Source organism: Sus scrofa, chromosome 9, assembly GCF_000003025.6.
Source record: "Sus scrofa isolate TJ Tabasco breed Duroc chromosome 9, Sscrofa11.1, whole genome shotgun sequence".
NCBI classification, from domain to species: Eukaryota; Metazoa; Chordata; class Mammalia; order Artiodactyla; family Suidae; genus Sus; species Sus scrofa.
The window spans coordinates 10,602,548-10,746,726 of NC_010451.4; the positions used below are offsets into that span (position 1 = coordinate 10,602,548).

Below are 144,179 nucleotides of genomic sequence, written 5' to 3' on the forward strand. Positions count from 1 at the left end.
AAGCTTATGATAAAAAAAAAAAAACGAAAAACAATAATTCCTCTTCCATCTCTCCCCACACCAAGCCCTGCCTCTCAGCTCTGCCAGCTGTTTCTTTCAGCATTTACTTCCATCTTCCAAATCATAGAGCTATCCTGTTGCTTCCTGATTTTTTAAGTTCAGACATTATCTATTGACTTTGAACAATAGATTTCTCTAATACCACTTCCCTGCCCCATCTTCCAATATAATTATATCACAACTTATGGTTAAATCATTATGTGGTATTTATGTTATGGCCGGGAGTATCACTAAAAAATTTACCCTCTCAGGAGTTCCCGTCGTGGCTCAGCGGAAACGAATCTGACTAGCATCCATGGGGCCGAAAGTTCGATCCCTGGCCTGCTCATGGGTTAAGATCCAGCGTTGCCGGAGCTGTGGTGTAGGTCACAGACAGGGCTCAGATCTGGTGTTGCTATGCTTGTGGTGTAGGCCAGCAGCTACAGCTCCAATTCAACTTTGACCCCTAGCCTGAGAACCTCCACGTGCCACAGGTGCAGCCATAAAAAGCAAAAACAAAAACAAAAGCAATTTACCCTCTCAGATGCCAGCATTCTCTCCAGGACTGCCATCTCTGCCATCTCTCAGGGGTAAATCCAGAGCCTGCTGGGGGGAGGTGGGACATTCAGGGGTGGGGTTTGATGTGTCAGAGGTGAGGCAGGCCAGCCATTGGCTGGCAGCCTGGTGTCTCTGGTTGGTCCCTATGCAGGGCTCCCTGGGTCCAGGCAGGTGTAGTAGTAGCAAGCAGGGGTGAATTTAGCCTTCCAGGGAAACTCAAGCGTGAACAAAAAAGACAAAGTCCCTGCTATGCCCGGGAGGGGCTGGAGGCTGCTGACTGGCACAGGCATGCACTGATCCAAGGAGATGTTAGCCTGGGAGTGCTTTGGCAGCCTAGTGGTTAAGGATCTGGCGTTGTCACTGCTGTGGCTCTATGGACGTCACTGCTACGGAGCAGGTTAGATCCCTGGCCTGGGAAAACTTCCACATGCTGCAAGCTCAGCCAGAAAAAAAGGAAAAGAAAAGAGGCTGACCTTGCCAGCAGGGTCTGGAGCCCCTGGCTGGGCCAGGTATTTTCTCTGTAGTTGCTGGATCCTAGGAAAGTTCAGGGAGCCCTAAGATGGGGGGCGCGGGGTGGTGTGGGCAGCTGGAGCAGTGGTAGCGGGGAACTCAGGGAGCTCGGGGTAGCTACTCTTTACTAACCAGCATAGAAAAATATCATAACATTAACAACTTGTAAAGTCTAATGTAACTAATACAGTCTTGTGGACCCTGATTATGACTCTGTAAATATTATTTATAGTCAAGCCGTATAGGGCTTTGTGATGGCATTTCCATTTTTGTCAAGATTTTTCCTGGAGTTTTTCCAGAGTTAATAATTGCTTGTTGGCTTTTTTTGCTTCGTTTCAATATACCCATCCCTAAATCTTCTCCCAGGCCCAAATCCATCAAGTAATTTCTCACTTCAGCTATATCCCGGGCACCGTGCTAGAAACTGGGAACTCCAGCGTGAACCAGAAAGACATCGTCCCTGCTTTCACCGAGTTGAAGTCCAGCAAGTGATTAGATGTAAGTAATTACAGTAGTTTTAAGTGTCACAATGGGAGATTTATGGGTTCTTTTTAGAACACAAAGCAAAAATACCTTAGCCAGCTAGAGAGACAGAAAAAATTTCAGACCTGAAGAATGGATGGAAACTATTCATTCTTACATATATTTTGGTTTTTTTTTTAGGGCCGCACCCACAGCGCATGGAGGTTCCCAGGCTAGGGGTTGAATCGGAGCTACAGCTGCCAGCCTACCCCACAACCACAGCAACGAAGGATCCGAGCCACATCTGCGACCTACACCACAGCTCACAGCAACGCTGGATCCTTACCCACTGAGCGAGGCCAGGGATCAAACCCGCAACCTCAGGGTTCCTAACTGGATTCGTTTCTGCTGCACCACGATGGGAACTCCCAGACAATATGTATTTATTGAGGGCCTCTTACATGCCAGCCACTGTTCTAAACGCCAGCATACAGTGCCAAACAAGACACACAAGCCCTCTGTTTTCCTGAAGGGAAAACATTCTAGTGAAGGGAGACAGATAATAAACACAGATGATAATTTTCCACTAAAACAAGGACTATAGAGTAAACAGGATGATGGAGTTTCCTGGTGGCCTAGCGGGTTAAGAACCTGGTGTTGTCTCTGCTGTGGCTCTGCTCACTGCTGTGGTGTGGGTTCAATCCCTGGCCCGGAACTTCTGCATGCTGCGGGCATGCCCCCCTGCCCCTCCAAACAGGATGACTTGATGGCTGGGGTAGGAGGTGGGGGAGATGAGGCTAGTTTAGACACATTGGAAAGGTCGTGGAAAGTCTCTCAGAGGAAGTGACATCTGACCCGACATCTGAAGGATGAGAATAGCCAGCTAGGCGATGAGCAAGGGAAAGTGTGTTCCAGGCAGAAGGAACAGTATTTGTAAGACCTGAGGAGGCGCAAGGTCATCAGAGTCCAGAGCAGAATTGGAAGCAATTCTGTGTAGCTGGAACATAAAGGGCAGGGGGGCAGGTGCTAGAGATCAGGGAATGGATGTGAGCTGCGGGGTGGAAGTCCTGGCATCTCCTAAGAGTGTTATCATCGATAAAACCCTGACTCTGCGGTTGTTTGTTTGCTTGAAGATACATATCCATCCTTCGGCGCTCTCTTTAGTATTACAAGAAGTGTAGAAACTTGCAAGTTGCATTTTTTTTTTTTTTTGTCTTTTTGCCATTTCTTGGGCCGCTCCCACGGCATATGGAGGTTCCCAGGCTAGGGGTCTCATTGGAGCTTTGGCCACTCGCCTACGCCAGAGCCACAGCAACGCAGGATCCGAGCTGTGCCTGCGACCTACACCACAGCTCCCGACAACACTGGATGCTTAACCCACTGAGCAAGGCCAGGGATCAAACCCACAACCTCATGGTTCCTAGTCAGATTCGTTAACCACTGCGCCACGACGGGAACTCCTCCCTTTTTCTCTTCTAACCCTCCTGAGCCCTCTCCTCCTTGGGTTACTCCCATACGCCCACCAACCTGCTGCTTTAAATTCCCTTATGCTTGAAATGATCCGGAGCAGTGCTGTCCCATAGAATGTTCTGTGATGACAGAAGTGTCCTAGCTGCATTGACCAATGTGGCATCTGCCAGGCGTAGGTAGCAACTGAGCTCTTGAAAGGTGGCCCGCGTGACTGAGGAACTGCCTCTTTAATTACGTTTAATTTAAATAACTTAAATGTAAATAGGCACGTGTGGTTAATGGCTCCTGTACTGGACACCCCAGACCTAGAATGATTTGCGTCTCTGAGTGGCCACTGCCTGGAACAGTAATTGATGTGGAAAGCAGCTCTGGGAGACGGAGCCTCGGAGGGGGCTCTGGGATTGTTATATAACCTGGATTGGGCTTGACCTCAGCAATGACCTCATTGTCGGTGGAAAATGGGATACGGTAGCAGGGAAGAGCCCCAACTCATGGAAGATGGTGAGCAGCAATGGGACTCCACGCGGGCTCGCCCCACTCCGTACGTAGACCCCGAAAGCAGACACATGCAGCGGATCAGAGAAAGACGGTGTCTCTCACAGCATCTCAAACAGCAGCAACAACAACATATGTGTAGCTGATTTCCTCACCCTCGAGTCCCATTCAGTAACGCAGTGGGGCCAGATGGCAGCTACCCAGGCACCGGGGTGGCAGGGTCACTGAGGATCCCTGGGCAAGGGCTAAGAACCTTGTGGAGCCAAGAGCTGTACAACGGTCATGCTGCGGTGACCTTGATCTATGTAACTGACTTTGAGCCTAGTTATAGAAATGACCCAGTGTCCGAGCAGGGTGAGGCCAGGCAGTTGGGCACATTGGGGCCCCTGGTGGACCCTTTCTCCCAGGATCTAGAAATCCATGACATGCAACAGCAAAGGAATGACTTAAACTATCACTTGTGAATACTTGGGATGAAATGCTCAGCGCCTGCTGAAGACTGGTCTTTGGGAAACCAACTTGCTGCTGAAATGACTTACGTTGACAATTAGGACAGGGATTTTGAGATGGGTTGGCTGCTTCTGACTGCTCTGGGAGGCTTATGGAAAGAAAATCGCAAGCTCAGAGTTTCCAACTCTCAGTTCTGGGCACATTCAGAGAAACTGAGCACTTATACTCTGGCTCTAAAATAACTTTTGACCTATTATGACTTCAGGACTGATATAATTGAAAATCAGATTCAAACTTTGATACTGTATCTGCCCAATTATAATGTTACTGGAATCCATAGGTTCCTCAGGCTTTTTATTTTTCAATTTTTAAAATTTATTTATTTGTCTTTTTAGGGCCACACCCATGGCATGTGGAAGTTCCCAGGTTAAATCAGAGCTGTAGCTGCCAGCCTAAGCCACAGCCACAGCCATGCGGAATCTGAGCTGCATCTGCAACCTACAACACAGCTCACAGCAATGCCAGATCCTTGACCCACTGAGCGAGGCCAGAGATTGAACCCGCATCCTCATGGATACTAGTTGGGTTCTTAACCCACTGAGCCACGATGGGAACTCCCTCTCAGGTTTTTTTTAGATGAAAGTCAAGGCATGAATGGGAAAGAATGGAATCCTGAGACTTGGAATGGAGATGGCTGGTTTGACTTAGACAAATAGGAAAATCTGAAATGCCTAAATCCTTCCTGAGCGCCCCCGCAAATGAAAATGCTTACACGTCTCTATTGTTTTTGTTTTGTTTTGTTTTATCAGCCACTCCTGTGTCATATGGACTTTCTTGGGCCAGGGATTGAATCTGAGCCCCAGCTGCAGCAAGCTGGATCCTTAATCTGTGATTGGGCCAAGGATCACGCAGGTGCCTCTAGCGAGACAAGCTGGACCATTAAGCCACTGCGTCACACTGGGAACTCCCTTGCTTTTCTTTCTTTTTTTTTTTTTTTTTTTCTTTTTAATTTTTAGGGCCACACCCAAGGCATATGGAAGTTTCCAGGCTAGGGGTTGAATCAGAGCTGCAGGCGCCAGCCTACACCACAGCCACAGAAACGCCAGATCCAAGCAGAATCCATGCCCCATGCCCCAGCTTAAGGCAATGCCAGATCCTTAACCCACTGAGTGAATCTATCTGATTTCTTGGGGAAGCATGAGCATGTGACCAAGTGGTTTTTTTAAAAATTATTCCTTATGTATAGGTGTGAGTGTGTATGTGGATGTGTGTGTGTGTGTGTGTGTTGTGTAAGAGAGAGGGAGAGCAGATAAAGAGCACATGCGTGCACAAAGCATCTGTACCCCCCTAAGACCATTTAGAACCCCTGTGTTTGACGATGGAATGTACAAACTCAAAGCTCTTTCCAAGTCAAAAGAATCTAGGTCTCCTATCGCCCCCAAATCACTTTCACTCTCCATCCGGCCCTGCCTGTTAGCATAATAGAGTCAGGCAAGGTCCATGTGGAAACACAAAATTCCCAATCATAAATCTATCAGCCTTAGAAGCAGTCACAGCCCCTTGCCAAGTCGGATTTCCATCCTCCTCTTGAGAGCCTGCATTTCCCTCGCTCATTTGTTCCACGCGTTTATTGTTTGTTTATTGAAATGCTCCACTGGCTGGAAGTCCCCCAAGGAAGCAAGTCATCATGCTATTCTGTCGTGGTTGGGATTCTGGGGGTGCAGAGGGAGAGGAGGCGATTGTGGGCTATTTGGGGCTCCTCCCAACACCCATAGCAACTTCATTGGAAACTGCGGAGCCTGCTTCCACTGAGAAGACTCCAGTGCAGCGGTAACACTTGAGCACATGACTTATCCGAGGGTAGAGCAATGAATAGGTTGGGGACCCTGCCCTCAACTCATGACCTTACAATCTAGTGGTAAAGATGGACAAGAGAAAGGCATTACAATCCGGGGAGGTCAGTGCCATGAGAGAAGGAAGTGCAAGTTGCTTCGAGATCGCTTGAGCTGTGGGCTGGAGGCGGAGAAAGAGGGGGTGCTTTCCTGAGGATGAGAGGGTTTTCGGGCAAGCCTGGGAGGAGGGCTTGCATTGATCCTGGCAGAGGAAGCACACATGCAAAGGCTTGGAGGGGAGAGGCAGGGTGTCTCTTCAGGGATGGCAGCTCATTCCAAGAGACCAGCATCCAGAATGTGAAGGGAAAGTGACAGAAGATGAGGCGTCCACGTGCTCTGAAGGAGTTTTAGGTGTAGGACTCACATGGTCGGCTTCCCCTGTTGGAAATATCACTCTGGAGAATGCATGGGGGCAGGGAGACCAGAAGGGCTGCTGCAGTACCAGGCTGCAACATGGACGGATGGCTGTTGGAGGCTTGAAACATGGTGGTAGCAGTGGGGAGAGAGCGCACGTAACAACTTCAGGGTTATTTAAAAAGCAGAAATGGAGTTCCGCTGTGGCTCAGCAGTAATGAACCTGACTAGTATCCACGAGGATGCAGGTTGATCCCTGGCCTCGCTCAGTGGGTTAGGGATCCAGGGTTGTCATGAGCTGTGGTGTAGCTTGCAGATGTGGCTTGGATCCTGCATTGCTGTGGCTATGGTGTAGCTGGAAGCTACAGTTCTCATTCAACCCCTGCCTGAGAACTTCCATATGCCGAGAGTACGGCCCTAAAAAGCAAAAATAAAAGACAGAAATGGCAATCTTAGTAACCTATTAGACATGAGGAGTGGAGGGAGAGAGAAGGGTCAAGGGCGAGCCCAGCTTTAAGGCCTGGCTCATTGGATGTGCTCGTAAGTGTGAAGTGATGAAAGGTTCGAGCAAGGGCTCTAGGAACTCAGGGGCTCGAGAGACTTCTGTGAGGAGGGACGTGGAGGTGTGGCCACTGAGGAGGTTGAATGGGCAGATTAAATGACCAGGTTAAGAGGGCAAGATAGGTCAGGGGAAAAGTATGGTGTTTTGGCATCAGCGTTACATGGGTCCAAATCCCTGCTCTGCCATTAACTTGCTGAGTGAACCAGACTTTCTTATTCTCTGAGCCTCAGTATCATCGTGTGTAAAAATAAGGCTAAGGCTCATGTCTACCTCTACTAGGAAAATTTAGTTTTCATAAAAATATAAGCATTAGGGGAGTTCCCATCATGGCACAGGGGAAACGAATCCGACTAGGAATCATGAGGTTGCGGGTTTGATCCCTGGCCTCGCTCAGTGGGTTAAGGATCTGGCATTGCCGTGAGCTGTGGTGTAGGTTGAAGATGCAGCTCAGATCTGGCCTTGCTGTGGCTGTGGTGTAGGCCAGCAGCTGTAGCTCCGATTCGACCCCTAGCCTGGGAACTTCCATATGCTGTGGGTACAGCCCTAAAAAAGAAAAAAGGGTAAGCATTAGACTTAGGTTAATTATCCCTGTCTTCAAGAGCCTATGTGCACAAATTCACCTTCTACAATCAATCAGCAAATGGTTATTGAGTTCTTATAAGAACATGGGCACCGTGTGTTAAGCCTCCCTCAAGTTGAAAAGCTTTATGTATCACCACCATCTAATATAATCTTTACCATAATGCTATGAATGGGCACTATATTCTATAACGCTATAGGCCAGGAAAATGACACTTAGAGAGAAATAAAGAGCTTTGCCCGAGGTCACATTGCTGTTAAGTGGTCAAGCTAGGATGGGAACCTGGATCTGACAAAGCTTTAGTCCTAGGTGCTGTGACAAAGCTGGTTCCTGCCCATCAGCTCCCCTCCTCAGTTGAGGACTCAAAGGCCAAGAAGTGAGAGCTCTTGGTGGTGGCTGGGTTTTTGGTCTTAGGCTTCAAACTCTTGAGTCGGGGAAGCCTCCAGCGCCCTCTAGAGGCAAGAGCACCAGGGCAGTGGGCTTAACAGGGTCTCCTGACACAGAGGAAGGACAACTGGGCACAGGTAAGTGCCCCCTGAGGATTAGGTTTGGCAAAACCAATACGCACAATCACAACTATAGAACGTTAGACAGGAACTGTTCACGCAGCTAATAGGAGTTAATACAACAACAGCTAACATATATTTAATGCTTACTCTGTGCCAGATTCCAGGCTGTAACAGACACTGTTGGCTGCCCCCATAACAACCATCCCATCCGTCTTCTCTGCTCACAGAATCCTAGTTTTGTTCAGCTATCCAACCCCAAGGAAAGGAGATGCTATCTCCGGTATGACTGGTCAAGCATGGTGATCCTATTGTGTCAGTAACTGGACTAAAGGCAGGCTTTCAACCCAGCTCGAACCAAAGATGCGAGAGGGAGCTTCAATGAGGAAGTCGCATCTATAAAGACTTTGAGGGGGGAGAGATGGGTTCTGTGCTAATACCAGGGAGAGGTTTCCTTACTCTTAAGAAACACAAAAGTGATAACCCTCTTCTGCTTTTGTAGCATCAGGACGTGATGGTCGGACTGTGGCAGTCATCTTATCATCATGAGGACAGCCAACCTAGGAAAGCCTACAAGCTGAGGTGGGAAGAGCATAAAGATGGAACAAATCTGAGTCTGGGTGAATTAACCAATCCTGTAACTTGCCTACTTGTAGACGGCTTGTTCTGTGAGATACATTTTCCTCCTTGCTTCAGCCACTTTGAGTTTTTATTTGTTACTTGCGGCCAAAGCCATTCTAGCTGATACCCATGTATTTTATCATTGGTCACCAACAAGCAATGAGGGTGGTGTTATTGTCCCTATTTTACATATTAGAAAATGAAGGCTCAGAGTAATTTGTCCTTAGTCACAGAGATAGGAAATGGTAGAGCAGTACTGGAACCTAGCTCTGCCCAGCTCCAGAGCCAGAGTTCTTAACTACATCACACTAAGCAAGAAAATGAAAACCGAACCCCGTTTAACTGCCTTCAAAGACCGTGACCTGCTCTTCCACATTCCGTTGCCTCCAATTTCTGGGATGAAATATTCAGAAACTTGATAAGTGGGAGCTAAGATATGATGGCCCCCAGGAGGAGGAAGAGGAGGAGGAGGGGCAGCCACGGGGTGCAAGGCGGGATAGTTGCAACTGAAAGGGACCCAGACACCTGAGTCGGCTTGCTCTGAGTCCTGTTACCAGCAGACTGGGCCCTTCCTGCCACTGCAGCCGGAGAACACCTGCTTGAAGGGACAGCCTGGCTTCCAAGGAGACACAACTGGATGAACTCTAAAGCTTTTGTATATAAAATTGCTCTCTTGCTCCAGGTATTTGGTTTTACTTGGATGGACCTAATTACTTTCCAAAGGCCCCAAGAGGAAATTATGTTGCATTATCCCCTAACAGAGAAGCAGGGGTGTCAGGAAGAGGTTCCTTTTATCAAATGCAGGATTAGACAAAATAATAGCTAAGATCCATTTCTTTGCTGAAGAATCTAGGATTATCTGATTATCTGAGAGGTACCAACAAGGCTCTTTTTAAAATCTACCCAAATAATATGATGGGAAGGAGGAAAACAATCAAGTGATATAAGTATTTCTTTGTCTTTTTTTTTTTTTTTTTTGTCTTTGGTTTTTTTAGGGCCACACCCACGGCATATGGAGGTTCCCAGGCTAGGGGTCGAATCGGAGCTGCAGCTGCCGGCAACCCCAGATCCTGGCCGTGGCATAGTGACACAGGATATACATGGCCCCTATTGTCTAAACTCAGTCTACCAAGAAGGTTGGGGCAAAGGGCCATGTAATTAAAATAAGGAGACTATGCCCACGGTTTAACAGGACAGGCGCCTCAAGCAAGAAGGGGTGACATGTGACTGGAGCCATCAGGCACACTGAAGGTGGCTTCGAGGTTAGATTTGCAGAATGAGGGGGCTTTAGACAGGTAGAAGTGGGCAGGAAGAAAGCAGGAGGAGAACTGAGGCAAGACAGCGCCATGTCTGCAGAGACTGGGAAGCGTCATTCCGGCTGAAGTGCTTGGTGTTTACAGCAGGAGAGAAGCCTAGAAAAGCATGTGGGATCATCCTGAGAAAGTTCCAGCATGCCAGGGCAGCTGACTTGGCTTGCATTTGGTAGGAAATGAGGACAGTGGAGGCTTTTGATCAGAAACAGAACCTGCTTAGCATTGTGCTTTAGAGTATGTTAATTCAGCCGGTACAAGCAGAGTTAATGTGGGGAAGGATGGGGCCCGGGAAGATCAGTCTGAAGATTGAAGGATCCCTTCTCCCTTCCCTCGTGAAGGCTTGGCTTTCTGGCCAGCAGAGCCCAAAGTGTCTCGCATGCTGCAGAAAGGCGGCTTTGATGGCCTCGGGAGAAACTCACACCTCACTCCGAGGGTTCCTGCCCGGCTCAAGGCTCACACATGTCATGGTGCACGCAGCAGAGGTGTTGACAGAGCCAGAGGCTCAGTTACACAGGGGGAGGAGGTAAGACAGCCAGAGCCAAGCTGCGGAGAATTATCACTGAAGACAAGGGGCCCTAAGGAGCTCGCGGCAGCCCCTCCGCCAGCTGCGAGGAGCTCTGAGCAGGAGTCCCCGGTGCTGGGAAGCCTGGAGGCCTTAGATAGTACTTGGAAGGTGCAGTGCAGTCAGTCCCAGGATGTGAGGACCACAAGGGGTTTCGGAAGGATCCAGTAACCCTCTCAGCGAGAAGCTGGGCCAGTGCTGCATGATTCCTGGGAACAGCTTGTCTTCTGGCTCTGAATCTGGAAGCGGTGGTGGGGGGGGGGTGTCACGCTGCATTTCCTCCACGCTGTCACTGGCTGCAGAGAACTCCTGCCATGAGCTGCCTTCGGGCCATGGACGAGCTCTTTTCTGAGCCCTCTCGATTTCTCCCTACTTGATTCATCACCTATTTGAGGCTCTGAGAGGCCGTGCTGGCTTCTCTTCGACAAGCCCTGGCCAGACACGCACATGTCTCCTACACCTTTTTAAGACCAGCACGCCTGTCGCATTCCTTCTTGATGGCCTGTGAACATTGCAGGGTTTTATGAACCGTCGGGCGGCCCCATGAAGTCATCACTCTTTATAGAGCAAGGGGCCTGGGTTTAAGAGACAGTTCTCCAAGACATCGTCTCTTCACTTCCACAAACAGACATGTGAGCCCCCATTTTTTTGGAACGCCTGGTCTAACCCCCCACTTCCCCATTTGCACAGAGACAGGACTGCTCAGGACTGTTTCTTTCCTTAACGAAAACCAAGAGTGCCAGAGGGATGACAAAGGGTGAGGTGGACACGAGCAAGTTCTAGGACACCTCTGGCATCTAAGAAGGACACACAACACCGGGCTCGTGTGCGAATGACAGCCTGGTGTGGCCAGGTGTTCTGATAGTTCAACAGAAGCTGGGGATCCAGAATTTTATGGGATGTTGCCCAATTTTATTTTATTTCATCTTATTTTTATTTTTTATGTTTTTGTCTTTAGTGTTTTGGGGGCTGCACCCGCGGCATATGGAGGTTCCCAGGCTAGGGGTCTGATTGGAGCTGCAGCTGCCGGCCTACACTGCAGCCATAGCAGTGCCAGATCCGAGCCGCATCTGTGACCCACACCACAGTTCACGGCAACACCAGATCCTTAACCCACTGAGTGAGGCCAGGGGTCAAACCTGCAACCTCGTGGTTCCTAGTTGGATTTGTTTCTTCTGTGCCATGGCGGGAACTCCGCCCAATTTTAAAATGTTGGCTCATTTCCCTCCACTTCCCAACCGTGCTTCCAAGCTCTTCTCACTACACCAGCCCTCCTGCAGCCCCCAGACTTTGCTCCTTCCCTTTTTGCACCTCTGCAAAGCTGGTTTCAGTTGCAAGCCCTCCCTTTCTCTGCCTGGGAATCTCTTAAGCCATTTCTCAAGACCTAGATCAAACTATAGTTCCCTCTGACAGCTACCTTTCTCTTTGCAAGATTCATTTTTCCCCTCCCCCAGTCACCTGCTCCCACAGTACCCTGTGCATACTTCAAGCAGACCTTTGACCACCATTTCTGTCCTGGAATTGCTGGTTTCCTTAAATGTGCTGCTGGCCAGCCTGAGAACTCCCTGAGGGCAAGAATTTTCCATCTCTGACCTGAGAATCTAGGTATACAAGTGAGAAATACGCCAAGAAAGTAGAAATAGCTTAAGCAGTTCCCCCTGTGGTACAGTGGGTTAAGAAGACTGCAGCAGCTGGGGGAGCTGCAGAGCTATGGGCTTGATCCCCAGCCTGGCACAGTGGGTAAAGGATCCAGTCTTGCTGCAGCTGAGGTGTAGGGCGCAGCTGTGGCTTAGGTTCAATCCCTGGCCCAGGAACTTGCATATACCATAGGTACAGTCATTTAAAAGAAAAAAAATTTGGAGTTCCTGTCATGGTGCAGCAGAAACGAATCCAACTAGGAACCATGAGGTTGCGGGTTTGATCGCTGGCCTCGCTCAGTGGGTTAAGGATCTGGTGTTGCCATGAGCTGTGGCATAGGTCGAAGACATGGCTTGGATCCCGCATTGCTGTGGCTGGGGCCTAGGCCGGCAGCTGAAGCTTTAATTCGACTCCTAGCCTGGGACGCTCCATGTGCCACGGGTGTGGCCCTAAAAAGCAAAAATAAAATAAAATAATAAAAATAAAAAAATTTTCAAGCAAGAGAGAGAGCCACAGGCTTGACCACTTCAAGTAATATATCAAGAGGTGATGGTAGGTGATAAAGAGAAGGCAAGCCCCGGAGCCAGGAATCAGGATGATTAAAACAGGCTGGGAAGTGGACTCGTTTAAGATACCCTCGTTGAAATAAGGGTGTCTGGAGCCTGTTTGGACAGAGTGCTGAGAGTGTGACAGGGACAGCAAAGGGCCTCGCTGCCTTGACATCTTTGTGCTGGGCTCTGCCATTAGCCTGAGATAGTCTGATGAGTTTCTCTTCTCCGTTTCAAGGCTTCATTCTCAACAAGCATCTGTTGACCCTCTATGCGGTGCCAGGCCCCGTCAGTACCATAACTGTAGAGCAGAATCAGATATGATCCCTGTGCTTGAGCCTGTGGTCTGGTGGAGGAAATGGATGCCTAAATAGACAGCGACAGAAAATGAAGTAAATGCTACTACAGAGAGAAGCGCAGGGGGCTATGGGAGCACAGAGCAGGGGCTCCTGATGCACTAAGGTCCCGAAATGGAATGTACCTGTGGTCACACAGCTAGGGAGGACTAGAATCCAGGCCTGTGATACTTAAAAGCCACCTCTTGGCCATCGTAGGAAACTGGCAGAAGACAGAAATGACTCTGGGTGATGGAGGAAATTAATGTGTCAGCTTGGTTAAGCTGCAACAGCATGGTTCTAGGTTAAATTCAATTTAAAAAGGAGAGTTGCTTGAGATTCGGGAAGCAGAAGTGAATCAGTGGCCACTGCTCTCTGGAGTCACGGGGGTCAGTTACAGCCACAGCAGATGCGGAAGGGCCAGCAGCTTCCAGCTTGTTGTCACTCTCCTCCACTCCACACCCTGCTCTCGTGACAGCTGACCCTGCTGGCCAGTGGTAGCTCCGAGCCCGCTCCAGACCGGCTGTGCACCCACAGAGCTCCCCCTTAGCCCTCTCGATCAGCTCCCCTATCACAGCCCCATTGGGCAGCGGGGTGTGGTTGGCTTCTTCTGGGAGGGACTGGTTTGGGACTTCACGGATCCCCGCCCCCTCCGCTTTCAGAGCTGCCCTGCCCCAGCTCCTCCCTCGACTGTGTAAGTTCCAATTTCTAAAACAAATCCCTTACCCGTCATTCTCAGTAGTTCTGCTTCCTTAGTTGAACAATGATGGAAATACTGAGTTTTTCCCAAGGATGAAAATAATTGAGTGGAGAGAAGAACAGACTAAGGTTAAAAGTCTGTCTTTATCATATCTCCATAACTCCAATGCCCCTGCACTTAGTAACTCAGTAAATGTGCACTGAATTGGATTGAATTTTTACGTTGCTTCCAGTTCGTTGGTATAGCTCTCATTGCAAAAATAGCTTCTGGGGAAGAGGTTTTTGGTTTTTTGTTTGTTTTGGCAGTTTTTTTTTTTTTTTTTTTTTTTTGCTGTTTAGGGCCACACTGTGGCATATGGAAGTTCCCAGGCTAGGGGTCGAATTGGAGCTGCAGCTGCCAGCCTACACCACAGCCACAGCAACACAGGATCCGAGCTGAGTCTGAAGCCTACACCACAGCTCATGACAATGCCAGATCCTTAACCCACTGAGCAAGGTCAGGGATTGAACCTGCAACCTCATGGTTCCTAGTCGGATTTGTTTGTACTGTGCCACAACAGGAACTCTGGGGGAAGAGATTTTGCTTGTTGTTTGCTTTTGCTTCTGTTTCATTCCTTTCCTAAGATCAATGCAAAATGTATGGAGTCCTTTATGGGTCAGGCTCTGCAGTTTTGACCTAGGACAGTATTTGTTGTGTTGGCCACACGTGTTCCTCTCCTGGCTAGGACAGATTTTCCTCTGGCTTCAATGTTCCTCTTTCTCTCTCACTTTCTCCCCTTTCCAAAATACAGAGAAAAACCTCATTCTTGTGCATGTTCTCCAAAGAAAGTATTTCACACTCTAATCAGATCGGCAAAAAAAAAAAAAAAAATTATATATATATTGAGTTACCCTTATGGGATGCTCCTCTGGCTGGGCTGAGTTGGGGAGGAGAGAAACAAAGACATCTGGAAGAGGAAGCTTTGTTCACTTGGGCTGGACGGACAGCAATCAACGCTGAACCTGCTTCATTGCAGGGGAATTTCTTCCTTGCTACTTAGACTGTTCAGCACGGGTCGGGAGAAGACGTGCGGGCATGCTCACTTTGCCTCCTGGAAAGCAAGGTTAAATGTTGTTTCAATTAGACAACCATTTATGGAATGTCTGTCGTAAGCGAGTCCCCCAGGTAGTTGCTGATGCTGCTCTTGAGGCATTTTCGCCCAAAGGGGGAGGGAAATACAATGAGTTACAGCCCAAGTCCGCTGGTTCTGAGTGCTAGAAAACAGGCATAAACAAAGCACCATGGAACAGAGGAGGGAGCAATTATACTTGATGAGGGAGCCAGGGGTTGTGGGGGGATGGGGAAGAAGTCTGGTGGGAACGTTAAAGCACACAGAGGCAGAGGGACCTAACACTTTGAAAGCACTGAGCTGCGTACAGGGAGGAAGGCAACGAGGGCTCAGTTACTGACAATGTCTCCTGCGCTGGTCACTGAGCCAGGCGCCGGACAAATGCGATCGCTTTAAATCTTCCCCCAAACCCATCCGGAGGAAACAGAGGCACCAAAAAGCGAGGGAACTTGTTTAAGAACTTGAAAGAGGTAGAGCTGGATTCAAACCCAATTTTTCCTGACTTCCAAAAACATGCTCTGCTCCTATCTGTGCCTGGAGAATTATGTTCAAGAGACATTTGAGATGGACTATAAAGATTAAGGAGGATTTCGGAGTTCCTGTGGTGGCTCAGCGGTTAGCGAACCCGACTAGCATCCATGAGGACGTGGGTTGGATCCCTGGCCTTGCTCAGTGGGGTAAGGACCCTCTGTCTCTGTGGCTGTGGTGTAGGCCAGCGGCTACAGCTCTGATTAGACCCCTGGCCTGGGAACCTCCATAGGCTGTGGGTACAGCCCTAAAAAGACAAAAAAAAAAAAAAAAAAAAAAGGTGAAGAAGGATGTTGATAGGCTTCTAAAGGCCACAGAGTGGATGGAGGAGGTGAAAGCATTCCAGGCAGAGGAAGAATGGAAGGAGAACAGCCCCAGGGCAGAGCATGCAGGTGTAAGGCCTGCCTGGGGGACCTTAGGCAGTCCGGGGTGACTGCGGGAAGACACGGCCACATGTCCACACCCCTGTTTTCTCACCTTCAACACACCCTTCAGTAATTCACTCAACAGTGCTGGGGATTCAGAACTCAAACACCTGCGAAGCTGGTGAGATAACTGCTACCACCCCTGACTGCCTTGTACACTTCAGCTCAGAGTGTGTGTGTGTGTGTGTGTGTGTGTGTGTGTGTGTATGGGTGTGTACATGAGAATGCCCACTCATACAAGCATTATGTGCACCATTTCCTTTCCACAATGATTTCTCAACACATTTATTCCCAGGCTCTCCAAAAGCGTGTGTTCTTTATTACCTCTGCCTCGAGCAAGGCTTGGATTTGCACTGCTGACCTCGACGTGACAGGTTTAAAGCCCACAGCATCTCAACAAGTGCCCTTTCAACCCATGAGAGACCTGACCTGGTCTTCCACTGGCTCCCTTCGAAAAGAGTGATCCATCCCAGGTTTACGAGGGGAAAAACCTTCACTGGAACCGACGAGAAAGCAGACACCTTCTACCATTTTCTCTGCAGACTTCGCAAGGGCTCAACACCTTTTGAAAGAGAATACGGCTCCAAGCCCTTCACTCCGCTGGCTGGAGCAGCGTTTAAAAACAAAAGGCGTTTCATCTCTGGCAAATCGTAGCAGGACGTCATAAACAGCTGGAAACTCTCTGAGGTGAAGACAAGTTGGATGTGATGTTTGGATTCTTCTCCCCTCCCCCACAGTCACGGCGCTCCATTTCCGACGGGGTTATTGTTTCCAGCTTTATGAAATATCTTGGCTCTCACCTCGGATAATTACTGATCACCATCAGCGCCTCACCTGAGGCACCTTAGCCCTCGGGTGAACCTAACCTTCTTTTTTCTTTTTCAAGAATGAACGAGGGAAAACGGAATGGGTGAGAGTATGTCTTTATTTCGATTTTCATTTGTAATTCCCTGTGGCTTCCTAACGCTCAGGTCATTAATCAGTGTCAAATCACCAGCCAGAGCGCAGACAATATTTTTGCCACATGGGTTCCAGCGCGGATTAAATGGCAGTAATTGTGTTACTAGGTATGGAGCTCTCTCGTGGGTACTGTGGTAATTATTAAGGGGATAGACGAGACCTCAGAGGCCACCCAAGGTTTTGAGCTAAGGGTGTACCTCACGACCTTCTGAAGTTTGATAGAACTCCCCCAGTTGCTCTGACAAGTCCTCCTGGGGGAGGACCACCAAGAGCCCGGTATCCCTCATTTCGCTTCTACGTGTCCTTTTTTTTTTTTTTGTCTTTTTGCCATTTCTAGGGCCACTCCCGGGACATATGGAAGTTCCCAGGCTAGGGGTTTAATCGGAGCTGCAGCCACCGGCCTACACCACAGCCACAACAACACGGGATCCGAGCTCCATCTGTGACCTCCACCACAGCTCACGGCAACACCAAATCCTTAACCCACTGAGCAAGGCCAGGAGTCGAACCCGAAACCTCATGGTTCCTAGTCGGATTCATTAACCACTGTGCCACAACGGGAACTCCGGCTTCTACGTGTCCTTTTATGCTTCCATGCCTTCTTTCCTATTTCCTCTGCTGAGACATCCTTATTATCCTCTCCTTACTTCTCTGCCTGGTAAAACCCTGTTAACCTGTAAGGCCCGGTCCAAATGCTGCCTCTGTTAAGAAGCTTTCTGTGACGGAAATAATCCTTTTATCCTTGATCCCATATCACTTCTTAAACACCTTTGTGAACCTTCTGTCTTCTCGCTCCCCTACGGTATATGGAGCCACCTACAGGTGTCCGCCTTTCCCACTCAACCAAGAGCTCCAGGAGGATGATGGTTGTACCTTATTCATTTTCATATATTCAGGGCTGCCATTCATTGAACGGATAAGCTGATACCCAAAAGAAATAAACGTTGGCCCATTTCATTTAGTCCTTTGCATTTATTCACTAAGTTGCTTACCAGGATGGGAAAGGGAAGGATTTAAAGGGCTATGATGTTAGTTTTTAATATTCATTGTTCTGCCACAGCTGCAGCAATGCTGGATCCTTGACCCACTGCGCCACGGGAACGCCTTAGCATTTTTTTTTTTAAAGAACATCACTTTCCCAACAGACAAGATAACTGCTTTAATCTGAATTAGCAGTGGGAGGCTGGATATCACCTTGAACTTGAGGATGGGTTTTTAGGAAAGCAGACACTCTCACCAAAATCCAGATCCTAAATGATTGGTTCAATCCGTGTAGGAAATGTTAGCCTGAATATCAAGAGACCTGCTCTCTGGTTCCTGTACGATTTTGTACAGGTTATTTCACTGACCTGTGTCTCAGGCGTCTTTTCTGTAAAACAGGGGATTAAAGCGAGTATCTCTGAGGTTTCTTCTAACTCTAAGGATCTATGACCTTAACCAGAATCACTGGGCAACTGATGGCAGTGGTTTCTTTATTGCAGCTTCTCTCTATACTTCAGAGAATGGCACAGTCTCAGTAAGATGTGAAGGAGTTTTACTAAATACATTAAATCATAACAATAATGTAAACACTGAAAGGAAAACGTGGAAATTATAGTAAAGGAAAAAGAATCACTTATGGGCTACCACCCTAATATGTTATTGTTTTGGCATGTTTTCTTTCATTATTACTATTATTTAAAAACCAGTTTGCACGTACATGCTTCTTCCACTTATCAAAAGCATATTCCTGGAGGTTAAAGGACACAGTTGTACTTGTACAGCTTGGTAAACTTTTATGTGTGTAGAGACTCATATACTCCCTACCCAGACCAAGCTATAGAACGGTTATAGCTTCCTACATGTTCCATTCAAGCAGCTGCTCCCCTAGAGGTATTTACTTTTCAGACTTCTACAACTAATAGATAATATTTGGTGGCTTCTGAACTCTACATACGTGGAACTTCACAGTATGACGGCAACCTCCTAGCCTCTGAGCAGCCAGGCCTGCTGTCGTAATGAGAAGACTCTGGGTTCTGGGGGGAAGGGATGAGTGTGTTTGGCACGTGAGAGGCATACAATTTGTTGTAGAGAGAGCACATTTCCTGAAAATGGCCGTAGCAATATTGCTGCTTCCACACGTTCTTTCAGAACCCTACTCTTCCCTAAAGAAAGGAATCTATGTCCCTTCCCCTTAAACCTGGGTGGGCTTGACTGTTCCAATAAAGAGTATGGCAGAAATAATGCTGACTTCCATAGCTTCATCATTAAAATGATATAGTTTCAAGAGTTCCCACTGCAGGGAGTTCCCACCATGGCTCAGCGGAAACGAATCTGACTAGCATCCATGAGGACACAGATTCAATTCCTGGACTCGCTCAGTGGGTTAGGAATCTGGCGTTGCTGTGAGCTGTGGTGGTCACAGATGTAGCTCGGATCCCGCTTTGCTGTGTCTGTGGTGTAGGCCAGTGGCTATAGCTCCGATTGGACCTCTAGCCTGGGAACTTCCATATGCCGCAGGTGTGGCCCTAAAAAGCCAAAAAAAAAAAAAAAAAAGAGTTCTCACTGTAGCAAAGTAGGTTAAGGATCCAGCGTTGTCACTGCAGTGTCTGGGGTCACTGCTTTGGCAGGGTTTGTTTCTGGCCTGGAAACTTCCACATGCTGTGGGCGTGGCCACCCCCCCCCTCACAAAACCCCCAAACAAAACCTTCTTAGGCATTCCCAATGCGACACAGCAGGTTAATGATTTGGCGTTTGTTTGTGGTGGCACAGGTTCAACCCCCGTGGGTTCAATCCTTTACCCACTGGTGCAGCGGGTAAAGGATCCAGCATTGCCACGGCTGTGGGTAGGTCACGGATACTATGGCTCAGATTCGACTCCTGGCCCAGGAACCTGCATGCTGCAGGTACAGCCAAAAAATAAAAGAAAGAAAGAAAGAAAGGAAGAACTTAAAAAAAAATGATAGTTTCCTCTTGTTTCTTTCTCTCCAGTCCCTCCCCCTAGGAATCTGGCCACATGGAGATGCCACATGAAGACGTTCTCACTGATAATCCCAGCAAAGATTCCAGGCAACAATCAACACCCATTGCTAATCATCTGAATGAATGAGCCCTCAGATGACTGCAGGTCCTAGACTTCAAGGTGCTCCAAGTCATGTCCCGAGGAGTAGAGATGAGCTGTGCCCACTAAACCCTCCCCAAACTGGAGATTTGTGAGCAAAATAAATTGTTTGAGCCAGCTACCATGTCACAAGGATGCTCCTATAGCCTCATAAGAAAGTCCATATGTGACGTCCTGCCTCACTAACTTGCCAGTGTGAGCGACCCACCTACCTTGGAAGCTGATCCTCCAGCCCCAGTCAGCCTTCAGATGACTGCAGCCGCTTAGAGCCCAAGCCAACCACCTAAGCCACTCCTGATTCCCATAGAAACTGCAAAAACGGTGAAATTAAAATATGTAGTTGTTTTAAGTCACGAAGGTTGGGGATAATGTATTATGCACTAATAGTTAAAGGACGTATCATCATGGGGAGGAATATAAGGAAGAGACGGATCTACGGTTGGGGGCTGTTTTAGGGTCTGTGTGGAAGGACAGAGACGGCTGAAGGGACCTGAAGGTGCTGATGAGAATGAGTCTGCAAGAAATCATCGCGGAAGAGTTCCCATCGTGGCTCAGTGGTTAACGAACCCAGCTGGGATCCATGAGGATGTGGGTTCGATCCCTGGCCTCGCTCAGTGGTTTGAGGATCCGGTGTTGTTGGGAGCTGGGGTGTAGGCCGGCAGCTGTAGCTCAGATTTGACCCCTAGCCTGGGAGCCTCCAAATGCCTCGGGTGCAGCCCTAAGATGCAAACAAAATAAAATAAACTTAAAAAAAAATAAATCACCACGGAGTCCGGGGTAGAAAGGGGGGGAAGCAAAACCGGAGGGCACTGATGTAGAACCAGGAGACTGTTAACAGCGGATTTCACGGAGGTTGAAGAGCAGGTCTGGTGAGGATAAAGCAGTTCTGCAGGAAAAGAAAATTTTTTTCGCATGTGAAATCCCTTGGCTACTGATCTCAGAGGTGGAACAGTTCTGGAAAACAAAGGACAGGATGTGGTCACAGACATGTGTGGATGAAGGGCAATTCTGGGGAAAGGTTTTTATACCTTTCCGGGGGGTACACAGGCCAAGAAAACAATGGGGCAACCTAAGCTGATGACAGCAGACTATTAAAAATCTTCTTCTTGGGACAGAGCATGATGGAAGATGACACAAGGAAAGGAATGTACATATATATATATGTGACTGGGTCCCTTTGCTGTACAGAAATTGAAACAATATTGTGAATCAACTATACTGTTTTTTTTTTGTTTGTTTGTCTTTTTAGGGCCACACCTGCGGCATGTGGAGGTTCCCAGGCCAGGGGTCGAATTGGAGCTACAGCTGCTGGCCTACACCACAGCCACAGCAACACGGGATCCTTAACCCACTGATCCAGGCCAGGGATCGGGCCTGAAACCTCACGGTTCTCAGTCTGATTCGTCATCCACTGAACCACAACGGGAACTCCCTCAACTATACTTTAATAAAAAAAATTCAAAGTCTTCTCTTTAAGATCCTTTCTTCCCTGGAGTGATGGAATGAGGGTGGAATGGAGTCTACATGGCTTGACGGTGAAAGCTTTAATACAGATAGTAGTGACAAGTCAGGAGAGTGCCAGCCTCTACTTCTGGTTCAGAATACTGAAGATGGGGGGGGAGAAGAAAGAACTCCATTTGAAAGAACTTCAAGGGAAGCCATGAACTTAAGGGAAACCCTGGATTTTACAAGATTAAGAGGTGACAGCAGTGCTCCAGGAGCAGGTTAGATGTGGAAGGACGTTTCTTTGAATTAACATGGGTTTGCTTATTAAAAAGCTGGAATTTTATTCTGTTAGTATCTGGGAGCCTCCCAAGTTTTAGGCAGGGGGCAGATGCTTTTTTTTCTTTTTCCTTTTTAGGGTCTCACTTGCGGCATATGGAAGTTCCCAGGCTAGGGGTTGAATTGGAGCTGCAGCTGCCAGCCTACACCATAGCTGCAGCAACATGGGATCCGAGCCAAATCTGCGACCTACACCACAGCTTGCAGCAAAGATGGATCCTTACCCCAAAAGCATCCATGAGGATTGAATCTGCGTCCTCATGGATACTAGTCTGTTGGTTTCTGCTGAGCCACAATGGAAACTGTCCCAGGCGCCCCCCCCCCCCCCGCTTTTTTTGACATAGGCTTTGAAATTTAGAAAACTCACTGACAGCAGTGGCAGTATGGTAGATGTACCGGCAAGGCAAGGAGTACAGAGAGGTCCCTTTAGAGAAAGAGGGTTGGTAAGAAGGTCAGTTACACACAGGTGATGAGGCCTCATCAGCAGCCTATGAAGATAAGCGGTCAGCCCCTTAGTAAGTAGGGACTACAGAACTGAATGGACAGTAGGAGAGAGGAACGGAGGCACTCAAAAGGCAGTGGCCAGATCTTCTACCTTTTTAACCTGTTCTACATTGTTCAATGCGCTTCTGATCCTCCATTGAGCCTGGATATGTAATTGCCAGTTATCTCCAGTTCACTTTCCTTCTTTCTTTTCTCGCCCCCAAATCCACTTATTTTGATCTACTATTTGAAGTTCTACTTGTATATATATATATATTTTTTTGTTGTTGTTGTTGTTTGTTTGTTTGTTTGGTCTTGCTATTCCCCTTTTTAGCATACATCTTGGCTATTACTAGTTTGATAACAAAACTTTCTGAGAGCAAGAATCTAAGCATGGTGTAGTGGAAAGAGTAGCACGCTGTGTCAAAAGGGCTGGTTTCTGGTCCCAGTCCTGCCATGAAATTCCTGTATGATTTTGGTTAACTCATTTAGCTTCTCTGGACCTCAGTTTTGTTTTTGTGTTTTTGTTTTTTGTTTTTTAAGCAAATGAATCTCTTACGGTCTTATCCATTTCGATTTGCTACCATAGAAGCTTAAGAGGTCTTTTTCGTTAATGGTGAAATCCACCTTCTCCAATATAGTTCTTCAAGATAAGAATGGTGGATGGCAGGAATCTTGAAGAGGTTTGTTCCAAGAAAGTGAATAAAAGAATAAAGTCTGGGATGGGTATTATACTCTAACACATTTTCCCAGACCACAGGTAGTTACACTCTTGCTGAGCAAAATACTATGTCTTAGTTTTTCCTCTTTGGAAGTACATGGAAGGTGGATCTCATTTTTTTTTCTTCTTTTTTTTTAACTATACATTTCCTGGAGTCAAAGTACCTTCGCTTGAAATCGTGGTCCTGCTAGACTTACAAGCTTGTCACTTTGGGCAAACTCCTTTGACATCTCTATGCCTTAGTTTCTTCATTCATAAAATAGAGGTAATGATGTGCCTCATCAAGCTATTGTGGAGATTAAATAAGTTTATGTAATAGCATCTGGAACAGAGAAAGCCCTAGGTAAGTATTAGCTTTTATTCTTAAGTGCTAGGCACAAGAGTACGCAGACCTGGCTTCTCTCCTTACGGAGCTCACTTTCCGGTCAGAAAGATTTGCAGAGAGTTCCTGTCGTGGCTCAGCAGAAACATATCTGACCAGTATCCATGAGGACACAGGTTTGATCCCTCGCCTTGCTCAGTGGGTTAAGGATTCAGCATTGCCGTGAGCCGTGGTGTAGGCTGCAGACGGGGCTCAGGCCTGGCATTGCTGTGGCTGTGGTGTAGGCCGGCAGCTACAGCTCTGATTCGACCCCTAGCCTGGGAACCTCCATATGCTTCAGGTGCAGGCCTAAATAGACAAAAAAGAAAAAAAAAAAAAAAAAAAAAAGGAAAGAAAGAAAGATTTTCAAACAAATGACCATAACTCAAATGTTCTGAGTTCTGTAATAAGATGTACAGTTAAGTGGTATAGGAGCAGTGGCAAGAATACTTGTCTCATCCTAGAAGGAAAGGTGGGGCAGGATAATATGCTTGAGGGTAAGGTTTGAGTCTGATCCTTAAATAAGAAAATTTAATGGTGGAAACGTTTGGGAATATGGAAAGTCAGAGGCAGCCTGGGAAAGACAGTTTCTGGCTGCAAAAGACAAATATGGTTACAAGGAAAGGGAGGCTGTGTGGTAGATTAGAGGCAGCAGTTGATGCCAGAGCATGTTCACTTGAGGGTCTGTTAGAAATACAGGACCTTAGGCCCTACTCAATCAAAAGGTGTCCCTTGTTTTATTTTTTTTGGCCACACTCGTGGTCCGCAGAACTTCCTGGGTCGAATCTGTGCCACAGCAGTGACAATGCCAGATCCTCAACCCACTGAACTCCCCGAGATGTGTACTTTCACAAAACACGCAGCTGGTTCTTTGAAGTTTTGAGAACCACAAATCTAGAGCAGACTCTAGAGCCAAACTGCTTTGGTTTAAATCCCAGGTTTACAACTTACTTATAATGGGTAGCTTCGGGCAAGCTTTTTAACCTCCTTTCTATACCTCAGTTTCCTCATTTGTAATTAGAGAACCTAGTTTCTCCCTCATAAAGTTGTTTTAAGGATGGAATGAATTAATACTTGAAATGCTTAAAAGAGTACTTGGCATTTAGCAAGCCCAAGAATAAGCTATAATACTTCTTGGCTCACACACTACTTATTATGGTCAGGGTCAGTTTTATCTTTGGAAAGCAGCCTGTCTTTCCATTTCTACTCCACTACCTGTCACCCTGACATTCGTCTTAGAGGAAGACACTTGAAGTCAGAAGACCGGGGATTATAAAGCCCAATTCTCTTCAATTCCCAGCTTTGTGAAATTTGGTGAATTCTTGACTATCTGTGTTTTTCGCATTCATAGTAGGGGGTACTCTGAATTATACCTGCCTCACTAAGATACTATGAGCCTCACCTCAAACAACGTATGTTAAACTATATTAAAGTTTCATTCACCATCTTTCCAAAAGTTCTTAACAATAACCACTTTCCTGGGCCTCAGAAAAGATTTTTAGCTAATGAGCAAATAGCACACAAATGCTGTTATTTATTTTCTCTTCGTAATTTACATCTCCATTCAAGTACAGCCTCACGTTTGTACAGTGGTCCAAAATTGAAAAACAATTTTCTCCTACGCTGTACCTCACAACATCCCCATAGGATAATATTAACCCAATATTTTACAAGAAAACACTCCTTCCCACTTGAACATTTTTTTAGAAAAATCAGATTCGATGTTATGTACAAAATTACAAGGGCGGGCAGTCACAACACTCGAATGGACCTTCAACAATAGCAGGCACTGGCTTCGATCTTTGGCAGCCATTAACTATATACTGGACCCTTTTTTTTCATCTGTAAAATAGGAGCGACAATACCCTCTTCACACACTTGTTCTGTAGTTAAATAAGAACAAAGGCTGAAGAGTGAACCTACCACGCCGCAGAGCCTCAAACAAATGCCTTTGCCTTCTTGCCTCTGACAGATAGAGCACTAGCATTCCCACTGGACACGGGTTGAAACCCGAAGTCGAGAACGCTCGAATTGTCCTTCTCCACTTGCAATTCCGCGCCCCCTCCAGATCGGGTCCGCGCCACTAGGTTGTCCACGGTGACACGTCTCGTAGCGTGGATTCTCTCTCCTCCAGCTGCGGCTGGCGGGCCTGGAAGCCGCTTAGAATTGCTCCCAAGCCGCTGAGGAATCCGATCCTAACCCTATACGGCCATACCGGCACGAAGCTGCTTTCCCACTGCCCCTAACACCCCCCCACCAGGGTAAAGGTCGCGGGAAAACCTCAGCTCCATCCGCCGACGCCATCTTGACCGGTACGTGTGACGCCACACGTAGCGGAGAGCGCAGCCCATTGGCTCAGAGATCGCAGCGGAGGAGAGGCGCGAGAAGCGGCGAGGAGGGGTTGGAGAAGACGCCAGGGAAACTACAATCCCAGCCTTCCTTGCGCGTGCGACTGCACTCTGAGAGCGAAAGAGGAGGGCGTTTGGCCTCGGACCACAACTCCCAGCACTCCCTGCGAGGTCTCTCCTTTCCTTTCAAAACCTGGAGGAAAAGAGGGACGCGGAGAATGGAGGCCTTCTGGTGTCCGTTCTCCGAAAGGCGGGAAAGGCAAACTACACCTCCCGACTGGCAGCGCGCCGCTGCGCCTGCGCCCTGATACCTGTCGCCATCTTGCCCCTTCTGAGGCACCGCAAACAAACCCAATTCCTGGTGTCCCCTAGTTTTGGCGGAGGAGCCTTTTAGATGAGCCCAGAAAGGCCGGGCAGGTGAGTGACTCTCAGACAGGGCGCTGGGAAGAGCTGGCAGGGTAGCCAGTCTGGAGGAGCGCCGGACCAAGCAGTCGGAGCCCGGCTTGGGGTGGCCAGTCCCATCCTCCGTTGTCTCCTAACGGGATCGTGGGGCTCCCCGAGGTGGGCTGAGGGGGGCTCTGGCACGCCTGGTGCTGGGATTGCGGGGGTCCAGCTCTGGGAGCCTCCCGGTAAGTCTCGGTCGTCTGCCTGGCTGTCCGAGCGTCCACTGTTTCTTTCCGTTGTCCTCTGTGCTGAGGAGGGAGCGAGGCGCTGATGCCTCCCGGGGCCCCTGCCTCCGGCTACTGGTCCTGCGAGGACTTGGGTCGCAAGCTTGACATTGAAGTGGGTACTGAGTGGCATCGGTGAGGAGGGTGGGCGGGCTGCTCTTGTTGTGGTGCTGCGGGAGTGAGTGCGTGTTTGGGGAGGGGGCGGGGCGGGCTTGCCTCCTTGACACTTGAGTAAGGGGAAGGATTAGATAGGATTCGGGTTCCCGGAGCCCGCTCCGGGAACCTCTGCCCAGGTCTCCAGTGCGGTCCGGCCCCGCGGTGGGGTCCGCCGGCGGGGACGCGTCGGGATGCCGTGACGTGGTGCTTGATTCCGGCGGTCGCCGGCCGCCTCCAAGATCCTGTCGGGAGGCGGGGACTGGCTTGTGGAGGGAGCGGATTCCTTTGGCTCTGCCCCTTCTTCCTCCTCCCCACCCCTTTTCTTTATGTCATTCTGCCGACTGGGGCGCGCAGTCCTGTTCTCCTTGCCCTGGGTTGGTTCTCAGCTCAGAGGACTATGGGAAGTAGGGGGAGGGGGTTCAACTCCAGGCATGGAGTTGGAGTTGCAGCCCCAGCGCCAGGAACGGGATGTAGCAGTTATTTCGGGTCGGTGCTTGACTCCTAGAATAGGTAGTGAGCTCGCTCAGGCATGCATGCATGCATGCATTCATTCATTCAGGTTACTCGCTGTTCTCAATCATTCATTTATTTGTTTAACAAATATTTATCGCGGATCTACCGTATGCTAAGCAGGTATTATGCAAGCGCCCAGCGCTGTTGTCTTTTTCTCTACACCAAGGAATTCCCAGTGCCAAGTTCCTGACATCTAAATGTTTGGTAAATGGTTTTTTTTCTTTTTTCTTTCTTTCTTTCTTTTTTTTTTTTTTTTAAGCTTGCGGGGTGTAAATTCATCTTTCATTGTTAGGATTTGAGAAAATACTTTATTAAGTTCCAATAACCCGCTTAACATCCTAGGAACTTGACATATTTTTTTATCATGTAATTCAGTGAGAATGCCTGCAGAAGTGACTTGCCCAAGATTACAAAAGTAGTGGCACCTATTTATTAAATAATGAGCTAGACACTAGGATAAGACCTTCACATACACTGGTCTTTAATATTCATAATAAACTAAGTGGTAAAACCTCAGTTTTGCAGATGTGAAAACTTAATCATCAGATAGGCCAATTTACCCAGGACCACACAGCTGGTAAACTGAAAACTTGAACTAGAACCTAGAGTGATAGGCTGGAATAGTGAGCTCCCAGGTGGTTAAATTCTTCATTTGTCAGAAGTTGGAAAGGGCGGTGGTGAAATAGGATTGTGAGCTATTCTTACTGGTTTTGCTTCTTAGTGTGTAGATCTCCAGGTTGAGTGGCCTTTTGCATATACTTTCATAATTCGAATTTTTGGTTTTGTTTTGCTAGGGAAGACAAGCTCTTTGGGGCTACCAAAAAGAAGCAACAATGCCTGTTGTGTGGCCAACACTTTTGGATCTCAGCAGGGATGAATGCAAAAGGATTCTTCGAAAATTGGGTATGATTTTCATTTTCGCTGTTTTCTGCCATCCTGTGGTCCTTTTCCCTATCAGTCTGGGTCATGGCTGCCTGTGTGGATGTCATGTTTCATGCTGTGTTAGAAATGCTTTGGAGGTATAGTTCTTGTCTTACTTCATTGTTACTTCCCCATTGCCCAGCATAGTGCCTTGTATACAGTAGATGCATGAATCCTCATCATCATCGTAATAGCAGTTGAGTGTCCTTGAGGCTGCTGGGCCGTCCTGAGTCCTTTGCCTTCAGCATCTCATTTAATCCTCACTCAAACCAAAAAGATAGGATTTTTTCTTTTTTTGTCCCCATTTTACAGTTTTGAGTCCAAAGAAATTCTGAGAGTAAGTCATAACATCAGGCTTTCAACTCAGGGAATAGGATTCCAGCCTCACTTTGACGTACTTTTAACCTTCATGAATGTATGTGTGCGTTACATCCTGTTTCTAAATTTTAAATTAACAAGCTATTCTGACTTTCCCAAATTATATTTTACTGTCAGTAATAAAACACATTTTATGCTTGTAATGAATTATTTAGTACTTCTTTTCCTTTAAAGCAGCCTTACTTAACTAGCGTTTAGGGAGAGAATTAAGCCTTAATGCTAAAGCATCCATTGTATGTAATGAACTAACTTTTCTTCATGCATCTAGAATGATATGTTATGTATTTTCCCGGAGAAAATTGAGGAAAAAAGTTACATCGTTTTGGTATTCTGTGGTTCAAATGAGAGTTCTTTGTTAAGAAACGTAGACTTACTAGTGATGTAGGCAGGTGGCTACAACTCTGACTTGACTCCTAGCCTGGGAACTTCCACATGTTGCAAGTGAGGCCCTAAAAACACACACGCAGAGTTCCCGTTGTGGCTCAGTGGTTAACGAATCCGACTAGGAACCATGAGGTTGCTGGTTTGATCCCTGGCCTCAATCAATGGGTTAAGGATCTGGCATTGTTGTGAGCTGCGGTGTAGGTCGCAGATGCGGCTTGGATCTGGCGTTGCTGTGGCTGTGGTGTAGGCCGGCGGCTGCAGCTCCAATCAGACCTCTAGCCTGGGAACCTCCATATGCTTCGGGTTCTGCCCTGGAAAAGACAAAAAAAAAAAGAAAAAACAAACACACACACACACATACACACACGAAAAGAAATAAAAACAATGCAGCCTTAGACTGTAAGGTCCAAGAAGGACCTTTTTGTCTTATTTTCCACTGTAATTTCAGGCCAGCACATGGTAGGGCTCAGTAAGTGAAAAAGTAATTTGGAAAAGAACATTAAATGTTTTGGCAGTGGGTATGAATTATTTAGATAACTATGATTTTGAAGGGGCAAATGTGGACCTTTAATTCAGACAGACGTGGGGTCTTGGTCCTGTTACTAATGACCCACATGATCCAAGGGCAAGTTGTTTAATCCCCTTTAATCTGTTGGCACTTTCGTCAATGAAGGATAGTAATATCTGCCTCGAAAGTTTGTTATGTGCATTAAGTGTATATAAAAAGGGCCTATCACAGTGCCTGATATGAGTATATGTAGCCTTTTAAAGCAGTTGCATTCAGACATTTATTTGTAGGTGAATCTTCACAGGAAGTCTTTGTTGGGAATTTCTATGAATAAATCTGAATCATAGCTACTCTGGCCCTGCTTGCTGGTAACTTTTGCCCTTTTTATTTCTCCTTAGGCTGCTATGAGGATATCTATACTTTAAACTACTTTTTAGCTTTATATTTTAGCATGTCTAGAGAGGGTTTTTTTTGGGGGGGGTAGTTGGTCAATTATTCCTTTATTATGCATTTTTTCTTTAACCTTATATCCAAACTTTTAGTGCTATTCAAGGATTTTTTAAAATGCGCTTATATGTAGTTGTTGTAACTTGCTAGCTACCAGTTATAAAGTTGGTCTTATGTTTATTTCATAGCTGAAATAGAGGAACAGATCACAACTGCAGCTGATTACTTTAGAGTTTCTGGGCTCTGGGGGCCTTGAATCAAGAGATATGTTTAAATATAAAATTGTAACCTTTAAGTTTAAATCTATCCTTAATTTTAGTCAGAGTTGCGTGAGTAATGTTCCTGGAGAGCTGCTTCTGTACAAAAGAAAACAGCCTTCCTACAGGGTAATGTCATCTTTAATGACCCTTCTTTTGGGAGGTGAGCCTTGATAGTGATTTGCAGAAAGACTTCCTCCCCACCCGTTGGCTCATTATCATAACAGTGAAACCTTTGAATTGCTTTCAAACACTAGCTCTAGGTCCAAAATTTAGAGAAGGTACTATATTTAAGAATTGGCTTAAGAGATTTTAAGAATTAGCTTTAAAATTTTTTTAAATGTTTATAAATAATTTGCCATGTAAGAGGCTAAAGATTTAGATTTTACTTAAATATAAAGAAATTGGAATGGAGATTTTCTTTATGACACTCCGAACATACCCGTAATAGCTAAATGCTTTTTTCCTTCTAGCCTGCCTTTCCCCTGCCCTATTTTTTTTTTTTTTTTTTTTTTATTACCATTCCTGAGCTATAACTCTGACATGGAGCTTTATGAGCTGTAGTATAATTGAATGGCTGGTTTGTTTAAATGGGATGGGTTTAGGGCTTTATAAAAGAGTTTGGCAAATCTTTTGTTTTCTGTGGTATTTGCATGTGTTAATTGTTATACTTCTGTGTATAAGTATGGAGTTATAGAATAGAATAGAATATGTAAAAGAGTGCTACCAAAAATAGTACCAGAAATTCAACTAAATTTGATGTCAGAATTTTAGGATACTCATCAAAATGAAAATCTGCAAATGTGAATGAGATTGGGAAGGTAGTAAAAGTTCTTTTACAATGAGTGAATTTCTCATTGAGTGAAGGGGAGGAAATAAATGCCTTGGATTGTGTAAGCTATCCATGATAACTGTGTTCTGAGTTCCAGTTTTGTGGGAGGTTGCTACCTCTTACTTTTTGTGCGTGACTTTTTAGTTAGACTTGGAACAAAACTTGAGATGTCAAAAATCTTTGTCATATTTCTTTAATGTCATTTTGTTTGTTTGTTTCGTTTTGCTTTTTAGGGCCACATCTTTGGCATCTGGCAGTTCCTAGGCTAGGGGTTGAATCAGAGCCGCTGCCGTTCGGCCTACACCACAGCTCAAGGCAATGGCAGATCCTTAACCCGCTGAGCGAGGCCAGGGATCAAACCCACATCCTCATGGGTACTAGTTGGATTTGTTACCACTGAGCCACGAGGGGAACTCCCTAATTTCACTTTCTTGAAATAGTGTCTTGGTCACCATAAATTCCACAGGCCCAAAGTGAACTTTTTCCTCAAATTTTCTCTCTCTGACCTCTCCATTTCTTTTTATGGTATTGACATTCTCCTAAATATCTTGGAAACTGAAAAACCTGATTCCTTTCCTTCTGCCGTTCCCTTCATGTTTCATCAGTCACTGAGTCCTATCAAAACATTCGTCAACTGGAAATGGCTTCTCTTAGTCTGACCCCAAACTGCTTTTCCATTTTTATCCTCGTTGGATGTTAGTCACCTTGAAGATAGGCACTTTGTTTTGTTCGTATAAAGATACCTCCTGGTTCCTTATAGTAGTGGTGTTCACTTAGAAGTTTGGTTTGACTTAGGGACTCACCAAGTTTAGATGGTATTTTACTTTCTCTACTGTAAAATTCTCAAAATAGTCACTCTTACTGGAAGTTTAAGGTCTCTATGAAACATTATCTGCTCTTGTAGCTCTTTGTTCCTTTTGCACATTCGCTTCCCCCACCCCAGCCCCCACCCTGCCTGTCTAGAGCTCAGTTCTCTTCCTCAGGAAAGGTTATGCTTCTAGACTAGATGATGCGTTTTTCCTCTCTGCCTTTACTACTTATTGTACAGTGTATCCGAATTGTGTGATAACTTGTTTTACTGTAGCTTTTTTCTAGAGTTAACTTCTTAAGGCTGGGATTTAACATACTGTCTGATATACATAATAGGACTCAATACTGATTTGTTGAATAAAATATACCATAAATGGGGGATAAACATTTACAGTATAGTGATTTTTTTAGTTATCCCCAGTGCCTTTCTGAACTCAACTTTGCATCCTGATAAAGGCTGAAATATATGTTTCTTGGAAGAAAGTATTTCCTTCACTACTCCAGAGAAGCAGGGCTTTGTCCTTCCAGAGAGACCAGAAGAGACATGTACATAGTATCCAGCACAGTTTGCACATGGGATCATTCATTTGGACCAGACATTTCTGTTGTTTTTGACAGAACTGTGAATAACACAAACTGAATGAGACTGCTATTTTGTTATTAATGTAGTACCTGGGTTGCAGGTATGCATGCCTTAATTAGTCGGCTAACATTCAGTATCCCTTGTGTGTCAGGCATTGGCAAATATTGATAGCAACTTGAATTCAGTAGAAGATAACTAGTCTGGACACTTATTTCCCATCATTTTGTTTTGCTCGGATATACCTGTTTCATAGTGTTAATGGTTTGAAACAACCGTTTTGTCTTTTCTCATGATTCTCTGGGTTGCTGGTCTTGCCTGAGCTCTTTATGTGGCTCTATTCAGCTGGTAGCCTAGTTGACTAACTGGGCTCAGCTGGGATGGCTGAGCCTCTCTCTCTATGTGGCCTTTCATCCTGGGCTTCTTCACAACTTGGTGATCTCAGGGTTCCGAGAGAGCGAGGCCCTGTGTGTAAGGCTTCTGTTTGCATCACGTATGCTGATGTTCTTTTGGCCAAAGGAAGTCATATCCCAAGCCCAGAATCATTGTGGGAAGGACTATAGCAAGGTAGTAACAAGAAGGTACTCTGAGAGGCAGGCATGGTTCACTGGGAGCCATTGAGAGCTTTTTGGTTTTTATATTTTATCCACTAGTAGGGACTGACAGTTTCATTCAATAATGGTTGTTGCTGTGGAAAGATGGTGAAATGAAACTGTCTTGCATTAGGGTTCAGTGTATTATGTCCTGATTGCCAGAAGAGTAGTTCATGTTTGCTAATTTGCCTTAGTCATTTTGATGGTGTTTTTTGTTTGTTTGTTTGTTTTGTCTTTTTAGGGTCGCACCCATGGCATATGGAAGTTCCCAGGCTAGGGGTCTAATCAGAGCTGTAGCAGCCAGCCCACGCCACAGCCACAGCAAAGCCAGATCCAAGCGGCGTCTGTGACCTACACTACAGCTCATAGCAATGCTGGATCCTCAACCCACTGAGCAAGGCCAGGGATCGAACCCGAAACCTCACGGTCCCGGATTAGTTTCCGCTGTGCCACGGTGGGAACTCCCTGATGGTCGTTTTTATGCTTGCAGAGGATCTTAGAAATGGAAGGCACCTTCAAGGTGTCTTCTAATCAGAGATGAGAAAAGACTTGCTCAGGGTTATACAGCTACTAAGTATCAATGCTGGGGCCAGAATTTGGTCATTTGACTTTTTTTTTTTTTTTTTTTTTTTTTTTAATGGCCACATGTGTGGCATAAGGAAGTTCCTGGGCCAGAGATTGAATCCAAACTGCAGCTGCAGCCTATGCTGCCGTAACTGTGGCAATGCTGGTTCCTTAACCCACTGCTCTAGGTGGGGGATTGAACCCATGCCTCCACAGTGACCTGAGCCACTGCAGTCAGATTCTTAATCTGTTGCCCCACAATGGGAACTCCCCTGGTTATTTGACTTTTGATCCAGTAGTTTTTCAGTTGCACAGTATTCATAAATGGAGTATAGTTTGAATTCATAGGCAAGCCTGAGAAATTATTTCAGACTTTGATCAGTAAATGTACTTATCAGTAATGCTAGAAATTTATCAGCTTTATTATATCACTTGGAACCTGTTCCCAGTTTTTGGTAGCATCTGAGTTGAATGTTTTTCAGTGGTGTGAAATATTTACCATTAGACTTTTCTACCTAAACCCTTTACACACATGACTTCTGTGAGGCAGTAAAAAAGAAAACAAGATTACAAAAGCCACATTTTAATCTCTGTTATTAGATAAAAATTTTGAGAGGACACTAACAAAATATTTGCATATTGATTTTTAGGTTTCCAGCCCTGAAGTTTCACTATATGTAGCCGTAGTATTAAAATATTGATGGCCTATCTTGATAAAATAATTTTCTTCTTCTAGAATTGGAGGCATATGCTGGAGTTATCAGTGCACTTCGGGCACAGGGAGATCTCACCAAGGAAAAGAAAGATCTTCTTGGAGAACTCTCAAAAGTTCTTAGGTAAATTATCATAAAAGTTTGTGAGACATGACTCTAGAAATTTCATTTTGAGGGATTTCAACATTTTTCACTCTTAAATTGAAGACAGAGGTGTTCAAGTTGTTGATACTTAGAGATCCCTTCCCGGATGTGTGCTTTGTTACAGAAAATTATGTAATTTTCCACTTATTCTGCAATCTAGTCAGAAAAGGTTTAAGGCAGATTATTTTAGGTTTGGGCCTCCTGAGAAAGGGAGAGATTTTTGACATGGGTGAAAGAAAGACGAGCTGGCAGCAACTGGATAGGAAGGTTTAGAGTGGCCCAGTGGCATTGGTTAGGGGGGAGGGGGTACTAGAAAGCTGTCTCCATTTATAGCAATGGGTGGTAATTACATAGTCATAGCTTTTGGGATAGTTTATTCCTTCAGCTTCCCATTAGAGCAGGACTTGAATTCATTAAAAAGTTTTGGCGAAAGGGGTTATTTAATACTCTGCCTTGATCTATTGTTAACATCTTGAGCTTTCTCAGAAAATTCAGTCCTAGCTGAAGTTTCCCTTCTATATTTAAAACCATTTTGTCCTATTTTTTTTTTTTTTTTTCTTTTTGGGGCCGCACCTGCGGCATATGGAAGTTCCCAGGCTAGGGGTCGAATCGGAGCTGTAGCTGCCGGCCTACACCGCAGACACGGCAACTCGGGATCCAAGCCGGGTCTGCGACCTACACCACAGCTCATGGCAACACCAGATCCTTAACCCACTGAGTGAGGCCAGGGATCGAAACCTGTATCCTCATGGATACTAGTTGGGTTCGTTACTGCTGAGCCACAATGGGAACTCCTGTCCTGTTTTTTAAAGGGAAAATAGGGAAGGGGTTTTTTTCCCCTGTATTTAATTAACATTAAAATAGGGATGTTATTACTCCAAATCTGCAGTCTTATTGTCTTCATGCTTCACAGTTTATATTTTTTGTTTGTTTGTTGTTTATATTTCCTCATAAATTCCAGCCCTTAAATATTTTAGTCTGTGGTACAGATATAGCTTAGTAATAAAGATTATAATTTGAAGAGTGGTATTCATTTTATTGAGTGTTTATGAATGGAGTGGGTCTAGCCTTTTTTCCACTTGTTTAGTATTAACTTACTAAACACAATAACAGGATATAAGTAGAAGACACACAGCTGAAATGTTGAGTAACAAAGAAGTAACATCCTGGTGTCAAGTTTCATAGCATGTAGCCATAGGAAACAGATTATCTTGCCACTTTCATTTCTTTATTGTATTTACTGAACATAAAATTATAGACTTAAACTTTAGAAGACTTTCTTCTGAGTGCCAAGATCCTCTTCTCAGTAACCGTGATTGGGGTCATTCTGTGGCTGTTTGCATATTTAGATAACAGGAACCTCTGCTAATCTTAAACATGGTCTGGCATTTCTGAGTTTTGGACGTAACTACTTGATAGCAAGCTAAATTTGTCTTCCTGTGATTTCTGATTTGTCAGTCTCTAATTCTCTCTGCAGTAACACAGAATCAGTATGAATCCTTTTTCTATGACTTTAATTAAAACATTAGAAGATATATATTAGGCCCCTGTCTATATCTTTTTACACATCAATTTTGTCCCCTGTCCCCAAGCAGAATGTTGACTTAAATAACATTAATAAAAGTATAGAAAAGAGCTGCCTGCTTGGCAGAGTTCTATAATGGCTATTTTTTTTCATAGCATCTCAACAGAACGCCACCGGGCTGAAGTTCGGAGAGCAGTAAACGATGAACGGTTAACAACAATTGCACATAAGTAAGCCATTAGTCGTACCACCCCTGATTTTTTATGACATAGTGTACCATAGTTTTGAAACAGTCTTCCTGTTGTGTAGCAGATTCCTGAGTCTTCTATCTCCATAGTAATATCTCTGTACTCAGGGATCCTGACCATAACTGTGTTAACTGTTTTTCAATTGGTTATGTTTTTGCATTTGGTTAGGCAAGCTTTCAGTCGGCGGGGCAAATCCCGTTACAATGTAATCTCTGTATAACTAAAGGCCTCCATAGTTTAGCAGATGATTCCTTTACTTGAAGCAAAGTTCAGTAACAAAGTAGTGTGCTCCCCAAATTTGACAGTTCCTTAGAGGTTCTTTGTATGGTATTTGATATGTATATTGCTTTATAAATAGGAATTATAATTTTTTTGATAACCAACTCTAATAGTTCATGTATTTTGAGATTCAGAAAAAAGATTGTAAAATATGTTTTGGTTTTAAGAAATATGACTACATTATATCTTACTTTGAAAAGCCAACAAAATAAAATTATGAAAGATTCTTATCAGATTGGTTTTAGATCATTATACCTGTTTCACAGACAGGGTGGAGGGTGGTAGGAGACAGGGATTGAGCATTACCACACTTATGTATGGAGACGGTGCCTTCTGAAAAATAGAGAGGAGCAGAAATTATCTTTCAACTGATAATGTAAGATGTTAGGAACATTTTATAAAATATGTTACAGAATAATTCATTTTTAAAACTTTTTATGTTTTAATGTGAAATTAAAGGGAAGTTCCCTGGTGGCTCAGCGGGTTAAGGATCTGGTGTTGTCACTGCTGTGGCGCTGGTTACTGCTGTGGCATGGGTTTGATCCCTGGTGTGGGAGCTTCCACATGCTATGGGTGTGGCCAAAAAGAAAAAAGAAAAAAAAAACAGCAACAACAAAACTAAAGGAACAGATTCAGTGCATTTCCATAAAGTGATAAGTAGCGTCTTTAAAGCAATTGGCAGTATTTGTATTGACCCTGAAGATCCACTGGCTTTATGCTGTGCTTCACTGTTCCTCATTTCACTTAACTAATAAAATGGGGTAGCACCCCAGTGTAAAAGTTAAGCTGTTTGAGTTTGGAGATTTTTTTAGTGCTAGGTTTGTGTGCACTGTGGAAATTTGGAAATTTTCCTCTAACTATATTAAATATTTAGTGGTTAGGCCAGCACGGCTGAAACATTCAAATATTAATATGTTCCTTCTTTAAATTGCTCTAAACTTTTAAATTGGGATACTTTTAACAATAATAACTGAGCCTAGATTCTAATTTGAGAACTGGTAATAGGAAAATTATGTGCTAGATAATAAAGTAGTAAATAATAGTTTGCATTCAGAGGCACTTAGAGACAAAATTAGTATCTTAAAAGCGTTGGAACAATATTGTGGGGGCAAAGAGTTTTAAGTTGATGCATCAGTTTCATACTTAAAGGATAACATTTATTTAGTCTCCTTTTCCTTTTTTCCCCTTTAAAGAATGAATTTATCCTTATATTTGGGTGAAAGACCAAGTTACAGGTATGCAAATAGGTTATTATTATTTCAGGCTTTTTCTTGTGTTTATTTCAAAATTGAAGCTCTCAATTATTCAGGGGCACATGTTCCATTTCTGAATTAACCGTGCCCCTTGCTTTTCCTTCTCTTCCCCTCCTCCCCCTCCTAATACTGCCCACCCTTTAGCTATTTTGCTGCTTGGAAGTACCTCTAGTCAGAGGGTGGGAAGGGAGAGGAGGTGAAAATTTTAATAAGTCATTTTACTACTTTTTAGTTGTCCTGGAAAAGGTTTGGTGGAAGAATTTATAATTATTTGCCAAAGTATTTTTGGATAATATGTGGATTTCATTAATCTGTTTGACCTCTCCCTTTCCCTCCTCTCTTTTAGCACGGATAATTGAGAGTTGGCTTTTATTTACCTATTCCCTCTTTTTTTTCCCCCTCTCCTTTCTGATTTCTTTCATACATGAATTCAAATTTTTGAAAAGTGTTTACTTCAGTGTATAATTTTAAGCTACTTAGGTCTTTCCATACTCCTGTTCTGATATTTTATATTGTGGTTTTAGTTTGACCAGATTTTGGATTTACTTGTTGAGCCCAAGGGTCAGTGAATGGGGAGTGATGAGGAGGACATAGATCCCTCATTCTGTCCATCTCCTCTGCTCTCTTTCCCCCAGAAGTAGCAGCAGAACCTAGTGCCAAAGATTATGTATAGGAGGGCTTCGTACTCTGAGCCTGACAAAAGTAACCTGAGCCGAAGAGGAATGCATCTGAGCCAACTGCATGCCTTTCTCCTCTCCCTTCCCTCCCCCACTCCAAAGGGCAGCTTAGGCCAGAAGGAATGTGGTTGAAAGGTGAAGAGAAAGCAGAGAAGGTTGAGCACAAAGGCGGTGGAAACAAAAGGAGTGGAGTGTCTGGGATCAAAGAAAAGCCTTGCTTGAACCTTATCATGAGTTTATTTTTTGGCACAGGACCATTTATTAAGTTTGATACTCTAACTCAGTTTTGAAACATGTCAGGGTATTAGAGTATTAAAGCCTGGAGTGTCAAGGGCCTTCTCAGTTTTTAGCTGGACCGCTCTTGCCAGGATTGCACCTAAAGTTTGAAGAAAGTGGCGCTATCTAGAATTACTATTAACGTAACCCCTTCCCCATCAGCCACACATTCGTGGGATACTGTGTGAGTTTCTACGTGAGGATAAGGATTTCATGCTGGTGCCCTGCACACTGACGAATGTGAAGGCCAAGGTAGTTCCATTAGTATCATGTTAGATTTCTCAGAAAAGGGGCTGGAGCCAGGTTCCCATCTCCCTTGCTACCTTCAGTGTAAATAGAAATGTGTTCTTTGAAACATCAGTATCCCAGGGAAACCCTGGAGTAAGATGGTTACAGAAACCTTTAAAATTTTATTTAGGGGAGTTCCCAACATGGCTCAGCAGAAACGAATCTCACTAGCATCCATGAGGACGCAGGTTTGATCCCTGGCCTCGCTCAGTGGGTTAAGGATCTGGTGTTGCCGTGAGCTGTGGTGTAGGTCGCAGACGCAGCTCGGATCTGGCATTACTGTGGCTGTGGCGCAGGCCAGCAGCTACAGCTCCGATTCAGCCCCTAGCCTGGGAACCTCCATATGCCACAGGTGCAGCCCTAAAATGGGTGCGGCCCTGAAATTAAAAAAAAATTAAAATTCTGTTTAGGCGATTTGTGAAACTAATGTGTATTTATACCCTCTTTACTAAGCAAATAAGAAGTTTTGATCTAATTCTAACATGATATTTAATTCTTCACTCAAAGTTTTTGAGCATGTTTGCATGAGTAGAAATTTGGAAGATTTATAGATCCTTATAAATGTTGAAGTTGTGTCTTTTGCACTGCAGATTCTGTCTTCAATAGCATATATTCATGTATTTTAAATTATTAATCTTCCATAATTTCTACCACTGTTTAAACAATGCACCAGGTAAGTGTAGACATCACTTTATTTGTGTGCTAAACTCTCACCAAATTTATTAGGTAGTCTAATAAAGTGATAGTAAAATAAGAGTAAGCCAAGAAAATGCCAAATAGCTTTTAGAATTTTTTCCCTTGACAATTCATGCAGTAGCCTTTTTCTGTCTCTCTTTCTTGTTTGTATCACTCTCTGTTTCAGAACTAGCATCAACTTGGAGGTGCCGTGATAATAAATCTGTGAGGGTTATTGGGGTCTTAGGAATTCTTCTTGCCTATGTGTTATGTAGGTAGGCCTGTGCTAAACCATGAAGGAATTTTCAGGTTTTCCACAGTAATCCAATTGGATTCATCAACTTCTAGAGATTGCTTTCTGAACTGAATGTAAATTCTTCTCGAGTCATAATTTATTGTTCCATTCAGTGAAAGTTGGTAGTGATTGGACAGCATTGCTGTTAGTATAAATCAAAGGCAAAAGTTAGACATAAAACATATTTGAAAATTTTTATACCTTCCACTTGTGATGTGACAGTTAATTTCAGTAGCCTGATATATGCTTGTGAAAGAGACATTGAGTAGCTGTGTGACCTTAGGCAAGTTATTTAGCCTCTTGGTGCCTCAGTTTTCCCATCTATAAAGTGGGAATTTCATAGGATTGTTAAGAGAATTGTACGCTTAATACCTGGAAAATGTTGAGAACAGCGCCTCACAGGTAGTAAGTGCTAACTGAGGATAACTATCATCACCACCGTTGTTCCACTCGCCACTCACAAGGGCTTCTGTGTATTCTGAAGCATCAGTGAACATACAAAATCTTAAACTCTAGGTTAGGTTGTAGAATCTTTTGTTTTGAAAAAGGTGCGGAAATATTTCCAACTTAGTGAAGCAGTTGATTCTTGATGAATTTTAAACCACAGCACTAATCACTAGTTAGGAAAAGTGACACAGCTACCTTTTGTGGAGCCAAGCAAAGAGAAGTGAACAGCTGTTTTTTCAGATTTCAACCTCTGTTTGGATTCCTAGGATAAAATTTGCTCAAGAAGTTTGAGTGAAATTGAGAATAGCGTCTGCTAGGGGTAGCGTTCAGTTGCTTCAGATACTTACAGGGAAGAATGGTATAAATAAGTGAAGTGAAGGTAGGGGCAGGTTTCTTTCAGTGTCCTCAGGTCTAGTCTGTGTTTTAACAGGAAGGATAACAGTATCACACATTGTCAGTGACACATGCGGTGATATATACAGGCCTCTTCTGTCCCTCATTACCTGGTCTCCCATGTTTACTGCCTCAGTTTCCCTTGTTTGAAAGCCTTAGAACCTCTGGCCATGCAGGCAGTTAGGATACTTTTGCAAAAGTTCAGTGAATTTCCGTAATAAATACGGAACATCTGAGTTTTGAAATTATGAGCACTTTTTACCTTTTTAGCTTAATTTATGACAGTAAATTCTAAAAGTTTGTGGAGATACTAGTTTTCGTTAGCAATACCAGATTTAAGCTAATGAAAATAATATCAGTGTTTATTTAGAAGGCATGGGAAGTTTTTCCATAATTTCAATTATGCTCATTATAAGCTTCAGATTATGAAATAAAATGTGTAAAAATCTTAAGTGTGAAATTCCTCAAATTCTGATTATTCATAATTTTGATCTTGCTTGCTTAAAACAAAGCATCTCCTGTTTACTCAGGGCACTTTTTATAATTAAAAAGTTATGATATTTGAGTATATATATGTAATTCATTTTTAGCGATTGAGAACTCTTGCAGCAGCATTTTCTTTTTTGTTTAGTATGTCTGGACCTAATAGCTCTTCAGAGTGGTCCATTGAAGGTCGTCGATTGGTACCCCTGATGCCTCGGCTGGTTCCCCAAACCGCCTTCACGGTAACAGCTAATGCTGTTGCCAATGCAGCTATCCAGCACAATGCATCTCTTCCAGTGCCTGCAGAAACAGGAAGCAAGGAAGGTGAGTAGAGAAATATTTTTGTATGTAGAGATGACTTTTCTCAGATTCTTCATGAAAGTTTTCTTGTTTTTCATGTGTTTTTGTCCTAATGTTTAAAGGTTATAAAATATAATAAGCAACTCTTGTTCTGAAAGTAGAAATTGCCAAGTTTTAGTCTCAGCCAAAATTGAACATCCCCTTTGTTCAAAGTGTAAATTATATTAATCACAAAATTACAAAAACCCTTCGTGGAATGAATTTCTTTCTCTCTCTCTCTCATTCTTTTTTTTTTTTTTTTTTTTTTTGATTTTTAGGGCCGCTCTGGTGGCATATGGAGTTCCTAGGTTAGGGGTCAAATTGGAGCTACAGCTGCTGGCCTACACCACAGCCACAGCAATGCTGGATCCAAGCTGCATCTTGACCTCCACCACAGCTCACGGCAACGCCGGATCCTTAACCCACTGAGCAAGGCCAGGGATCAAACCTGCAACCTCATGGTTCCTAGTTGGATTGTTTCTGCTGAGCCACACGGGAACTCCTTGGAATGAATTTTTGATATCAGTGTATCTTGTTAGAAGTGGATAAAAGGTCTTAACAGGTGATGTGGAAAATTAATAAGATGTTAGAGGTCATTTAGCTGCTGGAGAAGGGTGCTGAGCTGATACTTTAGAAAGACTGTTTTTGTCTTTTGGAATCAATGGTATATGCTGCTTCTCTCTTCCAGTCAGTGTGCTGAATCTATTAGGGGTTATGTGGCCAATGAGAAAGCTTTCTTTTTATTATTTAATCTGGTAATTGATACATGCTTTAAAAATCCTTGGTTCTCCTGAGGTCACCAAGAGTAATATTAAATTTGAGAGCATATGTTTGAGTTGACTTTAGTAACTTTGGTGTCATGTGAAAATGATCCTGAAAATAATGCAGTTGTCGGGTTACTTTGAAGAATTGTCTTTTCTTGGCTAGCAGTGGGTTGTGGAGCAGAATGAGCCATTCCTTTCATACACGCCAGACTTTGTTTTATGCTGAAGGAAGCTATATTTAGGGAGAGACAGTTATCAGTGTGTAAGCCTGGCCTCTATTGAGTTCCTGTTTTTTGTTGTTGTAGCAGAGGTGTTTTCTTCTCTTCTCACTTTTATCTTTTCTGTTCACCAACTCTGGTTGAGTGGAAAGAAGATAGAATTTTCCATAGTCAAATCTTCCAATCCTAGTTTGTGATTTCCTTGCTTTGCGACCTGCGGCAAGTCTTTTAGCTTCTGTGAGCCTTGGGTTCCTCATCTTTAAAGTAAGGATGTGGTATTGTGAGAATTAGTGGTAATAAATGGAAAGGACTGAGCATAATGCATGGAACTCAGTAAATAGGACCTATGAGCTGATTCTGCTTGTTGTTATTCAAGAAATTGAAATATGGTGTCATTACCTTAGTTATTATGCTGTGCTTAGATGGCAGGTGACCAGTGAATTGGTTTATAATAAAAGAACCTTGCATTAGTTCCCTCCAGGTCCCAAGTTGGAAATTGCTATGGTTAGGGAAAAATTATCATCACTCCCTATAGATACTGTTATTAGTATTAAAAAGGAATACAGGTTCATGCCTTTTGTCCACCTGCCATGGATGAAAAGTGATCTTCATTTTTCTCAGTTTCAAACTTGGCTTCTTTGTAACTGTGCTCCATTGTCATTGTCACCTGTTGACAGCTGCTAAATACTTGGGGAAAACTCAGTTAAGTGATGATTTTTCAGGAAAGGTTATTAATACCTTTTAACCTGTGGACCTCATACCTAGTATTGGCCTCTAGCTTTTGATTTTATGAAAATGTTAAAATTGGCCTGCAGTAAAAAAAATAATTTTTCTGTATTCGTGGACAGTTTTGGTGAAAGTTAACAGCAAACTTTTTTATCGTTCCTTCAGTAGTGGTTTGCTATTCCTACACAAGTACCACGTCAACCCCAACCTCTACCCCTGTTCCAAGTGGCAGCATAGCAACGGTTAAGTCTCCAAGACCTGCCAGCCCTGCCTCCAATGTAGTTGTCTTGCCAAGTGGAAGTACTGTTTATGTCAAAAGTAAGTGATATTCTCAGTGTTATGAGGGCCATCTTGGCTAAAAGCTGCAGCATAGGCTCTGATTAGATCTGCCTTCCTGGATTAATTCATTGGTCCACTGGCTATTAGCAGTGGTTAGTTCTTGAAGGATGTAAAGAATTCCTTTTTTGCACATAATTTAGGTTTATATTGCTTTTTATCAGTTGTGGGGGTTGAGAAATTACTTCTTTTTTTTTGTTTTCTCTGGGGAATCTGCCTTGAAGAGTGCTATCCTCCAAGTTTTGTTTTTCATGAAATAAAAATGTGAATACAAACTAAAGGAATGTGTTTATGTTATTTTTTTAGTGTTTACTCCTATACTTGTAATCTTGGTAGTGTTTTTAAAAAACTGTTTGTATAACTTCCAACTATTAAATTCAGTGAAGCATTCTAGAGAGTCTGTCTTTCATATTTCTAGTTGACTGTAATTTTTTGAAGTTTATTTGCAGTTTTTAACCCTTTGATTCTACCCTATGAAGCAGTTTGATGTCATTTTTTGTTTTTAATGTGTTATGCCAGTGTTGCTTTGCTTTTGATATCAGCTGGAGATCATTAATATTTGACTTTCATTTTTCTCAGTATAGTTATTAACTTGATTTCTTTGTAACTTATAGAGGTGGACTTTGCTGTTTTAGACAGAAATGATTTTAGGTCATTGTCAGCCTTGTTTAAATTAGAGTCTAAAAATTGAAGGTATAAGGGGTTATGTTTTATTACTGTTTCCATGAGTCATGCTGTATGCTGTTATAAATGTCAGGTCTGTAGAGATTTTCTATATATATTGCAAGGTTTTGTGTTTCTCAAAAACAATTGGGGCTTTAGTGCATGAAGAATAAACTAAGAATCTTGTAAGTTTATATCTGATTTCTGTGGGTTTAGCCACAGTCGTCTTTAAAAATAACTGTGATGGTCTATTTTTTAATTTTTTTTTTTAAACATTGAAAGTGAATCCCAAACATGAAACCATTTCACATAATTTGTAGTTGGAAGTAATAGGAAGTTTATTGCTTTATTCTCAGAAGTCATACAGACAACATTAGTTTGAGATACAATTGTTCATCCAACTTCATATGTCAAGGCACTATACTGGGGAGACAAACCAGTAAGACTTAGTCATTGTCTTTTGGGAGCCCCTTAATAATAGGAGATGTGCAGGCTGACAGCCACGTTGCCATGGGATAAGTGATCTAGAAGAGAGTGTGCAAAGTGCTCTCTAGGCTCAGAGGAGATGTGGATTAGCTTTGCTTAAAGAGCTAGGGAAAGCTTCACTAAGGGATGGCTTGCAGGATGATGCTTGCTGGAAGATGCAGAGGTCCTTGATGCTGTGTGGTATTCCCCAAAGAATAACAGGATATAGAGACCACGTGGGATAGAAGATGTGATAAGGTGGTTTTGGGGAATGGTGAACAGTTCAGTGTGCCAGGGTTATAATAAGGGTGTGCAAAGTTGAGTGGAATACGGTATTGTGCTCTTACAAAGATAAGGAAGCTTTAATGATGTGGCAGTGATTTTTGTGCCTCACCTTGTAGGGAGATAAAGACCACTGAAGGATTCGAGGCAGGGCATTGGCATGACTGGATGTGAGGTTTTGTAGCTGGTAGTAGGAAGAAGGGTAGAATGAAAGTGGAGCGACTGATAGTGTGAACACATTTTAGGAGGTTGTTGCTAAAATACAAGCAGGAGATAAGAAGGACTGACATAGCCATAGGGTTAAAGAAAGAAGGGAAGGCATTCAGAGACAGCTTCTCTGAGGAAAGATTGGTAGGACTTACTGTCTGATGGGGCATGAAGCAAAGACGACTAATGACACAATGATTTTGAAGTATAAAATACAAGGTTAGATTGCTATAAAGGCAATACTGTCACTGCCTTTCAGGTGTTAGCTGTTCAGATGAAGATGAAAAACCTAGAAAACGAAGGCGAACAAACTCTTCCAGCTCCTCCCCCGTTGTCCTAAAGGAAGTTCCAAAGGCTGTCGTTCCCGTCTCAAAGACAATCACTGTGCCTGTGAGTGGCAGTCCCAAGATGAGCAACATCATGCAGAGCATTGCCAACTCCTTACCACCCCACATGTCTCCTGTGAAAATAACCTTCACCAAACCATCAACACAGACGACAAACACAACAACCCAGAAGGTATGTGGTAGAGGGAGTCTCTTCTGCCAATTGTTGCTTTTATCTTTCAGTCAGTGCGATTCAGATTTAACAGACATACACTGAGTGCTTACTATGTGCTTGGCATTGTGCTGAGAATGTTCACATCTCTTTCTTTAATTTGGCACATAAAGCTTTGGGATAGACAGTAGTATTTCACTTTTTGTATGTATTTTTGTAGATTGGGCTCAGAGATGCCAAACAACTTGATAGAGCTAGCAGATCTTCTAAGACTTCTGTTTATATTTCATTGTTGTAATTCCAGTAGGAAAAAAATTAAAATACAAAAGATTATAAAGGGGTTTTTTTTTAGCCTGTGTTTAGGTAACTTTGCCTTCAGGAACTCAGTTTTTATAATGCCAGAGTAATGCAGTTGTCAGAGTTAGATGTTTCATAGAAGAGAGAAAGAATGTGATGAAGTGAATACTTGCTGTGGTCTTCTTTCTTCTTTATATGCTGTCATTAATGCATTTCTAAACGCTTCTCTCAGTATGTTCAAATCGTCAGTATTCTGTCAGTTTTGTTACTAGAACCCTGTAACTTCCCACACTAATCTGGGTGCTTGTTAAACACCTTTATATCTGAGCTCTCACTTCACCGTCATTCTGACCTTCCTCTTTCTTGGTTTATTTACTAATTTTCTGGAGCATATCCTCCAGTAGCTTCTTGGTATATAGGGGGAATGGAAAGTAAAGTTTTTGAGACCTTGCATGGTGGCCTGAAGATTTCTTTATTTTGCCCTTATACTGTCTTGCTGTAAGTTTAGCTAGGTAAATACTCTGGGTGGGAGGTCATTTTCCTTGAGAATTTTGAATGTATTGCTCCATTGGCTCGGCTTCCAGCATTGCTTTTGAGAAGCCTAGTAATGCCATTCTAATTCCAGATCCTCTTTTTCTCTTAGAAAACTCTTAGTAATTATCAGAGTTCTGAAATTTCAAGGTGATTTTCCTTGGTGTGGGTCTTTATTTTATCCATTGGGTTGCACACTCAGTGGCCCCTGTCATTCTAGATACTCATATCCTTCAATTCTGGGAAATTTCTTGAATTATTTCTTTAATTTTTCTCTGTTTTCTCTTTTTGGATCACCTATATTCTGATCTTGAATGCCTAGATTGAGCCTTTCATTTTTTAAATCTTTCTCATTTCTCTTTTTCCGTTTGTTTTCTTTTTCTTTCTACTATAGTATGATGTCTAAAAGCCTGGATTTTGGAACTAGACTTCTTGAGTTTGAATCCCATTTTTTTGCCATTTACTAATTACGTGACTTTGGGAAAACTAAACTCTAGACCTAAGCTTTTTTCTTGTAAAATAGGAAAAATAATATATTTATTTTGTAGTGTTTGGGGGTATAAATAAATGAAATAATAAATACCAAACTGTTAGAATAGAGCTTAGCACGTAGTAAATGCTCTATAAGTATTTTTTTTTTTTTACTTTCTAACTTTATCCTTTATTATGTTACTTCTCTGGAGTTTTTCTTTTTTTTTTCTTTTTGGTTGCACTCGAAGCATATGGAAGTACCCGGGCCAGGGATTGAATCCAAACCACAGCTGTGATCGGTCCTACAGCTGCAGATGCTGTATCCTTAACCCACTGTGCCAGGCCAGGGATCAAACACACTCCACCTCAGAGGCAGTATCAGATCCTTAACCTGCTGTACTACAGCAGGAACTCCTTTGGCATTTTTCATTTTTGCTTTTTTTTTTTTTTAAATGGCTGTGAGGCATATGGAAGTCCCTGGGCCAGGGACTGAATCTGAACTGCAGCTGTGACCTACATCACAGCTGTAGCAATGCCAGATCTTTAACCCACTGTTCTGGGCTAGGGATCAAACCCACCTCTCAGCAGTGACCTGAGCTGCTTCAGTCAGATTCCTAACCCACTGTGCCACAGCAGGAACTCCCTTTCTATCTTATTTTTAATTTCTAGTAATCTTTTCTTGTTCTCTGAAAGTTCCTTTTTTTTTTTTTTTAAATAGCATCCTGCTCTTTCATAGACTATATATTGTCTTTTCTTATGGTATTCATGGTAATTTTTTTGATGTTTTCTTCTTTCATGTTTTCTGTCTTACCTATAAATTTCTATTATCTATTAATTTTGATCTCTTTCTTTCTCTTCACTTTCCTTAAATGCTGGTTATCTGCTTATGAATGGAATTGGGCACTAAAAAGCTGGCAGAAATCTGTGTGTAGGGTGGGATATGTTGGCTGCTGACCTTCATGTAGGTTGACCTAGATGTTTTGTTTTGTTGATAAACATCTGCTACCCCTTTACCTCTACCAATTTTCATTCTTATTAGGGCTTTTTCATGGAGTGGCCAGGTTCCTCAAAGAATCTTCCAGTCATTTGCCTCCAGTAGCCAGCTTGTTTGCCAGTCTTTTAAGAGCGATGGGAGGGAGAAGGCTGGATAGTTTCATTCTTCAGTATATAGACTTTACTTAACCCCTCTCTTTGCAGTATTGCATCCACCCCCATTAGCCTGGTGTTGTCGAATTCCCTTGGATTCAGTCTTTCCCTCAAGAGTCTTACTTTAGGAAAGACTAAAGACCAGTAGTTTTCCTTGAGGATGGAGGAAGATGACTGGGGATCTTAATGCTGTTTAAACAGATTTTCAACTAATTTTCCTCTTTCTAGTCCCACTTTTTTTTTTCTTTTTAGGTCCTTACATGCAGCGTATGAAAGTTCCCAGGCTAGGGGTCAAAGTGGAGCTGCACCTACTGACCTGTGCCACAGCCATAGCAACTGGGCATCTGAGCTGTGTCTGCAGTGCCAGATCCTTAACCAACTCAGTGAGGCTAGGGATCGAACCTGCATCCTCATGGATACTAGTCAGGTTCGTATCCTGACAGCCACCACAGGAACTCCCTCTAGTCCCACGTTTACCCCTACTTCAGAAGTATCTGGTTCTTGAATTTCTGAGTTTTTCTGGGGTTCTCTGGAAGTTGTCTTGTTTTTTGTTCTGTTTGGTGTCTTAGGTTTCCACTCTCTTGGGAATGCGTCATCGGTTACTACTTGTCTATTTTCCACTTTCCAAAACTTGATGGCTATTGTCTCCTTTCCATTTTGACCTTATGGGTTCATGCATCTCTTCCCCTTTTAAAAAAATCACTTCATATACTTTTAGAGGGATTTGGGGGAAGGAATAGAGGTAAATTCTTATTTTCAATAGATGGTCTTTTCTAGTTTTGAATCTTCAGATCAGTGATAATTTCATTTAAAAAACCTCCTTGAGTGTCCTGGGAAGATGTCATTATATAATTTATAAAAGATTAATTTTCTTAAAAACTAGAAATGATAATGAGTTAATTTGTGGACTATAATTCTAGCTTCAGTCCTAGGATGAGGCATTATAGTTTATATTAAAAATCAACTAAGGGAGTTACCTAGTGGCCTAGCAGATTAAGGATCTGGTGTTGTCATGCTGTGTCTTGGGTCATTGCTGTGGTGTGGGTTTGATCCTTGGCTTGGGAACTTCCATATACCATGGGCATGCCCCCCCCAATAAATCAACCAAGAATTTTTGTAGCCAAAGAGACTGGGTTGGAATCATAGCTCTCCACTATGACCTGAGATACATTAGTCTTTCTAAATCTGTTTACCCATCTGTGAGATGAAAATAATGCCAATTTTATAAGGTTATTGTGAGGATTAAATGGGATTGGATATTTTAAAGTACAGCATAATGTGTATACTCCAAAAATGTTAGGTCCCTTCCTTTATAGGTATTTTATGGAAAGCAGACCTGACATTATTAAGTTTCCAGTCTTCTTTGGTAGACCTATATAAAAAAATGTTTTAATAGAAGGGAGTTCACCTATAAGTGAAGTCAGAACTTTAAAAAAAAAATTTATTTGCACTATTGAGAATGAACTGTTCCAAATAATGAATTTATCAGTTAACTGAAGCTTACCCCTTAGTATATAGAAATTGACTATTTTTGGTTACTTCTTAAGTGTTACACTGAACATATTTTTTGCATTTGTATTTGATGACTCCAAGGTAATCTTCCTGAATATCATTTTTCTTGTATTATACTTACTGCTTTCTGGGCTAGCCCTATAATATGTCATCAGCCTGCTATAATCTTGAGAATTTTTAAAGCTGCTTTTGTAATTTTTTTACTGCTTCTTTGCTGGATCGATTTTATCAGTAATTCTCTCTTCCTCCTCTTCTCCTGGGCTCTATTTGGCATTTGAGATATAATGTAGCAAAGTTGTAGCTAAAAGAGCACCCACTTCCAATCCCTGTCCTTTTTTCCTTTACTTGGTTTTATTTTTATTCATTATACTTAATAACTAGTTAGCATTATATTATGAATTTATTTCCTGTTTTTCCCATAGAGCCTACCTTACTGAGGGTAGAGACTATGTCTTAATTCATCACTATTCCCTAGAGTTTAGAATAGTGTCGGACACGCAGTGGGTGCTAACTAATATTTGTTGAATGAATGAATGAGTGAATGTATTTGGTTCCAGTACTGCCTTTGCCACCTCTCTTGAGCCTCAGTTACCTTATAAAGCAAAGACAGTGCTAGTGCTGTCTAGATAGTTAAATGAGATGATCCATGGACGGGGCTTTAACATTGCACATATGAGAAGTATTCAGTAGACGTCCCCTAACATCATTAACTGTCCAGTCTCCTTAGCAGACCTATATACAGATACTTACGGGGGCTCACCTCTAAGTGAAATGGTGAACTTTTTTTTTGATTCACTACCTTTACCATATTTTAATTTTTTTTCTTCTGAATTGTCAGTCAAGAATGGAGAATTGAGATTATCAGACTTATGATGCTCATAAGAGGGCTTATTTATCTCCAAAGTCATACATGAGTCATAACATGAGATTCCAGGCTCAGAACCTTAGATTTGTCCAATTGTGTTTAAAAAAAATTATAACAAATCAAATGAAAAATAAGACATTCAGGATCTCCTGTCATGGAGAAACGAATCTGACTAGCATCCATGAGGATGCAGGTTCGATCCCTGGCCTCACTCGGTGGGTTAAGGATCCAGTGTTGCCGTGAGCTGTGGTGTAGGTTGCACATGTAGCTTGAATCTGGCATTGCTATGGCTGTGGTGTAGGCTGGCAGCTACACCTCCAATTCAACCCCAGCCTGGGAACCTCCATATGCTGTGAGTGCAGCCCTAAAAAAAAAAATGACATGTATTCACAAATACTTACTGAGTATCTGTTAGGTTCCAGATGTAAAACTTTACTCTTACTTCATGTGTACTTAGTGCCATTGATTTTATTTCTTGGACAAGCTGAGAACTAATAGATATTCTTTGGGATATTTTGTGTGTTTTTTATTTTCCTTTTGCTGGGTAATTGGATTTTTTTTTTTAACTCTCTTTAAGGCCGTTGCCATTATTGCATTCACCTTGGATTTCTCACAAATCCTATGTAAGACAACTTAGGGTACTTTAGTTAAGTTGACTTTTACATTAAGTATAATTATTTATGAATTTGTGGACTTGATTCAAATTCAAATAAGTCATATATTTTCAAGGTAGACAAATTTCCACCTGTGTTAATGTGGTGCCTTCACTTTAAGTATAGCATTGGTACAGCACTTATATAAACAAAGCAACAGAATGCAGCTTTATGCTTTCACATGCTTGATTGATATTTTTCATTTTATCCTTAGGGTGCAAGTCCCAGCACTCTTAAGGAGTTTTTGTGAATGCTAGAAGGTCAGTAATTTGAATTATGGCCTGAATAAACACTGTTTGGTTCACTCGGTTTCGAAATCCCTTTATTTCCCTTGTTGTAACAAGTAACTAAAGTGCAAGTAAATTTTCTTCAAGGTGAATTTCTAATTTTGGAAAACCCCTTTTCAGATCAGAAATTAATTTGCAGACCAAAATCTCAAAATATGTTTTATCATTTGTATCTCTAATCTAAAACATGCTCTTAAAGACTCAGATTGATTTTGCCGAAGTGTTGTCGTCTTACTGTTAAAAGTCTACATGCGTACTCCACTTCTGAAATTGCAAATATTTGACCCAAGTGGGAATGCCTCCCTTCCCTTACCCATGACAGACCTTGCTAATTACCTGTGGCATACTTTTCTGCCAAACCTTCGCGAATCCTCATCTGTGCTGCAGTCCTTATAAAAACTGCTCCAGGAAGCTATGACTGTTCGTTCAGAATTGGCAAATACGAAACCTAATTGCTATTACTACTCTTAATTGGTTTGACTGTGGTAGTAACTGAGTTCTTTGGATTCTCAGGGGTATCGGGATTTGAGAAAAAGATACATAAAATTTTTTAATGAAACAAAAATAGGGAACATTAAAAAAAATTTCCATATTGATTTGATCTATAACAGCTTTACTGATATCCTTCTAACATTTATTAAGTAGTAATAATAGGCTACTAATAAGTACCATTTGTGAACTGCCAAATATTGACCACCTGCTATGTGCCTAGCACTGTGTTAGATGCTTCACTTCATGATCTCATTGAATCCCTGTAAAGATTTGCAAGGTAGGTATTATTATCCCTATTTTATAGATGAAAATTGGAACCTAGGTATTTTAACATGTCCAGGGGCCTACCATTTGTCAGTGGTAGAGGCAGGATTGAGCTCATGTTCATTTGACTTTTAACATCTGGTCTTACTACCGTGTTGGTTTAGTTCTCAGTTTATATGGTGGCTGATGGTTGTGTTTGTAATAGTGCAATGTAGGTGTTTGCTGATTGAGTCTACATAGAAATATGCTGCTCAACTCCATAGAGGTGTTTGCTGGTCAAGACTTTTATGTCTTTCTTGACTTCTCAGATAATCAACAAACTCTTTAAAATAATGGACATGTACTTAAAATTCTCGTAACACTGAAATATATAGCAGTGATATATATATGGTCAAAGCTTCTTTGAGATGTAGATACTGAGTACAGACATACTCAATAAGTTTTGACTGACTGATTTAATTTTAGACTTTCTTTAGAACTGGTAGAAAAATGGGAAATAATTTCTCTTTAAAGCCTTTGAATTTTTCAAACAATTTTCTGTCCTAGCTAGATAGGGAAAAGTAATTATGGTCAAAGAGGAAAAGGACATTCTGCTTTGTCTTGGGTATCACTAAACTACCATTATACTTGCCCATAATAAAACCGGTATTATAGACTTGTAAATGTTTTTTTGTGTTCTCAGCTGTAAAATGGGGATAATAATAGTGTCTGTGTTGTAGGATGGATGGGAGATTTAAATAAGCCAATGCATTGTAACTCTAGGAGCTAATCTTGATTCCCTTATTTTCTTCAACCCTAAGGTTTCTGTATATCAAGTCCTGTTGACTCTACCTCTTAAAATAATCGGAATCCGATCACTTCTCTTTATTTTGAATACTAACACCTCAGTCCAGGCAGCCTATTATCATTTCTTGCCTAGTCCATTGCAGTAGCTTCTTTTACTAGTCTCACTGCTTCCATTCTTACCTCTCACCACATAGCAACTAGATTGATCTTTTAAAATATAAGTCAATGTTTGCTGTTTCCTTACTTAAAATCCTTCCATGGCTTCCCATTATACTTACTATACATTTTAGATTCTTTATTCTGGTTTACAGATTTGATCTGGACTCTGCTTAGTTTTGCATCCCCTCCTTGCCCTATATGCTTTTGCTACACCGGCTCTCTTTCCTGTTTTTAAATACAGCAGGCTAAGTCCTACCTAGGTCCTTGGCTCCATCTTTTTCTCTTGGTCTGAGAAATGCTTTGTCCCTGTATCAGGTACATTTTTCTAAGCATACTGGCTAACCTTGAAGTCTCTTCCCTGCCTCTTTTTCCCTCTATTCTCTATATCAAGCTATGAGCAAATCCTGTTGATTTCACCTTTAAATATATTCAGAATCTGTTCACTTTTCACCAACTCTACCACAAACACTTTTGTCACCATCCTCTCTGTTTGATTTATTGCAGGAGCCTCTAATTTGTCTCCCTATTTCCACCCTCTCTGCTCTGCTGTACTTTTCACCAAGCAGATAGACGGATGCTTTATTTTTTAGAAAACTTTCGGATTTGTAGAAAAGTTGGAAAGGTAGTACAGGGAGTTCCCATATACCCTGCATCCAGTTTCCCCTGTTCTTAACTTTGTATTAGTATGATATAGTTGTTACAGTTAATAAACCAGTGTTGATGCATAATATTAAGTAAGGTCCATTAAGTAAAGTTTTTCCAGGCTTCTTTAGTTTTGCTTATTGTCTTTTTCTATTCCTGGATACCACATTACATTTTCTTGTCATGTCTCCTTAGTTTCCTCTTGGCTATGGAAGTTTCTCAAACTTTGTGTTTGATAACCTTGGCAGTTTTGAGGATTACTAGTCAAGTATTTTGTAGAATGCCCCAGCACTGCAATTTATCTAATGTTTTTCTCATGATTAGACTAGCATTATGAGGAGTTCCCATTGTGCTTCAGTGGTAAAGAACCCAACTTGTATCCTCGGGGATGTGGGTTTGATCCCTGGCCTCGCTTAGTGGGTTGAGGCTCCAGCGCTGCCGTGAGCTGTGGTGTAGATCACAGACGCCGTTCGGATTCCATGTTGCTGTGGCTGTGGCGTAGGCTGGCAGCTGCCGCTCCGATTCTACCCCAGCCTGGGAACTTCCATGTGCCGTGGGTGTGGCCCTAAAAAGACCAAAAAATAAAAATGAAAAATATACCAGTATTATGAGTTTTGGAAGGAAGACCACAAAAATAAAGTGCTATTTCCGTCAAGTCATATCAAGGGTATATACAGTCAACGTGTCCTTACGTCATTTAGCTCCCCCATTGCTTGTCTGAATCTGTCTCCTGTTATTCTCTACCTTCTCAGCCTTATAAATTCCAATTCCATCATTAGGTCCCGAGGTGTCTTGAACATACCAAAGCTTGCTTCTGCCTCAGGGCCTTTGTATCTGTTACTCCCTCTTCCACTGGATGGTCTTCCTCTAGGTAGCAGCATGTTGACACCCCTTATTCTAGTTTCTGCTCAGATGTCTCCTTATCAGAGAGATCTTCATCGAACACTAGGTAAAAAAATTACACATTATTCCCATTTTCTTTTATTTCCTACCTTGCTTTGTCTGTTCCATTTTATCTCTACATAACATGTATTTACTTTTTATTTGCTTATTGTTTTTCTCTCCTTACTGGAATGTTAGCTCTATGAAAACAAGAACTTCGTTTGTTCATTCCATTATCCTCAGCATCTAGAATGATGCCTGGCACATAGTAGATGCTCAACAAATATTTATCAATGAATGGCTATCCAAATTATTTTCTAGAAAAATTGTGCTAGTTTATACTCCCTAAGCAGTATGCTGAAATGCTTACTTTGCAGTATCTTGTACAACATTGAATGTGTCTTTTAAAATGTTTGGTTGGTAAAAATTATTTCTTTTAAGTACATTTGATAATTACTGGTAAAGGAAAGCTTTCATATATTTTTGGTTTTAGATTTCTTTTTCTTGAATTGCTTCATTATGTTTTATAAGCTATTTTTGAATTGTATGTAACTATGAGTCTAGATACATTAGTAGTATAGTAGGTACATGAAAATAACTTATTTTACCTTCCTTAGGTTATCATAGTGACCACATCACCAAGTTCAACCTTCGTGCCCAACATTCTCTCCAAATCCCATAACTATGCAGCAGTCACTAAGCTTGTACCAACATCAGTCATTGCTTCCACAACCCAGAAGCCACCAGTGGTTATAACTGCTTCACAGTCCTCTCTGGTCAGTAGTAGCAGCAGTGGCAGCAGCAGTTCTACGCCGTCACCTATTCCTAATACAGTTGCAGTAACAGCTGTGGTTTCTTCCACACCGTCTGTGGTCATGTCAACAGTAGCACAAGGTAAGTGGTGATTTACCACGTAATTCTAGCCCTGTGGGGTATGGGAATTTTGAAGAAAAATTCGTGAGTGTATTTTACTGCTTTGGGTGTAAAGTTCCCATCTGTTACATCAGAGATCGACCACTTCCTGTCTCCTAGTTTGCCAAACTAGTGGGTTAATCAGTTTTCTTATATTAATATGTTTACTCTAAGATTTTTTTCAAATGCACAACACCTAGTCACCTAGGCAATTATATAGGTTAAATCTTGTCAGAACAAATTTCAAAGCATATATGAATATCTATAATGTAATGAAAATTTTAAGTGAGGAACTTGAAATTGTTTTACGCTAGGTTCTTCAGAAGAAATATTAAGTATATAACCTCTTTAAAGTAAGTTACCCAATAAGTAGGATGATTTCAAGGATATGGCATTAGCCTTTTCTTCAGTTTCCTAAATTTTTCTGGATGGGTGGGTGATAGGAAGTACTGAAAGGCACTGAGGCTAAAGTGAAGGAAAGTTGCTGCTTAATAGCAAGGAAAGGAAATGTGGAAACCTCAGTTCCATGCCAGCTTAACTCGCTTGAGCTCTCTTCCATATCTTTGTGTTCCTCCTATGTAAAGGGCAGAGGGCACACTGAAGGAATTTTCTTTTTACAGGGCTAGTCAGTCTTAAGATGGGAATCAGGAGTTCCTGTCATGACTCAGTGGAAACGAATCCGACTAGTATCCACGAAGATGTGGGCTCGATCCCTGGCCTCGCTCAGTGGGTTAAGGATCCGCTATTGCCAAGAGTTGTGGTGTAGGTCACAGATGTGGCTCAGATCCTGCATTGCTGTGACTTTGGTGTAGGCCAGCAGCTACAGCTGCAGATCTGATTCTGCCCCTAGCCTGGGAACTTCCACATGCCCTGGGTGTGGCCCTAAAAAGAAAAAAAGAAAAAAAAATGGGAATCACAGGGAGCCATTTAATTATACAGATTTCATACCCATGATTGCAGTCTATCAAAGGGAGCAGAGAAACATTATAGTACAGTATTTAGTATCTAGTTTTCATTGAATTTTACTTGCAATAGATAGCTTAAAGTAGACTGAGACTTGGAAATACCCTGATTTTTTGGGGTGGCGAGGACTTCAACTTTACTTTTTTCCCCTACTTTTGGCACCCCATGGCATATGGAGTTCCAGGCCAGGGGTCAGATCCAAGATGCAGTCATGACCTAAGCAGTGCCAGATTCTTAACTGGCTGTGCTAGGCCAGGGATAAAATCTGTATCCCAGTGCTTCCAAGATGCTGCCAGTCCCACTGTGCCACAGTGGGAACTCCTAGAAAGACACCCAGGAAAACTATGTGATTACTTAAAAAAATTTTTTAGTGAGTTTCTCTTGTGGCTCAGTGGGTTACAAACCTGGCTAGTATCCATGAGGATACAGGTTCAATCCCTGGCCTCACTCAGGTTAAGGATCTGTCGTTGCCGTGAACTGTGGCATAGGTTGCAGATGGGGCTTGGATCCTGCGTTGCTGTGGCTGGAGTGTAGGCTGGAAGCTGTAGCTCCAATTTGACCCCTAGCCTGGGAACTTCCATGTGCTGCAGGTGCAGCCCTAAAAAGAAAAGAAAAAAAATTGGAATAGAGATAATTTACAATGTTGTGTTAGTTTCAGGTGTACAACAAAGTGATTAAGTTATACGTATACATATATCCACTCTTTAATTTTAGAGTCCCTTCTCATATAGGTTATTACAGAATATTGAATTGAGTTCCCTGTGCTATACATTAGGTCCTTGTTGGAGATTATTTTAGTTTTTGTTTGAGATATCTAATTTAGATACAAGTGCTAAGAAATTAAGGCATTTTTTTTAAAGAAGGTAAATATTTGTGTGAGCAAATATTTGTGTATATTTGTAATATACAAACTGCAAGTGTGATTCTGACTGCAGGGCCTCTTTTGCGGCTCCACCGTGGGTACCTAGGGGACAGGGCATTCATTGTTTGTGTCTCTTGGGGCCTAGAGACATAAACCGTTTTAAAGCTGATATAGCTGTCTCTGGCTATTCTTGTAGGGGCAGCTGGTGGTAGAGGGGGAAGAATCTTAGTAGCAATAACTTGGTGGATGACTCCATGTTTATAAGTGTAGAGATGGCTCCAAAGGTAGGGAGTGTAGGGGATTGTGTACAGTTGGTTCATTTGGTAGGAAGGAAAAGGAACTCTTTAATATTTGGAATATGGGAAGTCTTAAATTCTATAAGTGAGAATGCTTATTCTGAATTGGTTACCTGCAAAACAGGATAATTGGAAAAAATTTTTATTATGAAAAATTCTAGATGTACGTAAGTAGAGAGAACAGTGAAATGAACCCTATAATATGTGGTCATTACCCAGCATCAGGAATGAGCAACACATGGTCAGTCTTGTTTCATCTGTATCTGCTCTTTCCTTCTACATACCCCTGGCCTGTAATAATTTAAAGCAAATCCCAAATACCGTATATTTTACCTATAAATACTTCAGTATGTACCGCAACTCACAATACCATTGTCACACCTAGAATTTTTAGCAATAATTCCTTCATATAATAAAATTAGTTAGCATCGAGTTTCCTTGATCATATCATAAATTTCTTAAAAAATTAAGATCTAAAGAAGGTGTACACATTTATCGATATGGTTAAATCTTTTTAAACTTACAGGTCTTTCTTTTTTTTCTTTTTATTTGTTGAAGATTAGTCATTTTTCTTGAGTTTCTCTTAGTCCGAATTTTGCTGATTTTAATTTCATAGTGTGGTTTAACAAGTTCTCCTGTTCCATTTCAAGAAACCTGATCAGATTCAAGTCCTATTGTTTTTGGGGACATGACAACTAACAATATAATTATTGAACAGAATTTAAGATTCTTTTATGGTCTTTTGATTCTTAAGGTATTCTCAATAAGGCTATACAGTCAAATTACTGTATTTTAAAGTCACTTGAAATAACTTTTCTCTGGTTAAACTCTAATTTGGTGTACAGTTAGGCTAATAATATGTTTCATGTTGTTTTTGTGCATTACACTGAAAAAATTTTTGACCTAATGTTAATTATAATTACATAAAATATTTATATAGTTCCAAAGTCAGACCCACAAAATAAGATGTTCTGAGAAGTCAGCCCTTTCATCTGTAGTTCTTATACCCTGTTTTGTCTTTCCCTGATAGGAAATCTTTTTTCCCTTTGATTAGTTTTTAATTTATCCTTTCATTTCTTTAATATATAAACCAATATGCATATATTTTATCATCTTAGGTAAAAGGTAACATTTTATGCACACTGTCTGCACTGTAATGTTTGGAAGGAATAATTTTAAATTTGTGGTTATAAGTCTGGTGCTGGTATTATGGAAAAAAGGTGAGGGGCGTCCCCTTGTGGCTCAGCAGTACAAATCCAGCTAGTATCCATGAGGATGCAGATTTGAACCCTGGCTCTGCTCAGATGGTTAAGGATCTGGTGTTACCGTGAGCTGTGGTGTAGGTCACAGATGCAGTCAGATCTGGTGTTGCTGTGGTTGTGGTGTAGGTTGGCGACTGCAGCTCTGATTCAACCCTAAGCCTGGAAACTTCCATATGGCATGGGTACAGCCTAAAAAGCAAAGAAAAAAGAAAGAATGAAAGGAACAAAAGAAAAAAGGTGTTGGTTAGAATGTGTTTTATGTATATAGAAAGAAGTTATTTATTTATTTACTTACTTATTTAGTCTTTTAGCCAGATCCTTCACAGGCTAGGGATCAAAACCTGCATCCTCATGGACACTAGTTTGTTTCTTTAAAGCTGAGCCGGGGCAGGAACTGCTATTCAAGTTTTTTAAACCTAGAAGTATTAGTGGATTAAATAATCAGTAATCACTCTATCACAACAGCCCTTCCCATTTTATGTATTGCTGCCTTTTTACCTGTATGAATATTTTTCGTTCAGTTGGAGTAAAAAAACTTTATTCCATTTGCTATCATGCTTTTTTCATGTACTATTGCTTCATTAACATTCTGCTATTTTTCTGTAATTAATCTAATTATTTTTAGTTCTATTTAATGTTTTTGTTATTATTGCATGATTTATTAACTTGTTCCCTTAATTTTAGATAGAGTATTTCCAGGTTTTGATATTATAGATTTAACTGTGGTGAACATCTTTGTGAATTGAATTGAGCCCTTTTTTCCTTTAGAACCAGCTCTGTAGCAGGATTACCAAGATAGAGGCTGGGACTTTTTTTGTAGAGTTTGCTAAATGCCGCATTTTAGCTCCTTGAACTATTACCGTCTTAGAATTTTTCAATAGTGTATGTCTACTAATAGTGGTCCTTTTTCCTCCTATTTACAGCAAGGCAGGTAATACAGTTTCTAGGATTGAAAAAATTTTTTAATGCCATACTATTTAAGCAGTCAGTTTAATACTTGATTTTTTTTCCCCTTTAATCTCTGAATATAAGGTAAACCACAGGTAATATTCTTACAGTTTTAGATCTTCTTTCCCAATCATTTACATGACTTTGTTTTTTGATGTCTTTTGGGCTTCATTCTTTCTCCAGGGTTCATGTTAAAATTCTAAACTAAGTTTTTCATATTTATTCAAAATTACCAGTGTGGCTTAAACCATATGTAATTTCTCCAAATACAGACAATCACATTTGCTTCAATGATTTTCACAGCAGCCTGTACACTATTTGGCATTCAGGTATTTGATAAATTGTTACAGAGCCCCTGGATTGTTAATATCTAAATTGAGTTGCAAAATGTGATGAGTAATTGAATGATTACATAAATTTGCATTGACTGAGTGGTTTTTAGCAATAAGAAAATTTATCTCGTAAAACGAAAAGTCTGGAAGCAGGGAAGTTCCACTTAAATTATATAGTAGCTCACTGGAGCCATCAGGGAGTTTATTTTCACCTTTTTTTCTGTTTTCCTTGGTGTGTCAGCTTTTTTCCCAGGTAGATCCCATCATGGTTATGAGTCCAGCATTTCCATGTATCACATCCAGTTATAACAATGGGCACAGAAAGAAGAGAAGAGACCATTCCTTCTGTGAGCCTCTCTTAGAAAAGAGAAAACCTTTCCCAGAAGCGCCCAGAAGAAGATTCCCTTGGTGGTGTTTTTTGGCCACACCTGTGTCATATACTCTAGCCTAAACTAGTCCCTGGGGAAAGGGGAGGGGCCACCATGACTAGCTTGGATCAATTAGAAGTGGCCCGCTAGAGCTGCCTTGGTGCCTGCTCTCCCCGAAAGTATATGCCAGTGACCAGGATCTTTTGGGGGTGAAAATGGGGCTCTGTTAGGAAGAGGGCAGAGAAGGGAAATTAGCCAAGCAACCAAGAGTGTATGTTGGCATTAGCTTGTTTTAATAAAATAGTTTTAGAACAATTGACTTTTAATTTGTTTGTATGCATGTTAGTGAGATTAAATTGGTTGATAAAACTGATCAGGTTATCCTTTTGCCAGGGGATGTCTATTTGTTGTATCAAATATGGTGAGGAGTGTAAGAATCTCCAAGGTATAGTTGTGGCTTTATGCATTTCTCCCTTTGTCAGATTTGTCTCATATATTTTAAGCTCTGTTACTAGGTGCAAGCACATTTAGTATTGTATCTTCCTGATGAATTCAGTTCCTTTTCACTATGAAACATTGTTCTTTTTCTCTAGTAACACACCTTATTTTGATATTTATCCTGATATTAATGTAGCTACTACAACTGTCCTATAATTAGGGTTTACATTATATTTTTCAATTGTTTACTTTTAACCCATCTGTTCCTTTGTATTTAAAAAACATCTCTTATGAACATTGTATAGTTAGGGCTTAATTTCTTATTCAATCTGACCGTCTTTACCTTTTACTGTTTTTGCTTTGTTTTGGCTTGTTTTTGTTTTTGTTTTTTTTGTCTTTTTAGGGCCGCACCCGCAGCATATGGAGGTTCCAGGCTAGGAGTCTAATCGGAGCTGGAGCTGCCAGCCTATGCCACAGCCAGAGCAATGCCAGATCTGAGCCTTGTTGTGACCTATGCCACAGCTCACGGGAACGCCAATCCTTAACCCACTGAACAAGGCCAGGGATCGAACCCGAAACCTCATGGTTCCTAGTCAGATTCGTTTCCACTGTGCCACAACGGGAACTCCCATCTTTACCTTTTAAATAAAGTGTTTGGGAAGTTCCCATTGTGGCTCAGCAGTAATGAGCCTGACTAGTATCCATGAGGATGCGGGTTTGATCCCTGGCCTCACTCAATGGGTTAAGGATCTGGTGTTGCTGTGAGCTGTGGTGTACGTCACAAATGCAAGTCTGATCCGGCATTTCTGTGGCTGTGGTGTAGGCTGGCAGCTGTAGCTCTGATTCAGCCCCTAGCCTGGGAACCTCCATGTGCCACAGGTGCAGCCCTAAAAAAGCAAAAAATAAAATAAAATGAAAAATAAATGAAGTGTTTGGCTCATTTATATTTAACATAATTATGAATATGATCAAGTTTGTCTACCATCTTTTTATTTCTTGTCTTCTGTATTCTTTGTTTTCTTTATCCTTTCTTGCCTTCTTTTGGATTTAGGTTTTTTTTTTTTAATAAAAAGGGTTCCATTTTATCTCTTTCTTTGGTTTATTATGCTGTTTTTTTTTTTTTTTAATGTTGCTCTAGGGTAGGGTTCTCAACCTCCATATATGGATATTTTGGACCAGATAATTGTTTATTATGGGAGGCTGACTTGTGCATTATAGGAAATTCTGCAGCATTCCTGCTTTTTACCTACTAGATATGAGTAGCATACCCTCCTGTCATGACAAGAAAATATTTGTAGTGATTTCCAAGTATCCCAGGGCAAAAGGGAGAGCAGAATTGCCTTTGGTCAAGAGCTCAGCTTTAGAGTTTACATTATACATTTAATTTTTTTTTTTTTTTTTTTTTTTTTGTGCCTTTTCTGGGGCAGCTTCCATGGCATATGGAGGTTCCCAGGCTAGGCGTCTAATCAGAGCTGCAGCTGCCAGCCTACTCCACAGCCACAGCAATGCTGGATCCAAGCCGTGTCTGCAACCTACACCACAGTTCATGGCAATGCCGGATCCTTAACCCACTGAGCAAGGCCAGGGACTGAACCCTCCACCTCATGGTTCCTAGTCAGATTCGTTAACCACTGAGCCACGATGGGAGCTGTACATTTTTAATTGTAATAGTCTGTTTCCAATTCCAACTTCCTATTTTGTGTTAGAATTTTAGAATAGTATACTTCTGTTTCTTCTCTCTCATCGTTGTACTATGGTTGTCATACATTTAAATTTTCTCTCTCATAAGCCCTACATTGCATTGCTATTAGTTTTACTTTAAATAGTCAATATTCTTTTAAAGAAATTACAAGAAGAGAGGGGAAAAGTCTTTTATATTTATCAACTTCATCTTGTACTTTTCCTACTCTAGTCCTTGGTTCAGCCATTTCTCCAAAGAGCTCCAGTTCCTTTTGGTGGAAACTGATCATTAGAATCTGGGTACTGGATCTATGCTCATTGCTAGGTGCATGTGTGTGTCTGTGTATACATATGTACACAGTCACATATGTGCATCTGTATTCCTCCATGTTGAAAACTATGGGTCCATATGGATATGTCTGATTTCAAACACTGATTGTTAATTCTAGTTTTCTCCCTTTCCATTCCAATAGTGAGAGCCTGGCTTCCATTATCTTCCATTTACTTGTTTTCTCAGTTCCTCACGCTGTACCATCTGTCACTGTTGCGGCTGTTGCCTGCACCTCCATGCGGATACTTTCCTCACTCCTTCAGGTTCTGACAGGCTGCAGACTTCTTCCCCCCACCTGAGTGCTCGTGCATCGCCCCTGTCACGCTTTTGTATGGATGTCTGTTTCACCCTGTTCAGCTCTGGCAGTGCCAGGCCACCTTCCTCCCAGGGGTCTTCTTCACCTCGTTTGAACTCTGATCCCAGCCCTTTTCCATGGACACCATCCTCAAGCTTTGGGACCCTGTGCTTGGTGCCTCACATTCATGGAACCCCTCTTTATCTTACTTGGGTTCTGACTGTGCATGTGGTGCTGTACCCTGAGCTCCCCTACCATGTGCACCCTCCTCGTCCTCCTCGGACTCTGATTCCTATGCGAGGCCAGTCTCTGCACTAGTTTCTAACACCCCGTGCTTAGCCATTCTTCTGCTTAGCTTCTCGTTATCCATCATGCTTGCACCATCTGATGGTGTTCGTGCTAAATTGTTTGGGAATTGAAGAGCAGAAGGAAGAGGACCTTTTCTTTGTTAAAACAAAGATAGCATTTATTATAATTCGTAATGATAGGTTCATGTGATCATTTGATTGTCTTCCCTTGAGGTAGGGACTGTTTCTTGGATACAAAAGAGTGTCCCCAGGATGCTGGCATAAAGTATGTGCTTAGTAAATTTTTATTGAATGAATAAACATCCAAAGAAATTAAGTACTTTAACAAGATCATATATAGCTATTACGAGTTTATGTGTTGAAGACATAATTTGAACACAATTCTTTGATTGTGAAGTCACGCTGACAACATTTACATCAAATCCGCTTCCTGTGGAAGAGGATATAGAGAACATAGATTATTAGGGAGTTACTCATGTGCACAGTTTACCTCAGTTGATATGAGAGTTCATTGTGAATGCAGTATAAATGTCAGTTTCCCAAAAACGCACCAAAGTTAAAGTCTCCCAATAGTTGAAAAGTAATGTCTTTCAGTTGTATAACACTAACTTTATATTCAGTAAGTCATAAAATATTGGTGCTGAAAGGGGCTCCAGAGATAATCTAGTTCAGTACAGCAAAGCGGTATAGCATACATGTCACTGAATTCTAGCATTTCAGGGAGGGATGGGTGAGCCATGTGGGAGAACGAGTAAGTGATGTGAGCCTGCTGGGTGGTTCCGGCTGCTCCTTTCTTTTCCCTTCCCTCAACGTATTCCTCAGTCTGTGATTTTACCTGGTCCACACAGCAACACTCAGAGACTTAATACGTCCAGGAAAATTCAACATATGTGAAGGCCGAGAGAGTCAGACTGACCTCTCAAGGTGTCTTCCTTATTTTTATTATTCCCAGACACATTTTATATGACAATGTGATATTTAAAAATTTTTGTAATGCAATAGAATTGTCATAGTGAGGCTGTGGTAGAGGAAAGTGTGAAATAGCTTATTTGATAATTGGAACTAAATCATTAGGTTATTGACCAGTTTCTTTTCATTGTTTCAGCAGCGCTCAGAAAGTTGATAGGGTGAATTGTAGTCCAGGTTCTTTCTGGTAGGAGTATTAATTCACTTACAGATAATAGTCCTATTGTGTTGTTGATGAGAAGAATACTGCTGAAATATCTGGGAGAAGGAAGAATTTCAAACTCTGTCATCTTTAGTGAAAATTATTGGTACTCGGTGCCTATGCATGCTTGCTAAATTAGTACTGCACTGAAAAGAAGCGTATTAAGGAGTTTCCTTGTGATGCAGTGGGTTAAGGATCTAGTGTTGTCACTGCAGTGGTTCGACTCGCTGTCATGACGTGGGTTTGATCCCTGGCCTGGGAACTTCCACATGTTGCAGGTATGGCCAAAAAAAGAGAAGTGTCTTAAAACCTTCTATCGTGAGACTTTTTTTGCTGTGGATATACTGAGTATGCCTACTTTCACATGATTATTTAATGACCAATTCTCAAGAAACGATTATAGATTATTAGATATGAGATATAGAAAAGCTACTTTGCCATGCTAAATAATTCAAAAGGTGAATGTTTCACTGTGAGTTATTTAATCTAATGCCGTATTTAAATTGACTCCTTAGAACCTGAAAAGTACTATCTGAAAAACTGGATTATAAATAAGATTCAAAACTTAGTTTGCTTTGTTCTTTTATTTACAACGAGAACATTATTTTCTAAGAGAAAAACCTATTGAGCAACAGGTGTGAGAACATTCTGCCTGGTACTTGTTTCTTTTGTTGTAACTTTTCACCAAGGGAAAATCAGCTTTTTTGAGTGATGCGATGACTCCTCCCTTGCACAGTTTGAGGACTAGATATCAGATATGTAAAATACTGTAACATACTGACACTATGTTATAATTATTAATGTGAATAATTACTCATAAGTATTCATGTGAATAATGTCATTGTTTTATTGATTTATCTAGTTTTCAGCTATTACCCTGCATATAATAACCAGAAGTAACTTTAATTATGCTTTCCAATTAAATTTTCTTTTCTCTTACTTTTCTATAGGTGTATCTACATCAGCAATCAAAATGGCATCAACCAGACTTCCTTCTCCCAAAAGCTTAGTGGGTGCCCCAACTCAGATTCTTGCACAGTTTCCTAAACAGCATCAGCAGTCTCCTAAGCAGCAGTTACACCAAGTGCAGCAACAGACACAGCAACAGGTGGCCCAGCCTTCTCCAGTATCTCATCAGCAACAGCCTCAGCAGTCCCCTTTGCCACCTGGTATCAAGCCTACCATTCAAATCAAACAAGAGTCAGGTAAATGGAAAATATTTACAGGAGAGAATAATTCTTCCCAATCACTTAGTTCTCTGAAGATTACAATCTGTATAGATTTACTTCTACATATGATTTCCTTAAGCACTAGAGGTTTTTTTTTTTTTTTTTTTTTTTTTTTTTTTTTGGTCCTTTGTCTTTTTAGGGCTGCACCCATGGCACATGGATGTTCCCAGGCTAGGGGTCAAATTGGAGCTGTTGCTCCCGGCCTACTGCAGAGCCACAGCAACGCCAGATCTGAGCAGTGTCTGCAACCTATACTGTAGCTCACGGCAACGCAGATCCTTAACCCACTGAGTGAGGCCAGGGATCGAACCCTCAACCTCATGGTTCCTAGTCGGATTCATTTCCACTGCACCACGGCGGGAACTCCTGCAGTAGAGTTTTAATTCAAAAATATATTTTGAGACCCTCCTGTTGGAAATACTTACATATAGAGAACTGGTGCTTGGGAATAGAGAGGGAGAAAAATCAGTTTGCACAGCAGAAAGAGGGTTTTTTTCAATGAATTCTCAGGAGAGATAAAGGAAGCTGAGGAAACAAACCCAGATTTTAAAACTATACCCTGGAGCCCATTAGGGTTTATGGGAAGTGGGCAGTGGAAAAATTAGTATTGGGAGTCTTGTTTTAGAAGCCATATTGTTATTTTGACATAAATTCGTCATGGGCAGAGGTGCTAAGATTAACAGACATGTTAAATAACTGTGTGCAGTAAAGAATTTTGTGGTTTAACAGTTTAGCAATTAATTGAAAGCATCTCTAGCACAGTGGAAACTCAGAGGTAGGAGTCAATTATTATAAGTTATTGAATCATAAAAAGTATTGAGTAGAAAGGCAGGTAGGATGGGCTTAGGTACGAGAAGATTAAAAAGCCTCTTAACATATTAATATCTTTAAGAAAACAAAATGGATTTTTTTTCCTCCATTGAATCTGATTTTACTTGGTGGTAGAACAGGACTTTGGGAGATACTGACATTTTCAGTTTTGTTTTTTTGATAGGAACATTTTATTATTTTTTTGGGAAATATGATTGACATTAACTTTAGGTATGGCATAATAAGTGGATATATGTATATATTCCAGGGTGATTACCACAAAAAGTTGACACCATCACCACACAGTTACAATTTTTTTGTGTGTGATGAGAACCTTTAAGATTTACTCTGTTAGGAACTTTGAAATCTACAGCGCAGTGTTGTTCACTACAGTCACCGCGCCGCACCTTTCATCCCCAGCTCTTGTTTATTTTATAACTGGAAGTTAGCACTTCTTGACCACCTTCCTCCATTTCACCACGCCCCACCTCCCGTGCCTCTGGAAACCCCAGTGTGTTCTCTGTAGTGTTTTGTTTTGTTTTGAAGATTCTACGTGTGAGTTTATACAGTATTTCTAGAGGTTTTTTTCAAGTATTTTTGACCTGCAGTTTCTTTTGATTAGTGTTTGCACAGGTATAGCTTTTGTTATCCTTTTACTTTCAACCTACCTATGCTTTTGTATTTGAAGTTAGTTTCTCGTAGACAGCATATAGTATGGTTGTGTTATTTTAATCTGCTCTGCCAGTCTTAAGTGTAAATGGTGTAGCATATAATTTAAAATACAGAAACTAATTATTGTTGATATTGTAGGGCTTATATGCCATTTTATTATTGGTTTGTTTTTTCCATTCCTCTTTTCTTGCCTAACTGGTTTTACTGGAAAAGTTTGAGTATATTATTTTGTCTGTTTTTCAGTGTTTGCTGATGGCATTATAATATACATGTGTAATTTATTATATTGACTTTTTACTCTATATTTGAAATAATTTTATCTTTCTAATAAAGAAGGGAGATTTCAACATCTCTAATGTTTGTTAACATATAATACTTCCAATTTCTGCAATGTTCTAGTTTCTAAGGTCTGTTTTGCTGTCATTTTTATTTTTATTTGTGAATCAATTATTTTGCTTTATTTTATTTTTTGCATAGAGAATACATTCATCAAAAAATGAAAAGTGTAAGAAGTGATACAGTAAATACCTTGTACTCTGTCCAGTTTTCCCTAACCATTAAAAAAAAAAGTCTTAATTTCTTGGGTATTTTCAGGGTCTCTGCATATACAAACAAATTTAAATTTGAATTTTTACCCCTTCTCTGTGTTTGCACAGATGAAGAATATAATGCCCGCAGCTTGCTTTTTTTCCCCTCCCTTTTTGGAGATCTTTTCCTGGGGCGGTGGGGGTTGAGGGGAGGGTGCCTGTGGCATACAGAAGTTCCTGGGCCAGGGATCGAACCCATGCTGTAGCTGTAACCAGAGCCATAGCAGTGACAACATCAGATCCCTAATCCACTGAGCCACGAGGGAACTCTTCTTGGAGATCTTTATAATGCAGTCAGTACATAAAATTAAATTGCTTTTTCATTCTATAGTAGATGTACCATAATTTGTATAACTAATCAAGGTTCTTTCCAACCTTTTGGGGTTTTTTCCAAACAAAACTGCAATAAACAAGACTACGTAGTCATTTGGGATTTCTCTTAAGTATATCTGTAGGATACATTCCCAGGAGGTTGATTCCCAGGAGTATGTCAAAAGATAAAAGAATTAGAAGTTTTTGATACATATTAACCAGATTTTCTTCTGTAGAGATTTTCAGTTTATAGTCCAACCACTAAATACATTAATCCCTGTTTCCTCACAGTGCCCTGTTCCTGCCACTATATCATCAAACAATTAGATTTTTGCCAATTTGATTAGGGTTGGCATGGTGGTGGGCTGAAGGGAGAGCATAGTTTTGTTTTCATTTTTCTTACTTAAAATTGAGCAACTATTTTTATGCTTCAGAGCTTTTTGAATTTCATTTGTTGCATACTATCTGTATTCACTGTTCCTTCTTCTACTGTGATCTTTTTCTGATTAATTGCTAAGAATTCTTTCTTTTTTTAATTTTATGACTGTACTTGCAGCATATGGAAGTTCCTGGGCCAGTCTGACCAAAGCTGTGACCTGTGCTGGCAACACCAAATTCTTTAACCCACTGTGCCAGGCCGGGGATTGAACCTGCACCTCTGCAGTGACCTGAGCTGCTATGGTTAGATTCTCAACCTGACAGTGCACCACAGTGGGAACACCGCATTTCTAGGAATTCTTTTTTTTTTTTTTTAATGGCCAAGGGTTCAGCATATGTAGGTTCTCAGGCCAGGGACTGAATCCAAGCCACCGTTGCAGCAGTTCTGGGTCCTTTAACCCACTGGGCCTGGCTAGGATCGAACCCACACCTCTGTAGCAGCCTGAGCTGCTGCAGTCAGATTCTTATTTAACACCATGGCAGGAACTCCCAAGAATTCTTTATGTTTCAGGGTAATTCGTACTTTATGTGTTTCATAGTTTGAAAAGATTTTCCTCTCAGTTTATTGTTAGTTGACTCTCTTTCCTGGAACTTTTCCTATGCAGATAGATCTCTTTTGTTTTTATATAGTTAAATTTATCAGTGTGGTCTTTACTGCTTCTAGCTATTTAGTCACAGTTCACATTTTTCACATGTAAGTGTTGGAATTTATCCTAGTTTGAGATGTGGATAATATTGTGTATCGAAGTTTTGGAAAAATTGATCTGTACTTTTCTTCTTTGTGTGCAGTCTTTGTCAGGCATTAGTTTCAATGGTATATGTGCTTCCCAGAAAGAATTGTGAAGTTGTTTTTTGTTTTTTTGGCCTAGCCTCTGACATACAGAAGTTTCTGAGCTGCTGGAGTGACAATCCCGAGTCCTTAACTGCTAGGCCAGGGAACTCCAAGTTTTCCTTTTTTAAAATGCTCTGGAATTTAGTTTAGAAGACAGCTTTATTGAGATAGAATCCACATACCATTCGATTAACCCACAAAAAAAGGTAGTTAGTTACATCTCAGTGGTAATTAGTATATTCTGAAATATGTGCAGCCATCACCACAGGTAATTTTTAGAACATTTTCATCACTTTTAAAAGAAGCCCTGTTAGCATTTGGCTATTACTCCTTAATCGCTATGACAGCCTCTCCAGCCCTAAATAACTACTAATGTACTTTCTATCTCTAGGTCTCTATATTCTGGATTTTTATGAGTGGAGTCATATAATATGTGATCTTCTGTAACTGACTTCTTTTACTTAACAATGTTTTCAAGGTTCATCTATGATGTAGCGTGTATTAGTACTTCATTCCTCTTTATAGACAAATAATACTACATATTGCTTATCTACTCGTCTGTTGATAACACTTGTTAGTCTTTGACTTTTTGATTCTAGCCACCCTAGTTGGTGTGAAGTGTTATTTCATTGTGGTTTTGACATACACTTTTCTGATGACTAATGATGTTGAGCATCTTTTCATGTACTTATTGACCCTTTATGTATCTTCTTTGAAGAAATGTCCATTTATATCCTTTGCCTTTTTTTTTTTACTTTTTTATTTTTATGGCTACACTGTGGCATATGCAAATTCTAGGGCCAGGGGTCAAATCAGAGCTGCAGCTGGGTCCTGTGCCACAGCCATAGCAACACCTGATCCAAGCTATATCTGTGACCTATGCTGCAGCTTGTGGCAATGCAAGATCTTTAACCCGCTGAGTGAGGCCATAGATTGAACTTGCATCCTCACAAAGTCAGATCCTTAACCTGCTGAGCCACAACGGGAACTCCTCCTTTGCCGCTTTTTAATTGAGTTGTTTTTTTTTTACCATTGACTTGTAAGAGTCTTTTTTTAAATACATACATATTTTGGGTATTAAACTTTTATCAGATACATGAATTGCAAATATCCCGCCTATTCTGTAGGTTGTCTTTTTACTTTCTTTTTTGGCCACAGCTGCAGCATGTGGAAGTTCCTGGGCCAGGGATCTAATCTGAGCTGCAGCTGTGATCTGGGCCACGGCTGCGGCATTGCTGGATCATTAACCCACTGTGCCATAGTGGGAACTCCTTTCTTGATGATGTCCTTTGAAATACAAAAGTTTTTAATTTTAATAATATACAATTTTTCTTTTGTTGCCTCTGCTTTTGGTGTCTTTTTATTTTTTTATTTTTTGTCTTTTTAGGGGTGCACCCACAGCATATGGAGGTTCCCAGGCTAGGCGTCTAACCGGAGCTATAGCTGCCAGCCTACGCCATAGCCACAGCAACGCCAGATCCAAGCCATGTCTGCAACCTACACCACAGCTCACGGCAACATTGGATCCTCAACCCACTGAGTGAGTCCAGGGATCGAACCCACAACCTCATGGTTCCTAGTCAAATTCGTTTCCCCTGTGCCACGATGGGAACTCCTGCTTTTGGTGTCTTATGTAAGTATCTTCATCCAGATCCAAGGTCATAAAGATTCTTCCCTATTTTTTCTTTTTTTCTGGAGATTGATAGTTTTACATCTTCATTGTAGGTCTTTAATCTATTTTGATTAATTTTGTTATGGTGTGAAATAATGATCCCACTTCATTCTTTAGCATATTGCTGTTCAGTTGTTCCAGTACCATTTGTTGAAAAGATGATTTTCCCCCTGTTGAATGGTCTTGGCACCCTGTTGAAAGTCCACTGACCATATGTATGACTTTATTTCTGGATTCTCAGTGCTATTCCATTATAAGTCCATTTGTATGCCAGTTTGATTACCACTGGTTTATATTAAGTTTTGAAATCGGGAAGTGTGATTATTCCTATTTTGTTCTTTTTTAAAAGATTGTTTTGGCTATTCTGGGTCCTTTGCAATTCCTTATGAATGTTGGAATCAGCTTGTCAGTTTCTACAGAGAAATCAGCTGAGAATCTCAGAGATTGCATTGAATCTGTGGATCATTTGAGGAGTATTAGCATCCTAACAATGTTAAATCTTCTGATCCAACACCATGGGATATTTTTCTGTTTGTTTAGGTCTTTAATTTCTTTAAACAATGTTGAAATATATAGTTCAATAAAGAGTGTTAGTTTTGCACTTCTTTAGAGTTTATTTTTTTCTAAGTATTTTTATTTTTGAAGCTATTGTAAGTGGAACTGTTAATTTCATTTTTTTGGATTGCTCATTGCTAATGTATAGAGATGCAACTGAATTTTGTGTTGATTTTGTACCTGCAGCTTTTCTGAACTCACTTTTAGTTCTAATAGCTTTCAGTGAATTCCTTAGGATTTTCTATATGAAAGATTGCATCATCTGTAAATAGAGATAATTCCTTTTATTACAATCTGGATGCCTTGTATTTCTTTTTCTTGCTTAATTTCCCTGACTAGAGCCTTTAGTAAAATCTTGAGTATAACTGGCAAGAGTGGATATCATTGTCTTGTTTCTTGTTCCTTCTATTTCTAGAAATTCCTTTAGTGTCTGTTTTGTAAGGTTGTCTGGTAGCAACAAATTCTCTCCGTTTTCGTTTATCTGGTAGAGGCTATTTCACCTGAGTGTTTTGAAAGCTAGCTTTGCTGGATATTGTATTCTTGGTTGACAGAGTTTCATAGTTGATAGATTTTCTTTAAGCACTTTGAGTTCATATTCTCCTGCTTACTGGCCTACATTGTTTCTACTGAAGTCAGTTGCTAACCCTAATGCAGTTCCCTTGTAAATGGAAAGTTGTTTTTCCTGTTGACACTTTTGGGATTTTCTCCTTGGCTTCGACTTGCAGTGTTTTTAGTATGATGTGCCTGGTTTGCACTTGTTAATAGCTTCTGTGGTGTTTTAATTATATTCCTGAATGAGAGAAATAGGAATGAGAGAAAGAAGAATTTGAGGAATAAAAATTTAGAGTATTGGGAGTTCCCATTGTGGCTTGGTGGTAATGAACCTGACTAGTATTCATGAGGATATGGGTTTGATCCCTGGCCTTGCTCAGTGGCTTAAGGATTCCACATTGCTGTGAGCTGTGGTGTAAGTTGCAGACATGGCTTGGATCCCACGTTGCTGTAGCTGTGGTATAGACTGGCAGCTGCAGCTCTGATTTGACCGCTAGCCTGGGAACCTCCATATGCTACAGGTGTGGCCCTAAAAAGCAAAAAAATAAAATGAATTTAGTTTAATTTAATTTAAAAATTTAGAATATTATTCATCAGTATGAAAAAAAGCTCTTTTGGCAAGACTCAGTAAATGTGTATAACTGCTGCCCTCTTGGGTTGATATAAGGCACATGTTATTAAAAATAATTTGTACTGAGATTTATCTTTCTTCTTTCAAAGGTGTTAAAATCATCACACAACAAGTTCAACCAAGTAAAATCTTACCCAAACCAGTGACAGCAACTCTGCCCACCAGTAGCAATTCCCCTATCATGGTGGTTAGCAGTAATGGTGCAATTATGACAACTAAATTGGTAACCACTCCTACTGGTAAGTTTTCTTGAGCATCAGTCCATTCATTCATCATTTACTCATTGAGTAATTTCTCTGTAATTTCAGTAATTGCGGTGTGCTTGACACTGGGGATATAGGAATTAATGAGGCAGTTCTTCAAAGAGGCATTTCTTGACTCTTCCCTTCCTCCCAACTGAAATCAGCTCTATGCTGCTGTCATGTTCTTCTTCTTTCCCACTGTAAAGTGTACTACACTTTCTAATTATTTAGCTACTTGTTTGCTAATTTCTTTAATGTTATTCACTTTATCATACCATGATCTCCATGAGGATAAAGGACCATGTCTCTTCTATTCACTATATATATGTAGAGCTGATCTGTAAGGAGGTATTTAGTCGGGATTTGCTGCGTGAATGAAGACATAGCCGCAGCCCACAAAGATCTCAGTCTGAGGTTGAGAGACTATAATACAGTATCGTGTAGTAAGTGTTGCTCAGACTGAGAGAAGCCTAGGATGCCATTTTACCCAGAGATAGGAGAGCGTCTAGTCTATGTCCAAGAAAGTGACAACTGAGAAAATTTAAATTAATATCACCCTTTGTGACCTTGAGCAATTTACTTGAATTCCTCTCAGCCTTTCCCCTTGTCTATTTCAATGTGATAATAATACCTATACCATAAAGTTATTGGAAGTATTAAATGAAAGCAGCTATGTCAAGTCCCCAGCAGAATGCTCAATAGCCATAATTATTAATTAATATTAGAAATAGCCATTACTATTATTCTGAATTTTAAAGTTGTCTTACCAAACTTTGAAGAGGTCCAGATTTAGATGATAGAATCTAAAGAGTGTAAAATGATTCCTGTTTTAAGTTTATAAGCTGTCATCTATTGGTTAGTAAATGTAGGTATAAATATTGCCCTTTATCTGCCTTAGGCTTTAATATCTCTATTTTCAGCAACAGAACAGAGATATACTTGAAGCAACATGCCCAAGGTCACAGCCAGTAAAAGGCAGGACCAGGATTTGAATCCAGATCTCTTTGACTCCAAAAAAATCGTAAAATATAGATAACATAAAATTTACCATTTTCACCATTTTTAAAGGTACAGTTCATTGGCATTGAATGCATTCACATTGTTTCACACTGTCTAGCTCCAGCACCTTTTTCATCTTCCCGAACTGAAATGCTGTGCCCATTAAACAACAACTCTCCATTTCCACCTTCCCTTAGTCCCTGGCAACTGCTGTTCTATTTTCTGGCTCTTTGCAAAGCCTATGCTTTAAAAACACTGTTATTCTTACATTAAATCTATCCTACTTCACCCAAAACTCTCTTCCATTTGGTACGAAGATAGTAGTGTTATGTAGATATGACTCCTCATGTTAGGGAAAGGTAGGAAAAAATAATGTGTCTCTGCTTATGTATCTATATTAGAATAAGGGTGTCTAATTTAAAATAAAAGCTTAAATTGAAATACTTTCCAATTATAATTAATTCAAACTTTGTATCTTTATAGCATATTTATTTTGCACTAGATTATTTTTTTCTGATTCAATGTATAGTTATAATCAATTTAAACTAATTCTACTTTAACCTTCTTCCCTTTCTCCCTTTTCTGGGTAGTAATTGTATTTTAAAATAGTGAATACTGACTTTCTAAAACCATTTTTGCGAGGGGTGGTTTGAAAATGATTATCACAGTGACCTCTAAATCTAATAATCATAAAAAAAATTCTTTTCAGTTGAAGAAGGTACTATCTATCTTCATTCTCCCTAGAATGAAGTACTTAGGAAAGTACTTCTGAGTTAACAGATTTGTAAGAAACAGCAGTCTTATCTGATTATTATTATTATTATTTCTTAATGGCCACATCTCTGGCATGTGGCAGATTTCAGACCAGGGACTGAATCTGAGCTGTAGCTGTGACCTATGCTGCAGCTGTGGCAATGCCAGCTCCTTTAACCCACTGTGCTGGGCCAGGGATCGAACCTGTGCCTCTGTAGCAACCTGAGCTGCTATAGTCAGATTCTTAACCTACTGTGCCACAGCAGGAACTCCTTATCTGGTTAATTTTTAATTCCCATTTGGGCAAAGAAAAAAGTCCTTGAAATAGTGAGGAACAGTTTAAATTCCTTTGAGAGATATGAAGAAAAATATTCTAGCAGCTCAGTTAAAGCTGAGAAATATGTAAAAAGTGACCTTTTTAGCCTAAAAAGAAATATTCCCGGCAACTCTTGGCAGCTTCAACTTTAGTCTCTAGTAAAGTGATGGAATAACTCTTTAAAAGATGGAAATATATTTGGAGGAGAATGGAGTACAAAATAGTAAAAGTTTATAAAATTTTAAGCAAACAAAATACTGCCTTATTTGCTGAGTACTGACGTTGGGTTTGGCAGTGAGACAGCCTGAAACAGATGTAGAGACCTTGAAATGTATAACAGAAATATCTAAATTGCTCTGGCAGGAAAGATGATTAAATTTAAGTTTCTTTTGGCATAAAACTAGTGGAAGAAGGGTAGTGGAAGAAGGGAACAGAGTTGGGTATACTTTTTCTTGGGGTTAGTAATTTGATGCAACACATCGCAAAATTTTATGTGTAAAATTAATTCAAATTGAATTGGCTGTAGTTCTTGCTGTGTGCATTGAAAACTGGCTGTAAATTGTTATTTAATGTCTTGACACCTTGAAATTCCATTTTCAAGTTAAAGCAATGTGGATTACATTGAATTATAGTTAAACTGTATACATTGTCATTCTCCTGTAAGTAATGACAGGCTTTTCTCTTGGCATTTCCCTTGTTATAGGCACACAGGCAACCTATACCCGGCCAACTGTGAGCCCATCTCTAGGTCGGATGGCTGCAACCCCTGGAGCTGCAACCTACGTGAAAACCACCAGTGGTAGCATCATTACAGTAGTACCCAAATCATTAGCTACCTTGGGGGGCAAGATAATTAGCAGTAATATAGTTTCTGGTAGGTATACCTGAAATATGTTAAAGGTATAGGTGACCAGTAAGATGAAAAAACGTTTCACTCTCGAAGAATTCTGTTTGATCTCAGTTTTCTGCTTAGAAAGTTTAGAGTTTTGTTTTTAGTCCTGATATTTAATGATTAAGTATAGTTTTTTAGTTTGAGTGTTAAATCTCCAGATGTTAAGTTTTTGAGAGTTTTAAAATAAAAAGAACATTTAGTTACTTTTAATTACAATGGAAAAATTATTGTTTATATTTGCATAGAGATTTTTTTTTCGTTTACAAAGTATTCTCCCATTTATCGATTCGTTCATACCCCATAACTATGAAATAGTTGGTATCATTCGCAGTTTATAGGTACAGACATATTTAAGTTTAGAGAGACGAACTTGACTTTTCCAAAACCATGCAAGCTAGATAGTGGGAGAACTGGTGTTTATTTGTCTGAATGTGTTTTAGGGACCATATCATACTTTCAATTACTGATGTCACTTTAGCATATTAAAAATAAAATACTTGAATATTTTTATTTTCTTTTCACCATTTATATTGTCTATTTACTTTTTAAAAATATTTTACTAAGATAATGAAGGCTAATATTTATTGGTATTTTGGAACCTTACCTGGTTTTTATTAGTTCATTAATTCCTCAAGTATTTGGGTTGTGTACCCTGAAGTGGAATAACGTGGTATCCATTCTCATTGATTATTATTTTTTAATTAAAGTGATGTAAATAACCTCTGACCAAGCAAGCCATGTGGACTTTAACTGTCTACCATTTTTGTAGACTACCCATATTTTGTATGCCCCAGGTGAGTTGTTCTAACATTTTTTAAATGAAGGGATTGAAGTTCCTGGCAGCAATATGATGTTGCTGATAACTCAATGATTGGAAAAAAAACAAAGCAGGGCATGGTATTGGCATAAAACACTATATTTAAAGCTGCTAATTTTGGCTCTGCTCTTTAAGTGTAAGTGAGAAACTTCAGTGTTTGCCAAACCGAGAAGGGTGAAGCTAGTAGGGAAAGAATCATCATACTCCAGCTTTTAAAAGGATATTTTAAATAACACAGTTAAAGCTCAAATTATAATTTATTACCTGACAGTATCTTTAAATAGTATAGAGCATATACTTAAACACTTTGCAAAAAGTAATCATATTTTTTATTAATGTGTAGCTTTTTATGACCATAAGGATTTTTTCTTTACTTAGTATGAGTTCATAATACTGTCTAGCTTGAAGGAATGTCTACATGTCATGACCCTCTGTTTTCAAAGCTTATTAATGAATTAGCTGCTTTGTAGGGGATTAGAGCAATACAAGCAAGCACATTTTCTTAGAAGCAAAAAGGTAGTGAGATATATACCCTATATAGATACACATTTTATCCACTTTTGTTTTTATTTCTTATTTTTTTCTCTTTTTTAGGGCCACACCCACAGCATAGGGAGGTTCCAGGCTAGGGGTCAAATTGGAGCTGCAGCCCTCCGCCTATGCCACTGTGGCCCAGGATCTGAGCCATGTCTGTGACCTACACCACAGCTCATGGAAATGCAGGTCCTTAACCCACTGAGTGAGGCCGGGGATCGAAAGGGCAACCCCCTGGTTACTAGTTGGATTTGTTTCCCCTTCGCCACAACAGGAACTCCCACCTTTGTTTTAAAATAAAAGGTAACTCACAGTTAGTTGCTATTTCAAGTGTATGAGTATACAGGGGAGGAGTTCTTAAACTTCTTTAGTACTGTAATATATGTTGGACTCACATATGAAACAGCTTTATTCATTGCATGGGTCTCGTTTTGCCCCTACCTCTGTTGCACTACTTGATGCTTTTATTCTAATTTAGACATTTTTCTGCCTTCATCCATGATCAGATGCTGGATGTTGGAGTGCATGCTCCCACCAGCCCCTCAACAACAAAAATATACTTTTCATAAAATACCCTCAAACACATAGCTTTAAGAATAGAAGACTTTAGGAGTTCCCCTTGTGGCGCACTGGAAACGAATCCGACTAGGAACCATGAGGTTGTGGGTTCGATCCCTGGCCTCGCTCAGTGGGTTAAGGATCCGGCGTTGCCGTGAGCTGTCGTGTAGGTCGCAGACGTGGCTCAGATCTGGTGTTCCTGTGGCTCTGGCATAGGCCGGCAGCAACAGCTCTGATTGACCCCTAGCCTGGGAACCGCCATATGCCATGGGTGCGGCCCCAAAAAGACAAAAGACCAAAAAAAAAAAAAAAAAAAAGAAAAAAAAGGGAATAGGAGACTTTAAAAAAATGATACCTTTCCTTTTATTATGGGGAATCTGATTTGGAAAGTATAGGAAGTATACATAGAAAATTAAAAACCTATAATTTTCACCATCCAGAGAAATTTGTTAAAATTTAAGTGTTTATATATATATATATATATACTTTTTTTTTTGGTCTTTTTAGGGCCGCAGCCACAGTCCATGGAAGTTCCCAGGCTAGGGGTCGAATTCAAGCTGCAATTGCTGGCCTTTGCCACAGCCACAGCAACGCCACATGCAAGCCTCGTCTGCGACCTGTACCACAGCTCACGGCAACGCCAGATCCTTAACTCACTGACAGAGGCCAGGGATTGAACCTGCAACCTCCTGGATACTAGTTGGGCCACAACTGAGCCACAGCGGGAACTCCCCATTGTACATAAATTATTATGCGAAGTTCTTATTTCTTTTGTATAATATCCTAGAAGGCAAGTTTATGCTTCCAAAGTGCTTTCTAGAAAGATCAAGCTTTTTTTTTTCCATTGGAATAAGCAATTAAATGGAAGGCGTTGACTGTTTTTGGGGTTACTTAACTCATGAAGTTATTTAGCTTATGGAGTCAAATATTAACTTATATGCGTATATATAGAGAGAACTAACAGATATGTAAGTCTTTCATTAGCTTTGTTGAAGGTTGTTGAAACATCCTGCCTATTTTATGCAGAAAATTGGATCTTTCAGAAATAAAGTCATTATCTTGAGTCTAAGGACTGTGTAAGAAAGTGAGGCAGTGGCAAGACTTTGATTCCCTTCATCTTTAGGACAATGTCCAGGCAAGGAGCTAGCGTTTGTATATGTTTTCATTCATTCATTTGCTCATTCTTTGAACAAAGTAACATATAAAACGTTACCCAAGAGACCAAGATTGTCAGAGTGATTTAAGAATATGTGACTAGTAAAATCTAGGCCAATAAGTGTGTGTTGTTTAAGCCTACCTGCCATAATGCTCAAACATTTATAGACATCTTATTTTTTAATAGAAATCCCTGCAGCATGTCAGTATTATAGCCCATGATCCCAATGTGATTCACAGCTCCTAGCACCCATTGCATCTTGACTCTTATAAGTAAAGACTGTATATATAGATGAGTTCTCTGATGGCTAGAAGCTAGCTTCTGGGTTGGGTGCTGAGATACACGGTGGTGTGCATGCGGTGCCTTCTCTGCCTTAAGGAATGCTAAACAAATGAACTTGTGTACATTCTCTTGTAATGTGAGAACTACAGACTGAACGCTGTGAAAGCATAGAGGGAAACACTTTAATGAGTAGTAGATGTCATCTGAGATGTGGGAACATGCTGTTGCAATTTTAAACTTTTATAAGTTGATAATTCTTGTCATAAATTGTATTCTATCTTAATGTGATGCTGTACTTGCTTTTCCTTATGCTATGCCTTTTCCTTCTGTTTTCTAACACTGCCTCCCCCCCCATTTTGTTAAGCAGGTGAACTTGGTTTGCATCTGTCTCATAAATTGACTCATTTGTGATGGAAAGGATTTGACATTTTTGTAGTTTAAATATAATTCATTTGTTAAGCAAGTTTTGTCAAAAAAGTGGTCCTTGTACTTTGGTGTAGAGTTAAACCTAGGTTTACATTTCCTTGAGCTAGTTTTTAATGCATACTTTCTAAAAAGACTTTTTTAAATTTTTTATTATTATTATTATTATTATTTTTGTCTTTTTGCTATTTCTTGGGCCGCTCCGGCGGCATATGGAGATTCCCAGGCTAGGGGTCCAATCGGAGCCATAGCCACCAGCCTACGCCAGAGCCACAGCAACACGGGATCTGAGCCATGTCTGCGACCTACACCACAGCTCACGGCAATGCCGGATCGTTAACCCACTGAGCAAGGGCAGGGACCGAACCCGCAACCTCATGGTTCCTAGTTGGATTCGTTAACCACTGCGCCATGACGGGAACTCCAAAAGACTTTTTTTTAAATGGCCACACCCACAGCATATGGAAGTTCCCAGGCCAAGATTGAATCTGAGCCACAAGCTGTGACTGGCACCCCAGCTGCAGCACCGCCAGATCCTTTAACCCTCTTCCCTGGGCCAGGGGTCAAAGCTGCACCTCCTCAGAAACCTGAGCCACTGCATTCAGATTCTTAACCCACTGTGCCACAGTGGGAACTCCTAAAAACACTTTTTAAAATTAAATAATTTGGTGAGACAGCATTATCAATGGAGCCATCATAATCACATATGAGGGATTGGAGTTAATTAAGAGTTAAAGTTGATATAAGTGAATCATGAGCAGCTTGGTTTTCGTGGAAGTTCCCAGGCCAGGGATCCAACCTGAGCCCCAGCAGCAACCCAAGCTGCTGTAGTAACAACGCTGGATCCTTAACCCGCTATGCCACAAGAAAAATCCTAATCAGTCGTGTTTTTAATGTGTACCCTCTGTGCTTAGTCATTTGATAAATGATATGCAAGCCTATAGAAGAAAAATATGACCTGCCTGTTTCCACAGGCAAAGGAAATTACAGGCACAGAAGTAGCATTGGGACTGGTGTGTTCAGAGCCCAGTGTGGAGACTGTCACACTGAAAGGGAAGTGTGTAGCGGATAATTCTGAAAACTGAAGTCTGATGGAACCTGGTGGGCTAAGCAGAGGAGTTTTATCTTTGTGTGATAGGTAATAGGAAGCCCTAGTGAAGAAGTTCCTTGTTAGACTAGAGTTTATGATGTGTATCGTGGAGTAGGAACAAATAAGACCAAACTGGTAGATTTAGGCAAGATTATAAAGGATTTTGAAAGCCAGTAGGGAAAGTTAGAACTAAATACACTGGCCATTTGGAAGGTTTTCGACCAGTTTCACATGTTGTTGGTTCTTGACTTGATGAAATGAGTTTGGTTTTTTGTTTGTTTGTTTGTTTGTTTGTTTGTTTTTGTTGTTGTTGTTTGATGTGACGGGGCACTTCAGAATGATTTGCATGATAGAGGAACTTGAAATAGGGAGGAAAATACGGAAAGCCAAAAGAGATGTGGGCCTGCCTATGGAGCTGGCATTAATAACATTTTGAAAGAAGACATGCTGGTGTCAAATTGAGTTTATTCACATACTCATTATACAATAATTACTTGAGTAATTGCCATACAGTGTGGGCTAAGCACTGAGGAGTCAGTGACATAAAAAGATAGTGTGGAGCTAAGGGGCTTTCATTTTTGGGGGACTACAGGGAGTGAAGACAAGACAAGACTCAAAGATTTACATCAGGATTTCCAACTTGGACAATTAGAAGAATATAGGGTACAAATTTATTTATTTATTTATATCTTTTTTGGGCCGTACCTGCAGCATATGGAGGTTCCCAGGCTACGGGTCTAGTTGGAGCTGTAGCCACTGGCCTACGCCAGAGCCACAGCAACACAGAATCCAAGCCGCGTCTTTGACCTACACCACAGCTCATGGCAATGCCGGATCCTTAACCCACTGAGCAAGGCCAGGGATCGAACCGACAACCTCATGGTTCCTAGTCGGATTCGTTAACCACTGAGCCACAATGGGAACTCCTAGGGTATAAATTTAATAGGTAAATTTGATAGGTGGAAGAGAAGCAGGTTGTGGAAGGATGTGAGAGAGAGAATAAGATAATATTATGTTTGGGTCATTAGATATAGATCTACTAAATAGATCTTAATGGTGGAAAAAAATGAATTATATATATGTATATAAATTAGAGTGTCATCCTCAGAGTCTTCAGAGTGCTGCAGGTTATAAGAGTACACATTTCATCTGACTTGATCTGTGAGTGTTCATTTTGTCTTTTTTGGTCAAATAAAAATAGATGACATTTCTTTTCCTAGGTTTTCTGTACATTTTAGTATTATATGAGTATTTTGATAAGTATTTACCTCTTTTTTATCTTTTTTGAAGAGTTTTTCTATCATGCTCGTCATATATATAGGTAATGTTCTTGGGCTTGGGAGGAATTTTTGTCATGAAATAGAGATCCTAGTTTGTTTCACTTAACTAGTCAGGAGAGGATTATTTGAGAAACAGGGTGATAATTTTAGATTCTGAATTTGGTGTGTAGGTCCTCAGCTTCCAAAAAGGTGAATGGTCAATGCTTACCCTTCTCTCATTCTAGGACAACTTGTAGTTTTATTCCAGGCCTTCACGTTCATCCTCATGGCAGTCGTCACATCATCTAGGAATGACAGTGACCACATGTATTGATTGTGTACAACATAAAAAGAAGTAACCAAATATCTCTAGTCCTTAACTGAGGCCTCCTTTTCTCCCCCCTTCTCTAAGGAACGACCACCAAAATCACTACAATCCCCATGACTTCCAAGCCCAATGTGATTGTTGTGCAAAAGACTACAGGAAAAGGAACGACCATTCAAGGCCTCCCGGGCAAAAACGTTGTCACAACGTTGCTAAATGCTGGAGTAAGTAAGAGCTTGAACTGCAGACTCAGCAATCTACACAGATTCTACACAGATTTTACACAGATTTTAGAGACCAGCTATACAAACATTTGTCTAAGGATTTCAGAGCTCACAATGGGCAGAATGGCTTGATTTACCACTGCTGTGATGGAACGACTCTTAAAACATCACCTACCGATGCCATTTTTTACAGTAATTTCTAAAACATGTTGCTCGTAGGTCAGTTTCTTAGATGCTTAGCTTGGTCTAGATGGAAGATTTCACTGGCTTAACTGTCAGGGGACACTTTTATTCCTGCTTATGGCCAATAGATAATAGTCTAGTATTTCACCTGGGCTGGGCAAAGAGAAATATTTGGGGCTAAAGCTAAATTTATGACAAGAATTCGTTGCTTTCATTTTTAGTTTTTGAGCTAGCGGGGGAAAAAAATCAAATAACAGATGTATTTATAGTTCCAAAGGCAAGCTGTTAGGAGGTTTGGAGTTAGCCAAACCTGGCCTTTGTTTCTATCATAGTTGTTTGACTTTGACTTATTCAACGTCTCTCATCCTTAATTTCCTCATTTGTATGTTAAGGATGATCTCTACCAGTGAGTTTGTTGAGTAACTGGTAGATCTTTTCAAAGTGCTTAGAACAGTATATGGCACATAGGAAGTCCTTGAAGTGTTTTTTCTTACTGTTACTACTCTTGGTTCCTAGCTGTCCGGTCTTGGTAATGTCCCTACTTTGCTGGAGAAGAGAATGCTATACTTCATTGTAGTTGACCTCTAGTAGCTCTCTAGGCATTGCAGTCTTTATAGTGTTAGTAAGGGTAGGATTTTTTTCATCATGTGGGAAAACATAGATCGTTGAGAAACAATTTATGTTTAGCCTGAGTTTACATAATAAGCCAAAAGTAAAACCAGGATTAGAATTCAGATTTTCAGGACCCTTTATTTTCTGATTTGTAATTTAATAGAACTTGGTGTTAAAGGGGATGCCGTGTGCTCTAGGTCCTGTGGTCACATAGATCTAAGAATACCAGCCGTTAGATATATCTGATAGCAACAGTTTGACACAGGAAATGGTAGTAAAACAAGCAGCTCAGAGTATAAGACCACCCTCTTCACTACATATGCACATGCACCGACACTCAAAACGTGTTCACCTGTGCGTGCATACACACCCACATGCACCAGAAGAGCTTTTTCAAAAAATAACCTGCAAGTTTTGATTGGCTTTTGAGTCATTGTAATTACACCTGGACAGGGCCCATGGAATGACTTTATAGTCAGACATGCCCACTCGCAAACTAGTAACTCTTGGAAAGTGAACTACCACTCATTCCAGAGATGCTGTGAACGGGTGTGTGTGTGTGTGTGTGTTAAAATAAGTAATCACATGATTGGCAGACACTTCATGTTTCCTTTTAAATAACTGCAGCAGGTAGTTAAACTTGTGAGTTTTGTAATCATTTAGCTCTAAATTCACAGAGTGATTACCTTTTTGCCAACTCCTTGGTTGCTTTGTTTTTACTGGCTGCTGAGTTTAGAGGGCCACACATTTAGGTGATGATGACTAAAAATTAAGGAAAACTGGAGTTCCCGCTATGGCACAGTGGGTTAAGAATCTGACTGCAGCAATTTGGGTCGCTGTGGAGGTGTGGGTTCGATCCCCAGCACAGTGCAGTGGGCTGAAGGATCCAGCAATGCCGCAGTGTGGCGTAGGTCACAGCTGTGGCTTGGATTCAGTCCCAGGCCTGGAAACTTCCATGTGCTGTGCATATGGCAATAAAATTGAAAGAAAAGAAAAAACTGATTAGGTGAAAAAATTTCAGATCCTTTCCTTTTAAATTTTTTGGATTTTAATTTTTAAAATTTTAATAATTTAATAAAATAGCTGTATTTGAATTTAATTTAGTTAAGCTCAAATATTGACTCCATAAATGACCAGAAATTGGTACTTAAGAATTAAAGCAGATGAAAATGCAGAAAATGGTGAAAAGTTAATGGGCTTAAACTATCTAGTTAATAGACTAAAGTGATATTAGTAACATACTAATGTGGGAAATGTCTTAAGTTTTTTCTTAGTATTTTCCCATGTAACCTCAAAAAGAATGTTAGTATTTCTGCTGATTTTATCTCTTGCCCATACTTTTTCCACATAGACATTCTGCTATTTATCCTTATAATTTCATATTTAAGGAACTTCAATTTATTTTTTATGTGTACTTTTAGCTATTGGTATAATGCACAGTCTTTTTTTGGTATTTCACGTATATATGTTCATTTTAGAGGAACTAGGAAATGAAGATGAATGTTAGGGGGCAAGACCTATACTCCCAACTCTTAGAGATAACCATTGTTAACATTTTAGTATGTAATCATGTATAATTTTTTTTTTTCTTTTTAGTGTCGCACCTGCGGCATGTGGAAGTTCCCAGGTTAGGGATCAAATTGGAGTTTCAGCTGCCATCCTACGCCACAGCAATGCCAGATTTGAGCTGTGTTTGTGACCAACACCACAGCTCGTGGCAACGCCAGATCCATAACCCACTGAGCGAGGCCAGGGATCGTACCCACATCCTCATGGATACTAGTTGGGTTCATTACCATCGAGCCACAGCAGGAGCTCCTATAATTTTTGACTCTTACAATATATGTATTCTATGAATGAGAGTATAATTAAAGTATTCTTATATGAAGTAATTTTTTAAATACTCATCAAGAAATATTTAATGTTTTCTTTGGACAGAAGGTTGGTCAGATGACTTCTAAGATCTTTTCAAATAGGTCTAAGATTTTTTTTGATCACCTGGAAACATGTTACTTTGTGGCAGAATTTACATCCATTTCCCTGACATCCTGGTAAAACCTTTCTGTGATTTTTCAGTAAAAGGACAGTTTTTATCTTTTAAATGCATACAAATTTCATATATTTACTGACTTCAATTTAGGGGGAAAAGACTATTCAGACGGTGCCAACAGGAGCAAAGCCAGCTATTATCACTGCTACAAGACCCATCACCAAAATGATTGTAACTCAGCCAAAAGGAATAGGTTCCACAGTTCAACCAGCAGCTAAAATCATCCCAACAAAAATTGTTTATGGGCAGCAAGGGAAAACACAGGTATGCCAAGATATGATTTTTCTTGACTCTGGTGTATTTCAAATTCCTAAAATTCCAAGGTAGAAATTTAAAAAAAAATTTTTTTATTATAGTTGATTTAAAGTGTTCAGTCAATTTCTGCCATACAGCAAAGTGACCCAGTTATGCATTTATATACATTCTTTTTTTTCACATTATCCTCCATCATATTCCATCATAAGTGAGTAGATATATTTGAATGAAAAGATGAGTAATATTTAAAGAATCAGATTGTTGAAAGTTATGACAATGTGTATAATCATCTATTTTCAAAACCTATGTTTCTCTTTTCATTACTTTTTAAAAATATCTAAATATTTGTGTCTTATGAGCAAAGATTAGAGAAAAGAATTCCCTTGGAATAAAATTTGCAAGTTTGCTGAAGGTATATAATATGAGAAGTAGATGGTTGAGGGTGGATGGTAATTATTCATAAATTCCTTAAGAGAAGTATTTATTTTTTATTTTTTTATTTTTCAGGACCACACCTGTGCCACATGGAAGTTCCCAGGCTAGAGGTCGAATCGGAACTGCAGCTGCCAGCCACAGCCATGGACAGCCACAGCACGTGGAATCTGAGTCACATCTGTAGCCCTGCACCACAGCTCATGGCAATGCTGGATCCTTAACCCACCGAGTGAGGCCAGGAATTGAACCCGCAGCCTCTTGGACACTGTTGGGTTCATTACTGTCATGCCACAGTGGGGACTCACAAAAAGTATTTATTTTTTATAAGCTTATGTGGCCTTTGAAAACATTTTGCATATTTACTTATATATTTTTTTTTTTTTTTTTTTTTTTTTTTTTAGGGCTACACCTGCAGCATATGGAAGTTCTCAGGCTAGGGGTCGAATCAGAGCTACAGCTGCCAGCCTACTCCACAGCCACAGCAATGCCAGATCCGAGCCACATCTGCGACCTACACCACAGCTCATGGCAATACCGGATCCTTAACCCACTGAGCAAGGCTAGGGATTGAACCTGCAACTCCATGGTTCCTAGTCGGATTGGTTTCCACTGAGCCATGACAGGAGCTCCTACTTATAAAATTTAATTTATTTGAAACCTAAATAATGGTGAAGCTAGAGATCAGTTCATTTTTCAACCAGTAGACAATAAGGGAGCTTTTTTGGAAATTTGCCAGGGAAACTGAGGCTCAGGATTTAATCCATGTTGTTAGGCTACTGTGTATCTTGCAGGTACTTTACTTTTCCAGGAATATCAAAGGAAACAGTGTCAGCTTTGGTGGAGAAATTCTATCCAAGAGTTTTTGTAAAACATACTAATTTACCTATAAACTAGTAATTTGCCTTTAGATTCAGTTCCTTCAATATTATAGCCAAATAGTCTACATATTAAAACAATAAGCTTTGGGTTTATAAATAAATTCATATTGCTTTTAAATTTCAAGTGTAACATTTCATTTGCTTCATCATCCATGTCATAGTATAACCCATGTCTTTATTCTTGAATTTTTGGAAATGGGTTATTTAGTAGAGTCTGTAAAGGTTTGGAATCTTATATATGGGAGAAATAAAAATTAATTGTGGTGAGGTAACATTTTTATTCTATGTTGCTAATTGAAGTTAACTCTAGAGTCTAGGTTTTAAAGTGGAATGGTTCAGTCTAAAACTTTTCTCCCATTTCACTTACTTTAGTGTCTGTGGTTTTGACCTTTGCCAGGAGTTGATCTGTCACTTGTTCCATATTTGCTCCTCACTGCTACTCTGGGGTTTTCATCAACGATGACTTACGTCCTAAGCAAATTTACTTTGTGCAGATGTGTCAATTAGTAATATCATTTGGTTGCTAAAGAAAAGAAACCTGAAGAACAGTGGCTTAAACAAATTAGGGTTTTATCTTTATATGTCTTTGTGTTTGCCCTCCTTAGCTTGTGGCTGTCATTCTGCTGTATAGCCTACAGATTAAAAAATGACTCCCGAAGTCATTATAAACAAGAAAAAACAGGGGCAAAGGCTCTCGTCAGGCTCATAGCTGTTGCAATCTAGCATGCACCATTTAAAATGTTGAATGTGGCCACTATAATTTGTTCATAGATTGAATAGCCGTTGATGAACATTGCTGTGCCCAAAGCATAATAAATGTACAGAATACTGTTTTCCATATCAGGAAAATATTTGTTTATGATCTAGAAGTTAGTGTATTTCTGCTTGTCTTCTAGGTTCTTATTAAACCCAAACCTGTGACGTTTCAAGCCACAGTTGTTAGTGAACAAACACGGCAGTTGGTCACAGAAACATTACAGCAAGCATCCAGGGTGGCAGAAGCTGGTAATTCATCTATTCAGGAGGGAAAAGAAGAACCGCAGACTTTTACAGATAGTAGTTCCTCTTCTACGGAGTCCTCCCACAGTTCCCAAGGTAAGAGCCACTGTACCTCTGACTTGTGTAATTACTGCTGACGCAGCACCCTAGTTCCAAAATAGCTGCGTCTAAGGATCTCAAACAAACGTGTATGCTCTTTTAATATTATTAAAATGATTTGTCAGTTCTTTAAACTTTATCGTCTTATATTATTCATATGTAATCAGTGAGCCAAAGTTTTGTTTTTGATAAGGCTTACCATTCCTTCCTACCTGGCATATGTTCGTCAAATAATTGGTAAACTTTAGATGATGGTTTTGGCAGGTAGGTATTATCAAACTGGATAGAGCTGTGATTCCTTCTGTTTGTGTTGAGTAAATAGGAGAAATATGCCAGAAAGTGTCTATACCTTTTAAATTGTTGGTTGCTGAACCTTTCTGAGAAAGGATAAAGGTGGCCAGAGGTGGGGGTTATAAGTGGGCTTTAAGTAGATTGACCATACATTACACTTTGCATGGGACAAGTCCTAGTTTATTTCTGTTCTAGAATTATTATTAATAACATTCTCTTTCACTCTCAAAGATGATAATTGTATGGTTGTCCTAATTATAAGGAAGGCCCTATGAAGCTAGACTCCATAGTTGGGAAACTCTTATCCGCAGCGCTATTTTAATTATGTTGTTCTTCTAGGAAATTGCTTGACATAAACTCATGATCATAAGCTTTGAGAGCTTCCACAAATCTAGTACACATATCTATCTGTTACCTTAACCACCCATATTGGCAGGTGGTACATTTATGCCTGAGCTGATAGGCTCTGATACATTCAAGCAAAGCTGTGTCTCTTCTCTTGATCATTCCACACTCACTCCATTTCCTCTCCTCTCATCTTCGCATAAATCTCTTTGGAATGCTTTCTTAATACTTTCACTTTTCTAATATAGATTCTTCATGCTGTGTCGGCATTTTTATTATTTTTACTTTCCAGTGGAATCTTCCTGGATTAGTCTTACTAATGTTTCAATTGCTGATTATTCCATTAATTCAATTTGACAATTATTTATTAGTTTATATTATGTGCTAAGCATTGTGCTAAACCCTACAAAGGTTAAATAAAATATAGTTCTTGCCCTCGAGGAGCTTAAAATCTGGGATAGGAGATTTAAAAAGAGTACAGGAGTTCTCTTGTGGCACAGAGGTTAAGGGCTTGGCATTACCACTGCAGTGGCACAAGTTTCTGCTCTGGTGCAGGTTTGCTCCCTGGCCTGGGAACTTCCACATGCCACAGGTATGGCCAAAAAAAAAAAGAAAATACACCTACAATTCCAGTATAAGAATTTATCAGAACATATTTTTGACAGACAAAAAAAAAAAAACACCAAAAGTTGAATGAGGAGAGGACGAGAAAGCTTCATGAAGGAGGTAGCATTTGAAATGGTCTTTGAAAACTGATCAATTAAAAATAAAATATCAGAGTTCCCACTGTGGATCAGTGGGTTAAGAACCCAACTAGTTTCCATGAGGATGTGTAAAATGTCGCAGTTCCCACTGGCCTTGCTCAGTGGGTTAAGGATGTGACATTGCTGCAAGATGCGGCCTAGCTCATAGATTTGACTCAGATCTAGTGTTGCTGTGGCTGTGGCATAGGCCGGCAATTACAGCTCCAAATTGACCCCTTGCCTGGGAACTTCCATATGCTGCAGGTGCAGCCCTAAAAATAAATAAATAAATAAAGTTGATTTTAACAATATGGTACTCATTTTAGAAAATGGAGTTTTCTTCAGCATATTATCAATAATAGTAATATTTTCTGAATCAGTTTGCTAAGATTTAATTTATTCTATACTGGTTTTGAGTTAGTTTATATCTAGTTACAGTGGAGTGATGCTTATTCTCTTAATTATTCCTTTTAGACTTGCTGATTTGATCTGTATAGATTCCATTATTAGTTTAGCACATCAGATGCTTTTTTTCATCTTTTAAGTCTGCAGTTATTTGAATAATACCAGCCTTTTTACCCCTTGAGAAATATTTTTGTAGAGGGCAGGTAAAGTGTTTATTAGTTTATGAATTGGTGCTAAAACGGGGACCTGAACTAGATGTCTATATATACATCATCTCAGGTTATTTTTTCAAATTGCTAATCTCTTCTTAAGGGAGCTATGAGCCAGTCATTTCTTCCCTAATGTGCCATTTCATGAGTGAGCCTTCAGTTTTCATTTCAAGAATGGGACAAGTTTGTCTATTTTTGAAGTGATTGAGTATAAGGTTTTGTGCTCTTTGATCTGTTAACTCTATATGGCATCATTTATTTTTATTTTTGTTATTTATGTTTCATTGTATATTACTTCTTTCTAAAATATTCTGTAATACAGAAATTCAAAGTAGGTATATCTAGTATAGTTGACTATAAAGCCAGTTTTTTATAATCTGCATTTGCTCCTCACCCCGTATCCTTATATAGCTCCTTAGTACATTCTCACAAAGACAAGGGGCTGGGACTATATATGCTATGATTTAAGAGAAAAGGATAAAGGTTTTGATCAGTCTAAGACTCATTCTTGGTTTTCAAAGTATATGGGGGTCATACTCACTGGGAGTATAAGCACTATATGGCCGCCCATTTTTCTTTGTATTGCTTTTGCAGTTTTTGGCCTTCCTCTTTTTAGTAATTTTTATTTTAGTGTAATTTCAAACTTACAAAGATATTTCAGGAAGAATAAATAGAACTCCTGTGTATATTTTTTACCTAGATTCATCAGTTGTTTATATTTTGCCCTATTTATATTGTTTTGATTCTTCTGCCCTCCCTTCCTCTGTGTTTATAATTTTTAAATTTCTTAACCATTTGAGAGCAAGTTGTAGATATCTTGTCTGTATCTCTGAATATTTATATTTATAGGTTTATGTTTCTTAAAGGTTAGTCTCTTCATAACTAAAATACGATTATCAAAATCAAGACGTATGAGGTTATAGAATTATAACTTCTATAATCTACAGTTTATTCACATGCCATCAACTGTCCAATCATGTACTTTGTAGTTTTACCAGCCCCCCAGTCCACAATCCAAATCAGATCCTGCATTGTATTTAGTTATATTTAATTGTCATGGCTGTTAATTTTCTTTAAATATGGATAATCCTTCAGCCTTTCTTAGTGTTTCTTGACCTTGACATTTTTGAAGGAAATCTGTCAGTTACTTTGTAGAATAGTCTTCAATTTGGTATCATCTGATATTTCTTTGTCATTGGATTCAGCAAAAACTCCATAGATGTGATGTATCTCTCCTTAGCTTTATCTTTTCAAGAGACAGTTGATGACAGTTTGTCCCAATATTGATGATGTTAATGTGGTTTTTGGGGGTTTTTTTCTTTGTTCGTTTGGTCTTTTTGTCCTTTTAGGGCCACACCTGCGGCATATGGAGGTTCCCAGGCTAGGGGTCTAATCAGAGCTGTAGCCACTGGCCTATGCCAGAGCCACAGCCATTCAGGACCTGAGCCGTTTCTGCAACCTATGCAACAGCTCACAGCAGCACCGGATCCTGAACCCACTGAAGCGAGGCCAGGGATCGAACCCGAAACCTCATGGTTCCTAGTCGGATTCATTTCTGCTGCGCCACGACGGGAATGCCCTATTGTTTTTTGGGTTTTGGTTTTTTGGGGTTTTTTGTCTTTTTGTCCTTTCAGGGGGATGATGTTAATGTTGCTCTCTTGGTTAATTAAGGTGATGTCTTCCTGGTGTTTTGCATTATGAAGTTACCATATTTCCCTTTGAGATTAATAGTAATTTGTGGGGAAATACTTTGAGATCATATAAATATCATGTTCCTCATCAAACGTTTATCTACTAATGTTAGCATCTGTTGATGATTTTCTGAAGTCCATTATTCATTATATAGTTGATAGTTAGCATTCTGCTGTAAAAATGAATCAGCTTTTCCTGACTTTATATCCTTTTTCTGTTGACTTCTTTATACAAGTCTTAGAATAAAGACATCTTTTATGCCAGTGGATTTCTTGATTCTACTTGTGGTTTCTAAACTTTCCCCACCATTCCCCACCTGCAAGGAGGAGCAGTTTAGGCGTTGAATCTTATTTCTGAACTCTGTTCTTATAGGCTAGAACAGAGACTGTCATTTTCACCTTATTGGGGCTTTTTCCTTGATCACCCTTGGAGGGTTCATCACTCTTGCCGTACTATGCTTCCAAATTGCTTTGTTCTACCAGCTATTTTACCATTGATCATTTTATTTTGTACTTTTTTTGTTTAATGTAATTATTTTCTTTTCTACTAGGCTACTAACTAATTAAAGGCAAGGATCATATTCATCTCTGTATATTCAATATTTAGCAGAGGGTTTGCTGGCTCTAAATAGGCACCCGTAAAAGTTTCACTGAATAAAAAAACCAGCAGAACAGCAGTCCTACAAACTGTGGCACAGGATTAAGCTTCAGCCTTATAAACTCATTTTTGTTGCCTGAGTCCAAAACATTTTTTTCCTTTCTGGGGTTTCCCCTAACCCTGTGGGTGGGCCTTTTGAGTGGTATACACCTGAAGTACTTTTATGTGTTGACAGATAGCTAGATGACCAACCCTAATGCGTCAAGGCCATACTTGCCCAGGTCACTTACTGAGATTGAGCCATATGCCTTCCACCGTTCCTGAGCTTTCCTTCCTAATTGGATCTTCTTTTTTCCCTTTCTCTTTAAAGAAAGAAAAATATTAAAGGTTTCTTTATTTATATTCTCTTTATTTCCAGAAGGTTTTAAGGTAGATTAGCTAGAATATAAGATTATGTGAAGTAGGAGTTCCTATTGTGGCGCAGTGGTTAACGAATCCGACTAGGAACCATGAGGTTGCGGGTTTGATCCCTGGCCTCGCTCAGTGGGTTAAGGATCCAGTGTTGCCATGAGCTGTGGTGTGGGTTGCAGATGCTGCTCGGATCCTGCGTTGCTGTGGCTCTGGCATGGGCCAGCAGCTACAGCTCCGATTCGACCCCTGGCCTGGGAACTTCCATGTGCTGCGGGAGCAGCCCTAGAAAAGGCAAAAAGACACACACACACACACACAAAGGTTATGTGTAGTAAAATGGAAGAGAAAAAGGAGACAAAACCAAGGGTAGAGATTTAAGGTGGAACAAGGCAAGAGGCAAATACAGAAATGTGTCCTGTAAACACATTGCTTTAAGTAGGCCACAACTTGGTTTCTGGGCTGATTTTTCCGGAAGCTTCGCGATCTTGGTAGGTCATGGTGAGGGTGAGGAATAAATCCAGGTTAAGCAAAACATAACTTATGGCAGAGCTTTCCAGAGCCGTAATATGCTAATATATAAACTATAAAAGATGAAAGGGGGACTATATAATGTCAAATGTCCCCAACTCTTTTGATGATGGAGCCTTTCTTTTGCAGAGCATCTTGAAGAACTAATGTTCTCTGGAACATTTGGGCAAAGCTGTAGAAACAGTTAAATACTGTGAAGGCCTCGGGCTTTATGGCAATACTTGAGGAGGAAAGTACATATTTCATAGAATGAATGTTTATATCCCTTCTTGGGTTTAGTTTAGAAGAGATGGTTTAGATGCATAAGGCATCTGGGGATCATTTTATATGAAGCATGGTAGGTAGAGACAGGGCAGTTATCACGGAGAAGAGAAGATGAAGATTGGGTTGGGTTGTGGGGACCCAGGAACTGGTATTATCTTGAGGACGATGAGGTGGAAGAGGGAAGTTTGAAGATTTTAGCATAGGATTGATAACAGTATTAAACATACTTTTAGATTTTTTTCTAGCTGAGAGGTCTTAGGATTCTGTGAAAGTGTGATAGGGACTTTTTATAGTGAAGCCATGGGAGACATTCTTCCCTAGAGATGCCTTGCATCTGTCTTTTGATACAGCAGCACAGTATGTATCTCTCGTACCTAACCTGTAATACTTATTAGATGCCCAGTTAATATTTGTTAAATGACCTGTGGGGAAAGGTATCCAAGGATCAGAAGGCCACTGGCCTCAAGAGAGAGGGAAGTCTAAAAGATGCACCCTGTGTCATCAAATGAAACTGAAATCAGGTCTCAGTTATTGCAGTCTGACCCCAGTTCCAGACTTGGTAAGCGGTAGATTTATCTAGTCTTAGCCTGAGCCAAAAGTAGAGGGGAAAATTGCTCAAGGAATGTTTTTTCACATTTAAGTTCACACTCTGATTCTGTGTCGCAGCTGTTAGGGTTGGTGCATTGATGCTCGGTAATGTCAGCTGTGCTTTCTGAATCTAGGCAGAAGGAAGAGAGCCCCCCCCCCAGTCCCTGTGGGAAGGTGCTGCTTGGCATGATGTCTCTGACAGATGCTTCCTTGTGGAAATTGTTGTCCATTTCCAGTGTCATTCTACCTTACCTCTCTACCATGCAGTTTTTGCTTTCTTCTGGATATTCAGAGTATGTATTTTACAGAGTTCGGTTGCACAGTCATTCTTTGCCTCCAGGTCCTCTCACCTAATTAACGGATACTAGTGGCATCATGAGAGAGTCTTAAAATTGAGAACTTAGTTTATGTAAAAACAATGATTTCCTAATATAGTCAATTATCTTAAGTTTAAACTCTATTGTCTACTTAGAATGAGTAAAGAAAAATCGTCATATGCCTCATGTGGCATTCGATGTTGCAGGATAGTGTCCTTCAATTATCTAGATTTTTTTGGAAGTTTAATGGAAATTATACTTTCCTGGTGTGGCTTATATTCTACTTAGTGTTTGGAGGGTGGGATGGGAAGCAGAAATATAATTTGTTAATGGTAAATAAAACTCCAGGTGTTTTGTATAGTGATTTTGTTTTCTTTGGGAAGACAGTTTTTGTTGTTGTTTGTTTCTTTGAAGAGTCATTCTCCCTTGCTTCAACATTTTGGACAACTTTGTAATTTTCAAAAATATAAAAGTTCATAGAAGGTTGAACTTTAGTTGTATTTAATCTTGGTTTGTAGACTCCATGAATTCTTTTCTGTGTGATGCTTTCACTGACCATTCCAATTTAAAGCAGTGTTTTTTTGGTGTGGGCTTTTTTTTTTTTTTTTTTTTTTTTTTTTTTTTAGGGCCACACCCGTGGCATATATGGAGGTTCCAAGGTAGGGGTTGAAATCAGAGCTGCAGCTGCCGCCCCACACCACAGCAATGCCAGATCCAAGCTGTGTCTGTAACCTACCCCACGGCTCATGGCAACGCCAGATCCTTAACCCACTGAGCAAGGCCAGGGATTGAAACTGAGTATTCATGGATGCTAGTCAGAGTCGTTTCAGCAGAGCCATGATGGGAACTCTTTCAAAGCAGTCATTCTCTTTCTGTATAGTTTTCCTATTTGCCCTAATCATTTGATTTTATCCCCAAATATAAAGCTATATGTATATCTTTATTTTATGTCTCCTCCATTATACCCTAAACTTGGGAGTAGGAAGCATGCTTTTATATCCTGCATAATTTCCTGTGTGGTATCTTGGACCAAGGAGTTTAGGAACTTAACAGTAGTTGGTACAACCTACTTATTGTGTAGATGGAAAACTCAGTAAAGAATTTGTTGATTGATTTGATATGTATTAGGTATTTATATGCATGTTTGTATAACGTGAATATAATAAGCCTTGAGTTAGAGCTGTAATTTATTTTGAAACTAACAATAAGTCTTTAATTGAGAACTTTCAGGTCACAGACAGAACAGGAACAACAAAAATGATTACATTTCTATTGTCTTTCGTAGTCTATAAAGCTCTCTTATATATATCATTTCATTATTATAATCTTTAGAAATCCTGTGAGATAGAGCAGTAATTTTATTGTTGCCATCTTAGAAATCGTGATACTAAGACCCAAAGAATCACCTTGCTGGGACGGTAACCTAAGACTTTGAATTCCAAATGTTATACGTGTCCTGTTACATCATGCTTCTTCTACTTAATTTATCTATTCTTGGTGTCAGCAAACAGGATTTCCTTTTAGTAATCCATTCATCCAATAAGTGTTGACTGAATGCGAAGGTTGTGATACAGAACACATTTTCAGGTGCACTGGGGAAAATAAGACTCCCACAACATTATGTTCTAACTAGACACAGACATCACCCACCTGTGCACATGCACACGTATTTATTATGGCAGTTATACCATTGCATTGTAATTTGTTTCTTTCCCATGTCTGTCTCCCCAACTAGATTGTGTGCTTCTGAGCATCCTCTGATTATTCCGTGAGCTCCTTTATGTCCTCGGTGCCAAATGTAGATTCTAGCACAGAGGTGCCCTGTCTGTTGAATCAGTGAATGAGTGGCTACATCCATACGGACATGAAAGACATTACACCCTCTGGGGGCTTACAGTCTTCTTGGGGAGATAAAGCATGAAGTTTATAGTAAAACAAAGATTAAAAAAAAAATTGCTTTTTTTTAAGAGAAACTTTGTTTATAGGGTTTTTTTTTTTTAACTAATATAAAACAGATTCCCAGCCTGTAGTTCATGTAATTGCTTCCCGGCGTCAGGATTGGTCAGAACATGAGATTGCAATGGAGACTAGCCCCACCATAATTTATCAGGATGTATCCAGTGAATCACAATCAGCTACTTCAACAATCAAAGCTCTGTTAGAACTCCAACAGACAACAGGTATGAATTCACATGCTCAACTGAATGAAGCATGTTTTCTCTAGAGATGGGTTGTGCTAAAATACTACTACTGTTCTATTTTCTTTGTTATTATTTGAGCACATTTCCCCCCTCTGGACTTGTCTATAATCGTTGGTGCAGTCTGTTTACTTATCAGTTCGCTGAGATGTTCACAGGAGTACTAAAGAAGAGATAGACCATAATGAAAAAGCCGGAAAAAAATGGCAGAGCTCTTTCTTCTCTGTCTCCTGCTTAAAATGGACAATCCTTTTGCCTCTTGTCACCAGAAAGGAGTAGGTCTGTCTATCCTGGACACAAGGATAGATGCAGTACAGTTGCTGGTTCTATTCGAGACTAGGAGATGGCCGATTGAAGTGTCCCTACCATCTTCCTTGGTATTAGTTTTGTGGTTATAAAACACCATTAATGACCTTGCTGGCATTCCAATTTGTTTTGCGGTTATAAAACACCATTAATGACCTTGCTGGCATTCTAATTTGTTGTTTTTTTTTTTTTTTTAATCATCATACTTCTTTGTATAATTTAACAACTTGAGCTTCCTTGTAAAGCTATCCTCATTTAGCAAGATCCAATCATAACAAGATACTGAGTTACTAAATATCTTTGATAAACTCTAGGCAAAACTGTGTTGGTTGTACTGACTTTTCTATTATAATAGGTCAAATATTGTCGGAGTATTTGAGGCCCTTAGTGATGATATCACCCAGCCCTTTCATTTTTATGGATAAACCAAGATCTAGAGGTTACCCAGTTGATTAGTGGCAAAGTGAAATTTCAAGTGTCTTAATTCCTAATTCAGTGTCCTCTCTACTTGTGGGATGACTTTTGTATTCCTTTGGTTTTGTTTTGCTTTCTTTGTTTAAATGATGATCTTGATTTGTCACATCATATGCTTGATGAGAATAACCTGAGTGATCATTCAGTGGACTTTATTACTGGTTACCATTTGTTGTAACATCCACTCTGCACGACCCAAAGAATACTAGCATTTGGTTAATCTTTCTATTGGTATTATTTTTGGCCTTAGGCATTTCCTTAGGCTCCTTGTCTTTACATACTCAGCTATTTCCATTAATGCCTATAGAAGTGGAAACCCAATGATTTTGTAGAAAAAGTGCTAAGATAGAAAGTAGTTCTGTCCGTGGAAACTGTTCTTGATTCCAGACCATTCCATAGACATTTTTTGCAGTAAAACAGAGGCCCTATTTCCCTAGCACTGAAAATTTTTATTCTTTAGGAGTCATTGAAAATATCATAACATTTCTTTGGAGATTTTCTTGAATTTTTAGTAGATCAAATTAAACTGGTCACTATCCTGGGTAAGTGTGCCCTGGAGCAAATCATGCTGTGTACTGCTTACTCACCCTTTGTTTTCAGGTTGGTGAACTCAAGAATACCAGGGACTACCTTGAAGAAGGGTGAAGGAAATGTTCTAAGGGGAGTATGTACAAGGAATCCTACCCAGTTGTTTAGCCTAGTGATTATAGGGGGAGGATTTTAGTCTGATTGCATGTGAGTGTTTGGTAGGCTGCTGGGTATGGTTGCACAGGTTGTGTACTCCACAGCCATACATAGCAGTCTGCCCTTTTCTTTTTAACTCACTGACTCCTTAGTCACTGCCCATGTGGCACCCCAGAGGTCTTGTTCATTATTCCCATGGACAACTCTGGTTTTAGTACTCGTTTGTAATAAAAGTTCATTTTTCCCCTGACTTTTTTATGCAGTAAAGGAAAAATTGGAATCTAAACCAAGACAACCCACTATTGACTTGAGTCAAATGGCAGTGCCTATTCAGATGACCCAGGAAAAGAGACATTCTCCTGAGAGTCCTTCAATTGCTGTGGTAGAGTCAGAACTAGTTGCTGAATACATCACTACTGGTAGGTGTTCTCTTAAAAAGTAGTAAATGGTAGGAGAGCTGCCTTTCTGAACTTCATGGGATGGTTGTTTGGGGAGAATATATTTTTTAAATTTCTAGATCTCTTCCAATTTGCTCTGAGAGCAAATTCACATTGTCCTTGGGATTTACGCTGTCCTTAATGACTAGGGGGAAAAATGATTAGGTTGTTACAAAGTTTGGAGTTCCCTTCGTGGCTCAGCGGTTAACGAACCCGACTAGGATCCATGAGGATGCGAGTTTAATCCCTGGCCTTGCTCAGTGGGTTAAGGATCCGGTGTTGCCGTGAGCTGTGGTGTAGGTCACAGATGTGGCTTGGATCCTGTATTGCTGCGGCTCTGGCGTAGGCCAGCAGCTGTAGCTCCGATTGGACCCCTAGCCTGGGAACTTCCATGTGCCGCAGGTGCGGCCCTAAAAAGCAGGAAAAAAAAAAAAAGTTTGCAGGTAATGTAAAATCTCAAATTGGCCGTAAATAATGTCTGTGAACATAGGGCAATAGTTGTAGTGAGAGGATAGAATATCTTTTAAATAAGAATAAATATTTATATGCATTTGGATTTTTTAGCTTAGGGACGTGGGTCAAGGGAGAAAGGAGGTATAAAATCCAACCCTTTTTTATTTAAAGAGAAAAAATGTGGAAAACTTGAAATCCTTGTAAATACTTAGGAGTTCTCTTGGAAAGCACATTAGGTGTTTGTTTAAAATGTGGTCTGGCAGCAAAACTACTGAGATTTTTGGGTGGCATATATAGAGAACTGGAGCAGGAAGGATAATAGATTCTTTCTCTCATACGATGGTGAGACCACACCTGGAACACTGCTTTCTGTTTTGGACACTTCATTACCTTGAGATTTGAAATAGTTCAGAGAGTAGTAATGTGAGTAATTAGGAGAGATGACTTACGAGGCAATATGTAAAGAACACCTGTCTTAAATTTTCTTAAGCAGTGATTAAAACAGAACATAAAGTTACCGATATTTGAAGGATGTAAATACCAACGTGGAACAGAATTCTTTGGCATCATTTTAGGAGATATTAAGACCAATGGGTTAAAATTGCTGAAAGGGAAAATCGAATTAAAGATTATGGAAAGCCATCTAGTGTCTTTCTTTAGAAATATTAACAAAAAGGAGAGGGCAGCATGTTGGGGAAATTAATAATAACCTCTGGGGATTAGATTATCAAACAGTAACTAGATGAAAAGACCTGTGATTTCTTCCCTTACTTATCCTTTTCAGAACGCACTGATGAGGGAACAGAGGTTGCTTTTCCCCTTCTAGGTAAGTGGCGTGCATCCATTTGTAGTATAACTGAAGGTAAAAGATGATCCTTTGGGGGGGGACCACTTAAATGGATGCGCTCTACTCTGATCTGGTAGAGGAAAGGTAAGCTCTACTCAGTGAAAGGGAGAGAGACTTTCCTTTTGCAGAATAGTAGGATTCTTTCTCATAAGTGAGCACTTTGACACTGGAAAAATAAAAGTTGTTTAAAGAAGTAAGTGACTGTTTTATGGTGTTTATATGGCCCAGTTAAGGTCTTAAGGTCACTTCAACTGTTTTCCAAATGTTGACTCTGTGACTTCTTTCATTAATATCTTCCCATCGTATCCTCAGCCACACTGAGTGTTTTCTTTGACTTCAAAGCCAGGTTCCTGGCCCTGGCCTCTCGTATTATCCTGCAGTGGATATTATTTTTGTCTAACTTTCCTGCACTCTGGGGAATTACTATTAAGAGATTTATAGTATCTTGGAGTTCCCGTCGTGGTGCAACAGAAACAAATCTGACCAGGAACTATGAGGTTGTGGGTTCCATCCCTGGCCTCGCTCAGTGGGTTAAGGGTCCAGCGTTGCCATGAGCTGTGGTGTAGGTCGCAGACTCAGCTTGGATCTGGCGTTGCTGTGGCTGTGGTGTAGCTCTCAGTCGACCACTAGCCTGGGAACCTCCATGTGCCACGGGTGCAGCCCTAAAAAGCAAAAAAAAAAAAAAAAAGATTTATAGTATCTTGAATGAAGATTATTTTTAAATGATTTTAGTTGATCATCTATTAGATCCATTTCATTTCTTAATAAATTTAATGTAATAATTATGAAGATTAGTGTAGGTAGCAGAAATGCTCCATATAATCAGATAATGTCATCAGAAATTATGTTTATTATTTATTTTTCAAGTGTCATTCATTTCTGATGATGCCTTCATCAATAAAAAGCTTCATGGAATTCCCACTGTGGTGCAGTGGGTTAAGAATCTGGCTCAGGTCACTGCTGGTGCATGGGTTCAGTCCTCAGCCTGGTGCCATGGATTAAGGATCTGGCATTGCTTCAGCTCTGGCTTGGTTCATAGCTATGGCTCAGACTTGATCCCTGGCCCAGGAACTTCCATTTGTTGCATGTGTGGCCAAAAAAGAAAAAGAAAAAAAAAACTTCATGAGTTTACTTGCTTAATTTTAATAGTAGTATAATTTTTTTTTCTCTTATTTAGTCACACTGTAAATGATTTCAATACTTGTTTTAATATAAACCTGACTCCCTTTTCGTCAGTTTGAGCACATATGGAAGGTTTTATTAACTCATAATTTTTGCATATAAAGCATACTATGAAATACAGTAAGATACTGTAATACATTTATAAAAGATATCTCATATAATGTGTAAGCATATGTATAGCAATGATAGAAAAACTACTTATTGTGAATATAGATAGAATACGTTGTAAAAGAAAACTTGTTTATGTTTCACTGGATAGTTTTAAAGTTCTATACTTAGAATACATAAGTGGCGCTTTTACATTGATTTTGGTGGTGATCATCTTTGAGTTTTCTAAGTATGGGAACCACTACTACTTGAAATTGTAGATCAAGATAATATGAGAATTAGGAGTTCCTGTTGTGGCCCAGCAGGTTAAGGACCCAGCCAGTATCCATGAGGATGTGGGTTCGACCCCTGGCTTTGCTCCTGGGCTAAGGATCCGGCATTGCCACAAGCTGCAGCTTAGGTCACAGGTATGGCTCAGGTCTAGCGTTGCTGTGGCTGTGGCGTAGGCTGGCAGCTGCAACTCCAGTTAGACCCCTAGCCTGGAAATTTCCATATGCCACAGGTGAGGCAAAAAAAAAAAAAAAAAAAAAAGAGGAAGAGAAAATTAAAACCATGGAGTATTGAGAGAGTGTTAATAGTCTCAAAATCCTTAACTAATTTTGCAGATTTGTTTTACTCTGTTCTGATTCAGAAAGTTGGTTTCCCAGTAACCATGAACATGTTTAAAGCTCTGTAGGATAAGAAGTGGTGAGTGTTTCTAGTTTCAGAAGTTGAAATTGAGGCTGCTTAAAAATGATAGGTTGGTATCAACATAGATGTAGAAGTTTTACTTCTACATGTAAATGTAAATACAAATTATAGTGACTCCATGGGACCCTGAAGCAGGAGACTAGGAGGTGGAGTTGTTGGCTAAAGCATACTGATTCATTTGTGTCAGATGAGCTAAATTTGAGAAGATGAAAGAACGCTGACTTTTCTGTTATTTTGTTAACTTTATATTTTAGTACTTAATAATTGAAGGACCATTTTCAATCCATTACTTCATTTGGTCTTCTAAGAAATAAATTTGTATCTCAATAAAAAACCAAAAATAAAACAAGCAAAATAAAACCTCTAAATTTTAGAGGTTAGCGACAGAGTTTAAGTGACCTCTTCAAATTCACATAGCTGGTTGGTGGCAGAGTGGGACAGACTCCAGTTGTGATTCTTGGTGAAGTGTTCTTTTTGCACCATCATCTTGAACTCTGGTATCTTTAGGAACTGTGAGCCAGTGCCACTTTATATGAAGGAGCGCATGCTTCTGGGTTTTGTATTGCATTTGGAGCCGAGACCAAGACTTTAAAGAACGCGTATTGTCCCACTTCCCTGCAAGCTATTAGTCTGGCATTTGATTGCAGAAATGGATTGTTGTTTTGTTACTTTAAACGGGGTGAAGGTCATTGGAGAAAGAGTACAGCTCACAGGAGGGATATAACTTTAAAGGGTTTGTTCCTCCTTTGTGATGATATTTCACAGTGCTTCCAGTTACATTTCTCATCTCATCCTTATAATAGCTCTGTTATTCCCATTTTACAGATGAGGACACAGAGTCTCAGAGAAGATAAGTGACTTTCTCAGAGTCACACAGCTCATAAATGGGCAGACTCTGGTCTTCTGCCTCCTAGTACCACACTTTCTCTGTGACGCAATCTCACAGACATTTGTTTAAAATGACTACTGGTTACAGATGCTGTGGTGATTTCTGGAGAAATATCATCACCTCCTCTATTTTCAGTCAGCCATCGCTCCCAGCCCCAACAGCCCTCCCAGCCCCAGCGAACCCTGCTCCAGCATGTGGCTCAGTCACAGACCGCAACACAGACGTCCGTGGTGGTGAAGTCCATCCCAGCGTCTTCCCCCGGAGCAATCACCCACATTATGCAGCAGGTTGTATCTCTTCTCTTTCTTTCTGTCACTGCCTCCTTCCTGAAATGAGGTTCAGTTTACAGAGGGGAAACCACTGAGTCGAAGGGTGTTTGTGTGGTTCCTTCATCTGTGAAGGATGCAAGAAATGAACTGAGAGTCTTAACACGAGAAAGTAATTAAGAATTAGTGTTCTGGAGTTCCCGTCGTGGCGCAGTGGTTAACGAATCCGACTAGGAACCATGAGGTTGCGGGTTCGGTCCCTGCCCTTGCTCAGTGGGTTAACGATCCGGCGTTGCTGTGAGCTGTGGTGTAGGTTGCAGATGCAGCTTGGATCCCGCGTTGCTGTGGCTCTGGGGTAGGCCAGTGGCTGCAGCTCCGATTCGACCCCGAGCCTGGGAACCTCCATATGCTGCAGGAGCGGCCCAAAGAAATAGAAAAAAAAAAAAAAAAAGAAGAATTAGTGTTCTTGGGTCTTCTGTGAACTCTTAATATTTCAAAAGGGTGAGGCTGCCTAGATGAATCTATGGCATCGGAATTGGTCACTGTTTTTGTATGTTTTATTGTTAGGGAAGATTTATCACCAAGGTAAGATTTTCAAATGAAATAGAAGTTGGCTTGTTTAGCTGTTTGTTGCTGGGCTTTTCATTAGTTTTTATATTTTGCTGTTATAATGACTCCTCATGGGAACATTATGAATAAGGAGGTAAATAGATATTTGACTTCTTTTACTGAATGTGACCAGTTGAGAAAGAGACTCAATAGGAAGGATAGTGAGTTAATATAAAAACAGAAAATGTCCTACCAAGTATAATGGAGAAAAGGAAAAAAAAATATATCGATAAGTTGATTTTGCGTCAAAAACTGTACTTTGAGCTTTAAATACTTTTAACTTGTTTAATTCTTGCTATGATCCTGCAAAGTGGGTATATCCCTCTTACAAATGAGGAAACCGATGCACATAAAAGTTGAGTACTTATTCTAGGTAGCAGAGCCAGGATTTAAATCCAAGGTATCCTGCCTCTATTATAAAGTAATATCGTAAATATCAGATTTAAGTATGACTGATCATTAGTAGCCATATAAATCATCATCATTCAACTGGCAGCAGTCGGCCCTAGTTGTAGACAAACTACCAGAAAGACAATGAAGAAATTGTTGAATTAAAAACTTGTATGTGTAAGGTCATTATGAAATAGGGGAGGATTTCAATTGAATCTCAAAGTTTTAAAGTTTAGAGTAGATGTGTGGCATTTGACAAGGCAGTGGGAAGAATAGGGTTGGGGTGGATCTTGCGTCACTAAGGAAGGCCACGTGGCCAGAGGTTTTGCTGGGTGTCAGAACTCAGCCTGGAGTCTGGCTCTCGTCTGACCATCCTGACCTTGACCTTTTTGAAAGACACCCAGAGAGGTCAGACTCCTGGCCCTGACCACATCACTCAAGATCACTGCCTCTCCCAACACTACTATAATCGACACCAGGCCATCTCCCAGGCTATGACAGGGCACTTTGGTCCCCTCCCAGTCTCCTTCCCTCCTGGGAGTCAGGTTTGGGGGGAGGCCTTGCCTGGTGGCCTGGAACCCGAGCAAAGGGCGAGGAGGGCTGGTGCAGAGAACTATTACACAGACCTCGGCGAAGCCGAACCGTGTGCCCCTCAAGCAGAGTGGCCCCTGCGGGGCTGGGATGGGCACGGCCCCAGACAGCTCCTACCTGCTGGGCTGTGCTAGGCGGGCACTCAGCCAAAGTGGGCTTTGCTGAACCTCGGCTTTTCTCTGGACGCCTGCTCCTAGGTTGCTGCATCCTTCCTTTGGCGGGTGAACACCTCTGATGACCAGCCCCGAGAGCTGTGTCCTGAACCAGGGAGCCGTTTCTTTTTCTGGGTTGTGCTAGGCATGCCGGGCATCCTTATTCCTCTTGGCTCTAAGTTCTGGGCCCTCTAGGACTTTTCTTATTGAAGTGAGTTGGCCAGTTTTTGCAGTACTTAATGTCTAAGAGTTGAAATTAAAAGAGTCCCAATCTGAAGTTCCTTTTATTTAGAAACCTTGAAGTTTTTTGGTGTTTTTAGGTTCTCCCTTCTGAAAATTTTTGAATGCTTTCTCATTTTCAAGTTTTTTCGAGTTTGAGGGAAATGTAGCAATGCAGGTGTTTTTTGTATTTCATTCTTACTTTGTGCCTTTTTCACTTAGGCATTAAGCAGTCACACTGCTTTTACCAAACACAGCGAGGAACTTGGAACTGAGGAGGGCGAGGTTGAAGAGATGGACACTTTAGACCCTCAGACAGGTCTGTTTTATCGATCTGCCCTGACTCAGTCACAGTCAGCTAAACAGCAGAAGCTTAGCCAGCCACAGCTGGAACAGACTCAGCTACAAGTGAAAACTCTGCAGTGCTTCCAGACTAAACAGAAGCAGACCATCCACCTGCAGGCAGACCAGCTCCAGCACAAACTCCCGCAAATGCCCCAGCTTTCCATCAGGCATCAAAAACTCACCCCTCTCCAGCAAGAACAAGCACAGCCCAAGCCAGATGTACAGCACACACAGCATCCCGTGGTGGCCAAAGACAGGCAGCTTCCTACCTTAATGGCACAGCCCCCACAAACTGTAGTACAGGTGCTTGCAGTGAAAACCACGCAGCAGCTCCCCAAACTGCAGCAGGCTCCGAACCAACCAAAAATCTACGTGCAACCCCAAACCCCCCAGAGCCAAATGCCGCTCCCAGCCTCGTCAGAGAAACAGCCGGCAAGCCAGGTAACGGAATATTGATAGCATGCAAAGTTAAACTTCTCTGTTCACGGAAAAAAATGAGAACATCATGACCCTATGGTGATTAGCAGTGCATTCTCCCCGGAAGAGGAGACTCAAAAGCCTCATTACGCTGGTATTACTTTACCCCTTCAGAAGGTTGACAGTAGGGAAGAAATGCATATATTAATATAGGAAGCAAAAAAGCATAGCACTCAGAACTTGATTTTCCAGGCGGTTTTTAATGAAGTCACTTCAGCATTGATCAACAGTGCATAGAAGCAATATCCCTAAATTATTTTTAAGTATAAAATATTTATTTCCATGCCTGTAAAACTCTTATTTCTGTGGCAATAATGCTAAGTAAAGTACAGTCTTTCAAGGAGCTTCATTGACCACCTTCCTTTGTAGTTTATATGATCATTATTTGGTTAATAAATTTATCTTTTAGATTTCAGAGGAATTATCTGTGGATATTGAAAAGAAAAATCATATGAGGGAAAATCAGTGGCTTTGGAGTGATAAGTGTGTTACATGTGTATTATAAATACATATATATGTATACACACACACAGAGTGTGTTTGCATAAATGCATTTTGAAGCAAAAGAGTGAAAAAAAGAGCCTACTTCTTATTTTAAAAAGCTGAAGATGATCTGAAATAATTTGAGATGAGTTGAGGTGTGCGGTTTGGGAATGTAAATCCCAAAGGAAAACAAGGCTGCTGTGACTTCTCCTGTACTGCTCTCAACCTTGGCTGGCTGAACAAAGGTCCTCTAACCCCTCCTCTTTCGCTAGGTTTCTTAAAAGGAACCAGATACTTTCCCATCCAGCCCTCTTGTTAAAACACCGAGCTTCAAAATATCTTCCTAGTGTACCACACAAATGTTTCTTTTGCCATATTGTCTGGGGTGTTTGATAGGTTTTCTCAAAGAGATGTAGCTGTAACACACACAACCCCAATTTGTTTTCAGGTGGAGCAGCCAATTATAACCCAAGGATCCTCTGTTACAAAGATAACTTTTGAGGGGCGCCAGCCTCCCACAGTTACAAAGATAACTGGTGGCAGTTCTGTGCCTAAGTTGACATCACCAGTTACAAGCATATCTCCCATTCAGGCCTCTGAGAAGACAGCAGTGTCAGACATTTTGAAAATGTCTTTGATGGAAGCTCAGATTGATACAAATGTAGAGCATATGGTAGTGGACCCCCCAAAGAAGGCTCTGGCCACTAGTATGCTCACTGCTGAAGCAGGATCTTTACCCACCACCCACGTGGTGGTGGCAGGGATGGCGAATTCCACTCCCCAGCAACAGAAATGTAGAGAGTCCTGTTCAAGTCCATCTGCCGTTGGCCCTCCCCTAACGACAAGAAAAATCGATGCACCAGGAGTGCCTACGACAGGCCAGTTCATGCGTATTCAGAATGTAGGCCAAAAGAAAGCTGAAGAGAGCCCGGCAGAAATTATCATCCAGGTAAGAATTAGAAGGAACACAAGAAATGTTGGGCATCTCGGGGGTTTTGGGTTTGGTGTGTTTGGGGATGTCCCAGGAAGAGGGAAGCCAAATGGCAAGGAGATTATCTTTGAGATGGCATATGACAAATTCGGGGTACTACCTGCTGCAAAGATACAGAGTTATATTTCTTCTAAAAGGAAGTCCTAGAAAATTGAGAGCGATTGTCACACAGCACACCTTAGAGGCCATCAAGGGCCCTTGAGCCCAAGTGTCCAGGGATGCAAGTCACACTTCCGGTGTTGACTCAGGAAGTCCACCGAGAAGGTCAGCGGCTTCCCAAGTCCAACTTTGGGCTCGCCAGTCTTTGCCCAAAGGGTATAATTAGTCTGTACTCCTGGGATATAACTGGGTTGTACTCCTATTTCTAGTTAATTTCAGGGACCCTTTCCTTGCAAAAACACAGTTCTTGATCTTGATCCAAATTTATGGTTTTCAGGACAGTAAGACCTTAATGCGTTTAAAGTATCTGGAGAAACATGTAAGAGAATGTTTCTTAATAACTTAATTTTATATCTAACTTGGGATTAACTCTAAAGCTTTGCTTTTTATTTCAATCATTGTTGTTATTGAAAACTCTTGTAGTTACTGTCCTGCCTTGGTAAGTACAGGCTTGGGAATGTAATGGATTATTCATTGACAGTAGGTCTTCCTGCGCCTCACAGTCCCTTCATTTTAAAACTCATCTGTCATCACATGTAACGGACCCAGACTGAAGTCCAGGCTAGCTTTGACGAGTTGTGTTTTATTTCCCTCTCTCCTTGCAAGGTATCAGGCTGTTTTCTTGACATTTGTCATTTTTTGCTTGTAAGGTATCAGAGCAGCACATTTTAGTTAATTGAGAATTTGAATTCATTGAAACATAGTCTAGTATTTACTGTAGATTCACTGCGGTGCGACTTAGAAGTTCCTGTGGTAAATTTTGCCTTTCCTATGATGCCAAGCCATGAAAGAATGTCAACTGGCCGATGGTAATCCACATATGACATAGCAAGAATAGGGGAAGTGCTTCGACGCAAATAGATCTGACTATTGAATTATTCAAATAATTTGTTCCTTCCTGTAAAAACAAATGTTCGTGAACTAAATAATCCTTGACCAGAGGGGTTTTTTACATGTTTTTTCCCCTGAAGCAGTTGGGTTTGGTGGGAAAGGAGTACTTTCCTGGCTTTGCCATTCACTGTGTGACTTTGGCAAGACTACTTACTTAACCTTCCTGTGCCTTGGTTTTCTCGTCAGTAAGATGGAAATAAGGAAACCTACTTTACATGTACACAAAATTGAGATGAAGTACCTGGCACAGTAGCTGGCTTATAGTGACTGCCAATAAATGATAGCTATAAAACTGTTTTTACTAAAATTTACTGTGGCTTCTGGGGATTTAAATTGGTATACTCACTAAATTGAAAATAATTTCCAAATAATTCGTTTATTTGGAATCATTTTCTGTATTTAATGAACAGGAGTGAAAATGTAATTCGTTTCATGTATCAAGGATGTTAGCTAATGAGTAGGTTCTTTACAGAATATGCAGCTAATTTCTAGCATGTGCCACATGCTGGGTTGCTATGTCAGAGGGAAAAGGAGCCTAATGATCAAGAACTGAGCTTCTGGAGTCAGAAATACCTAGATTTGAATTTCAGCTGTACTCCTTAGCGGCATCGTGGCTTTGAGCAACAGAGTTAACCTCTGCCCTCAGTTTCAAGACCTATGATGAAATGGAAACAGTAACACTTACCTCCCCAGGTTGTTCTGAGCATTGAGAAAATGTTTATGAAGCAGCTAGTTAGGTGTCTGTTATAGAGTAATACTCAATAAGATTAGCTCCTGTTATTAGACTCATCATTAATATATTTTTAGAAAATGTTCAGGTCTCATTAGTTATGCTTAGCTTTGACCCAAAGTATTGATTTTTACAGATTAAATAACCTGTTGGCATGGGTGAAGGAAGACTGCAGAAGTTTTTTGATTCCTTGAAAACTGTTCTGTAAAAATTCAGCATGTTTTTGATATTAAATGCTTCGAGTGAAAAGCACTGTGCTTTGTAGATGGCTAGTCTGTATTTCATTCATTCATTCATTCATTCATTCATTCTACATGTATTATTGAACCTCTATGTTCCAGGCACTGTACTAGGTGTGAGCACAGAGGAGTAAATGTATCTTCTATTCTGAAGGAGTTTATGCATGTGGCATTCATAGAATTATAGAACTGCAAGGATCTTTAGAGTATATCTTCTCTAATTATTTTATTTTACACAAGGTTAAACTAAAATTCAAGGAAGTAAAATGACTTATTCAGAAGTCCACAGCAAGTCAGAGCCAGAGCTGAACGGATATCCTGACCCTGACTGAGACTTTTGCCCAGTGAAAAAGTCCACCTAGTGATGAGCTAAGTGGAACAGGAAAGGGACGAGGGTGAGGGAGGATGAACAAACAAACAAAAAACCACCCTAGGATCAATGCCGAAACATCTTGCACCATTTTCTTTTCTTTTCTTTTCTTTTCTTTTCTTTTTGTCTTTTTAGGGCCGCACCTGTGGCACATGGAGGTTCTCAGGCTAGGGGTTGAATCAGAGCCACCGCTGCCAGCCAATACCACAGCCATAGCAATGCCAGACCTGAGCCGCCTCCACAGCCTACACTGTAGCTTGTGGCAATGCTATGTCCTTAACCCACTGAGCAAGCCAGGTATTGAACCCACATCTTCATGAATACTAGTCAGGTTCTCAACCTGCTGAGCCGCAATGGGAACTCCTTGCACTATTTTCTCAATAGTATTTAAATTTGCCTCTCCCCCCAGTAGAAGGTTGTTTTGGTTAGGTATATTTTCAAAGTGCTGATATCCAGCTTTGCTCTGGGTTTTTTTTTATGTTAAAGATGCATTATTCATTTTCTGAGCATCTAAAGTGTGCCAACCCCTGTTCAAAGCTCTGGGCATTTAGCAGTGAAAAAGATATTCAAGATCTGTGCTCGGATCCATATTCTGTTGGAGCTTGCGTTCTAAGGGAAATAAGAAAAGAGATGATGAATGCAATGAAGAAATTCTAACAGGATATCATGGGGAGACCGACACAATACTGTGGTTTCAAGGACATTGAAGGAAGGTTTCTCAAAGCCTTTTACTCTAAGCATTTGAGATAAGATGCAGATTACAAGGTGAAACTAACCATGTAAAGATTTGGAGGAAAAGTATTCCAGGAAGAGGGGAAGAGCTAGTGCAAAGGCCCTGTGGTACAAGTAAGTTTGGTATCAGGCTGGAGCCATGGTAAAGAGTTCAGTTTTTATAACAAATATAGCAAGAAACAATTATAGAGTTTTAAGCAGGAGTGTGATATGAACTGATATACCTTTTAAGAAGGTATATAATGAGAAAGAAGAATCTGTCTGATAAGGCAATGTGAGCATAGTATGTGTTTATCTATTGGTAATTTTATTGTTTAAAAGACAGCTTTGTCCTCTCCTATTTTCAATAAAGATTGTTATGTGAACCAAACAAATAATTTCCCCTTTGAACTACCAAAGGGCTGAAAATATATTGTGGTATCAGCAGATACCGCAGATAATAATAAGCAACATCCAATTATATTTACATTTACTTTTAAAATTTGCCTAATGACCAAATAAAATTGTCCTTCAAAGTCTTTCTCTTGAATTAGGCACAGACTTCAGCCTCCTTTGTTACAAGAGGCACCATCAAGAAGTGGAAAGATCACTTTGAATCGTAAAAGACTTGGATTTGAATCTTGCCTTTAACCCTGACCAACTGTGTGACCTTGATTAAGTCATTTACCATCTTAGTTTCCTCATTTGTAAAATGGGAATAATATTTTCCTTATAGTGTTGTAGGAAAATGTAGTAGAATATCATATGCGAAAGTATCTAGCACAGTGCCTGGCATTTAGTAGTTGTCCAATAAATGTCGGTTTCCTTTTTGTCCTTCCTTATTGTTGTTGGGGAAACTCTTTCTGTTCCTTTTTTTTTTTTTTTTTTAATCATAAGCTTCTCTCCTGTGTCTTCTCTTTCAGGCCATTCCCCAGTATGCTATTCCTTGCCACTCGAGCTCTAATGTGGTCGTAGAGCCCAGCGGGCTCCTTGAGCTGAACAATTTCACCAGTCAACAACTGGATGATGATGAGACGGCAATGGAGCAGGACATAGACAGTAGCACAGAAGATGGAACTGAACCCAGCCCCTCTCAGAGTTCTGCTGATCGGTCCTAGTGTTTTGGACACAGGAGTGCACTTTAAAACCTACTTGGTTACCAAGTGTCCAGGGAAACCCTTATATTTTGATGTCTAAAGAGAGCACTTTGCCCATGCTTAGGCTGTGGACCCTGAAACAGCAGTGTTTCAACAAGAATTGCTGCAGGAGTAGCATTTTAAAACAAGATAAACTCACAGGGGAATGTACTTTTTTTAAAAAAGAAAAAAAAAATGCACCTCTACAGTGACATAAGACCTGATATTCTTTCTCTGTTGGACCTTGGTGGATGGAAAAGTGTGTCTTGCAGTGGGAAGAGACTTTTCCTGTGAATGTTTCTAAACTGGTTTCTACTGAGCAAACCACCATCAAAAAAAGGAGTGTGAATAGTTTGTATTTTGAAACAGTGCCCAGAACAGTTTTTTTGTTTTGTTTTGTTTTGATCTTATGTGTTTTTGCAAATCCCTGGAAGTACTGAATTGATTAACATTTTACACCTGCTCCGTTCATATTTTATAAAATATCTAGAGAAATACTGGCATTAAAGGATCCTTGTTGAATGGTGGAAATCAGATCCCTAACCAGTAGGAAGGGCTTTTTGGGTGGCTTGTACATTCTCACCAATTGTATGCTAATTTATTATGTTCCTTTGTGCTCTAGGCAGCACACTTGCCTTCTATTTATTTAAATGTAAACATTTCAAAGCAGGCCATATTCCTTCTGACAAATTTCCTGTAAACCAGGATTGCCTACCCTTTCCACCTCCCACCTTCCCCCTTCTCCTTTTAAGGAAACTTATGAGAAAATGTTTCGTTGTGAAACAGAGGAAAAGAAACATTTTCTGGCCCAAAGGAAATGTTCAGTTATGTTCAGGAAAACAAATTATTCATATGATGCTATCGTAACATTGAAATTGCACATTCGTGTTGGACTGAGACTTTGAAAATAGCCTTTACATGCTTTTGTTTAACCTCCCTTTGAAATGTATAAAAAGTTCATTTAAGCTCTAAATGTAACGTTTTTAAGCATTCTACCTTTTTAGGACATGATTTGTTTAAGCAATATGTTTGGGTCTTGTTGATCCTGTCTGTCACAAGTAGAGTGAGGGGTACGAGGGTGGGAGGGTAGGAGTCAGTTTTGACAAGTTGTGGCAAAGGAAACTGTCCTTTTCATTTTTTTTTTTAAAGAATGTAAATAGAAAAGTTTTTAACGGTTTTATATAGATTTCACTATAAATAAGCATTTTAAGTGACAAATGTTGAACTGTACATACATATATCAGCATAACTGCCCAGTTTTTTTGGTGCTGAAGTACTGTAAGTAGAATTCATCAATGGTCTCCTAATTTTTGCATCTATACCTGGAAAGAAAAAGCTGTGATCCAGTAGTAATAAACTCCCACCGGAGTGACACTGCAGATTTAAACACAAGCATTCATAAGATGCACTGATCTCTGGTAGTTGTCATTATTTCTCCTAGGTGATAATGACTTATACCCATAGATGGAGCTGTTGGATGTTATTTTATTGTACAAATTCATGTTTAAAAGACTTTGCGACTGTTTCCAGTTAAGTAATTTTTTTAACCTCTTGGGTCATAGACTTCTTTGAAAATCTGATTACACTATGAACTCTCTCACCAAAAAGTTACACATACCAATATACATGTTAGGTTTTGCATATATTTTGAGGGGTGTGTAGGCCCCTAAGTCTATCCATGTATTCCAGGTTAAGCCCTCTGTTATGGTCAATTCCTTCCAGGTGTAAGTTTTTATAAAATAAAATATCTTTTAAATATTCATGGATCAGGTAACAAGAGCAAACTTGAATAAAGTTATGTTCTACTTGTGCATATTCTGGTACCATAGCTTAACCTTTCTCCCTTTGAGAATTTAGCCTTAATAAGTTTCAGCAACTGAAATGGCAAATGAAATTTCCATAGAATTTTTAAAAATGAGTATGTATTTATCAAGTGAGGGATTTGAATTTTTTAAGGTGTTAATTTCAAGGAGAGCGTGAATTGCATTTTTTTTTTGACAGATATTAATTGAGCATCTTTTCTGTGTCCGGTGCTGTTCTAAGCACCAAGTGTACCATAATGAATACACAGAAAACCCTGCCCTTATGGGGCTGACAGACAGGGTTGCCCGCTGGTGAAATGGAGATGAGGGAGGGCTAAAGGAAAGAGGAAGCAGGAGTGGCTTTAGGCTCCTTGCCTGAGTGGATGGCTGGACATGCCATACATGGGTCTCAAGGCATCCTTTTACTGAAAGTTGTCGCATTAGCTCTATCAGTATTTCATGTTTTAAGTCCAAAATTAAGTGTAACTTTGTCATCCTTGTGAAAGGTATTCAGAGATTTTGATGCTAATCCTACAAAATTGACAAAATCCTCACAACTGTTACAGACAGTGATAAGATTAAAAACATTTGGTTTAAAGTAAACTTTGATAAATTCTTCGTACTGCAGATGCAATTTAAGGTGAATTTAGAGAACTTAAACTGCTTCACTGAGATTAAATCACATGCCATGCAATTCACCCATTTAAAATATAAAGTTCAGAGCTGTTTAAAGTATATCGTTCAGAGTTGGGCAGCCATCACTACAGTCAATTTTAAAGCATATGCGTAACCCCCAAAGAAACCGTGTACCCCTTAGCTGTCACCCCTGAAACCACCACCACCCTAGTCCTAGGCGTCCACTAAACTAATTTATCTCTGTGGATTTGCCTATTCTGGACATTTTTTTTTAATTTTATTTTCCCACTGTACAGCAAGGGGGTCAGGTTATCCTTAGATGTATACATTGCAATTACAGTTTTTCCCCCACCCTTTCTTCTGTTGCAACATGAGTATCTAGACATAGTTCTCAATGCTATTCAGCAGGATCTCCTTGTAAATCTATTCTAGGTTGTGTCTGATAAGCCCAAGCTCCCGATCTGGACATTTTGTATAAGTGAAATCATACAATATGTGGTCTTTGGTGACTGACTTCTTTCACATAGTATAGTGTTTCCTTTCTTTCTTTCTTTTTTTTTAAGGGCCACTCCCTTGGCATATGGAGGTTCCCAGGCTAGGGGTCTAATCAGAGCTGTACCTGCTGGCCTATGCCACAGCCTCAGCAATGCTGGATCCAAGCCACATCTGCGACCTACACCACAGCTCACATGAATGCCGGATCCTTAACCCACCGAGCAAGGTGAGGGATCGAACCTGCGCCCTCATGGATGCTCATCAGATTCGTTAACCGCTGAGTGGGAACTCCTCGCTTAGTATAGTATTTTAAGGTTCGTTCATGTTGCGGCATGTGTCAGTGCTCCACTCCTTTTTATGGCTCAGTCCACTGTGTGGATATACACATTCTCTCCATTTGGTGGTGGGCATTTGGGTTGTTTCCGCTTTGGGGTTCTTAGGAATAATGCTTGCTGTGAACATTTGTGTACAAGTTTTACATGTGTTTTCAATTCTCTCGGGTAAATATCTAGGAGTGCAATTGCTGGGTCACATGGCAATTATATTTAACAATTCGAGGAACTGCCAAACTTCCACAGTCACTGCACATTTCACATTCTCACCAGCAGTGTAGGAGAGTCCAGTTTCTCTCCATCTTCACCAACACTTGCTATAATTTGTCTTTTTTTTTTTTTTTGTCTTTTTGCCTTTTTCTAGGGCAGCTCCTGTGGCATATGCAGGTTCCCAGGCTAGGGGTCGAATCGGAGCTGTAGCCACCGGCCTACACCAGAGCCACAGCAATGTGGGATCCGAGCCGCGTCTGCAACCTACACCACAGCTCACGGCAATGCCGGATCCCTAACCCACTCAGCAAGGCCAGGGATCGAACATGCATCCTCATGGTTTCTAGTCGGATTTGCTAACCACTGAGCCACGACGGGAACTCCCTATAATTTGTCTTTTTAATTATAGCCGTACCTAGTATATGAAGTAGTAGCACATTGTGGTTCTGATTTACATCTTGATGGCTAATGATGAGCTCTTTTTCCTATGCTTACTGGCCATTCGTGTATCTATGGGAAGATATCCTTTGCCTAGTTCTCAATTGAATTATTTTCTATTTTATTATTAAATTGAGAACTTTTAAAATAAGCTGTTCTCCGGAAATTAATACATCACCCTTAAAATCCTAATCGGGTTCTTTTTTTTTTTTTTTTTTTTTTTTTTTTGTCTTTTGTCTTTTTTGTTGTTGTTGTTGCTATTTCTTGGGCCGCATCACCCTTAAAATCCTAATCGGGTTCTTTTTTTTTTTTTTTTTTTTTTTTGTCTTTTGTCTTTTTTGTTGTTGTTGCTATTTCTTGGGCCGCTCCCGCGGCATATGGAGGTTCCCAGGCTAGGGGTTGAATCAGAGCTGTAGCCACCGGCCTACGCCAGAGGCACAGCAACGCGGGATCCGAGCCGCGTCTGCAACCTACACCACAGCTCACGGCAACGCCGGATCGTTAACCCACTGAGCAAGGGCAGGGACCGAACCCGCAACCTCATGGTTCCTAGTCGGATTCGTTAACCACTGCGCCACGACGGGAGCTCCCTAATCGGGTTCTTAATTCTCCCTCTCTAGTGCAACATTGCTTAACGTCCTTAAAATTGTATAGCGCTTGTAGTTAAAAATGCTTTAAAGTTCATTTCTTTGTGAGGTTCTGTCAAGAGCTTTCTGGGGTAGGAGACCTGGGATGGTGCAAAGGAAGTAGTGGTCAAGTGGCCCGGATTTGAGTCCCAGATTCCTCTGTTGATCATAAAATCTTGAAGTCACATTCCGCATAATATAAGGTGAGTTTTTCTGACCTTATGGGATTGTTGTGAAGACTAGATGAAATAGTGGTTGTAAAACTGCCAGGCAGAGTTAGGTACTCTCTCTTTAAAGTCTAGTGTTTATACCTATACCTCCCACTTTGTCAAACTGAAGGCTCAGAGATAAGTCACGTGCCCAAACTCATACATTCAGTGCTAGTAGGCACCTTGCTGAGGCGCGAGTTCCTCCTTGCACTAGAGGAATGTGTTTGTGCCACCAGGCACAGGACTGACCTTTAGAAGGACAGAGGATCTTGGCATTGGTCTGTAATACGAACTTTTCACCAGCCTTACATGCCTTCATACAGAAATGCTCAATTCAGTCTGAGTTTAATTATGTGTCACAAACTCCAGACGAGAGGAAGTGGAGTGTAAAAGCACCATATAAGCAAGGCCTTTCCAAGAACAGGCAGTGAAAGAACCCGTCTGCCGCCTCTCCTTGCAGATTTATAAGCCTTTTTACGCAGGTGAGGCTTGGTGACCTATATATTGAAAAAAGAATTGAAACACAATCGATTTGTACTTGTAAGAAGGCTCACTCTGTCTTTTTCTCTTTTCCAGTGCTCACATACACACTGACGGAAAACATACTTGCTTTAAAAAAAAAAAAAAGAAAAAAAAAAGGCCCAACAAGCCCAGGTTTGAATCCTAACAAGCCATGTGAATTTGGACAAGCTCTCAAAGGCTTAAAGCAGAAGATGGACTGAATTGGAACGCTACTTTAATTCCTACTTTAAAAAACCCAAACTGATAGCTGAGCAGTACTCCTCCCAAATGTTTCTTTCTGACTTTTCTTTCTCTTCCTTCCAACAAATAGCTACTGCATACTTTCTATGTGGAGACATCTGGGATACAGTTGTCAGGGGGAAAAGCCCCTGTCCTCATGGAGCCTCAGCCTAGCGAGGGAGCTAAGTTCAAAGATCACACCTAAATGTATTCAGTGCTGCGTGCTGTGACAGCGTAGTGCCTTGATGGCATGTAAATGGGGAGGTTGGGGAGTGTCCCTCAAGAAGGAGGGTTTAAACTGTAATCTGAAGAAAGAGGATTGAACTAAGCAAAGAGAAGGGGGTCAGTGGATGGACGGCAGATACAGAAGCCTTGTGGCGGGAGGGGATCTCAGGCCAGTGTGGCAGCAGCCTGGAGGCAGCAGGCATGGTGGGAGCAGAAAGTAGAAAGCGTACTATAAGGATCTTGCGGTTTATGACAAAGGTTTGGGTCTTTTTCCCTAAGAAATATGAGAAGTCCTTAAACATTTTAACTCATTGGAACTGGTAAATAATACTCTTATAAAATATTTGGAGTTAGGTCTTGGTCCACTGGGACAGAAAAATGCATCCCACATTTCTTTTGGATGCCAGTCTCATCTCTCTATGTCCTTTTCTCTAACATCTTCCGTGGTTGCCCACCCTGTAGTATGAACCTGGCATTCAAGGGTCTTAGCCAAAGCTTCAACCTGTGTTTCTCCATTCATAAGTCATTCCACTACCCTGGCCTACTGCCTGTCTTCCCTACCTCACACACAGTTTATGCTCTGCATTTGAAAGTCTCAGTCACTTCTCAAAGCCCAGCTCGAATTTCACCCCCTTTGCTTAAGACTGCGTAGATCTCTTCAAGGAGGATTCCTCCCGCCCCGCTGTTGGTTCCTCTGGCATTTTGGGAGAAACACGTGTTTACTGGGCGCTCATCATTAGTTACCTTCTGTGACCTATTTGCATCGCATGTGGATCTTTATAAGTACCTTCTTTTTGCATTACTTAAAGGATGATCAGTTTTGTTGATCTCTTCCAATAACTCACTTTTGGCTTCATTGAGTCTCTTTATTGTTTTTCTACTGTTTAATTAATCTCCATTGTATTCGCTATTATTTCTTTTTTTTTTTTTTTTTTTTTTGTCTGTCTGTTTTATTTTTTGCCTTTTTGCCTTTTCTGGGGCCGCTCCCTTGGCACATGGAGGTTCCCAGGCTAGGGGTCTAATCAGAGCTGTAGCCACCGGCCTACGCCAGAGCCACAGCAACGCGGGATCCAAGCCACATCTTTGACCTACACCACAGCTCACAGCAACGCCAGATCCTTAACCCACTGAGCGAGGCCGGGGATCTAACTGCAACCTCATGGTTACTAGTTGGGTTCATTTCCTCTATGCCACAATGGGTACTCCTCTTACAGCTTTTTAATCCCCCATTTCTTCCATTACAGCCTTCTTTGGTGTTTACCTGATTGTTTGTAGTGAATGTTTTTATTCCCTTCTAAATTCCTTTGTGTACATTTTAAAATATTTAGACATTTAAATATATTTAAAATATTTTAATAATATTTGGATACTGACTTAACTTTGCATATGAAACTCTGCCATTATAAATATCCCTTCTTTGTGTTTTCGTAATCACAAATCACATCTTTATACATTGTGTGCTCAATAACGGATTTATAATTGTAAATACATTTCTCTTTTAAATTATGTAGAAAGTAAAAAGTAGAGTTGCAAACTGAAAATATAATAATGATGATGGCTTTTGTATTTGCCTATGTAGTTACCTTCACTGGAGAGCTTTATTTCTTCACATGGCTTTGAGTTACTGTTCAGTGGCCTTTTGTTTCAATCTGAAGGACTCCCTTTAGCATTTCTTTTAGGGAAGGTCTAGTGATAATTAACTCCTTCACCTTTTGTTTACCTGGAAATGTCTTAATTTATCCCTCATTTTAAAAAATTACTCAATTTTATAACATTTATAGTTGTGCAACAATCATCACAACCAAATTTAAAGCATTTCCATCCTAAACCTTCAGTGCATTCCCCCCACCTCCCAACCTGTGGGTTGTCTTTTCATTTTGTTTAGGGTTTCCTTTGCTGTGCAGAAATTTTAAGTTTGATTAAGTTCCATTTGTTTATTTTTGTTTTTATTGTCATCACTCTAGGAGGTGGATCTGAGATGTTGCTGTCTTTTATGTTGGAGAGTGGCCTATGTTTTCCTATAAAGTTTTATAGTATCTGGTCTTATATCGGGGTCTTTAATCCATTTTGAGTTTATTTTCATGTATGGTGTTAGTGAGTGTTCTAATTTCGTTCTTTTACATGTGGCTGTCCTGTTTTCTCAGCACCACTTATTGAACAGGCTGTCTTTTCTCCATTGTATATTCTTGCCTCCTTTGTCATATATGAGTTGACTGTAGGTGTGTGGGTTTAATTCTGGGCTTTCTATCCTGTTCCACTGATCTATATTTCTATCTTTTGCCAGAACCATATGGTTTTGATGACTATAGCTTTGTAGTGTAGTCTGAAGTCAGGGAGCCTGATTCCTCCAGCTCCATTTTTCTTTTTCAGGATGTCTTTGGCTATTCTGGGTCTTTTGTGCTTCCAAACAAACTTTAAAATATTTTGTTTGAGTTCTGTGAAAAATGTCCTTGGTAATTTGATAGGGATTGCATTGAGTCTGTAGATTGCCTTGGGTAGTATAATCATTTTGATAATATTGACTCTTCCAATCCAAGATCATGGTATGTCTTTCTGTTTGTGTCGTCTTTGATTTCTTTTTTTTTTTTTCATCTTTGATTTCTTTCATCAACATCTTACAGTTTTCAGAGTACAGGTCTGTCTCTTTAGGTAGGTTTACTCCTAGGTATTTTATTCTTTTGGATACATGGTAAACGGGATTGCTTCCCTAATTTCTCTTCCTGATCTTTCATTGTTAGTCTGTAGAAATGCAGCCGATTTCTGTGTATTAATTTTGTATCCTGCAACTTTGCCAAATTCATGGATGAGCTCTAACAGTTTTCTGGCAGAGTCTTTAGGATTCTCTAGGTATAGTATCATGTCATCTGCAAATAGTGATAGTTTTACTTCTTCCTTTACAATTTGGATTCCTTTTATTCCAATTTGATTCTGATTGCTGTGGCTAGGACTTCCAAAACTATGTTGAATACTAGTGGCGAGAGTAGACTTCCTTGTCTTGTTCCTGATCTCAGCAGGAATTCTTTCAGCTTTTCACCATTGAGAATGATGTTAGCTGTGGGTTTGTCATATATGGCCTTTATTATGTTGAAGTAGGTTCCCTCCATGCCCACTTTCTGAAGGTTTGTGTTTTTTGTTTTGTTTTGTTTTATCAGAAATGGGTGTTGGGTTTTGTCAAAGACTTTTTCTGCATATCCCTCATTTTTGACAGTTTTGCCACATACTGGATTCATGTTTGACAGGGTTTTTTCCTTTCAGCACTTTAAATATGTCACCCCAGTGACTTCTGGGCTCCATGACTTCTGGCAAGAAATTGGCTAAGTTAATCTTACTGAAGAGACCTTGTTCATGAAAAGTTGCTGCCCTCTTGCTTCTTTAAAGATTGTCTCTTTGTCTTTTGACAGTTTGATTATAATGAGTCTTGGTGTGGGTCTGTAAATTTATTCTGCTTGGGGTTCACTGAATTTCTTGAATGTGTATATTTATGTCTTTCATCATACCTGGTAAGTTTTCAGTTATTATTTCTTCAAATATTTTTTTCTGTTCTTTTTTCTCTCTCTCTTCTTCCAGGACTCCCATGATGCATATATTGATCCATTTGATATGTCTCACAGGTCTCAGGTCTGTTCATTTTCTCCATTCTTTCTCTTTCTGCTCCTCAGACTGGGTCATTTTAGTTGTCTTATCTTCAAATTCACTGATTTCATCTTCTGCCTTCTCAGATTTGCTGATGAGTCCCTCTAGTGAAGTTTTTAAAAAGCTTATTTACCACCATCTCCCCATTTCCCTGACCCCTGGCAACCACCATTCTACTCTGCTTTCAAGAGTTCTACTTTTTTAGATGCTGCATATAAGTGAGATATATGCAATATTTGTCTTTCTGTGTCTGGCTTATTTCACTTAGCATAATATCCTCCAGATCAATTTTTGTTGTGGCAAATGACAGGCTTTTCTTCTGTTTAAAGCCTGAATAATAGTCCATTGTGTGTGTTTCATATTTTCTTTATCCATTATTTTGATGGACAGTTTTAGCTACTGAGAATAATGCTGCAATGAACGTGGAGTGCAAATATCCCTTAGAGATACTGATTTTATTTCTTTTGGATGTATACTCAGAAGTGGGATTGCTGAACCATATGGTAGTTTTATTTTTAGTTTTTTAGTAACCTTTATACTTTTTCCATGAAGTTTTCATTTTAATAATTGTATATTTTATCTCCAGAATTTCTGTTTGTTTCCTTTTTTTAAAAAATTTGTTGATATTCTCATTTTCTTTAGATACCACTTCCCTTATTTCCTTTAGTTCTTTGCCTATGTTATCCTTTAGCTCTTTGAGCATGTTTAAGACAACTATTTTTAAAGTTTTATTAGTAAGTTCAGTGTCTGGGTTTTCTTGGTGACTGTTGCAATTAATTAATTTTGTTCCTCTGAATGGGCCATACTTTTTATTTGTATATTTTGTGATTTTGTTGTTATTGCTATTGAAAAGTGAACATCTGATTATTATAATGTGGTATCTCTGAACATTAGATTTTCCCTTTCCCCCTGGGATTTGTAGGAGGGTTTTGTTTGTTTTTATTTTTTGATCATTAAATGATATAGTGGTTCACTTGTCTAGTGACTTCTCATAACTATTTTTTTTCAGAGATTGTTTTCCTTTTTATGTATGGTCACTGAAGATTCTCTATTCCTCAGCTAGTATTCAGCTAGTGTTTTGACAGAGATTTCCTTGAACACCAGGAGCTAAGCAAACACACACACTCACCTCCTGGTATTTGCAGATTGGCTTTGTGCTGTGGCCCTTTTTCAACACTTACCCAGCCTTCCACTGAGCTTACAGATCATTTGAGGTGAAAGCTTGAGGTCTTCTCAGTTTTTGTCTAAGCACGTGCATGGCTTTTGAATTTCTCCTTTATATATATAGGTGCTTTGAATGCCCTAGTTTCCCAAAGAAACTCTCTCCCCAGCTCTTCTTCCTAGTCGTTAGGTGGTTTATTGGTGTCTCAACCATAATATTGTGCTTCAGGTGTCAGCAGGTTATTTGTCATCCTTACAGCCTGAGTTGCCTCTTTTTTAGCCTGAGTGAGTTCTGACTTAAGTGAAACAGCAATGAGTACCTTGCACCAGTCTTTTACATAGCCCTGAGGCATGTTAGAACAGAAGTTATTTGTAATAATTTGCGAATAAGATACACTGTGCTCCTTTCAGAACCAGAAACCAGGGCCCTACACTGGAAGCATGGACATCTTTAAGACCACTGCCAAGCCAGAGAGGGGGTAGAGTGAAGGCTAGTAAAATGCCACAAAGCCCTCCTATGGTTTATTTTTTCAGTCTCACTTTTTCGTTGTGATAAAATATACATAACATAAAATTTTACCATTTTATCCATTTTAAGTGCACAGTTCGTTGGCTCTATGTACATTCACGTTGTTGTGCAACCATTACCACTGTCCGTCTCCAGAACGTTCTCCTCATCTCCAGCTGAGACTTGGCACCCATTATGCAATAACTCCTACTCCGGCTGCCCCCAGCCCCTACTAACAACCATCCGCTTTTCAAGTTGTCGTTGTTTCAGCATTTGGTTTTTGCTGTAGACCTTCTACTGTATTTCAGAGTCTGACAAAGTTGGTTCTGACAGTTTCTGCCTGGTTTTAATGTTTCTGTGGGAGGATGGGAGCTTGGAGCTGACACCTCTGCCATTTTGCTGCATTGCCGTCAACACAATATTTTGTCCTGAGTGACCTGGAAGAGTAGAGTAGCCATTAACTGAAGTAGGAAAACTGTGGGAAGATCTAATTTGGAAGGAGAATATCAAGGACTCATTTTAGGATAAATTAAGTTCAAGATACCTGTTGGACAGCAAGTGGAGAAGTCAAGGAGGTAGGGGGAAGAAAAAGAAGAAAGATCCAACAGTGGATCCTTGTGCGGTCCAGCACATAGGGGTCAGGAAGATGCAGCAGCGCCAGAAAAGAGATTGAGGAGCAGCCAGGAAACTGGGCTTGGGTTGTGCGGTAACCATGGAGCAGTGAGCTCAGAGCAGACCCATGGAGGCCATCAGAAGGATGGGAGGTAAAACTGGAGATTGCGGTTATAGTGTCTTGGAAAGAGATAAAGCTGCTAAGTCAAATGAAATGAGAACTCCCAGAGTTAGCCATGGGAAGTCATTGGTGACTTCGAGAAGAGCAGTAGTGGAGGAGTTAGGAACAAAAGCTAGAGGAGAATGTGAGGAGGAAATTGGAGACTGAAAATACAAATAATGAGCTGCTCTAAAGAGGAGCAGTTGCTGAAAAAGCAAGTCAGGTTAAGAGGACTGTTTATTTGTTTTTGTTTTGTGATTTAAGAAGATGCTATTCCTGATGGGATTTGCCCAATGGAGAGGAGAAGGTTCACAAGGCAGGAGAGAGGAGAATTGCTCATGCCCTGTTCTTGAACAGTGGGAGGGGATAAGGTTTATGGAGGGGCTGGGTTCATCCATTCCAACAGAAGACGAAGGAGCTATTCCGGAACAGAAGCACATAGGTGGGGAGTTAACATTTGCTTCAAATTTCTGATGAATCTCAAATTCATATCTATGTTATTTTCTCTTCCCTGAGCCAAAACCTACCGCCTTTGTGACACCACCAGCTGGATTTCCTTTAAGTACTTCAGCCTCAAGTTCCAAACCTAGAAAGATCAACTCCTTTCCTTCTAACTCGGTTTCATTAGCAACCTCAGAACTGACCCTGGAAGAAGTGTAGACATTTTCCATGGGAGAATGAAATAGGCAGATCACCCAAACAGGGGTGGGGAAATTGGGCTTGGGTGTGCGGTAACCATGAAGCAGTGAGCTCAGAGCAGACCCATGGAGGCCATCAGAGTGTTCTGTCGGGGTCCCATGGACTCATCCATGGTTTGTGACATGATCTAAAGGGCTGCGTATCTTGTGTTTTTCTCCATAGCATCAAATCGTTGTCCAGCAGGGAAAGGAACCCCGACAAGCCCTTTCACCTCAAGGCCCGTGTTCCTTCCTACTGCACTGCACTCACCCCTGTTTATTGACCAAACCCCTTTTCACAAGGCATGTCTAGGAGCGTTTTCCCAGACTCTTTCCCCCCAGCCTCCTCGCTGATAACACCTTTATAACTCTTCTACATTTTCATTAGAACTCCCAATATTTGCTTCATGAAAGCTCAGAGAGTTGGATTCCTCTCCATGTCCCTAGAACAGGACCTGATGTGGACAGGGCATCCACAAAATTGTTGACCGACCTTATAAAAAAGCCCAGACCATTCTGGTCCTGGGGCTCGGCCCACAGGTGCACAAATGCTTCTGAACATTAAAATGCACAAGAAATCCCAGAAATAACATCCTTAGGGAGGCTGTTTTTGGATGAGGATGTTATTGTTGCGAGATATTTGTGTATCAGCCACTCTGGACTCAAGAGGCGAGTACCCATCTCTGCTGTCATTTGTTCTGTCGCTTCAAAGTGCAGGAAAACCATGGGTGGTGATTTTAGAATCTTATTCAGAACCCTCAGGGAATGAGTCACTTCATACTGACGACTTTTCCGGGTTGTCACAGTTCAAATAAATGAAGCAACAGGACACTGTTGTTATTGTTGTTGTTGTTAATTTAAACCTCTTTAGAAGGTAAATTTCAGAAATGCATTATCGTCCTATCCCGAACGTGATTCCACCATCTCTTGTTTCTTCGGAATCATTACTGTAAACATGATGGTGATAATTTTCCAGCTCAGCAATAAGACAGTCTTGCTCAAGGAAGAAAAGGAGGCATAATTCAGGCTCAGTCTCTTCCTGGAGCAGATCCAGACTCGAGCTCAAAATCTAAGCGGAGCTGCCCCAGAAGTCAGAGGGTGAGTGAGGGGACCGATGCAGGTCCTGACCAGAGCACAGGACCAGGGAGTCTGCTGCCTCTCTGTGCATTTGAACAGCTCGGGCAGTTGTTCACATGCAGATACTGAGTCAGTAGATTCGGATTCCCTTCTGGGCTGGGATCTGAGTTCTGTTTTTAACAGGCTCCCAGGTGATGCTCATGCTGCTGGACCACAAACCACACTTTCAGTATCATGTCTCGAGTTGACCTCCCAGAGGTTTGCTTGTGCTCTTGTGTGGGTTTTACTGGGAAGCTTATCTTTAGCACGTCTTTCTCTGGGGTGTCTCACAGGTACCAGGTGGCTTCTGGCAGTAATAATCCTTCCGTGCCCACAGTGCTCTTATTTACAGACAGCTCTCATTTGCCCTGTGTCTCTTCCTTCTCACGACTCCTGGGAGGAAAGTCAGCACCATTTTACTGACTGGGAAACCAGTTCTGACATCTCCCATCTCACTAAAGGGGGACCCAGGGCTCGGTGTGGTTCCACGCTCAGGGTTCTTTCCACTGCTTCTTGCTGCCTGCACCATATTTGCGCTGTGTGCCTTAAGCAGCCCTGTGGACTCAGAGCAGTGGGGATGCTGTGGGCAAGGTGGTTGCCTGTGCAAGACACACGTGTGCCGGTGTTAAAATCAAAGCCGGATCACTAGCTTTAGCACTCGGGCCCATGCAGCCTCACGTAGGACACCCCAACTAAATGACATTTCTTCTCCCCTCAGATCTCTCCCTCAGACAATGACCTTGCCTCATATTGTGGGGTTAATGAACCCGACTAGGAACCATGAGGTGGCGAGTTTGATCCCTGGCCTTGCTCAGTGGGTTAAGGATCCAGTGTTGCCATGAGCTGTGGTGTAGGTTGCAGATGCAGCTCAGATCCTGTGTTGCTGTGGCTGTGGTGTAGGCTGGCAGCTGTAGCTCCGATTCAACCCCTAGCCTGGGAATCTCCATATGCTGAGGATGTGGCCCTAAAAAGACAACGGACAAAAAAAAGAAAGAAAGAAAGAAAGAAAGAGAAATACCTCAAACTATTTGCAACTAATTTCAGTGCATCCCAGGACAAAGTTCAAGACTATTTATAGAAATACAGAAATATGTACACAACACTCAACAAGGTAATAGTCACAATTACTTGGATTGGATAAAAATGATCAAAAATGCAAATAAGCAGAAAAATGCAACCGACAATGAGAAAAATCAAGTAATCAAAACAGACCCAGGATGGCAAATCTAATGGAGATTACTTTGAAGCGTTCTTATAACCGCGTATGTGTTTTAAAATGTTGAATGGAGACAGAGAAGGTATAACACGAAGACCCAAAGGAAACGTCTAGAGATGAAAACTAAGAGCTGAGACAGAGGCTGAATGGGATTAACAGCAGATTTGTCATCTCAGGAGAAAGATTAGGTTGCTTCGTGGTAATAACAGGACTTACCCAAAATGAACACAGAGAAGAAGAGAACTTTAAAAAATGCCAAAGAGCATCCCTTAACTGTGAGACAACCTTGGGCCATCTAATACCAGTGTAATTTGGTGCCCTGGAGAAACAAAAGAAGAGGGGAGACAAAAAACACCCGAAAAATAATGGCCAACATGTCCCCAAATGTGATGAAAAACATCAACCCACATAGCCAAGACGCTGCGTGAACTCCAAGTTCAAGACACATGAAAGAGTCCATCTAGACACTTCATAGCCACCTGCTCACAACCAATGATAAAGGGAAAATCTTAAAAGTGCGGAGCAAGGAAAAAGACACATTACCATACAAAGAAACAAAAATAACGATAGTAATGGGCTTCTCTTCTGAAATAATTCAAGCAAGAAGAGAGTGGAACAACAAACACTTTGAAGTACTGAAGGAGTTCCCTGGTGGCACAGTGGGTTAAGGATCTGGTGTTGTCCCTGCTATGGCTAGAGTTCGAGCCCTAGCCCAGGAACTTCTGCAAACTGTGGGTGTGGCCCCCCAAAAATGAAATAAAATACAAAAGGAAAATAACTATCAACCTAAAATTCCGTGCCCACTGAAAATGCTTCAAAAATGAAAGTGATGGAGTTCCTGTTGTGGTGCAGAGGAAATGAATCCGACAGGAACCTTGAGGTTGCAGGTTCAATCCCTGGCCTTGCTCAGTGCGTTAAGGATCTGGCGTTGCTGTGAGCTGTGGTGTAGGTCGCAGATGAGGTTCGGATCTGGCGTTACTGTGGCTGTGGCTGTGGTGTAGGCCGGTGGCTGTAGCTCCGATTAGACCCCTAGCCTGGGAACCTCCATATGCCGTGGGTGCAGCCCTAAAAAAAAAAGAAAAAAAAGTGATGATTTTGACAACACTGGTTATGTGGGATATTGTCCTTAAGGGAAGCTGCGTGAGCATAAGTAGGAAGAAAGAAGAGACACATCAAAGAGCAAGATGATAGATTTAACCCTAACCATACCAATAATCACATTACACGTAAATTATGTACCCTCAACAAAAAGGTATAAAACGTTAGATTAAATATAAAAACAAGCATCAACTACATGCTGCCTCTGAGAAACAGACTTGAAAACTTAAGTCATAAACAGGGTAAAAGCAAATGGATTGTGGTACAAACCACTGTGTATAAAATAATACAAGTTCATAGGAGCTATTGTACAGCATAAGGAATACAGCCAATATTTTATAATAACGGAATTACTGGAGTATAATCTACAAACATATTGAATCACTGTTGCACACCTGAAACTCATATAATATTAGAAATTAACTGTACCTCAATTTTAAAAAGTAACTGGAGGAGTTCCCATCATGGCTCAGTGGTTAACGAATCCAACTAGGGACCATGAGGACAAGGGTTCGATCCCTGGCCTCCCACAGGGGGTTAAGGATCCGGTGTTGCCATGAGCTGTGGTGTAGGTCGCAGAAGTGGCTTGGATCCCAAGCTGCTGTGGCTGTGGTGTAGCTCTGATTCGACCCCTAGCCTGGGAACCTCCATATACCACGGGCATGGCCTTAAAAAGCAATAAATAAATAAATTAATTAAATTAAATAATTTTTTAAAATTTTAAAAAAATAAAAAGAAAGATGAATTATTCTACTGGCTTCATCTGTTTGGGTGTACTTGTTCAAAGCAATGTCCTGAGCCAGGGAGACTCTAGCTTCAGAAAGACTCCACAGTGGGCTTGCTACTGATGATTCGGGCTGCGGTAAGGACTTTAAGCAGGAAGATACTGAGGGGTCAGGGTGGTGGGGGCCTCACCCCTCGTTGCACAGCTAAGAAACATCAGAGCTTTGGGTGAAAATCTAGGCAGATCTGGCTTTCTAGCCTGAGGTCTTTCAGTCTTTCTCTCCGCTGGCTCCCCCCGATCAGGCGCTGACCCCCCAGCTCATTCCTGCCCCCCGCCCCCCCCTCCAGGGCCAGGCCTTGCCTCGGGCTGGACCGGGTCTGCACCCTCTCCAGCTTCTGCCATTGCAGCGTCTAGAGACATCTCCCCTGCCCCCATCAGTGAGAAGGAAAGTCCTTTGCTGCCTGCAGCTCCCCAGACGGCCAGGCCCCAGGGCTTGCAGCCAAGTGGAACCCCTTTGGGTGCCCCCAGCCTGGGCTCCGGGGGCGCTCCCTGTCACAGCCCAGGAATGTGGGCATCTGAGCATCAGCAGCAGACACGCTGGCTGTCGGCTGAGCCAGGGCCCCCGACCGCTGACTGGAGCTGAAAGAACCATTAGCGAGGAAGGCTGGGCTGAGGGGGCCCGTGTCAGGGTCACGAGGCTGGCAGAATGGGCTGCCTGGCAGCCTTGGAGAAGCCAGCGCCTGGCGGGCCTCAGTTTCCCCAACTGTAGAACAGGAACAGTATTTTCGGCCTGCTGCAAATACCCCAGGCAGCTGTGAGAAAATGCACGTGGGTGTAGACAAACAGCAGGATTGCCACACAGAGTCCCAGAGGTGGAAGGGACTTCACTGGAGGGTCCTCGGCCCTCTGCCAGGCTCCACACCTCCCACCTGGGGTCCCTCTCCACTCGGTGGCTACCGTGTGCTTCCGGAAAGCCAATCCGATTTGGCCCCAGAGTTTCCCAATCCTTACCAGCCTCCCGGCTCCTAGAGAGAAGTCAGCTTCCAGCCGAGGGATGCGCGCCCCCTGCCCCACCCACGCCAGCCTCCTCTTGCTTTGTGCCGTGAAGCCAGGCTGGGCTCTGTCCTCTCCTCAAACTGCGGACGAGCCACCCAGGCCTCATCTCATTTCACCCTCCCCGTGACCTTCAGGCAAGGGGGCCTCCTGGGGCCAAGGGTTGGGAGGAAGGGCTGTTTGCGAATATGCCGGCCACACAATAGGACCTTAATAAATGTTGGGTTTCTTCCTTCCTTCTGAACACACGCCCTCTCTTTTCTTTCCAAACCTCCAGTGGTATCACATAAATCTCACTCCAGCAGCTGCTGCTGTGGGGTGGCGTCGGCAGCAGGAAAGTCCAGGCGGCCCCATGGCAGCGGCGTGAACCAGGCCTGGGGATGCGAGCCTCCTAGGAACCCAGGGCTGCCCTGCCTTTACCCTGGAGCTGGGAAGCTGGGAGCCCCTCACATCCTCGGCAGAGATGGGGCTCTTCCTGGGGCAAGTCTCTGCAGGAGGAAGGAGCACCTGAGGCTTCTGGTTCCTGAAGGGGAAGCAGGCACACATGGAGGGGACAGTCCCAGAGCCGGGACAAAGGAGGCTCCGGGAGCAGGTCCAGGAAGCTCTGGAGAGCCGGGTGCTGCGGTGAAGGGAAGGCCCCATCTCCAAGCCCCAGCTGCTCCCTGAAGGCCCAACCTGGAAGCCGTCAGGGCTCCTCCAGGCCCCTGCTCTTACCAGGTGGTCCAGCAGCATCAGCAGAATCTCAAAGCTCGTTAGAAGCACAGACGCTCAGGCCCTGCCCCAGACTGGCTGAATCAGAACCCGTGAACCAGGCCCCAGTGATTCATGAGCACGTGCAAGTCCGAGGCTCAGTCTGAGTCCCTCGGTCAAAATCCCCAGGAGGGGGCAGCACAGGCCTCAGTCTCCCCTGCAGGAGACAAGATCCAAGGAGCCCTCCAGGCTCCCCCAAGACTCCGCTGGAATGCTTCCCTGGGCAGGACTGGGCACCCAGGCTCCCATAGGCTGTGTGGCTGCCAGGACCCGGGGGCCTGGGACAGAGAGAGGCCGGAAGGCCGGGGCCCAGCCCGGGTCAGCCAGCGTCCGCCACCAGGAGCATCACCAGGCTGGCCCAGCTCAAAATAGCTCTCCAGACGCAAGGAAATATTTGATCCTACTCTGTTTTCCCACCAAAAAAAATAAACATTCCCAAATCTCAATGGGGCCAGACTCTGAAGAGGGGGGAAAGGGAACGAGGACAGGCCCGGCCGCACACTGAGAAGTCGGGCTTCTGTCCTTTTCCATCCCTTCTGAAGGGTCAGACCTTCGCTTCGTGGCTTGAGCGAGGAGACTCCCACGACTTTCCCAGTGGTGCCTGGCTTTGTTTTGGTGTCAGGCTGCCCTTTCCCAGGGGTCACTCATCTCAGACGTGGTGACGCGAGTGGAAGGCTGCAGCGACCATGCCTGGGGGGGCGGGGTTGGTATGTGACCGGCTCTGCCCTTGGGGGGCTTACACGCCACCCGGTGGCAGGGCGGGGCTTCCTCTCTCCTGGAGTAACGCTTGGAATCTGAGGGAGAGAGGGCTAATATTTACCAAGAGCCAACCCTGTGCCAGCTACCTCCCAGAAACTTCCCCAAACGCCATCCCATCTGACCCTCACAACAAGCCTTCGAGGGGCGTATTGTCACTGCCCATTTCATAGATGGAAAAACTGAGGCTCAGGATGGGCATGACCTGTTGGAGGTTTTACCACCAGTGAGGGGTAGACCTAGGACTGGACTGCACGGTACGTGGCTCTAAGACGGCTTTGCTTTGTGCCGGGCCGGGGAGGGCCCACGTGGAGGCTGGTGGGTGGCTTGAATGAGCCCCAGATTCACTCAAGCACAGAGCTCCCCTTCTCCCCCAGGCTGTGGGAGCCCCAGGTCTTGGGACAGCAAGACCTTATCAGGAAGGCAGAAACGAGGCTGGTGCTATGGTTCCCGATTGAAGTCCTAACCCCCAGACCTGCCAATGGACCTTACTTGGGAGTAAGGTCTTGGCAGATAAAATCAAGTGAAGATGAGGCCATTAGGGAAGTTCCCGTCATGCTCAGCGGAAACACATCGGAGTAGCATCCATGAGGACACAGGTTCAATCCCCGGCCTCCCTCAGTGGGTCGAGGATCCGATGTTGCTGTGAGCTGTGGTGTAGGTCACAGATGCGGCTCAGAACCCACATTGCTATGGCTGTGGTGTAGACCGGTGGCTACAGCTCCGATGCGACCCCTAGCCTGAGAACCTCCATATGCCTCAGGTGCGGCCCTTAAAAAAGACTAAATAAATAAATAAATAAAAAGATGAGGTTGCTAGGGTGGACCCTGGTCCCATATGACTAATGTCCTCATAAGAAGAGGGAAGCCCGCCACGTGAAGACACAGGCAGAGATTTCCGAGGGACGCCCTGGGCTACCAGAGGCTGTGGCCTTGAGACACAAGGAAGAATCCTGCCTTGGAGGCTTTGGAGGGAGCTGCCAACACCGAGGTTTTCTACTTCTAGCCTCCAGCCCTGAGATAGTACAATTCCATTGTTTTAAGTCACCCAGTTTTGCGGTCTTTTGTTCTGGCCACCCTGGCAGACGCCTATAGCAGAGGTCTGCTTGGTGCCCCCTTTGGCCTCCACAGGAAGCAACCAAACTGGAACCCACGGGAGAGCAAAGCGCAAGTCTCAGCTCCACAAGGGGAAGAACTTCTCCCTGTCAGAGTGAGTCTTCAGGATGGGCTGCTTCCAGGGAGTGAGGGCCACATCATAAGGTGTATATGTGAAGGAGTGGATGGACATTTGATGAAGATTTGTGGTTGCCTCTTTCTTATGGCTTTCTGGTAAGTCAAACATGTATATATAGATATAAAAATAGATAGGCTGGCCTGTTGAGTAATAAATTTATGTATTTTGCAAATATGTTTCCATGTCTTTTCATATTCTTTATGGTGTCTTTTAAAGAACAGTTCTTTAAAAGAACTAAATAGTTCTTGGTTTTAATGCTGTCAAGTTTATCCATCTTTTCTTTCTTCTCAGTCCTTTTTGTTGTCTGCTTTTAAAAAAACTTTTTTTTTTTTTTCTGTTCCAAGGTTGTAAGAGAGCCTCTTATCTTTTTCTAAAAATTCTAAATTCATCTGGAATTGATTTTTGTGTAAGATGTGAGGTCAGGCACCAGTTTTTTGTTTTTGTTTTTGTCTTGTTAGGGCCACACCCGAGGCATATGGAAGTTCCCAGGCTAGGGGTCGAATTGGAGCTATAGCTGCTGGTCTGTACCATAGGCACAACAACTCGGGATCCGACCCGCATCTGCAACCTACGCCACAGCTCATGGCAATGCCGGATCCTTAACCCACTGAGCCAGGCCAGGGATTGAACCTGCAACCTCATGGTTCCTAGGCGGATTTGTTAACCACTGAGCCACGACGGGAACTCTCCCTTATAGGCTTAATTGCTGGCACTTTACAGCATGTCTTAATATCTGGTGGAGCAAAACTCCACCATCTACATCTTCTTCTGGAATGTCTATGCTCCATTTTTTTTTGGTGTTTTTTAAAGGTCATTTAAAAAATTCTTAGCCCTGCCCATTTTTTTAAATTTCTCTTAAAGTAATACTATTAATACTATTAATTTGAATGATTTACTTTAAAATTTGTGTAACAGAGAAATTTGTGTATTTGTATAGTGAGAGTCTGAGATTTGGGCATACAGTTTTTTTGTTTGTTTGTTTTTGTTTTTTGTTTTTTTTTAAATAGGGTATGGTTCTTGCCTTCAAGGAACATACATCTTTTTATTTTATTATATTTTTTTGTCTTTTGTACTTTTAGGGCAGCACCTGTGGCACATAGAGGTTCCCAAGCTAGGGGTCAAATTGGAGCTATAGCTGCTGGCCTACACCACAGCCACAGCAACATAGGATCCGAGCCATGTCTGCGACCTACACCACAGCACACGGCAACACCAGATCCTTAACCCACTGAGCAAGGCTTGGGATTCAACCTACCTCCTCATGGATACAGTTGGATTTGCCAACCACTGAGGCTCGACAGGAACTCTTATTTTTTAAATTTTTGTTTCTTTAATGACTGTACCCACAGCATATGAAAGTTCCCAGGCCAGGGATTCAATCCGAGCCTCAGCTGTGACCTACGCCACAGCTGTGGCAATACCAAGTCCTTAACCTACTGTGCCACAGTGGGAAGTCCCTGGGATATAGAGTCTTATTAAAAAGTTTTCAGTGTAGATAGCAATCCACATACACCATGTATTCACGGCTACGTTGTGATGGAGGCACTCTTCATATTCTATCTGCCATTGGACTTTTTCACTTAGAAATGAAATCGAGTATATCACCATGTCGTAAAAATAGGGCTGACTGGAGTTCCCACCATGGCGCAGTGGTTAACGAATCCGACTAGGAACCATGAGGTAGCAGGTTCGATCCCTGGCCTTGTTCAGTGGGTTAAGGGTCCAGCGTTGCTCTGAGCTGTGGTGTAGGTTGCAGACGCGGCTCGGATCCCCAGCTGCTGTGGCTCTGGCGTAGGCCGGCAGCTATAGCTCCGATTCGACCCCTAGCCTGGGAACCTCCATATGCCACAGCAAGCAGCCCTAGAAAAGGAAAAAAGACAAAAAAAAAAGGAACTGACAACCGACTCCAGTAGAGGAAGACCTGGTGGCTGGGGCTGTCGCAGCCCTGATTGCCCGGCCAGGGAACCAAGCCATTGTCAGAATGTAGAGCAAGAAAAAAAAAATAGAACGGCCTAATTTTTAAAAATTGCCCCAGAGTATCCATTTTAGAGAAGTACTCTAATCTAGTCAATCCATTTTTTTAGGTACGTTGATGTTTTCAACAGATCATTACAAAAATTCTGCTTCAATAAGCAAATTACACTCCAAGAAGCTTGTAACTATTTATACTCTCACTAGCCCAGGCTCTTGCCACTTGTGGGATCACAGTTGCCAATACAGGCTGTTCTGAAGAATAGAATTAAACAGATACAGTAAAAAAAAGCGAAAAGGGAGTTCCCGTCATGGCACAGCAGAAATGATTCCGACTAGTAACCATGAGGTTGCAGGTTCAATCCCTGGCCTCGCTCCCTGGGTTAAGGATCCAGCGCTGCCAAGAGCTATGGTGTAGGTTTCAGATTTGGCTTGGATCTGGCATTGATGTGGCTGTGGTGCAGGCTGGCAGCTGTAGCTCCAATTTGACCCCTAGCCTGGGAACCTCCCTATGCCGCAAGTGTGGTCCTAAAAAGCAAAATAAAAATAAAGAAAAATAAAAGAATATAACAGACACTGTGTATCCACCACCTATCTTTACCCCATATTAACTGCATGAGTTTTTATTACATTTTCTTTGGCAATTAAAAAGAAATTAAAGGCCATCACACACACACACACAAAAGGAGCGTGCATGGGACAATGAAGGCTGACTGCCTGCAGCGGATATCAACTCTCGGCCAACTGTGCTCCACCTAGACGCCCAGTTCCAAGTTCACTTGCAGCAGAGAGAATGCTTCAGCGAGTCTTTTGGAAGATAAGCCGTTTCTCACCTTAAAAAGTGAATGACTTTCTAATACAATCAAATATTCAATGCATCAGATTTCCCTGGTTGTCTTTATATATATATATATAGTGTACGTACATACATAATGTAATATGTATATTCAATATATACATTCATGCATAGGTGGGTTCATTCTATCATCTATCTCTCCATCTCTCCTCTATCTAGATGTATACATACATATGGATCCGAAATAAGATCCAGACATTGCCTTTAATTGCATCTCTTAAATTTTTCTTTTTGATTTTGAAACAATGACAAACACGGAAAAGTGGCCCATATGTTACAAAGAACTTTCCTTGGAGTTCCCGTCGTGGCGCAGTGGTTAACGATTCCGATTAGGAACCATGAGGTTGAGGGTTCGGTCCCTGGCCTCGCTCAGGGGGTTAAGGATCCGGTGTTGCCGTGAGCTGTGGTGTTGGTTGCAGGCGCGGCTCAGGTCCTGTGTTGCTGTGGCTGTGGTGTAGGCCGGTGGCTACAGCTCCGATTCGACCTCTAGCCTGGGAACCTCCATGTGCCACGGGAGTGGCCCAAGAAATGGCAAAAAGACAAAAAAAAAAAAAAAAAAAAAAAAAAGAGAGAGAGAGAGAGAACTTTCCTTTCCGCAAAACCTTTTGAGAGTGAATCGTGGCCCTAGCTCCCCATCACCCCCCAAGTCTGTAACGTTTCCTACAAACAAGGAGTGTCTTCTCTGTAATTACGGTACAACCAGCAAAGCCAAGAGGAGGTTAACAGGGTGATCATTGCTCTCCCTCATCCCTCGGCCTCCTTCAAGCGGCCAGTTGCCCCAGCAATGTCTTTTGGAGCCGAAGGACCCCGTTCAGACACACGTGCTGTATTCAGCTGTCATGTCTCTTTCGTCACCTTTCGTCTGGAAATTTTCCTCAACTTTTGACTTTTAAGACTTGGATATTTGGGGAGTGATTTTCTGGATCTCCCTCAGTAGGAATTTGTCTGACACTTCCTCGTGATGATGCATCTTGAGCAGGAATAGCACAGACGAGACCCTGTGGTTTGCTCATTGCGTCTTTGGACGGTGTGTGTTTTGACAGGTCCCCAGACTGAAGATAATGAAGGCGGGCGATGTCTGCCAGCCTTCTCCACGGCGAAGTTACTCTTTTCTCCTTTGTGATTTTATGGAGGCACTTTGAAACTGTGCAGACGTCTCATTCCTCGTCAAAGTTTCAATGTATTCATTTGCTTATATCTGTATATGCTTCTGGTTTTCTGTTTTATTCAGTGGAATCCAATCTCTATCGTTATTTAATTTCATGCTCACATTGTCCCTAACTTGGCCAGTGGGAGTGCCTTCAAGCTGGGTCCTGTATCCTTTTGAAAAGTCCCCATCATTCTTTGGCTACTTCCGTACTTTCTGGCACAAGATCTTCTCGGCACATCTTGTACTTTTCCTGTCCCTGTGCTGTAATCGGGCATTCTCTAAGGAAAGGCAAAACGGGGATATTTTAATGCTAGTCTTCTTTCTGTGTTTATTAGCGCGAATCCCTTTATACCAAAACAAACCCCCAAACTTCCTTTTCATCAGATACACGAATGAATTTCTTTGAGGTACAGTTTAAACAGCAAGTCAGAGTAAACGAGTTTTTCCCTCTCCTTGTCAGCTTTCACAATGAGTGCGTTTTCTAGCATCTGCCACAGATGAGCAATAAGATTTTTTTCCTTCCAGTTCTATTGAGATACAGGGACGCACCGCTCCTCTAGAGTTTAAGGGGTACAGTCTAATGTTTTGATTTACATACAGCATGAAGGCATTATCACAATATGTTTAGTGAATATCCATCTTCTCATATAGACACATAATTAAAGACATAGGGATCCTGCCTGGCTGTGGCTGTGGTGCAGACCGGCAGCTGTGGCTCCAATTCAACCCCTAATCTAGGAACTCCCCTATGCTGCAGGTGCAGCCCTAAAAAAAAAGAAAGCAAAAAAAAAAAAAAGAAAGAAATAGAAAAAAAATTATTCTATGATAAGAACTCAAGATTTACTATGATAACAACTTTCCTATATAACATGCAGCAGAGTTCCTTGTATTTATCGTGTTGTATATCATATTCCTAGTACTTTCTATCTTGTAACGGGAGGTTCGTACCTTCTGATTATCTTCCTTTGATTCCCCTCCCCCATCGCCCCTTCTGGTAGGCACAAATCGGGTCTCTTTTTCTGAGTTTGTTTCTGAAGTGAAATTGACCTACACCACTGAGTGAGTTCGTGTTACTACCCAACATAGTGATGGAGTATTTCTATGCATTTCAAACTGATTAGCATCCTACGTCTAGTCCCTTTATATACAAGTATAATTATGAACAGGTGGATTTTTATGCACTTCAATATATGTATCATCATTGTTACGAAGTGGCCATTGGGAGTCTGTCTTGGACCTTTGTTTTCTCCCCGTAAGAATCTAATCTTGAGGAACCAGGAGAAAACACAACCAAAGCGAGTTCTTTCCCGATGAAAAAGGTCATTGAGGCTTTTGTTTGGGACTGCATCCAAGCCACAGGTCGATTTGGAGAGAACTGGCATCTTCAAGGTTTACAAGCCTTCTGATTTACACATGTGGTACACTTCTCTATTTATTCGGCTCTCCTCTAATGCCTTCCAAGGAAGTTTTATTAAAAGTCTTGCATGTCTTTTGTTAGATGCATTCAAGACAGTGAATAGTTTTATTGCTACTACAAATCGAATCCTTTTCAAAGTATATTTTCTCACTGAAAAATGGATTAAAAGTGGATTAAAAATGGATTGATTACATCAGAAACATCACTAAACTCTCCTAGAAAGTCTAATAACTCGACTCTAGATTATTTTGATTGCTAGGTAGAAAATCATATTAAATCTTAACACATATCATAAAACAGTTTTGTTTCTCCCTTTTCGATCCTTTTAATTTTATTTCCCTTTCATCTTATTGTGCTTTTCTGGAACTTCTAGTGCAATGATGAATAGAAGTGGCACCAAGGACTCTTCTTCATCTTATTCCTGTTTTTAAAAGAAATACTTTTAATGTTTCAGAATTTATTAAAATATTTTCTGTAGGTTTTTTCGTACATATCAGGATTCGAACGTTTGTTTTTATGACTAATTGCTAAGAATTTTATTTTAACTGTGAGTGAATGTTTACTTTCATCAATGTTTTCTATGTATTTCTTGAAATAATTCTTATTTTTCCCTTTACTCTGTTAATAAAAACAATTCATTTATAGATTTTTCTAAGGGTGAACCCTGTGGCAAGAGAACGTGGATTATGTGAAATTGATTCTTTGAAATTTGTGGATACTTGTTTTATAGCCTAGTCTGTGATCAGCATGCAAATGTGGTCTATATGTGCTTTAAAATGGGCTTTCCTCTCCAGTCACTGGATGCAGGATTCTAAATGTTATCATCAGGTCGCTAAAGTCTTACTGATGATTTTTTTTTTTTACATGATCTAACAAATCCTGATACATCTCCCATTATATATACATTGTTGAATCTTTGTGTTTATGGGCATATGAATTAAATGGTTTTATATTTTCCTGGTTAATTGAATCTTTAATCATTTTTTGTGATGGCCCCACGTAATGTTTCTGTCTTCAAGTCTGTGTGGTCTGATATTAATAGGGCTGCATCAGACCATCAGATTTCTTTTAGTTAGTGTTTGTCTGTTCCATCCCTTGACTTTCAACTTTTCTGGTTCGTAGAGGTTTTTTTATCTTTTTTTTTTTTATAACTTATTTAAGAATCTTCAGAGTTCCCATTGCAGCACAGCGGAAAGGAATCTGACTAGGAACCATGAGGTTGCAGGTTCGATCCCTGGCCTCGCTCAGTGGGTTGAGGGTCCACTGTTGCTGTGAGCTGTGGTATAGGTCGCAAATGCTCCTGGGATCCTCTGTGGCTGTGGCTGTGGCGTGGGCTGGCAGCTGTAGCTCTGACTCAACCCCCAGCCTGGGAAGCTCTATATGCCGCAGGTGCGGCCCTAAACAGCAAAAAATAAAATAAAAAATAAAATAAAATAAAATAAAATGTGGTCTTGATATTGTGATTACTTATGTATTGAATTTATTTCTACCACATAGCACATAGTAGGTGCTCAGGAAATCAAGCATCGTGAACCCCAGGTTCTTTGAGACCTGCTGGGGTAGCAGAAGGGAAGTGAGGTCTCTTCTCGCTATTACCCCTCAGTCTGGGTTGGGGTGGGGGGTACAGGACATGGTTTTTCCTGAGAAAAGCATGGCGTTTCCAGAAAGACTTGGCTGAGAAAAACCCCCACTACTCTGAGGCCGCATAACTGTTTCCTAGAAACAAGATGTGAGTGAAACTCGGCTGGTGCCCGAGTCACAGCGTACATTTCCTGTTTTTCATCCACGAGCTAATAAAGTTATTTCCTTCGCAGGCTGTGCTGCTGAGCAGGAAGGCCCCGCTGCCTCAAGGCTGGAGGCCATCCCTTGTCCACCGCGCTCCAGGCCGAGGGAGGAAGTGGCCTGGCTCCCCCGGGGGAGAGGCTTCCTTTCGGGCCAGGTGGTCAACTGTCCTCACTGTGGGCGCTCACCCCTCAGCTGCAAGGGGGCATCAGAGCCCGCTCTGCCCCGACAGCCTCCGAGGCTCAGTCCCCGGCCCGGAGTCCTCCTGACCGTCCATCTGGTCCTCTGGGGAGCCCCCCGAAGTCTGAGCAGCCCCTCAAACCCCACGTGTCCCGCAGAGATCTCTGGTGTCACCCATGCTAGTTTGGGTTTTCCTCGTGTTCTCCACCTCTGCGGTGCTGTCACTGTCCACCGGCTGCTTAATAAGAATTGAGGGCATCACTGGGCCCCCTGCCCAATCCCTGCCACCTGTCAGCCCCCCTGAGCACCGCGGCCCAGGCCCAGACTCCATGCACAGCGGTGTGCGCATGGCCCTTGCCTGGTGCCCCCCTGTCTCCCACTCACGGGGAGTTCCCCAGGGTAGGGCTGGGCCGGCTGCATCTCTGTGCCCCAGCCTCCACTGCAGTGCAGCCTGCGAAGACAGCTCAGCTTATTGAACAAACTGGCGAATGAATGAGTGAATGAATGGGTGGCCCCTCTGGGGTCTTTTCCAGGATAGCAACCTGCCACCCCACCTCTCCTAACCACTCTCCCTGGCTGTGGTTTCACCTCTGCCCCTGGTTCCTTCCTCTGAATCTGCTCCCAGCCTCTTCCTTCTCCCCTGCATGTGAAATCCAGCTGCAGACACTGTCCCGGTGGCTCCTCCAGGACAGGGCTTTTGCTTCAGCTCTGCAGGTGACATGGTTCTGCACAGACAGCGTTGGCACCGGGTGCCGGGGATATGGCTCTGGGTCATTCTTTTTATTTTATTTTATTTTATTTTATTTTGGGGGCCGCACCTGTAGCATATGGACGTTCCCAGGCTGGGGGTCAAATCAGAGCTGCAGCTGCCGGTCTACACCACAACAATGGCAATCAGCATCTGAGACTCGTCTGCAACCTACACCATAGCTCATTGCAATGCTGGATCCTTAACCCACTGAGCAAGACCAAGCAGGGATCGAACCTGCGTCCTCATGGATACTACTTGGGTTCGTGCCCGCTGCGCCACACTGGGAACTCCTCATTCATTCTTCATTCATTCAAATACTTATGGAGCCCAGCATGCATGCCATACGCTCAGGATATGGCACCATAAGGACAAAGCCCGTCCCCTTGAGGCTCACTCACCAGAGTGGGGAGCCGGAAGCCAGCAGCACCCAGTCACCAGTGGTGCCCGAGGGAGCTGGGGCACCTGCAGGTGTGCGTGATGGGAGCAGCCACACAGTAATAAGACGGCTTCGGGAAGATGGTGCAGGTAGCAGCCTGGACAACAGGCCGAGCTGCAAGGCTGCGTCCAGCTCCCAGAATGCCGTGTGGCAGAAGGCTGGTGACAGTGGCTTTCTGGAGGGAGGGGCCCACTGCCTGGGACCCAAACCGATGGTGACGGGGAAGGTCACGGTTTGGGAGTCAGGCAGCCCTGATGTACTGAGGAAGTCGCTCTCCGAGCCCCAGTTTCCTTTTCTGTAGAATAGATGTTAACAATCTCCACTTCACTGGAGGATGAAATAAATGCACGTCGGGGAGGGTCCCCGGGCAGCTAGGAAGGGCCAAGCTGGGGCCAGCGGAGGCAGGCAGCCCATCATCCGTCCTGGAGCAGGGGGGCTGGGGCCAGGGCTGCTCGAAGCCCCCCTGCCCTCCACTGCTCAGGGGGTCTCAAAGCTAAGACAGGGCCAAGGTGGAGGGCGGAGGTTCAAGCGGATTGGGCTTGGGGTGCAGGGCAGAGGAGGGAGGAGAGCTTCAGTTTTGAGGTGGGCAATGAACACGCACAAGTACCACCCTAACCAGCCTCAGGCAGTGGAGGCTGAGAGTGGAAGTGACCTGCCACAGGTGAGGGGCAGGTGAGGGGCAGAGCGGGGCTCGGTCGAGGTTTGCAGGGCCCTGGCCCCGCGCTGAGGCTGGGGGCTCCACCCCAGCCCTCACTTCCTTTCTCAGAGTCTTGGCCCTGGGCCGGCGGAGCTGCCCGTCCTGCCCTGGCTGGGCGCCGCTGCGTCTGAACACCCCTTTACCTGCGATCAGCTCAGCTTCGTTTCCAGCCCAGCATGGAGGTGGCAGCTGTGTGGTGTCCCCCTCCTGCCTCTGGCTTGGATCGGCCTCTGTGCTGAGCTCCTGGGGGGCTGGGCCCCAGCCCTGGGTCACCACGGGCATCCAGCTAGGGCCCAGCACAGAGTGGGAGCCAGGAAAAGGTGCTGAAGAGAGAAGGGGCAGAGGGCAGCCTGGGTGAGCCGAATGCCCTGAGAGGGTGGCATTGCCTCATCCTGCGAGAAGGAAAGGACCCGGAGCCTGGTGCCCCACGGGGGCGCATCTCACCCTGGCTGTTTTTCTCCAAACGGCAGGAACGTAGACGTAATCTACAATTTACCACTTTTATCCTCTGTATCATTTTTAATTTTCTAATTTTTAATTTTTTTATTTTTGTCTTTTGTCCTTTTAGGGCCACGCTTGCAGCATATGGAAGTTCCCAGGCGAGGGGTCCAATTGGAGCTGTAGCTGCCAGCCTACACCACAGCCACAGCAACGCCGGATCCTTAACCCACTGAGCAGAACCGGGGTTCAAATCTGCATCCTCATGGATACTAGTCAGTTGCATTAACCACCGAGCCATGATGGGAACTCCCATTTTCATTCTTTTTAGTGCACAACTCAGAGGCGTATGTACACCCAGGTTATTGTGCAACCAATTCCCCGTCCCTCTCCAGCGCGCCAGTACGCCCCAAACTCTTGGCTTTTTTTGACCTGTGCCCCCAGGAGCGTAAGCACCCTGCCTCTGAGCCTCAGCTGCTCACTTACCCACCAGGAAGCACGCCGGGCCTCACGGCTTGTTGTGACACCAGAGGTGGGTGTGGGTGTGCTTCCTGGGTCAGGTGGGGTGTGCCTAGGAGTGGCTGGTATTGTTCCCACATTGGCACAAGCCAGCCCCACAAGGACACTTCCTAAAGGGCAAGGTTGCCTGTAATGATGATATAATCATGGTGCAACCATGACAATGAGGCTTTAAGGAGCGGAAGCCTGCCAGCAGGGAGCTGGGAAATCTGGGCTCTAGAAGTTCTCTGTGCTTGACCAGCTGTGGCTTTGGCCATGGACTGGCTCCTGCTGGCTCCCCTTCCTCCCTATACAAAGAGGGGCGCACAGGGGGCCCTTTCTCTCTGGTACCGAAAGCCCCTTCGCCATCTGCCTCGGGCCTCCCCTCACCTGGACCAGGGGGCTGGGTGAGCAGTTCCCTGTGCGTGCGGAGGGGGGAGCCAGCGTTCCCCAAGGGCCTCTGCTCCCTGAGCATCAAGTGTGCTTGTCCTCCAGGCTGCAGGCTCCTTGAGGACAGGGGCCCAGGCTTCCTCTTACCCGTTGGCTCCTTCATTCACTTACACCTGCACTCACTCGTGCACTTAAAGAGCCCTTGTCTGTGCCAGGCCCTGTGCTGGGCTGGCCGTGCGGGACCCCATCCTCCTTCCACAGGCTCCTGGTCTGCTGGGAGGTGGTCAGAGCCAGGCCCAGACAGGGCGGTGCAGCACTGGGCCTGCACGGACCGGCTGATATTCCATTCCCGCCCTGCAGAGGGTGGGGCGGGAGTGGCCTGCGGTGTGGACATGCCAGGGCGAGGGCCCCTTTCCTCCAAGCTCTGTCTTCTCATCTACAAAGCCGCCGCCCCCGAGGAGGGGGTGCCCGTGGAGAAAAGGGCACAGCGGCTCAGCGAACACAGTCTCGTGTGGACAGAGGCCTTGGTGCGGTGGGACCCGACGGGGAGATGCGGCTGCTCGGTGTCCAACTGTCTCTCAGACAAACCCTCCCGGGACCTGTTGGAACAACGGGTGCAGCGTGGCAGACACCACACCAAATGGGCTGTCGCTCCTCTGGGGCTGTCACTTCTTGAGAACCCGTAGAGATGCTTATCTCCACTGAGCTGGCGTTCTCAGAAGGGACCAGCTGTTGTTTGAGCGTAAACCTTGGGTCCGGGATGCAGAAGCGCGAAGCCCAGGGTCCTCCCTCCGGGCCCTCGGTCTTGGGGGGGAGAAGCCACCCGATCCTTGCCATGTGGACGCTGAGACCCAGGCCCGTGTCCCCAGTGGGGGGCTGCTGAGCACAGGGGTGGAGGGATGGACTCAACTCATGGCCAGAGGGTTGGATAGGAACCCAGCGAAAGGACCGTTTTGGCCAGTTCTGATGTTTATTCTCACAATAGCCACACACACACACACACACACACACACACACACACACACGAGATTTACCTATTCTATCTCTACAGTTCCCATTTCACAGATGTGAAAGCTGAGGCTTAGAAATCTGACCCACTGGCCAAAGATCACACTGCTGGCAGGTGGTGATGCCCCCCCATCTCATCATCTTTCTCCCCCTCCAGGTGCCTGCTTCCCCCCCTCCTCCCCCTTCACTGTCCCCTCCTCTGACCTTCTCCAGGTTTCACCTGAAAACCACAAGCCGGGAAGGCTGCAGCTCCCTCCGTGTCACAGTCCTTTGGGGCGGGACATCCTGGGTACAGTCCCCAGGAAAGCCATAACTTCGTCATCCCTGCTTCTCCCACCGCCACGGCCTGGGAACGACTCCCTGGCTCAGGTAAGGCTCTGGTACACAGGCTCCACCTTGGGGTGTGAGCAGGACAAAGCCTCTTTGTTCCACGGTCTGCCCCCACCGGCCCCTCCCGAGCAGCCCAGATGGGGAGGGCGGCTGTGCCAACGAAGCGGGGGTTGTTGCTGATGAGGTGGTAGAGCCCACGAATCCACAGCCACAGTACGTGGGCTCTCATCGCCGCCTGCACGTCAGCATCACCTGGGAGCCTATAAAAAAGTCCCCAGGAGCTCCCTATGTGGCACAGCAGAACTGAATCCAACTAGTATCCATGAGGATGCAGGTTCGATCCCTGGCCTCACTGGTGGGTTAAGGATCTGGCATTGCCATGAGCTGTGGTGTAGGTCACAGATGCGGCT

At 41.9% G+C, this 144,179-nt stretch overlaps 1 protein-coding gene and 1 long non-coding RNA gene across 26 annotated transcripts; one reads left to right on the forward strand and one right to left on the reverse strand.

Annotated features, from left to right (window-relative positions):
- On the reverse strand, nt 12,435-25,422 carry LOC102163793. The gene is made up of 3 exons (XR_001298634.2): nt 24,987-25,422; nt 14,486-14,685; nt 12,435-12,926 (listed from the first exon to the last, which is right to left on the reverse strand). It is a non-coding gene; the product is annotated as an uncharacterized LOC102163793 (long non-coding RNA).
- On the forward strand, nt 25,506-113,267 carry EMSY (EMSY, BRCA2 interacting transcriptional repressor). Of its 25 annotated transcripts, none has more exons than XM_013979150.2 (22): nt 25,587-25,828; nt 27,543-27,651; nt 33,759-33,858; nt 35,560-35,634; nt 37,125-37,166; nt 40,867-41,042; nt 42,931-43,083; nt 44,978-45,237; nt 54,821-55,097; nt 65,317-65,571; nt 72,746-72,895; nt 75,670-75,840; nt 82,390-82,526; nt 85,462-85,635; nt 87,836-88,034; nt 96,443-96,607; nt 98,353-98,508; nt 99,764-99,805; nt 102,783-102,982; nt 105,145-105,708; nt 106,676-107,176; nt 111,242-113,267. In XM_013979150.2, the coding sequence occupies exons 2-22, from the start codon at nt 27,582-27,584 to the stop codon at nt 111,434-111,436; spliced, it is 4,062 nt and encodes a 1,353-aa protein (XP_013834604.1). In that variant the 5' UTR covers nt 25,587-25,828; nt 27,543-27,581; the 3' UTR covers nt 111,437-113,267. The 25 variants fall into 25 exon arrangements, with proteins under 25 accessions (XP_020918197.1, XP_020918204.1, XP_013834604.1 ...); XM_005667141.3 differs by having other exon boundaries at nt 102,831-102,982; nt 111,242-113,228; XM_013979151.2 differs by having other exon boundaries at nt 42,934-43,083; nt 111,242-113,228.

Excerpts from the sequence above, each read along its gene's own strand:
- EMSY (XM_013979150.2), top strand. The coding sequence starts at position 27,582 with ATGCCTGTTGTGTGGCCAACACTTTTGGATCTCAGCAGGGATGAATGC. Across the intron at positions 55,098-65,316 it reads CATGTCAACAGTAGCACAAG|GTGTATCTACATCAGCAATC; the intron begins GTAAGTGGTGAT and ends ACTTTTCTATAG. Across the intron at positions 102,983-105,144 it reads TCACCCACATTATGCAGCAG|GCATTAAGCAGTCACACTGC; the intron begins GTTGTATCTCTT and ends TTTTTCACTTAG.